This window comes from Aotus nancymaae, unplaced genomic scaffold (genome assembly GCF_030222135.1).
Source record: "Aotus nancymaae isolate 86718 unplaced genomic scaffold, 86718_ANA_hifiasm-v0.15.2.pri h1tg000038l, whole genome shotgun sequence".
NCBI classification, from domain to species: domain Eukaryota; kingdom Metazoa; phylum Chordata; class Mammalia; order Primates; family Aotidae; genus Aotus; species Aotus nancymaae.
Genome location: NW_026988452.1, coordinates 4,483,350 through 4,620,534, shown reverse-complemented (window position 1 = coordinate 4,620,534; position 137,185 = coordinate 4,483,350). Strand labels below are relative to the sequence as shown.

The 137,185-nt window shown below is 41.8% G+C and overlaps 1 protein-coding gene across 1 annotated transcript; it reads right to left on the bottom strand.

Annotated features, from left to right (window-relative positions):
- Positions 1-37,373: 37,373 nt before the first annotated feature.
- On the bottom strand, positions 37,374-129,620 carry SCN11A (sodium voltage-gated channel alpha subunit 11). The gene is made up of 26 exons (XM_012455648.3): positions 129,357-129,620; positions 126,079-126,197; positions 124,704-124,805; positions 114,865-114,993; positions 113,480-113,571; positions 109,083-109,262; positions 108,064-108,130; positions 98,113-98,254; positions 96,997-97,194; positions 95,944-96,117; positions 91,729-91,858; positions 90,410-90,648; positions 88,550-88,729; positions 85,817-86,191; positions 83,226-83,654; positions 75,002-75,115; positions 73,995-74,109; positions 71,944-72,098; positions 68,689-68,862; positions 65,477-65,578; positions 64,743-65,006; positions 63,998-64,051; positions 60,653-60,794; positions 56,252-56,352; positions 42,066-42,336; positions 37,374-39,008 (listed from the first exon to the last, which is right to left on the bottom strand). The coding sequence occupies exons 1-26, from the start codon at positions 129,618-129,620 to the stop codon at positions 37,978-37,980; spliced, it is 5,343 nt and encodes a 1,780-aa protein (XP_012311071.2). The 3' UTR covers positions 37,374-37,977.
- Positions 129,621-137,185: the final 7,565 nt, after the last annotated feature.

The following is a 137,185-nucleotide window of genomic DNA, read 5'->3' as shown; positions in this document are numbered from 1 at the left end:
GGCAATTATCACAGTTTAAAATTATATTTATTTGTGTATTCGTTTAATATCTGTCTGCCCCACTAGACTGTAAGTTCTACGAGGGCAGACATGAAAATCATTCTGTCCACAGCTCTGTGCCCCTGGTGCCTGGCAGTGAACAGCACATAGCACATACCCCATGTAGGTTTGTTGAATGTTTGCATGAAATAGCCTCGTTAAGTAAAAATGAGCTCTCAGTGAAATGGTCACGTTTTACAAACGTTGTAGCATATGCTTACTGTTTCAGATTTTTCAAAATGCGTTTGATTGCATCTAAAGTTTGAGTCCTCCTGATTTTCTTCTACACATTTTTACGCTTATCACATCTTTCCTCCAACAGAGTAAAATATTTTCCTTTCGTTAAGAAACCAATGTTTCAAGAGGATAGGGTGATGCTTACAATCTTGGATACTGGAGCCATACTTTCTGGGCTTAAATCCCCACTCTACAAATTACTAGTTGTGGGACTATTGGAAGATTATTTAACTTCTGTGTGCCTTCATTTTCTCATGTGCAAAATAATCACAATAATAGAACTATGGGCCAAGGACAGTGGCTCATGCCTACAATCCCAGCACTTTGGGAGGCCGAGGTGGGTGGCTCATTTGAGGTCAGAAATTCAAGACCAACCTGGCCAACATGGTGAAACCTTGTTTCTACTAAAAATACAAAAATTAGCTGGACATGGTGGCATGCACCTGTAATACCAGCTACTCAGGAGGCTGAGGCAGGAGAATTGCTTGAACCCAGGAGGCGGAGGTTGCAGTGAGTTGATACTGTGCCACTGCACTTCAGCCTGGGCAACAGAGTGAAACTGTGTCTCAAAAAAAAAAATAGAACTATGAAGTAGTCATGAAAATTAAATGAGTGCAAAAATGATATGTAGCCCTCAAGAAGTAAGGAAACAATATATTAATCTTGCTATTAATACTATTATCTCCCAAGGTAATATAATTCAGTAGTTGACTCAGAAGTGATACCCACTTGTCTGATTTCACATCAAAAAATACAGTCTCCCTGATGTGCAACTCTTCCAACCAACAGTTGCAGAATCTGAGACAAAGGTGGGTAATGGATCTTGACTGGGACTCCAGCTAATAAGAGGCAGAGCTGGGACAACAACCCAGATTTTCCAGGATTCTACTGTTCAGGGCCAAGGCTATCAATTTCCCCAGGATTCCCTTTACCTTCTCTCATACTGATTTCCCACAAAGCTACAACTGGAATATATTGGAGCAGGGGAGACAGTGAGGTGCCTGACCAGCCCCCAGTCAGCCACTGAACCAGTGGGCCAACCAGGACATCCTGAACCCCTGCCCCTCACTTGGTTTATGGTGGGGAAATGAGCCAGGCAACCAGTCAATACTTCCTGAACACCTTGATCCATGGTGCCTGCCAACAAGCTCCAGGGCAGCCGGCAGCTGTCAACCTGAGTGCCGCCGACCCATGCTTGGCCTATGATCATCCACTAAGCCAGCCAGCACTTTTAAAAAATGTGATCACAGCTTTCTTTGTTTAAAAATTGAACAAAAAAAGATGGTTGTCTTACTAATACATGTATCTTCTTGCTTGCTTTCTTCATTTTGGGCATCGTGTTAAGTATTTTATGAACACTCATTTGATCCTCTCACAATCATAGAAGCATATCCTATAGTTAACCCATTTCTGCAGGGAAGTCACTAAAACCTTGAGGCTAACTTAGTGAAGGTCATAGCCTATCAGAGACCTAAGGTGATGTTCTTATCTCTTCTGCTCAGTAGGTAATGAATAAAAATATTAACACATCATTCTTGGGGAGTGGTAGTACTGGTGGTTTTTTTAAAATTGAGGAATATCCATACACAAAGTGCACCAACTTCATCTTAAGTCTACAGTTTGATGCTTTTTAAAAAAACATATGCAAACACCTGCGTAACTACCCCCAAGACCAAGATGTAGAAAACGAGGAGACTCTCCCGTGCCCCTTCCCAGTGGCTACCCCTCTCCCTCCTGGAGGGAGCTACTGTTCATCTTCGGTTGTCAGAGTCAGCACTTGTAGACGTTTATGATTCTTTGCCTGTCACTGCACTCTGGGCACAGAAACCTGCCCTCTCTTCCATCTATTTAAGTCTTCCCACGGCTGGGCATGGTGGCTCACACCTATAATCCCATCACTTTGGGAGACTGAAGCAGGACTATCACTTGAGCCTAGGAGTTTGAGACCAGCCTGGGAAACATGGCGAAACCCTGTGTCTATCAAAACCACAAAAATTATGCAAGTATGGTGGTGGCCAGTTGTAATCCCAGCTACTCAGTAGGCTGAGGTGGAGGGATCACCTGAGCCCTGAGCTGAGATTGCACCACTGCACTCAAGCCTGGGTGTTGGAGTGAGATTCTGCCTCAAATAAATAAGTCTACCTATTATTCACAACCTCCCTCAGTTCTCCTTCTTCTAAAGCATCCTCTAATTTGTGCTGCTGATCGGCTCTATGAGCACCTCAAACTAATCACAATCAAACATAATTACCAGTCCACTTTAATTCCCAAAGGACTGTGCCTAATGTAAATCAAGCTCACACCTGCTGATGAGTTCATGCTGGGCTTTGAGTACCTTGGCTCCTCCCTATAGAGTATGAACAAAGTGTCTCCAACAGGACTCCCCTCTTGTCACCTCACATTACGGGGGCGGGGGACTGGGGTTCCTGTTCCTCGTGCCAGTAACCAGCTGCATGGCCTTGAATCAGTCACTAAAGCTGAAATTCCAAGTCTCAGTTTCTTTATCTATAAAATGAGGGCAGCAGACTAAATGATAATAGGAATAGGAGGTAATAGACTAGGCCAACCTTCGTGTGCATGCCCCTGTTTAATATTTACAGCAGTCTTGTGACATAGGTATTATAATGGCCATTTCACAGTTGAGGAAACAGACTCTGAGTTCGCGAGGCCTGTGCTCTTAGCCACTGTTGTATACCTGGCCGTGGCCACTCTGACCCCTTCCTACCTCATCAACTAGTTCATAAAACATGGCTCTAGTTATCTTTGGAGAACAGAGAAAAGCACAGCATATAAACAACAAGATAAGAAGAGCGACCATGGGATCTAATGAGCAAGACAGACCAGAGTGACATTCTAAGGAAAAATATTAATAGCGCTAAGCCTCTCAGAATTGGTGCTGGCAGGCAAGGGACAGAACACATTTGCTTGAGCAGGGAGAGTGAGAGAAGGTGCTGTCACATTTGAATCCTTTTCCCGTATGATCCAGGACAGCAAGCCATGATTTTTATTCAGTAAGCACTTGCTGAGCGGCTAATATGTGCAAAGTTTTGATGGGGTGTAGAAGTAAAAGAGAGGGAGACCCTCATAAACACACACCCTGGTGGGGAGAGAGAGACGCATACAAGCAACACTCTAAAATGAGACATGCACCATGTAAATAAACACAAATGAAGAGGGAGGTGGAAGCAGAGAAAGAGAGGGAAGGCGCCATGCCTTGTGGGAGAATGAGGTCTATCCAGGGGTTGGAAAGGCAGGTAAGATTTGGGCAGAAAGTGATTGTACAGAAAGGGAGAACCCAGTGGATACAAAATGAATGAGAAAGAACATGGCAATTGAAGTGGGGGGAGGGACAGTGTTTCACTCACGGGCTCAGGAGCTGTGGACACAGCTCACAGTATCACTTTGTGTCTGGGGACCATGGGGCTGGTCTGTGTTCTGAGAGAGGCGGGAGCTAAGGGGAATCTTGGGCTGACACTCACAAAATAAGCTGAAGGTCTTAGGAGCCTTCTTGACTTAATTGGGTGCTGAGAGAATGGAACATGTGCCTGCACATGCCCAGAGTCAGTGATTAGCGGATTGCTTCCCCCTCCTGGAATAACATTTTCTTTACCACCATTTACCATTACAGACCATTCTCAGGTTTCTTTTACATTTTCTTCTGATGATTATTATCTCAAAATCATCCTTAGAGGTATGTAGTCTTTCAAATGCTTAGGACAAAAACATGCTGATGTTTCAATTTATATGCTTGTCTATTATTACTACCATTATTTGGCTGAGTGGACAGGGAACTGGGAAATTACTTTTAAAGGCCACTCTAAAACCTTCCTAACACTTCAAACCAACTTTATGCCATTTCATAAGAAAAAAATTCCACCAGTTTAAAAGCAATTCATTTATCTGTGTCATTTCAAACTTCCTTCCACACCATGTGGCTAGAAAGCCCAACCTTTGGCTTCTGTTACTCAAAATACATACATGTGGTCGCTTCTCCCTGCTTCATTTTGAAAGTCCAGTAAAGCCGATTCAAACTACGTTTAAAAAAGTCATAGCAAATGTTTCTCTTTTCTGGCACAAATCTAGTCAGGTAATTGTGCAGAGCAAAATCATGATCAAGAATCAAATTTACACTAAATGTGCTAGACGTGGGGGGAAAAAAGCCGAACAAAGCCAGAACCACAGAAATTTCTGAATGAGGCTTTCTGGATTACAGAGTTAGGGTTAAAGACAAAGAACAGCTGCCCTTGGTCCTGCCTGTAGTCACGTCTCTGAACCTGTATAAATGCTACGTCGAAGGTTGGATAATACCCTTGGCTACCTGAGTTTGTCTTTTGTTCATCACAATATCTGAAAACAAAAGTTCCTCAACTTTGTTGTCCATCCGAATTATCTGGAGAGCATTGGAAAAATACAGATTTCTGACTCTCACCCCCTAGACATTCAGATTCAATAGGCCTGGAGTGGGGTCCAAGAGTCTGTTTCTAAAAAGTTCTCCACTTTATTCTGATATGTGACTAAGAATGAAAACCACTGCTCTGCCCTGACCCTTACTTGTCTAACAAGGTGACTTGTTGCCATAAGTTAGAGGCAAAACTTCTCGCTGAAGCTCTGTATCACCACCAACCTGGAGACCATGCATTCTCTGCTTTCTGTGCCCCATTTTATTTAGTTTTAACAACTTCATCAATACTATCAGGACGTTTGACCTTCTGTTATCACAGTTTCCATTAAATTTCTGAAATCACATCTGCTAATAAAACATCTTTTTATATCAACATGACTTTTTGAAGAGTATAAACTTGACGTTGATGTAGCATGTTGAAATTGACAGGTTTTGGATTTAGCTATATTTTCACCCTTATCCTCCAGAGGAAGAGATGCACTGGGGGTCTTCTATGCAAATAGATTAGTAGTATTTTTTCCAAGAACTATGGGTGTTTGAGGAAGGCCATATAGTCAAACACCCAACAAAACATGCTTCGTTTTTGGTTTATCAATAAAATCTGCAATTGTCCTCAAAATACCCCAAGCATATATCTTTACACTGTTAGCCACAGACTAACGAAGAAGTCCCACAGCCAAACCTTTGCTGCTCAATCTTGCTCGTCTTCTATGTAAGAAGTGTCTTCTCTTCTATCCCAGATTGCCTCTACTAGAGACCATGGGCTCCTGGAACATACATTCAGCTTAACGTTCAGGCATAGCAAGAGGAAGAAACGCCATCTGATGTCTCTTCTCTAGCCAAGAGGCTAGTGTGTGAAGCAAGGTAGGAGAGGCAAGTCTGGGATCCCAAGCCCTGCAAAGACTCTCACTCGTTTGTCCTCCTCAGTGACGGTGGCTCGGCTTGTCTGATGGGAGCCTTGCTGCCATTCACGAAACTACAAGAAATCACGCTTTCTTGGGTGCCATTCCCACTTCCCGTTACGAGTTCCACCCTGGTTGCTGGTGCTCCAGAAAGTGCACTCCTTGGATGGAAACAGGGCGGGGGGAGTGTGGGGAGAGGCTTATGCGTGATTAGATGGTAAAATAGCAAATGTGATTTTAAATGATCTCATGGGAAATGCTGAAACCTGAGGAAGCAAAGAGGCTGCACTTAGATAACAACGCCTCCAGCATCCATCATGGCCTCCTAGCCTGGACAAGGCTGCCTTGACTGTGGGACAGCGTGTTTCCAACCGTTGACCTAAGAGAGCAGAGGTGCGCCCATTCACACGGCACCTTCCTTGTCTCTATATGCCCATTCCAGAATAAACAGTCTCATTTATTGAAATGCTTTTGTTCCTCTTCCAGGACTGAAATTTTAAAATTTCACTTTTTGCATCTTGAAAGTTTCATGTAAAAATTTTTGGAGTAATTTTCATATTCTGCATGCATCCTCAGCAATAGGCCAGGTCTTATAAAATAATAGTTTGAAATGAAATTACAAAGAAAATAAAAGAACTTGAAACCTCCGATGAGATTACATAAAACAAAGAGCAGGAGAAAATAACCTGTCCACAGGGCCATAGGACCAGGGAGAGGCAGGCAGAGGAGGTGCTGCAGGGGGGTCCCAGGCCAAGCCAGCTCCCCTGCAGCTGCTTGATTCATCTTGTCTCTTAATGCCAGTTGATAGAGAAAGAAACTGGCTCGGTGCTTTGTACATTACAACTCTGTTTACTCAAAACATCCCAAGTCAAACAAAACACAGCTTCTTTGGGTCAGGGTTCCATTCTTATGAAGCCTTGACCTTTTCCTGAAGGGACTGCAATTTACAGCCACATCCCTGCTCCAAGGCACAGCTCAGCAGAAAGGGTAGAGGTCAGAGGGTCTGGACATCAGACAGCTCCATGGAGGGTAGAGAGGAGGAGAAGGAGGAGGAGAGTGCCACCCCCACCCCAGTAAGCTTTTAGAGGTGCTTTTGCTACCGGTCTATCCAAGCAATGAAAACTGAACTGCCTCAAAAGATGATGGTTCTGAAATATTTATGGGTGGAATGACTTGAGGTCTGGAATTTGCTGCAAAATAACTTATTGGCTCTGAGTAAATAATTGTAGAATTGGAGTAGGTAAGAATTTATTATATTATTTTTTCTACTTTGGTATATTCTTGAAATTTTCTGTAACAAAGTGTTTTTAAATTATGATGCTCATGCAAAGGCATTAACACGAGGCTGTTACATGAAAATTGGATTGTGACACTCTGCTGATTCTAACTTTATGAAAACCAAATTCTAGATCTATGCAGAGAATATTGTCTGGAAGGAAAGACACTCAAAGTTTCAGGGTGTGTGTGTTTGTAGTAGAATTATGGGTAATTCTAAATTTTCTTTTTTTCTTCTCCCTTTTTGTAAACTTCTCTCCATATTAAATTTGGTAATTTCAGGCAATTTAAAGAGCACAGTGAGGGCTCTGTCAGGATTTGTGCCCCCTTGGTCTGGTGAGTAAGAAGGAGCAGCTGCCGGGAGTGTTGACTGGGAGAAGGGAATCCTTCATTCAGAGGATATCTCTTGAGCACCCTGGACGTACATTAAGTCGTGTCATCCTCTCTCAAACGAATCTGCACAGCTAGAAAAGGGCTTTTCTCTGCACCTTTTCCACTAGCTCTCTCTCTTCCTCCCATCCTAGAACCACGGCTTCAGGGCTCTCAGAAGGGGCATTGTAAAGGGAAATCGCTGTGGAGTTTATGTCACCGAGGGCCGGTGCTGCCACTGGTAAGTTTTGTGTCTTAATTTCTCTGGACCCCATTTTCTCCATCTGTGAAATAAACACATTGTTCAAGGAGACCTCTTAGCTGCCTTCCGGGTCTGTAGTTGGGTTTGAACTTAGATATGTCATAAAAATCATTAACCATCTTTTTTCTTGCAGATGTTCAGAAGTCTTACTACACAATTGGGATGATGTGATCTTTCCCCTCCTGTAACTAATCACCACATTCAGGGTTCATCTCAATATACTTGAAGATGGATGGTTCAGAAGAAGCTGCCAATTTTATTGTTGGTCGTGTTTTGTTGTTGTTGGTGGTGGTGGTGGTAGCGGTGGTTTTTTTTTTTTTTTTTTTTTTTTTTTTGAGTTAGGGTTTTGCTCTGTCTCCCAGGCTAGAGTGGAGTGACATTATCATAGGTCACTGCAGCCTCAAATCCCTGGGCTCAAGTGATATAGTTCCTCAGTATTCCAAGCAGCTGGGACTACATGCATGCCCACTTAATTTCTTAAAAAAAAATTTGTAGAAATGGGGGTCTCGATTTGTTGCCCAGGCTGGACTTGAACGCCTGGCTTCAAGCAATCTTTTCACCTCAGTTTCTCAAAGTGCTGGGAGTACAAGTGTGAGCCACTGCGATATGGCTGTTTTTATGGTGGTTCAATTTGGATGAAAACACTTTTGCTCTTTGGCGTGCAAGGTCTGTGCCAAACGCCTTCACCATTTGAGGCAGAGTGGAAGCAGAGAGGGAAGGCACGTGGGGAAAGTGACCTACTGGAACTTCATTTCAACCCTCACAACTCCCCTCCTCATTCTTGGTCCACTTATGGATGCTGATCAGAGTCGTGGGAGTGCAGTTGAGAGAGTGAAAAGAGTCATTCCAGGAAAATCTCTCAGCTCTGCATTGGATACTCATCCAAAAATATGTTGCTAGAATATTGTTCAGCCATAAGAAGAAATGAAGTGCCGGTAAGTGTTACAACCTGGACAAAGCTTAAAAATATTATATTAAATAAAAGAAGTCAAACACAAAGGGCCACATATTTTATGATTCCATTTATATGAAATGTCCAAAATAGGTAAATTCATAGACAGAAAATAGATTGGTAGTTGCCAAGGAAGGGGAGGAAAAGAAGTGAGTGCTAATGAATATGGGGTTTCTTTTCAGAGTGATAAAAAGGTCTGGAATTAGACAGTGGTGACGGTTGCACTCCTCTGTGAATACATTAAAAACCACTGAAGTGTACACCTTAAAAGGGTAAATTTTACGGTGTGGGAATTATATCCTAATTAAAAAAAAAATCAAAAAAGCTGCGTTAAAATCATGTAGAAATCTACACTCACCAAAAAAAAGAATAAGACTGATAAGAAGAAAGTACATGTAAAAGCTGGTGCTCTCCAAATAAAGCTTCTACCTGAGTTAAAAACATTGTAGCCATATCAGTTTCCTGGTTTTTACAATGTACTGTGATTATAGAAGATATTATAATTGGGGGAAGGTGGGTTAAGAGTACATGGAAACAATACTATTTTTGCAAACTTTTGAGAGTTTTAAACCATTTCAAAATAAAATGTTATACATATATATTATATTTTGAATATAAATATATATATATATATTTTTTTGAGACAGAGTCTTGCTCTGCCACCAGGTTAGAGTGCAGTGGCAGTCTCAGCTCACTGCAACCTCCACCTCCCGGGTTCAAGAGATCCTTCTGCCTCAGCCTCCTGAGTAGCTGGGACTACAGATGTGCACCACCACGCCCAGCTAATTTTTGTATTTTTAGTAGAGACAGGGTTTCACCATGTTGGCCAGGATGTTCTCAATCTCTTGACCTTGTGATCTGCCCGCCTCAGCCTCCCAAAGTGCTGGGATTACAGGTGTAAGCCACCGTGCCTGGCCAAAATGTTATATATTTTTTATTTTTACTTTTATTTTTTTTGTTTGTTTGAGATGGAGTCTCACTCTGTTGCCCAGGCTGGAGTGCAGTGGCACAATCTCAGCTCACCGCAACCTCTGCCTCCTGGGTTCAAGCAATTCTGGTGCCTCAGCCTCCCAAGTAGCTGAGATTATAGGCACACATCACCATGCCTGGCTAATTTTTGTATTTTTAGTAGAGATGGGGTTTCACCATGTTGGCCAGGCTGGTCTTGAACTCCTGGCCTCAGGTGATCTGCCTGCCTTGGCCTCCCAAAGTGCTGGGATTACAGGCATGAGCCACTGTGCCCAGCCTAAAACGTTATATATATATATATATATATATATATATATATATATATATATTTTAAGTGTTAGAGTAAACCTGATAGCAGGTGGAAGGGTGGCAGCATACAGGGAAGGTAGGGAAGCTCTGGATTCACTGAACATCCATGCAAGTGACCTACTTGCTTTAGTACCAGTTATTCATGGTGATACCTAGGATTCTGCTGTGGGTTACAAGGCTCTGTGCCTGTAAAATGCCATAGGCAGCCCTAATCAAACCTTCTTTCTCAAAGACCCACTGCTGGTTAGGAGGCCAAATCTTTTTTTTTCTTTTTCTTTTTTGAGACAGAGTTTCGCTCTTGTTACCCAGGCTGGAGTGCAATGGCGCGATCTCGGCTCACCGCAACCTCCGCCTCCTGGGTTCAGGCAATTCTCCTGCCTCAGCCTCCTGAGTAGCTGGGATTACAGGCACGCGCCACCATGCCCAGCTAATTTTTTGTATTTTTAGTAGAGACAGGATTTCACCATGTTGACCAGGATGGTCTCGATCTCTTGACCTCGTGATCCACCCGCCTCGGCCTCCCAAAGTGCTGGGATTACAGGCATGAGCCACCGCACCCAGCCAGGAGGCCAAATCTTAAATGATGAATCTCTTTAAGCTACCCAGAAGCAATTGGTTTAAGGTACAAAAGAGCAAAGGAAGTGGGTGTTCAACTTTCTGATGATGTCTGGGCTGGTGGGTATTTGGTCCACTCTAGTGAGCCTGTTGGAGGTGGCAGGAGGCCCATTTCTGAAGGGCCCAGCTTCTTGTTTTAGCAAACAACAGGAAGTGTCTACAGCAGTGATGATGTTGGTTATGTAAATGATGGTGAAGATTTTTCCAAGGGACCTCGTAGTGCCTCCAGCTGCTTACTCCTCTCACCCCCTCCAAACTCCAGTTAAAGAGGGAAATGGGATGACTCTTCAATCCCTATCCAGAGGGAGAAATCTGGAAGAGGGAGAGGAATGGGTATATCCAAGGAAGGAAGAAGCTTTCATGGGGGACCAAGATGAGATCCCCCAGAATCCTGAGGGATTTCTGTTTTTTTCCTTGTAGACTCATGAATCTTCTCAATTGATCCTTATCATTGGTGTTCAGCATAACTGGCCGCATGCACATTACAGAAGCAATCCCTTCCCATGGCTTTTATTGGGAGAGGATCCCCTTCCACTACTGAAGGTGGTTCTCCATCCTCTGACTACTAAAGCATGACATTGCTTAAGGTATTGTCCTAGGCCCTCTTTTTGGTGATTTCATTCTTTCCTATAGCTTCAATTACCTCATAGCTAAATGGCATCTAAGCCCTTATCTCCAATACAAATCTCTCCCCTGCATTCTGGACTCATATATCCATGAATGTAACAAAGTCTAAAATCTTCATTTATGGGTATCTCACAAGCATCTCAAGTTGAATATGTTTAAAAATGAGCTAGATATTTCTGTTCTCAGGCCCCATTCCAAAGTGGTTCTCCTTCAGATCTCCTCCCCAGTCATCGTCTACCTGGACACTCCGGCCAGAAGTCTGGAAAGTCTGGAGGTCATGCAGGAGTCCCTCCTAGTCCTCACCCTACCTCTATTCCCTACCAAGTCCTTTAACTTGAACTCCTAGAAACTCCCTGATCCTTCCTGGCCACGAGCACGATACATCACTGTCTTCTCTCCTAGATGACATTGGTGAGCTCCCAGCAGGTTTCCACACTATAATTTCCCCACTCTGCAGCACATTCTCCAGACAGGTTCTTTCTGAAAATGAACACCTGGTCAGAAGACGCCTCTACTGAGAACTCCTAAGTGCCTGCCCACTGTCATTGCAATAAAGCCCCCAATCCCAGAAGTAGTTTATGAGTTCTCTCTGATGTCTCTTTGACAATGCCCCACCCTATCTGCTCTCTCATACCCTGGTGATACTGAGCTGCTCTCAGATGCTTGAACACACCACACTTATCCAATTCAGAGTCTTTGTAAATGTTCTTTCTGGTTTTCTCACATCCCTTTTGTTCCCTTCCCTTCACTTCAATTTTGAGTCATCCTTCTCTCCTCAAACTAAGCACTCCCTGACCCTCCAAACCAAGCTGGAACACTCATTTTCTACTCTTCCATGAATTCATTTACTTATTCATTTAATATGTATTTACTGAGCACTGCCCATGTGCAAGGAGCTCACAGTCTAGCGGGGAAACAAAGACTGAACAGCTAATTCTGAAAATGACCACATTAACGTGTCTTGTGGTGACATTACCTAGAATAACACAAACTCACACAGACAAGAGTTGGCAATTGGCACTCATCCTGGGTGGTTGGCTCAGCCTAGTCACTTCATGGGCCTCATGACAATGCAACACACGCTCTCCACAAATGAACTTTTTGGGCTCCGCACAGGGCATCGTGGCAGGATTCTACTGTGCTACCAACTGCAACAGGAGTTTTGGAGGAAAAAAAAAGAAGAAGTGCTTGTATCATTGTGGATAGAAAGCACTTCTTCAAGCCACTTGTTGAATGCCTATTGTCCCTACTATGTCACTATTTAGGTAGTGCTTAATGAAAATCTGCTTCATGAAAATGTATGCTCAGGGCTGAAGATGCCAAAGTGAAGAGATGAAGTTCTGCACTCATGAAGCTTACATTCTGGAGCGAGGGAGAGAAAAAAATAAGCAATTAAATGAATTAACAAAGGCATATTAAAAGAAAATAATTATTCCTCAGAAGACAACATGTTTTGTAAATTTTTTTTAACTTCTCTAGCCAACCAGAGAATTTTGCAATGCAGACTAGTGTTTGCCCCTTTGACGCAATCTCCTCTTTCCATGCTGTGCTCCAGGAACCTTCCTGTCCCTACTGGAGACATGCATTAAGTCTTCTTCCCAGGCAAGTCACAGTCTTCCTGCCCTGTTTCATAGGTGTATGTCTTGTGTTCATCTCCCTAAAAAGTTTTATTTGTACTCCTTTAGAAAAGTGTGACCATGTCTATTTTGGCATGCTTCACAGTGCTAGGCACACAGCAGGCCAACAAACAGCATTTCTGTGAGGACAGGAGTTCCTCCAGAGCAGGGCCCATGGCTTGTGTCTAGATCTCCAGCCCTCAGGGCCAGGCCTAGCTAGGTAGAGAGGCTCTGACTTAAGAGAGGAATCAAGGAATTGCTCCTTCTCATAATCCACCAGCTTTTATCACATGTGCATTGATTGAATTCTTTTGAATACAGGTAATGTTTTAACCTGGATAGTAACAACCCCTTATACACACAAGGTCTTTATAGCTTGCACTTTATCTCCAAGTAATAAAGCCTGATCAAAATCTGGTAGATAAAATGGTCTTTATTTTATATGTGAAGAAACTGGGCTTAGAGAGGTTGAGAGGCTTCACCAATGACATACGACTATGAAATGTCAGAATGAGGTCAAAACAAGATTTCCTGGTCCAAGGTTCCTGACACCAAAATTCCCCAGATGTGACCCTGGCTTTCTGTGGTTTCTACCCCTTGGGTAAGTCAACTCCAAACTGTAGCAGTGGTCAGATGAGGTGGAAGGGAGAGGATCATGGCCAGTTTCCTGGTTCCTCTGCTTCCCCTGCACCTTCCAGCCTCTTGATCCAACTCTGTGCTCATCATGTGCCCTGGACAGGTTGAGGAGGAGTCCAGGAATGAGGATGCTTTGGTGGAGCTTGGTGTTCCTGTCAGAACTGCAGACGCCAGGGAGAGGTGAGCAGCTTGGTTTCCGTGGCAACCTGCCCACCCAGGTCGCTGCAGCTGCAGCCCCTGTGAGCCCCTGAGGTGGGGGCTGTGGGTACCCTGCTGGGCCCTGGGGCTGCAGTGGGCAGGAGGGAGTGCAGACCTGAGGTAGGCTGCTTACTCAGAGTTGGAGCTTTGCCTGACACGGTTCCCATGGGGACGGCTGTGGGCACATGCTACCTGTGGTCAGATGCCCACATTAAAACTGCCCTGTAGTTCTGGTAGCTCCTCTTGGGCTCAGGGCCTTTAGAAGAAAGACTGAGTTTTGAGTGCCTTAGCCTCTCAAACCTTCCCCACCCCAACCAAAGGTAGATTTGAGAACTTGGGGCTATGATGTTTCTGTTTCATGAATAGAGCATTTCCTCTGTGCCTGTACCTAGAGACACCAAGACGACTGAAGTGCAGTCACCATCCTTAGGGAGGGGCAAGAAAGACAGGCCACAGAGCTGAAAATCACAACACAGTAAGGCCTGGCGACAGTGGAACCCAGTGCAAGAAACAGAGGAGGGATCCATCAGCTCTGGGAAAGTTTCAGAGTAGGAGGGAGCAGCACTCCACGCAGAGGAAGGGGCTCCTGCAAAAACTGGATCCAAGAACATCCTCCATGAAGTCACAGTGTGTGAGGTGACGTGGAAAGGGAGGAAGGGAAGCACAGCTGGGAGATGGACAGGAGATCCAAGCTGCGAAAATTGTGCAGCCTGGGTTGCATCCATAGGGAAAGATGGGAATCATTCTATTCGGGAAGGCAGCAGTGGGGCTGGATTCACGATTTAGAAAGGTCTTTATGGATGCCACCAGAGGACTGATTAAAGGGGGAAGAGGCATAGTTGCAAAGGTTCCTGAGACTCTTCAGGGTCTTGAATAACCATTGTTTTGGAAGAAAGTATAATACCATACTTGTCTGGAAGCCTGGGGTTCTGTAGGCATGAGATTCATTGAACCACCTCCCACCTCAAACTCCTGAGACAGGAAAGTTTCTGGAATGAAAGAGGGACACTCCACATAGGGGTCATGAAGTCATTTGGGAGGAAAGGGTTTAACAGAGTTATAACACAGCAAATTGATACCTTGATCCCTGGGGTTCCAAATTACCATCACATGGGTGAACCAAGTTCAGTGAATCATCAAGATTTGTGAACTTCGTAGAGCAAGCGGCTCCGGGGAGGAGGGACACCCTCGCAGTGAACAGAACAGAGCCTGAAGTCATGCCAAGCTGAATACTAAAAGAGACGTGATTTTGTTTTGTACCTCAGCTCCTAGTTCTGGTACGATTGGATGGGGGTGGTGCTGGTGAGAGCGATGCACTGTGGCTCACATTATCTTCGAAATGGATTCACATTCATTAAAATGACAATTCTTTTACGGTCATAATTGATACCTGTTTTCATAATTTCAAAGTAAGAAAAAAATAAGTAGAAGAAAAGACGCTTAAATCAGCAAAGGCAGTGAAATCTGTAGGCACTGTTCTTAGACAATAGCATTTCATTTTACTGAGCGATGTTCAAAGTAAAATGTCTTGCCTGATGTGGATTCAGCACAAGCTGGACAGAAAGGGTTTCAGAAGAGAAAACATTTGAGACCTCAAACCTCTTAGCCCTCAGCTGGAGGAAAAACTCAGAGATGGGTTGAAAGAAGTGGGGTGTGTTCTAAGAGCTATGCCATGCCCAGGAGAATCAGAAGCTCGGAATTAATCTAAATGGACAGAGGAAATTCGGAATGGATGTTAATGGATATTTCAATTCAAGATGAAATATGAGCCCGAGGAGCATTTCAATATAATATATATTTAATTGAAATGAACTACATATCTTAAATCAAAAATGATGTTAGCATTTCCATGCAGGGTGAGAATTGCTCTGTGACCTTTATTTTCTCTCTCTCTCTAATGCCTATTTGGGGAGAAAACTGTTAGCCAAATATTTGCTAGATGAATGAACGAATGAATGAATGAAGTTGAAATTGGCAGAGGAGGGTTTCAAAAATATACTTTTAATAATGCAGTTAATTTCCTGTGCGTTCCAGGTTTTCTACAGTGAAAGATAATTATTTTGATAAGTAGAATAAGATGAAAAACTGGGTGGGGGACTGGTTAGGAGTCTGTTCTCTCGGAGGAGAGTTTCCTGAGGGGAGCACCAAGGTGCCGTGTTCCCCCGGGCCAGAGATAGTACTCCCCTGACCCTTGAATCAACCACCAGCCGAGAGATGAAGGCAGGTGCTGGCCACAAGGCTAGGGCAGTGAACCAGCTGGGAATGTATTTCTCTGTATCAGGAGTTGTATGTGGAGCTGGCACTCCAGGGGCGGACACTCAGATGGCCTCTCCCTCAAAGAGCTCACAGTTTGGCTGGGAAGGGTCGTGAACCTGATCCCTGTAACTGCAGAACAATCTGTCTGTGACTATGGCCAATAAAGAACAGAGTGCAGGAGGGGAGCTGGCAGCTACGTGGACAAGGTGTCTTTTGAGAAGCCACTGTGGTGGCATAAAGTGTGCACCTGCCCATGACCTTTGTCACTGTCAGAGGTGACTGCACACAGCAAACATCTCTGCTCTCCCCAGGTGCACTTCCTGGCATTCAGAGCAGAACGTCCATCCAGGGAACTTCTTGGAGGGGGGTCAGGGTGGGCTGGAACTTTCTTGGAAGGGACATGGTTGCATCTGGACTCCTTGGGGGTGTGGAGGGTAGGTAGGGAGGGGAGATAGGGAGACCTAGACATGAATGCCTGTCAAACTTCGGAAATTGCCTGGGGTGATCCTAAATTGCATATTCCAGAGTCTCATTCCTAAGATCTTTCTTTTTTTATTTTATTTTTTTTTTTTTGCTTTTTGCTTTTTTTGGCGAGTTTGAAGTTGATTCCAAGAATCTGCATTTATTACAAGCACTCTGGGTGCTTCTGATGTAGAAGCCCGAGCACTGCAGTTTGGGTACTGTATTAGTCAAGCTGGGCTGGCGTAACAAAACACCACAGGCTGCAGGGGAGAGAGCTCTCTTCCTCTTCTAAGGTAACCAATCCTGTCGCATTAGGACCTCAACCTTAAAACTTCATTTAACCTTAACTACCTCCTGAAGGCCTCACCTCCAAGTCCTATTACACTGGGGTTTAGGCTTCCATCTACGAATTTTGGCAGGACGCAATTCAGTGCTCAGTTGTACCACTCCTTCAGGAGAGTGGGGCCTGCACACCTGGCTGAAGGTGGTGGAGGATGTTCAGTGATTGGGGCCAAAACCCTGGTGAAGGCTCTTGTGCCAGCAGATGACTGGATGTCCATGCTGCCACCCTGCTTCCGATCATCCGAAGATCTGTGTGTAGCAAGAAGGGATTCTACTTCACCACAATGCTCTGGTGCTAGAATTAGGTGCATACTACATCTGGCATTTCTCCCCATGTTATCCCTCCCCACTCCCTGCTGTCTCTCCCCTACCCCCCTCCAACTGCCCCCAGTGTGTGATGCTCCCCTCCCTGAGTCCACATGTTCTCATTGTTCAACACACACCTATGAGTGAGAACATGTGGTGTTTTTCTGTTCTTGTGTCAGTTTGCTGAGAACGATGGTTTCCAGACTCATCCAAGTCCCTACAAAGGACACGAACTCATCGTTTTTTATGGCTGTATAGTATTCCATGGTGTGTATGTACCACATTTTCTTTGTCCAGTCTATCATTGATGGGCATCTGGGTTGGTTCCAGGTCTTTGCTATTGTACACCGGGCTGCAATGAACGTACGTGTGCATGTGTCTTTATAGTAGAGAAATGCTACATTATTTCCATAAAATTAAACTAAATGTCTCTCTGAGCCCTCATTCCTCCAAGGAATGAGAACACCCCAGTCATCCCTGGAGCTCTTCTTCTCTCCACTTCCTCTCAGGAGCAAATGAAGCTCTCCAGGCCTGCCTTACTAGTTCTGAAACACTTGTGAAAGGTGCTCTGGCCTTGAACCCACCCCAGTCACCGTGGCCATGCCCATCATCCAGGCCTGCATGGTTTCTTGAAGGCAGCAGGTTACTGCTTGACAAGACATCTTTTTTTCAAGGCTGGGACACCTGGGGCCTACAATCCAGCTTCCCTTTTATATCAAGAGGCCATGTTGCTCTAGTTCTGCAATTTTCCTTGAACTTTCCCACTACTCCTAGCTCAGATTTCTCCCCAGCCAAATTTGACAGGATGCACAAAATATTGAGGTCTCTGTCCTTTCTTGTTCCAGGCAATGTCCACTTCATCCCTGGACCCGGACAGTCCATCCTGGCCCGCTCCACACCTTCTTGCTCCAGGAGCATCCACACAATCTGTGTCCAGTAGGCCTGTGACATAGCAATACTGTCCCTCCCTGGGGATTGGCTTGGGGAAAAACAGAGTATTAAAGCTGATGTTTTGGTGCCTTCTGAAGCTTTGGGATCACTGCCCTTTGGAATTTGGTGGTTCACCCTGATCAAATCCCTGCAGTGTTTTGGTCTTAGGGACTCAGTGTGTGATATGTGGTATCGCTCAGCCCTGGAAGGCAGGAAAGAGCCAGCAGGCATATTGCTTAAGCATCTGCAAAGTAACACGGCCAAAAGAGATCCAGAGTGCCTCTACAGGGTGAGCAGGGGGAGAGACCACGGAGCTCATCTCATTGGCCTCCTTGTTTCACAGATGAAAGCGGAAAGGTCAGAACCAGAGGGTCAGAACCAGACGGTCAGAAAACAGAAAGGACTGGCCCAAGGTCACACAGGAAGTCCATGCCAGGGCAGGAACAGATCTTCAGACCCGGGCCTCCCATTCTGGCGCCGCTGTTCTCATTCTCCTCTGGGGTGGTCTGGTTCCTCTGCTTTAACCACATCTTGTAATTTATTTGGTTTTGCTAACCTTAAAAATTATCATACATCGTAAAACTCACATTACATCTGGAGCATCTAGAAACCCTAGGAAAACACACACACACACACACACACACACACACACACACACACACATCTTTCCACCACCACCACTCCAGGGTAACTGCTGCTAACCTGGTGAGGCATGTTCTTCCAGGACATGGAGGGGAAAAAAACCCAACTTGGAGCTCCGGCATGCATCTTGGGGAAGCAGCTTTCACACTTCCCTGCCTAAGCATTCTCCCACCGAGCTTGGAATGGTAATGGGTGTCCACAAAGGGAATGCTGGCAGAACAGAGTGGAGGGAGAAGATCCGGAGACTACGTCAGCAGCACTAAACCTACTATGCTCTGGGGAGAGTCCATAAACCATTAGGAAATGCACTTAGTGTGTTTTTCTGAGACACGGGAGCGGTGCATCCTGACCTGGGCATGTCGTGGCACAGGCAGAGAGGGCAGGGCATCTGGGTGTGGTGCTGGGTTCCTTCATCAGCAATGGCCTTCTGCAGTCAGCTGTTCTGGGCTATGGAGGGAGGGTGGTGCCACAAAGGATGGTGAGAGCCAGGGAGATTGGCACTAACGCTAAGAATGATGCCAGCTGACGCTGGTTCTTGTCATACATAAAGAGCCTTATAGGATTATCTTATTAATTCCCAGAAAGAAGTGCCAGCGAGGGTCGCTGGGCTGGGGTGCAGAAGAGGGGCTCAATGGGCGACGTGTTGGGGGCTGAAATTGACAGTGTTCACCCATAGATCAGTGGGTAGCACGGGGAGAGGGGCAATGGTGGCTCCCAAGTTCTGCTGATAAAATTTTCTGAATGAGTTCCAGGCCTTCCCCTGAACTTACCTGTAACACATGCCATCAGCTGGGAACCACTCTGTTTGGTAAAAAGAAAGTATGTCTGTATCCTGCAGGCCACAGCTCTGGAGTCAGAGGAGGAGGAGAGCAAGAAGGAGTCTGTTCTCAGGACCCCTTTCCTGCCTGATTCTGGTCCCTAAGCCACATTCTCCCCTCCCCATCTTCCTGATCCGGGTTGGTGGCAGAAGGGGAAGCTGCTAGGAATTGAGGGAGGACCAGTCAGCTCTCAAAAGAGAGAGGGGAAGAAAGGCTCACTTCCTCCAGTTCTTTCACTGGGAGCAAGTCCTGGGCTGAGCACAGAGAGGCCTCAAATAGGCAGACCTTAGAGGCAGCTGCTGCCCTCCTTGCCTTGCAGAGTCCTGACTCATTTATTTGGATAAGTGGAGGTTTGCTGTAATTATCCATGGGACTCCTCTTCCTCCCACAACTGCACACCCAGCACCCGGAAGGATACTCCAATCCCACATGAGCAGTCCTCTGCAAAACAGTGCCTGGAGCTGGCAGCTGGACCCCTTAGCATAGAGGTGTAGAGAAGGGATCCGAATGAGGACGGGACCAGCAGGTGGACTCCATGAGAGAAGGACAGACGTGGACCCAATGGCCGGCAGCACACCTGACCCCCTGACCTGCAAGCCCTCACTGAGTTCTCCCTGAAGCCCTGGGACATGAGTGGCTTTATCTTTCATATTTTAATGCTGAGAAAACTGAGTCAGGGACATACGTTTCAAGAGAAAGTTCAAGCAAGATGCTGAAGCAGCCAGTTCTCTGCAAACTGTTGGGTGTCCTAGAGAAATCCATTTAGAGCTCACTCCTGGCAGGATGTCCGCCTACAGGCTTGCAGAGGTTAAGTCCTGGGATGCAGACTCACCTTCGGGGCTGTTCTTTGGCAGCATCTAAATGTCTTCCTGACAAAGGCATGGAACAACTGTCTTCAAGGAATGAAACTGGGAGATCCTTGAGGGAACAGGGCTACTCTTTTGTCATCTTTGTCCCCATCTTGGCTCATCAAAATTTAGTAAATATACATACAATAAATATGTAATAAATAGTAATAGTAATCAATGCTAATTGAGCTGTGTCTCATTTAAGGCTCACAGCAACCCTAAGAAGTAAGTCTTTTCATTACAATCCCCATTTTTTAGATAACTGGAGCCTGGAGAGATTGACGACTGGGTCCATGGTCACCCTGTTGCTATTAGGCAGAATGGCTGTGGGACGCAGGCAGCCTCTGTCTGCCATGTTGTCCATGCACAGACAGCCACAAAGAGTCCTTGCAATGAGGGTGTTGTAGGCCTGGAAGCAGGCTGCACACACCCACTCCTAGATACAGCAGCACTCTCTCTAGCTCATTGCACACAAATTTGTCCACTTTTGGTCATTTTAAATCCAATTTCAATTCCATTATTTCATTCTGGGAATGGAATATATAAATATATTGTTGCAGGATTAAACAATCACTTTTCAGAGTTGATGACAGAATCAGTTAGAAATTTCCCACAACTGCTTAAAACAGAGACTCACAGAAGAGTGCCTTAAAGAAGATGTGGCTCTCAGCCTGGCCAACATGGTGAAACGCTGTCTCTACTAAAAAATACAAAATATATATATATAGCTGGGCGTGGTGGCAGGCAACTGTGATCCCAGCTACTTCGGGAGGCTGAGGCAGGAGAATTGCTTGAACCCGGGAGGCAGAGGTTGTAGTGAGCTGAGATCGTGCCACTGCACTCCAGGCTGGATGACAAGAGTGAAACTGTCGAAAGAAAGAAAGAAGAAAGAAAGAAAGAGAGAGAGAGAGAGAAAGAAAGAAGAAAGAAAGAAAGAAAGAAAGGGAAAGGAAGAAAGGAAGGAAGAAAGAAAGGAAGGAGAAAGAAAGAAAGAATACATGGGTCTCTTTACTGTAACATAGTGTGATATGCAGAAGTTGGTTCTTCAGGGATAATGCCACAGATTCATGATTCCATCTGTGCTCACATTGTTTTCATCTTTCGACTCTGCCATCTTTAAGACATAGCTTCTGTTCTTTAGAGTACCTCATAGGCACAAGATGGCTATTGGAGTCCCACCCTCACATCTGAATTCCAGGCAGCAAGAAGTAAGAGAGGGTGAAGGATACAAAGGCATATACCCACTGATTTTTCTTCTTTTAAGGATCTTTTCTGAAGGCCTCATCCAGCAATGTCCGCTTATAATTCATTGGCCAGAACTTAGTGAAAGTCCATTCCTAGCTTCAAGGGAGAATAGAATTTTCAGTTATTAAAAGCTGGGCACTCCGATGCCTCCAGCAAAATCAGATTTCTTTTAACAAGGAAAAGTGGGGGATGTGTGTTAAGCCCACTCACCGCCATCTTTGCCACAGCTTCACTTCGCCTTGGCCTGGCTTTGGTCTCTGTAGCCAAAGACAACCCTGGGAAGCATTTCCACAGAAACTGAGCCGTAAGTGACATCCACTATCAGAAATCTTTAAAAAAAGTCTGTCACTGTTCTAAACTTTTCCTCTTTTCAACAGTAGTCTTAACCGCACAGCTCCTCTCTAGGCTGACCTCAGGTAGGAAAGCACCTAGGTATGTGGGAAATAATAGATACCTTTGGCTTGGCTGTGCCCCTGACAGCTGTGAGCCTCAGGGAAGTGAATGCATGCAACAGCCAGTCGTAGACTATTGATGCTTCCTGATGTCACCAAGTCAATGCTCTTACTGCCTATCTTAGTCTGTTTTGTGCTGCTATAACAGAATATCCAAGAGTGGGTAATTTATAAAGAACAAATGTATTTCACCACAGCTCTGGAGGCTGGGAAATCCAAGATTAAGATGCTGTCATCTGGTGAGGGCTTTCTTTCTGTGTCATCGCATGGTGAAAAGGCAAAGAGAGAGAAAGGCAAAAGGGAGTTGAATTCACCCTTTTGTAAGGGCATTAATCTCACCTATGAGGGCAGAGCCCTCATGGCCTAACCACCTCTCAAAGGTATGCCTTTTAATACTGTTACAATGGCAACTAAATCTCAACACAAGCTTTGGAGGGGACAAACCATAGCATTGCCATTGTCTGGGACCTTATCACTCAAATGGGATCCATGAACCCACAGTATTGGCGCCACCTGAGAGCTGTGACAAAATAAAGATTCTCAGCTCACCACAGATCTACTGAATCAGACTCTGTGTTTTAACAAGATCCTGGGTAAGTCACGTGCACATTAAAGTTTGAGAAGTACTTCCCTAAAGAGCTGAGGCCTGTATCGTAAGTGAGGTGACAGGAGGCAGGTGAGCCTAGCTGAAACACTTCCTCCAGCCTGACTTAAGCATCAGGAGAAAGCCACACTCCTGCTCTGGGCTCAGTCTTTCCACCTGTAACATGAGGAGTCTGGCTCAGATTCCTGTTCCATAAATTGTAGTGTTGGACCAGCAGCATCAGCATCACCTTGCTAGAAGTGCAGAGTCAGGCCCCACCCCAGAGTGACTGAGTAAGACTGCATTTTTGCAGGCTCCCTCATGATGCATCTATACATTAGAACTTGAAAAACCCTGCACTCAGTGCTCTGTGTTCCCTGGAGTGAGAGAAATCAAAGTAACTTAGGTGACTGGTTCCAAGCTCCCAGACTTTGGGGTGGGTGACGGGAGATGGCTGATCCCTGCAGCTCCATGACCTGGGCTGAGTGGAGGTAAGCTCTGTGAAGGCTCAGTGCCTGGCAGACTACAGGGTGAGGGAGCAGTGAGTGTGGTGAGCTACGCAGCCGATACTGTCTATGCCTGGACTTGGACTGGAGTGGGGATCAGGCTTGGGGATTCCTCCTCTGGTACTTTTCTGGAGCTAGATGGGTACGTGAAGACAGAAGCAGGAGCTGCGGGCGGGGCCCTGGGGATGGCTCTCCATGGTGCCTTCCATATTCCCTTCTCTCTGTCCTGGATAGCTGGGCACACCTGAGGGGCATCAGTGAGCAGCGAGCACACCAGAGTCAACATCACCTGCGTTTTCAGCAGTGGAAGGAAGTGGAGCCCGCTTCACCAGTCTGCTTGCCACTGAGCACTTAGTTGTTAAAAAAGAACCCTTTAAAACCGTTTGATGTTTTGGACTAAATAAAGCTATGCTCCCACTCCAGTTGAGCTTATAATGGAGTCTAATTTTATAAAGAAGCCAATTAATGGCTTTGTAAATATAAATGAAAGGATCCCTGCCTTTTCTCTTGACCAAAAGGCCGCAGAAGTAAGTCCTGTAAAAATGTCAAATTTTGCTCTAAAGAATGGCAGGACTTCCTCAATGAGAATAACAGGAAATGACTCACAGAGGGCACCCTGAGGCCGCACAGCCATACAAAGGGCCCCCTGCGCAGTAGTGCCTGGCTGCTGGCCCTGGCCAACTGCAGAGAGGAAAGTGTCCCGCCCACGATGGGGGGACGCTGCCCATCTCCTCTAGGCAGGGCTCCTCAGTGGGGCCCCAGGGACTGCTGGCATGCTGGCTTGTAGAGATGAACAATACCGTGAGGCTGAGAGCTGGAGAGAGTCAGGATTTGGTGCTTCAGGGAAAACTCATCTGGAAATAATGCTAAATTACTCACACAGAACTATCAGTCTAGGGACTGTTACCTGTACTGGACTCTCTCTAGCTCTCATCTCCATCCCATTGGATGGCTCAGGTAGGGTTTATTGCATAGCAGGTGGAGTTCCGGAAGATGCCTCTCCTAATTTCTTGTGGACTGACTCAGGCCTGAATTTCATTCTGCCATCTAGCTCCGTGTCTGCCTTCCCTTTCCTTCTCTTCTTCCTTTTCTCCTCTAACCCTTTTGCTCTATTCCCTCCTGAGCCCCTGGGCTCTGCCCCGTCCAAGACTCTCATTGACCATGGGGGCTCCACCCTGGACTTCCCAGATCTTCAAGTGATGAGTCGGAAGAAATTCAGAGGGAACACCCCGCGCAATCATAGCGTTGTTAAAATATTGAACTTTTTCTCTTGCACTGGTTAAGTGACAGCCACGGTGAGCGTCCATATTAATCAGAAAGCAGAATACGTCTCAGATGGTTCAGGAAACTTTAGTAAAGTGGCTATTTCCAGAAGTATAGATGGAATTACATTAATTGTCTACTGCTATGTAACGAATCACCCCAATACATTACAGCTTAAAGCAACAACTATTTATTATCTCTCACAGTTTCCAAGAAGTGAGAATTTGAGAGTGGCTTAGCTGGGTGGTTCTGGCTCAGGCTCTCTCACAAGGCTGTAGTCCAGCTGTCCGCAGGGGCTACGGTCATCTCAAGTCATCTCAAGGCTTGCCTGGGAACTGCAGGATCTGTTTCCAAGCTCGCTTAGGGGATTGTTGACAAATTTCAGTTCCTTATTGGCTGTTAGTCAGATTTCTTTTTTCTTTTTTTTTTTTTGCCATGGGGGCCTCTCCACAGGGCTACTCACAACCTGGTGGTCTGCCTTCCCCAGAGTGAATGATCCAAGAGAAAGCAAGCCAAAGGGTAGTCAAGACAGAAGTCTCAGTCTGACACCCCCATCACTACTGCTGTCTGCCTCAAACCAAGTCATACAAAACAAACCAGGGACAATGTGGGAGAGACTATTCAAGGGGATGAATTGCAGGAGGCAAAGACCGGCAGGGGCCATCCCAGAGACTGGCTACCCAGGAAGTAAGGATGTTAGGCACTCGGAGACTAGCAATAGCTGGAGACCATTTCCATCCTTACACAGGAAGGGGAAAAGGGAAGACAGCACTGCTAGAGCCCAGGAAAGCTGAAACAATGGAAAACAGTGCAGGGCAGGATTTGTAGTGCTGGAGGAATATAGCCGCTGCTAGCAACACAGCCTGGAGCAGGCAGGAAGCAGGGAGGAAGCAGAAGGGAGGAAGCAGGGAGGGAGCAGGGAGGAAGCATCAGGGAGGAAGCAGGGAGGGAGCAGGGAGGAAGCAGGGAGGGAGCAGAAGGGAAGAAGCAGGGAGGAAGCAGCAGGGAGGGAGCAGGGAGGAAGCAGGGAGGAAGCAGGGAGGAAGCAGGGAGGAAGCAGGGAGGGAGCAGGGAGGAAGCAGCAGGGAGGAAGTAGGGAGGGAGCAGGGAGGAAGCAGGGAGGGAGCAGAAGGGAGGAAGGAGGGAGGGAGCAGGGAGGAAGCAGGGAGGAAGCAGGGAGGAAGCAGGGAGGGAGCAGGGAGGGAGCAAGGAGGGAGCAGGGAGGAAGCAGGGAGGAAGCAGGGAGGAAGCATCAGGGAGAAAGCAGGGAGGGAGCAGGGAGGGAGCAGGGAGGAAGCAGCAGGGAGGGAGCAGGGAGGAAGCAGCAGGGAGGACGCAGGGAGGGAGCAGGGAGGAAGCAGGGAGGGAGCAGAAGGGAGGAAGCAGGGAGGGAGCAGGGAGGAAGCAGGGAGGAAGCAGGGAGGAAGCAGGGAGGGAGCAGGGAGGGAGCAAGGAGGGAGCAGGGAGGAAGCAGGGAGGAAGCAGGGAGGAAGCATCAGGGAGGAAGCAGGGAGGGAGCAGGGCGGGAGCAGGAAGGAAGCAGCAGGGAGGAAACAGGGAGGGAGCAGGAAGGGAGCAGGGAGGAAGCAGGGAGGGGGCAGGGAGGGAGCAGGGTGGAAGCAGAGAGGAAGCAGGGAGGAAGCAGGGAGGGAGCAGGGAGGAGGGAGCAGGGAGGAGGGAGCAGGGAGGAAGCAGCAGGGAGGAAGCAGGGAGGGAGCAGGGAGGGAGCAGGGAGGAAGCAGGGAGGGATCAGAAGGGAGGAAGCAGGGAGGAAGCAGGGAGGGAGCAGGGAGGGAGCAAGGAGGGAACAGGGAGGAAGCAGGGAGGAAGCATCAGGGAGGAAGCAGGGAGGGAGCAGGAAGGAAGCAGCAGGGAGGGAGCAGGGAGGAAGCAGGGAGGGGGCAGGGAGGAAGCAGGGAGGGGGCAGGGAGGGAGCAGGGTGGAAGCAGAGAGGAAGCAGGGAGGAAGCAGGGAGGGAGCAGGGAGGAGGGAGCAGGGAGGAGGGAGCAGGGAGGAAGCAGCAGGGAGGAAGCAGGGAGGGAGCAGGGAGGGAGCAGGGAGGAAGCAGGGAGGGATCAGAAGGGAGGAAGCAGGGAGGAAGCAGGGAGGGAGCAGGGAGGAAGCAGGGAGGGAGCAGGGAGGGAGCAAGGAGGGAGCAGGGAGGAAGCAGGGAGGAAGCAGGGAGGAAGCATCAGGGAGGAAGCAGGGAGGGAGCAGGGAGGGAGCAGGAAGGAAGCAGCAGGGAGGAAGCAGGGAGGGAGCAGGGAGGGAGCAGGGAGGAAGCAGGGAGGGGGCAGGGAGGGAGCAGGGTGGAAGCAGAGAGGAAGCAGGGAGGAAGCAGGGAGGGAGCAGGGAGGAGGGAGCAGGGAGGAGGGAGCAGGGAGGAAGCAGCAGGGAGGAAGCAGGGAGGGAGCAGGGAGGGAGCAGGGAGGAAGCAGGGAGGGATCAGAAGGGAGGAAGCAGGGAGGAAGCAGGGAGGGAGCAGGGAGGGAGCAAGGAGGGAACAGGGAGGAAGCAGGGAGGAAGCATCAGGGAGGAAGCAGGGAGGGAGCAGGAAGGAAGCAGCAGGGAGGGAGCAGGGAGGAAGCAGGGAGGGGGCAGGGAGGAAGCAGGGAGGGGGCAGGGAGGGAGCAGGGTGGAAGCAGAGAGGAAGCAGGGAGGTAGCAGGGAGGGAGCAGGGAGGAGGGAGCAGGGAGGAGGGAGCAGGGAGGAAGCAGCAGGGAGGAAGCAGGGAGGGAGCAGGGAGGGAGCAGGGAGGAAGCAGGGAGGGATCAGAAGGGAGGAAGCAGGGAGGAAGCAGGGAGGGAGCAGGGAGGAAGCAGAAGGGAGGAAGCAGGGAGGGAGCAGGGAGGGAGCAAGGAGGGAACAGGGAGGAAGCAGGGAGGAAGCATCAGGGAGGAAGCAGGGAGGGAGCAGGAAGGAAGCAGCAGGGAGGAAGCAGGGAGGGAGCAGAAGGGAGGAAGCAGGGAGGGAGCAGAAGGGAGGAAGCAGGGAGGGAGCAGCAAGGAGGAAGCAGGGAGGGAGCAGGGAGGAAGCAGGGAGGAAGCAGGGAGGAAGCATCAGGGAGGAAGCAGGGAGGGAGCAGGGAGGGAGCAGGGAGGAAGCAGCAGGGAGGAAGCAGGGAGGGAGCAGGGAGGAAGCAGGGAGGAAGCAGGGAGGAAGCATCAGGGAGGAAGCAGGGAGGGAGCAGGGAGGGAGCAGGGAGGAAGCAGCAGGGAGGAAGCAGGGAGGAAGCAGCAGGGAGCAAGCAGGGAGGAAGCAGCAGGGAGGAAGCAGGGAGGGAGCAGGGAGGGAGCAGGGAGGGAGCAGGGAGGGAGCAGGGAGGGAGCAGGGAGGAAGCAGGGAGGGAGCAGAAGGGAGGAAGCAGGGAGGAAGCAGCAGGGAGCAAGCAGGGAGGAAGCAGGGAGGAAGAACCCTGACTGCTTTTTCTTGCTTCCTTTCCATTGACTGAACCCAATCAGAAGTCAGGCAGCAAGGGAGCCCAGTTGATGCAGCCTGAAGGAATCTGTCTCTCTGGACGTAAGTCAAAGAAGAGAAAAACAGATAATGGATCTGAGGTGGGAGTGTGGGTAAATGGATTCTAAGCAGCACCCCTAAGTGTTCCCTGGCTCCTCTCCGGATGCCCCCAACCCCAATATGTCCTGGGATAAAACTCTCAAGGGCCACACCCAGCTCCATCTCTCATCCAGTCCCCTCCCCACCCGCCTTCCTTCTGGCCTGTCTCAGGGACCCTCTCCAGCACTCAGGGACATTCCATTCTGCTTGGTCAGTGCCCAAGCCTCACCAGAGATTAAATATTTTTAAATATCACCTCTGGCAAGAACAGACAGCAAAGGAAATGATTTTAACCAAAGCAGAGAAGGATGGCCCAACCAGAGTCAAATGAGGGAGTTCGGTCTTGAAATGGGGAAAACCCATGTTTCACATACGAAAGCAGCCTGAACCAGGGCAGAAGCAGGCTCTATGTCCCATGAGGAAGGGTTCCCCTGGCTGAAAAGAGCTGCCATGTTGGATTCGGAACAAATCTCTCAGCACCACCAGCATTTTATCTGTGGTTTGGCATGCTTTGTGGGGTCCCAGTGGTGGGGTGGTGGGGAGGGGACAGATCAGCACACTAATTCCATGTTCCCAGACAGAACATCCTCTACACCTTTGTCTGAAAGCTGTTCCCTACATAGCAAAAGGCTATGTCGAACTTGAGAGATGACAGGAGTCTCGCTATCTTAGTCCACTCAGAGTGAAGTTAGGCAGGGAAGCTTCCCGAGATTGAGTCCAGAGCTGCACTGGGACTCAATGAGAAGGACAGGAGAAGCAGAGGACATTCCAGTGGAGGGGACTGTTGTGAGGAGGATGTGGAGGCAGGAACCACCACGATCATGCAAAGAGCAGGCTGGGGGCTGGCAGAGCCTGAATGGGAAGTAACGAGTCAGTGGATTAGAGGGAAAATGTCCATCATGGCCTGCAAAAGAAGACACAAGTGGCCTCATTCTTTCTCTCCCTGTGTGCTGCCTGAGCCATTTATCCTAAGCCCAAGGCCAGCTGTGGCACATCTGGGCCAGCTGATGAAAAGTCTGCAATGGTGGGTGGAGTTGGATGCCATGCAGGAAAGGTGGCTGGGTCACTACAACCTGTCCTGTACTTTTGAATGATTATTTGCACGTCGATTGTAATGTGTTTACTGTCTAAATGAGCATAAACCCATCAAGAATTTCTCCGTCTTTTCCAATACCTCTGATTTTTGGCATTTCTGCCCTTGGCCATTCCTTTACAGACCTCCAATCTGGTGCATATCCCCTGTTCCTGCTCTGCTCACCCAGAGGTAAGGGCTCTTGAGGATGCATGGGCAAAGCACACACCTCAGAGAGCATTTGAGTCAGGACTTCCATTTTATTAATATCAAAATCAGGCCCAGAGAGGGGATGGGCCTTGGTCAAGGTCACATAGCAAGTTGGTGGAACAGCAGGGACTGTGAGGAGGGCAGGGAGGTTTTCTCAGCATCGAGGGGAGGGAGCAGGAAAGTAGCTGCCGCCCCAGTGCTCTGAGAGGCTGCTTGGGCTCATCAGAGCATTCTTAAGTGTAATTGACTTTTAGGCATTAAACTTTTACCAGAATGAGCTCACACAAGGTCTGTAGGGAGTGGGAAAGTGCCTGGCGTTTCCTGCCTCCTGGGGCAGTGTCTGTATGGAAAGCCCCTCCTCCTGGCTACAGGATGTGGCCCTCTCCTGGGAGGGAGAAGAGGGGTGAGATCCTAGGAGATGGTGCGGGCTAGGAATCAGAGTGTCCAGTGCCCAGCTGGTCCTCACCAATGCTGGTGGAAAGATGACTGGGGTTTAGACCACCCACCCAACAGCCATCAAGCAGTCAGGCTCTGTGCAGTGAGGGACTACTGCAAGGGTAGGGAAGAGGAGACAGAGAACTCAGTCCCTTCTCATAAGACACAGCCCTCTCCTCTCCTGACCAATCTCACTCACTGGTTTGTCCCTAAATCTGTCCTGCTATCAATCATGAACCTTGTTTCAATCACTACCAATCTCTAGACATCAGTGTTCTTATCTGTACAATGAGAAGCTGAGCCAGATGATGTCTTGAAGCTTTCTGAGCGTTGCCCTTCCCTAATGAGAATGTTATCTTCATTCTTAAGCCGGCAGGTGCCAAGACATAGTAGTCTTGCTAAGTGGAACAGCTGCAGCCCCTCAGTAGACTTCAGAGCTAACTGAAGGATGCTGAGGTTTACCGAGACTTCCATTTAGACCTCCAGACCTCAAGGGCAGGCTTTTTGTTACAAGTTTGTTGAAGTTGGCATATGGTGAACTGCACACATTAAAGCATATAATTTGATAAACTTTTACCTATATTAAAAGGTATTTAATATAGGTAATTTATAATGGCTTGAGAAGCCATTACCATGATCAAGATAGTAAACATCATTATCCCCAAAACCTTCCTCCTGCCTCTCCATCCTTCTTTCTTATCAATCCCACCTTCATCTCCAGCTTACCACGGATTTACTTGTCACCACTGTTTAGTTTACCTTTGCTAGAATTTTAGATAAATGCAATCATTCAGTATATACTTGTTTTTGTCTAGTTTCTTTCACTCAGCATAATTCTTTTGAAAATCACTCCTGTCATTGCTATCAACTACCGATATTTCATTCCTTTGTGTTTACTAGGTAGTATAGCATTGGATGGATATACCACAACTTATTTATCCATTAACCCGTTGATGGACATTTGGGTTGTTTGCAGTTTGGACCGTTAAAAATAAAGTTACTGTTAGTGTTTGTGCACAAGTCTCTGTGTAGGCATATTTTCATTTCTATTGGGTAAATTCTTGGGAGTGGAATAGCTGAGCTGTGTGGTTGGTAGGTGTACGCTTAACTTTACAAGAAATAAGGAAACTGTTTCCCAAAGTGGCTGAGCTTTTTACCAGCAATGTATGACAGTTCCAGTTACTCAACATCCTCAACAAAACTTGAGAGTGTCAATTTTTTCTTTTCTTTTCACTAAAGTCTATTTTATTGTTTTCCTTCTTCAAAAATTAGTACTTTATGTGTTGTATTTAAGAAGTCTTTGCCAACTCAAGATCATTCTCCTATGTTCCTAATAGAAATTTTCAGTTTAACTCACATTTATGTATATGATCTAGTTTGGTTATTTTTTGTATATGATGTGAGGTAAGGATCAATGTTCTTTTTTTTTTTTTTGTATATGAGTACCCAGTTATTCTAGAACCATGTTTTGGAAATGGTTTCCACATGAATCTCCTTGACTTCTTTGTTACATATCAATTGAACATATATGTTGTTTCTATTTCTTTTCTGGATTCTGTTCTGTTCTGTTTCATTGAGCTATTTATTTATGTTTACGCCACTGATTACTACAGCTATGTAATATTTCTTGAAGTCAGGTAGTGTTGACCTATCCAACTTTTTTCTTCTTTTTCTAAGTTATTTTCACTATTCTATTGTATTTTCATATAAATTTTAGAATCAACTTATTAATTTCTACAAAAAACTTGCAGGGACTTTGGGTTGCTTTGGGGAAAAGGCATGTCTTAACAATATTGCATCTTCTGATCCATGACCATAGTACTGTCTTCTTTAATTATTTAGATCTGTTTAAATTTCTCACAACAGTGTTTTGTAGTTTTCAGTAAACAAGTCTTGCACCTTAGTTGTCAAATTTATTTCTAAGTATTTTGTATTTCCCCATGCTGTTGTAAATATTTTAAGTTTTAACTTACAGTGGTTCTTTGCTAGCATACAGAAATACAATTAATTTAAAAATAATGATTTTGTATCCTGCTGCCTCCCTAACCTCACCTTGTTTTGTAGATTCCATAGGACTGTCTACGTAGTCAACTATGTCATTTGCCAACAAATACAGTCTTACTTATTTTCCAATGTATCTGGATGGATGCCTTTTACTTTTTCTTTCCTTATCTTCCTGGTTAGAATTTGCTATACAATGCTGAGTAGAAGTTGCATGAGCAGCCTTCCTTGCCTTGTTTCAGATCTTCTGGGGGAAAATACATCATCATGTAGTTAGTTCTCCTCTACTTTATGCCCTTCGTCAGGCTGAGGAAGTTCCCTTTTATGCCTCATTTGCTGGAATCTTAGGGCATGTTTTTAAAAATCAGGAATGAATGTTAAATTTTGATAAATGACCTTTTTTTTCATCTTTTGAGATAGTCATATGTTTTTTCTTTTTTAGTTCATCAGTATGGTGCATTACACTGATTGATTTTCAACATCGGACCAATAATGTATTTCTGGGATAAATACCATTTATTGTAATGCATTTAAAAATATATTTCTGGATTTGATTTGCTAAATTTTGTAAAAGATCTTTAGATCTATGTTCGTGAAGCTTATTGGCTTGTAGTTTTCTTTTCTTGATATGTCTTTGTCTAGTTTTTACATCAGGGTGATGCTGACCTCATAGAGTGAATGGAAAATATTTCGACCTCTTCAATATTTTGGAAGAGTTTGTGTAGAACTGGAATTATGTTTTCCTTTCGTGTCTGATAGAAGTCATCATCTGAAGCTATCAGGCCTGGAGTTTTCTTTGTGGAAAGAACTTTAACAAAAATTCCATTTTTAACCTAGATATAGTACTATTGAAGCTATTTCTTCTTGAGTGAGGATAGTTTATGTCTTTTATGAAATTTATTCATTTCATCTAAGTTGTTGAATTTATCAGAATAAAATTGTTTGTGATAATCCCTTATTGTGTTATTGTCTGTAGAATCAGTGGGTGATTCTACAGACAATAACAGGATGATAAGGAATTCATTCTACCCTCATACCTGGTATTGGTCATTTATGTCCTTTCTTTGTTAGCTAGAAATTTATCAGTTTTATTGACTATCCCAAAGAGCCATCTTTTGGTTTTATTGATTCTATTATTTTTCTGCATTCCATTTCATTAATTTCTCTCTTATTTTTATTATCCAATATTTTCTGTTTAGAAGCATGATTTTGGTTTCGTTTTAGGTATTTTTCAGGTATCTTTCTGTTACAGATTTCTAATTCAATTCCATTGTGATCTGACAATATTCAATTCCATTTTATGATTTGAATATTTTAAAATTTATTGAGACATTTTATGGTCCTATCTTTGTAAATTTTCTATAAGTACTTTTAAAGTGTGCATTTTTGTTCTTAACTGAGTTCTTTAAAAAGCAATGAGATCAAGTTGGCTGATAGTTTTGTTGAAGTCTCCTATGTCTTTTTATACTTTCACCCAGTCCTGGAGTGGCTGCTCTCAGCTCCAGGCAGGGCATTTCCCTCGTCTGGTGTGTCCCCTGATTGGTGGTCCATCCCTTGAGGTTCTGCTGCCCTCTCATGGAATAGTAGAAACCTCTCTTTTCAAACTTCAGTGTGAAAGTGGATGATCCAGAACCCTACTGAGACCTTCATTTAGATCCGAAGCAATTTTTTTTTCAAGTATTGCTCTCTAAAACATTAATTTATAAGAAAAGCTCTGTAGAAGTCTAACTAGGGCTCATGAATCAATGGAATATGAGCCGTCAGTGTGATTTGGCTCCAGATATATTTCCTATAGTTCTACGGCTCCAATACACTTCCTATACTTAAAATATAGGAAGAGCTTAGAGTATAGAAAGGGGACAGGGGAACTTGAAGCTGCATTGGCACAGCTGACACAGTGTTTTTACTTAGCCCATATGCTTATTCAGAGTACCTTGAGTTGGGGGATTGGTGCGGATTAAAGGAAGCTAAATTAGTATCCTCAGGATACCTCTTGGGAACACTGCCATCTCTGAATTGTACAGTTGTCTACGTTAATAGAAGTCTGTTGTTCAAAAGGAAAAGATGTTCCACTGCCCACTGGGTACCTGCTTTTAGAGGAGATAGACTATCCATAGTTTGCCTGGAGACGAAGGGAGAGAATGGAAAAAGGATGGAAGCTCTGTCAAAATACTAGGGAACCAAATACATCTACAGAACTGATTGTATTAAACTTGGAAAGGGAGTGCAGTGTCTCCCCAGTGTGAGTTTTCACATTGTAAAGATAAGTTTAAAAGCATGCATTATCTTGAGACAAATGAAATGAACAGAAAAAAGTCCGCAGACACTACCAGGAAAACCCTGTACCTTCTGTTTAACATCAAGCACATTGTCTCTTTTTGCCTTAGGGGCAATGCAGTATAGTGGTTGATAACTTAAGACCTACAGCCAGGATGCTTGGGTTTGAATCCTGACAAAGCCTCCTATTGGCTCTCAAAGAAGCCTCTTGGTTCCTCTATATGCCTCAGTTTCCTCATCTGTATAACAAAAGTTAAAAATAGTTTCTGCCTAACAGAGATGTTGTGAAGAGGTAATGCTGGTAAGTGCTCAATAAATGTTAGCTCTTGTTTTCTCAGTGCCACTTTGATTACTCCTTGTGTATCAAGGGACAGGACTGCCCATTCAATGACCCTGGAGATTCTATCTGGGCTGCCAGGCAACAAGCAATCTGGGACCAGTGGCTTCCCCATCTTGAGCAGGAGGAGCTATACAGGATTTCAGCTCCCCCAGGGCATTGGGTGTTAGCAACTAACTGACATTCCAATCTGCTCCCTGGAATAGCTGGCTCCCTGGCCTAGTTGTTTATAAGGCAAGTTCTCATCTTCACCCTATAAAAAGGTAGAGCAATGAGGGGTGGGATTCTTTCCTGGATCCTGCATGCTGTTTGGTGGAAGGGATGAAAAGGTGGGACTGTGTATCTCATCTTGTTGACTGAATTTCTCCAGTGAAGCCTGCTCTGTTCCTGCATTACATGTCATGGTATTTACTGTCACCTCCTCCACATTGTTCTCTGAACTGTCTCACTCCTCTTCACTTTCATTCCCTGAAAACATACCCCCAGGGCAAGTCCCCTGCCTGCTTCTAGAGCTGAGTATACTCTCTCTCCCACGATGTCATCTGCTCCTGGGGTTTCAGACATCACCTTTGCACCAAAGCCTTCTGTCCACACCTTGTTCTCAAGTTCAAGTCTTGGCTGGGCATTGTCAGTTGGACCTGACATCTTAAATCGTCAAAATATTTAAAATTGAATTAATTTTTAGATTCTCTCCCTCATTAGCCATTAAAACAAGCAAACAGCAACAATAAAAAAAACCCAAACCCTGGCTCCTCCTGTGCTGTTAACTTGGAACCCTTTACTGTCACCTATCTCGTCCTCCCTCGTGGTCAGGCAGCTGGCACAAGCATCTTGGAATCACACTGCACTGTGGCTCAGTGACTCTTCCCCACGAAGATCAGATCTTGTTTTTCTCCACTCTGTCCAGTTATTTTTCTTCCCTGCTCAAAACCTTTAATGCCTTCTTATTATATAAATATGCTAGAACTCCTCACTCTGGCATTTGAGGCTGTCCACAAACGTCTGTGTCTAAGATTCAGTTGCTGCCGCCCCACTCCCTACACTCCATGCCTAGTCAGTTGGGTAACTCATACTTCCTCACACTTTCTAACTGCCATCAGCTACCTGTGCTATCTCCTCCACTTAAACATCCTCCAAAACCAGATTCACCTGTCAAAATCCTACACATCTGTGAAGCGCATCCAACTCAGATGCATCTCTCTCATAAAGCCTTTCTGTGAGCTTGCTTCATTCACGTCCTCAGAGCAGAGGCATGTCTCTGGTTTATGGCACTTGTTATGTTATATTGCATTATCATTGCATGAACACTCATTTAATTATCCTGCCAAAGAGCAAATACGCTCCTGAGATTAAAGGCCATTGGTTAGAAGCAGTTCACACCGAATACACTGCATTCATCCTTGGAACATGTCTGCCAGTAGAATTGCATGGGGGCTGATTTACCTGGAGAAAAGAAAACTCAGAGAATAAGGGGACTGGCTTCATGTGCCTGGAGGGCTGTTTGCAGTGGAAAATCGGTGTGTCCCAGGAAAACAGAGCTCACACCAACATCTCTGCCTCCTGCGGGTGTCCTGGATCCTCACACAATGAGCAATATCTCTAGGGATATTACTATGAGCTTTCTATCACTCATCCGGGGTTTAGATAATTCACCATATCCTGCCTGGGCTCTTCTCCCTTCAACCCTATGGCTTTCTAAGTGCCAGGCCTGCGTACAGATGATGTGCTGCTCTCTCCGAAAAGAACATGTTAGACATCTGCTGCCATCTAGTGGAGGTAGAGTGGTCCAACCTCTTGCTAAAGCTAAGCAGATCTTGCTCTCTCCCTAGGAGGTGGCCCCAGGAAACCAGCCCTGGTTAAACAGAAGCATGTCAGGGTAGACAGGAGGAAGGTGAAGCTTCTTTTATTATTACTTTTATTTTGTTCCACATGTTCTGAGGGTAAAGCTTCTATGAAGAGCATACCACATTCAAGCTTCTGCATGGGAGTCTGGAATGCGCAAGACCATTTCCTTCCAGATCCTCCCCTACCTCTAGCCAAAATGTACCCTTCTTGGAAAGATGACCAGCCATCCTTTTTTTTTTTTTTTAAACTTGATAGGTAATCTATAAAACACCTAAAGTTCATAATCAGAGGCTTCTTTTAAGGAAGCCATAGGTTATTCCCAGTGCCTCAAGAACGTGGCCACGACTATATAGTGATTTCCATGAGGCCCTCCCAGTCCTGTACAGGAGCCCTGATAGCCCATCTCAAAGGTTCCCTGGCCCTGAGCCCACCCACTTCCCCTTTCCAGCATGGCACACAGGCTCAGGCTCCACCAGGTGTGTGATTGTATGCAGATCATTCAACCTCTCTGAGAGTCCGTATTCTGCTTTTTAAATGGGGCATACCTTCCTCATTGGGTTGGTATGAGGTACAAATGAGATCATTCATGACAAATGCTTAGCCAGTGCCTGGTGCACAGCAACCACTAAATAAATATTAGATAATGATATTATCACTATTTTTACCAATGCTTCAGAGCACAAGGCTACCTACAAAACTCAGGCCCTTGAAATGAATACATCAAGTCATGGTAAGATCTTACACACTGAAAATCATCCCCTCTCAGCCCACCACAGGATCCAGTGCTGCCCTTCGCTCTGCTGAGCAGCGTGGGGCAGGTCAGAGGCTCCGATCTCAGACTCCAGGCTGATGACAGACACATCAGCTCTTCTCACCTGTCTGAGATATAGGGTTCCAGGGCTATTTCTGTGAGGTTTTCCTCCACATCTCAATGATCACAACGTAGGTTATTTGTCCCTTGTCCAGCCTTTTGGGGGCCTGAAAGCCTAATGCCTGTTTGACCTCTTGGCATTTCCAGTTTTTAGAGAAGTCCTAGGCTACTCCTGCTCCCAAGCCCTTTTGATAGGTCTAGGTGTTTCTTTGAAACAGACAATCAGCCGAAGCTGTGTGTAGGGCTCATGAAATGGCTAAGATCACTGGTTAAGCTGTATGTCCATGGATCTCCCACCCTGTGCCCCAGGTGTTGCTTAGAGGATGTGCTCTCTGCCCAAGATGCCTACTGCAAATATTTTAACCCGCCAAGTGGGGCTCTCGTATCAGTTTCAGCAAGTGATGTGCTGCAGTCAGCTTGAGTCAGCTCTCAAGAACTTATTTCGAGCATCTCTTCTCAACTCCACGTCCAGTAACATTATGTTGCTAGCTTTAAATCAGCCATGATGGGAGTGGTCACACCACAGAGATTAGTGAATGTTACAAAGCATGGCTTTCCTCTTTCCTAAAGAGACAGTTGTTAAACACTTGTCAGATACACCACTGGCTCTAGTCTTTAATTGCAAGCAAAGCACACCATTTAAACCACTACACATACAATCACAGAACAGAGGAAAATATTAGTGTACTATCTGAAAGAAACACAAACAGAAAGTTTCGTTTATTTATTGTAAATAAATAAGAGATTGTAGCTTGTGAAAGGGTAGTAATTGATGTCAAGATTGTCCCTTTAGGTTTGAAACAACTCAAAACAATTAATGTTGGTAAAAAATATCTGCAATAATCTATTCGTTTATTGGCAGGTTTTGAATTTTCACTTAGCATGCAAAAGAGCTACATGTGATAAACCACATACTTACATCGGGAAAATATCAAACAAAAGTAATGTAACTAGAAACATATAGAAAACACACCTTAAAATTGTAATGTGTTTTCTGTTTCTTATTCTTTTGTTTAGATATAATTTGAACTGTATTTCAATCCTAACATGAGTATATCCTTTTACAGTCCTTCCTAGTGTCTTCTTCCTTATTAAAATATAACCAGTGATTAACTGTCAGGCAACCTTATCTTATATCTCTGTAAGTATCATTTAAAATGAAATTGAAATATCACTTATTTCAGCCAGACAAAAGAAACAGAATGGATAATTTAGTGAATCCACTCCCTGTTTATACACTGAGCTGCCAACCCCTGGAGCTCAGAGGCTGGAGGAAGGCTGTGAGGCTGTGAGGTAGGGGCGGAGGTGAGGGCTCAGTCACAGTGGACCTTGCCCTTGGCTACCCCAGAGCTGGACAAGTCTCCATTGCAAAGAGTCTGAAGTGATGAATGAGGCCTGTTTTCCAAGTCACTGTTGGTCACCTTCATCATGTACTTTCGAAAGGCCTTTTGAATAACAGCAGCACATCTTTCTTCTTCCTTTCTCTTGGTGGTGGAGACTATGGGTTCATACAACTTCTTGAAAGGATTGGCTTCCATAAACTTCTCTTCCATCATTATTTTCATGCTATCCAAGCCATCAGAGCCACCGAGTACATTAGTGGTGAAAGCGAAAAGAATATCTAGGCAGTGGAGGCGATCTCCACTCACCATGGGCAAGTCCATTTCTAGAAATTGATATTTATTTGGCTTTGCCACACGCAAAGGCTCAGGCAAGGCATCAGCAAAATCAGAAAGGGCAGAATATTTGATAAATTGTGTTGCTTCTGGGTCAAACTTTTCCCACACTTCATAGAATATGTCAAAGTCATCTTCACCCAAAGGGTCCTCACTTTCTTCAGTGGCTGTATTGAAGTTCTCTAAAATCACAGCAATGTACATATTGACAACAATGAGAAAGGAGATGATGATGTAACTGACAAAGTAGGATGTGGCTATGCCAGGGAGATGGCAGTTTTCTGAGGTGGAGTTACATGATTCTTTTGATAGCAGCATGGGGCTGAGCAGGGCATCCCAACCTGCTGATGTGGTTATCTGGAAGAGACAGAGCATGCTGCTGGCAAAAGTTTGGAAGTTGAATATATCATCAATCCCAGACTCTGGATTTACTTTGGAAAACCAGTTCATACCCAAAATGGCATAGATAAACATAACCAGAAAGAGTAGAAGACCAATGTTGAACAGAGAAGGAAGCGACATCATCAGAGCAAAGAGGAGAGTCCTGATCCCTCGTGCAGCCCGGACAAGTCTCAGGATTCGGCCGATCCGAGCCAAGCGGACAATTCTGAAGAGCGTCGGAGGGAAAGGAATGTGGTCCTGCTTTGCCAAGATAGAAACCATTGTACCTCAGGAGAAGGAGAAAAGTCAATAAGTTTTCAGCAGGCACACTGGTTTCAGATCCAGCCTGTCTCCTGCCTAAGAATCCTATGGGGGCTAACTTTTTATCAATTAGCTCATGTACAAAACTAAGAACTTCTTTTACCACTATCGGGGAAAATACCTATCTGTGTCTTAACTTGGAAAATAGTTTCCAAGGGCCCTACAATTTTAGATGGGATAGAATGTCTAAAATATTAAAGACAACTAAGGACAGGAATGCCATTTATGAAAGGCTGTTTTGTGAATTATGTACTTGAAGTGTATTATCTATGCTAGGTTTTTAAAGTCACTCAGGATATAACAAATACACCCAACAGGTTTCCATATGTATTGAATATATAGAATGTAAAACAGATAAACTACAGCTTGAGTCTTTTAGACTAGAGCGCAAGGAGAGATTTCTACTACAGAAGGCTGCCTTGAGTCTAAGCTGCCAGTGGAAACTGTAGAATCCCCAATCCCAAAGTTCCCTAAAAGGTACAGGTCCTTATTTGTATAGAAGAATTTAAATACAGACCTGCTACAGGTGAGGATAGCTTATCTGCTGAAAGAGCCACAGCGTATGTATGGCTAGAGGGAAAAGGCAGCATTGGAACGCTCACCTTTAGGCTGAAGCTGCCTATGGATCTTTCATATTTGTCATGCTCATTCCAAGGACTTCTGAAATCCAAACTCAATAAGCTCAAGGGACAAAATTTGGAGATACCTTCTCTGTTGCTGCAAATACCCTATAAGTGGCATTTCAGAGGTCTGATTAAACAGCTGAATATTTGACCTAAAATATCACCCTGTTCTTCCATTGCCTGGTCTGCAGACAAGTGGTACAAGGATTTAAGACAATTCACATTTTGGCCTAAATATTATAGAATGGCTGGAACATGCTTGCCTTGTGTAGACATGGCCTTGTTCTTGCTTTGAGTGTCTTCTAGGGTCGTTAGGGGTCATGGGCAGTCTTTGAGTGCCCATGACCCCTAATGACCTTGAGTGTCCTCTAAGGTCATTAGGGGTCCATTAGGGGTCATGGGCAGCAGAATGCTTCTGCTGTCACCTAATGACTAAAGAGAACTAGTTGATGATATACTTCACTGACTACCCAGTTGTGCCAAAGAAGTTTAATTCACACATTAATTGGGAAGTCAACCCTGGAAAGATGTGAAATTTATTAAGTGCCAATTCAGCAACAACTGGGGGAGGCCCATCGTTTAAGATCTACCTCCTCCATGAATATTTCTCGGGCTAATCAAGTCCACAGTAATCTGTTCTTTCCCTGAGCTCATTTCTTCTTTGTACCATGTGATTTGATGTTCGATTAATTTCCCCATCTTTTTTTGGCACTTTAAGGTGAGTAAGCCTTAATACCCCAACTACACTGTTAACTCCTAGAGAGAGATTCACTTCAACTCACACTCATTTTGCATTTCTCCAAAAACTTAGGTAGGAGCTTGGAAAAGTATTGAGACTAAGTGTTGGATGGCAGACATATTGGCAAAGGTGTATAAAACTCTGTCCACACTAGTGAGTAGGATTAACATATGGATTAATCCTACTGCTGAATATGATTTGGCTTAATATGTGGATTCTCTCATCCACTGGAGCAAATGCCATACAGCATGTATAACTGCAATTGCCTAGCAGCTGTTCAAAGGACGAAAGTCAGAAACATTTCCACAAACTGCACGATGCCTGGCACTGCATGGAAGGAGCTGGGGAATAAATGAGCTGCTCTTTACCTATCAGACGAAGGGCTCTTTGAGTTCTTAGAAGGCCTGCCTCAGACATCCTAACACCATTTTCTAGCTTTTTCTTTTTCTTTCTTTCTTTCTTTTTTTTTTTTTTTTTTTTTTGCTGCTGTCAATTTCACCAGGACTTGTGATTGGAATTGATTAATAAAAATTAAAGGTCTACTTAACTGTAAAACTACGGAAGAATCTACTGCTAAACTTTATCTACATTAACATCATGGCTTATAAACCAGAACACGCTGAACTGTAGCATATTTGTTGTTGTTCTCTGAAACATCTGCATTGCTACAGTAGCATTAGGAACCAAAATATCTTGATCCAATACATCTGTTTGATGCATTCTTTCTGAGATTGCACAAAAGCTTCCACTTGGAAAATCAGTTTTCCTTGTCTTCATTGCTTTTTGAGCTATCACGAGGGCTCCTGGACAGTTTTACATAATTATAAAAAGTCAAATTAATGGTTTAATTAAAACCAGACTTCAAAAACTCAGAGTAAGCAATTGTTGTTCAGCCACAAAGAATTTAATTTTAAAGTTGATGTGTCTATGTGTGTGTTTTATAAGAAGGTACATGGAAACAACCTTCTTTGTTTTGTATTCTTTTAAAAACATTTTAGTTAACTCTGTCTGTGATTAGAGAATGAGGCTGGGTGGTAAACAGGGTCAAAGCATCTGAGTCAAGTAGAGTTCACACTGTGGTTTAAGTTAACATGGGAAATAGAATAGAAAAAAAAAGCTTTGATTGTCTGAATGATATGCTCTTGGAAGCCCAATATAGAGTAGGCCATGAGGCCTTGTATAGGGTTGAGGAAGGGTACAGCCATGCCACAGGATCACAATAATTGTGATCTGGTATCCATGTGGATTTTGAACAAAGGAAAAACATGGGCAGTAAATCCTTAAAACTTTAAAATGCTCACAGAGCTTGTCGTCGCACAGTAAAGGCAGAACTTGGACTCGATTATCTGAATGAATCAGGTCACCACCCAAAAGCTTCCGAGTCGCTTTCATTTTGTCTAGGGCCATTGAGTACATTATCTGCATAATTATTTAACTGTATTTCAATTACGTAGTGAGTTAAGGGAATGGAAAGTACTCTATCCCCTACCAAATTCCCAGTACAGAATGGCATTAGTACCCATATCTATTCTGTCGGAAACTATACTAGGCCTAATTTTCTGCTTTGTTGATAGTTTGAACAAACTTAAAAAAATGATAAGATTTACAAACTTACTTCTGCCTCTTAGTTTAAAGCCCCTCTGACTGCTGATTTTACTTACTAACAATAGAAAGAACCACGACCACACAATCAAATAAATTCCAGCCATTGGTGAAGTAGTATTGCCTCAAAGCAAAGATTTTGATGAGACATTCTACTGTAAAGATGACCACAAAGATCCAGTTGAGATGTTCAAGGGTGGACTCTGTAGTTTTGAGCTGGTTGTACGATTCAGCCATCATGGTAATCATGTTTAGGATAATGAGAATTATAATGATGATATCAAAGATCTGACTTGTGACTATGTCAAACATGAGACCTTGACATTTGTTCTGAGAAAAAAAAAAGAAATTGTAGATCATTTTGAATGCAAGAATAAAATTACATGCATTAAAAAAGAACATAAATACAACAGAATTTGTTTTTTCCTTCAATTAAAGCAGTTCCTTGAAAAATACACAAACCCTTTTCAAAGGGCAAGAAATTCTTATAAATTCCCAGTGTTGCCTCATATCTTTTCATTCAAATGTAATTAGTAACTGGTTTTAAGTGCTTAGGCTTATAGCGTTAATTCCATGTTAAAACAAAAAATATTAAAAAGTCTTAGTAACAACATAAACTTTGATGGATTGATGATGTTGCTTTGCTGAAATAAAACAGTATGTGTTGGATTCAGTAATAAAAAGATGCATCTTGGTTTCTATATTTTATCTCTTTCTGTACTTTTACTTCAACAATATTCGTGCAGAGAACACCTGCTCACATGGGTATGTTGGACAAAATGGAATTAATATGTTTAATGCTCCATTTGCCGATTCACAATAATCAGAACTTAACCACAATTCTGCATTCAAATAATTTTTCAATGCCTACTTAAAATTCTTGTTCACTTGAAGATAAAGCTAATAAATGAGATTATAATCCAATAATTACTAAAACCGTATACAGAAAAAAATGATTATATTATAACTGAGGGTAAATTTACAGGTGGTTTATATATAGATGTTCATACTGCCCACAAAGTGAGTATATGCTGATTGTTCTGGTACAGGTTCTAACTCAAGTTTGCATGCCAAATTACCATATGCAGTGAAGTTACTCAATGATTCCATGATTTTCTTGAATACAACTGCTGTGAAGCACTACTTTGTTCTTCACTTAGTGGAAAACTATTCCTAAACACAAACTCAGAAACTGAAATTTTATAGCGTTCTTGACCATACGACGGTCACTTTACAATCTGTGCACATATTATTTTACACTACATTATCATCTAATCAAAGTGGCATACACTATTATCTTTAGAGAACTCATACACCCCTAAGAATACATCTTTAGACACCCTAGGGACCTGTTGTGTAATCCAGGCAAAGATGATGTTGGTTTGTGGTGGTGACAGCAGATAAAGATAAAAGCATATAGGTTTAAGAGCTAATGTGAGGTGAAAGCAAGAACAGTCAGAGAATTTGAAATACAGTTCAAATTCTCTAGTGGGCTTTGAGAAAGTTAAGGCTGAGGCTATAGTTTCTGGTTGATGAAAGTATTTTACCAGCCAGAGAACAGAGGATGAGGAATATTAAAGGGAGATGATGAGATCTGACCTGAGCATGTTGAGTTGAGGTGCCAGTGGGGCATCCAAGGGGCATCCAATGGGCAGGTAGAAGTATGGGTTTGGAACTCAGGTACAGAAGCTAGAATACAGATGGCATTAATACTGATATGAATTAAAACCATGGGAGTGAATGATATCACTCAGGGAGAACAAGGGCAATGAGAGGAAGGGGGTAGGGACAACACTGGAGGGCACTACCTTTCAGTTGTGACTTTAAAACGATGTGCTGGGAGCTCCTAGGCTTTTACCAAAGAGACTGTAGAACACACTAGAAAATCAAGTGCCTTTTCTATTTGAGTATAAATTTGGGAATTCAGAAAGGAGCTGAAGAAAAGACTCTTTCAAGGGTGCACTCCAGGGAAGTGAAATGAAGGGCAAAAAGAAGTAAGAGGAAGGGTGAGTACCGGTTTTATAGTTAACTCTAACATCTAGACAAACAGAGGAGGTTGAGAGCATAAATTACCTGAAGTGTTGGATGAGCAAAAACCATTCTGTCACTTCAGAATGTATAGTGACTCCTATACCTCAGTATGAATTTTAAACCAGGAAATGAAGCCACCCTGCTTAGATGCTTCAGGAGAAACCAGAAATGATTCCAAACCCCTTGTTCTATCACTGGAACTGAAATGCATCAATGCTCAGGCTAAAACAGCTATGTTTTCCTCCTATGCAATTGCTATTCATTTGTTTCAAAGGTCAAAGGCTTATATCTGAGTTTTAGAGATGGAAAAAAAATCTCTGGGGAGACAAAGTTGTGGGTCAATGGTTAACTGTTGATTTGAAGTCTAAGCCCAGACTCAGGGACTTCTGGTGATAAGATGTTGGATTTGTCTCATGCAACACTACTCTCTGGAATATAAAAGTCAAGATAAATGTGCAGTGTTAACTGGTGAGATTGTATTTGATTACCAGAATCATTCATTAAGGCTTGATTGGTGAAGTGTAGCTACACAGGGAGAGCTGTGACTTTGTACCCACCCCCAGATATGCCATGTGATAGACATGCTATAAAAGATGGTTAAGGAAAGGAGGTGACAGCTTTCCTATGCTACAGCAGCCACCCCCTTTCAGTCTGTCTCTTGCAGCCTAGTATGCACTGTGCAATGCACCTGTGTTGCTGCAACTTCTTTTTGGCTGTGTGCTGCATTGCTTGAAATAAACTGGTAAATATGTGGGAGCATATTGTGCCTTGTGAGTCTTTTAGTTAATTCCAAACCCGAGACCAACTGGTAATGAGTCGGTGGTTGTATAGCATGCATATGTAAACAAAAACTCTCTTTTCTTGTTGTTGACTTGAGTTCAAATAAGAACTTTAAAGTGAAATTCATACTAGAAAGTGAGATTGGTAGGAAGAATCAATATCACGAAAATGGCCATACTGCCCAAAGTAATTTATAGATTCAATGCTATCCCCATCAAGCTACCATTGACCTTCTTCACAGAACTGGAAAAAAACACCTTAAACTTCATATGGAACCAAAAAAGACCACATAGCCAAGACAATCCTAAGCAAAAAGAACAAAGCTGGAGGCTTCACACTACCTGACTTCAAACTATACTATGAGGCTACAGCAATCAAAACAGCATGGTACTGGTACCAAAACAGAGATATAGACCAAAGGAACAGACCAGAGGCCTTGGAAGTAACACCACACATCTACAACCATCTGATCTTTGACAAACATGACAAAAATAAGCCATGGGGAAAGGATTCCCTGTTTAATAAATGGTGTTGGGAAAACTGGCTAGCCATACACAGAAAGCCGAAACTGACCCTTTTCTTACACAAAAATTAACTCCAGATGGATTAAAGATTTAAACGTAAGACCTAACACCATAAAAACCCTAGAAGAAAACTTAGGCAACACCATTCAGGACATAGGCGTAGGCAAGGACTTCATGACCCAAACACCAAAAGCAATGGCAACAAAAGCCAAAATAGACAAATGGGAGATAATTAAACTTAAGAGCTTCTGGACAGCAAAAGAAATAGTCATTAGAGTGAACTGGCAACCAACAGAATGGGGAAATTTTTTTGCTACTCATCTGACAAAGGGCTAATATCCAGAATCTACAAAGAACTAAAGCAGATTTACAAGAAAAAAAAACCCGAGCAAAAAGTGGGCCAAGGATTTGAACAGATACTTTTCAAAAGAAGACATTTATGCAGCCAACCAACATGTGAAAAAATGCTCATCATCACTGGTCATTAGAGAAATGCAAATCAAAACCACATTGAGATACCATCTCACGCCAGTTAGAATGGTGATCATTAAGCAATCTGGAGACAACAGATGCTGGAGAGGATGTGGAGAAATAGGAATGCTTTTACACTGTTTGTGGAAGTGTAAATTAGTTCAACCATTGTGGAAGACAATGTGGCGATTCCTCAAGGATCTAGAAATAGAAATACCATTTGACCCAGCAATCCCATTACTAGGTATATACCCAAAGGATTATAAATCATTCTATTATAAAGACACATGTACATGTATGTTCATTGTGGCACTGTTTACAATAGTAAAGACCTGGAACCAGCCCAAATGCCCATCAGTGATAGACTGGATAAAGAAAATGTGGCACATATACACCATGGAATACTATGCAGCCATAAAAAAGGATGAGTTCATGTCCTTTGCAGGGCCATGGATGAATCTGGAAACCATCATTCTCAGCAAACTGACATAAGAACATAAAACCAAACACTGTATGTTCTCACTCATAGGTGGGTGTTGAAAATTGAGAACACATGGACACAGGGAGGGGAACATCACACACTGGGGTCTGTTCAGGGGTGGGATGCTAGGAGAGGGATAGCAAGGGGTGGAGAGGTTAGGAAGGCCCAACATTGGGAGAAATGCCTGATGTAGGTGATGGGGGGGATAGAGGCAGCAAACTACCATGGCATGTGTACACCTATGCAACAATCCTGCAAGATCTGCACATGTACCCCAGAACTTAAAGCATAATAAAAAAATAAAAGCTAGATGGAATTTAGGTAAACTGAAGTTCCATAAACTGTTGGCAGATTAAATCTCCCCAAATATAATTTTATCATTAACCCGTGGCCAAAAATCTCTCACTATATAAAAGTTAAATTCTAAATATTTGTCCCTGACAGGCATTGACATTTTTAGTGCATCACAAATATTTCATCTTAGTATGATGACTCTGGTTGTGCCTTAAAACATATTTTTTTTATTTAATAAATAATTACTGAGAACAGACTTTATGTCGGGCTCTATTCTGAGTGCCAAGAACAGCAGTAGGTGAACTGCATTGATCATTTGGAATCTCATGTTCAAATGGAAATCTCCAAATTATCTACATGCTTCAGATTGCAAGCCCCTCTTTCTTCCTGCTTCCCCTGTCTTTTCAGCTTCCACTGACCTGCTGTGCTTTGGAGCATTCAAACTCACTTGTCAGAGCTACCAACTGTTGTGCCTATTGTACTACTTTATAATCTAATGTTGTCAAGTGTGTATACAGTATCTCAGCTCCTCAATTAGACTGTGAGCCAGAGCAGCCCTGGATGCTGCTTCCTATCTTGCCCCATAGTACCTGATAAAGCAGGATTCATAGAGAGCAGGGATCAGCAAACAATGGCATATAGGACAAATCCAGTGACCTACCTGTTTTTATACTGCCCATGAGCTCAGAATGGGTTTTACATGTTTAAATGTTTGGTGAAAAAAAAAATCAAAAGAAGAATAAAGTTTTGTGACATATGATAATTATATAAAATCCAAATTTTCATGTCCTTAAATAAAGTTATGTTGGAATATAGGCATGCTCATTTGTTTTATATTGTCTATGGCTGCTCTTGTGCCACAGTGGCAGAGCTGAGTAGCATGACAGAGACATATAGCCAGCAAAGACTAAAATATTTACTATCTGGGCCTTTACGGAAAAGTCTGTCAATCCCTGATATACAAAGTTTATCATAAATACTTGTAAAGTGGAAGTGAGTATGCATGACCTTAACCTCACAGTCACAAAAACTGGTAGAAAGTATTGCAAATACATTTTAAACTGGTCAAAATGGGAAAAAAGCAAAAACAGGAAGGTGGAAGATAGGAGGCAGGGCTAACGTGCATCTTCCACTTGGATGAACAGAACAGTGTGTGGAGACTCACACTGTGGACTTTTGCTTCAAGAACCACCGCAGCAATGTAACAGGAAAGCCAAAAGAATTCACAGATCCTTTGAAAGAAGCAACATGCTGCTGCAGACTATGCAAGACAAGTGAAAAGTTGTGAGTTCCCGAAGTGTGAGAGGGGGAAAACCTGCCTCCAAACACACATCCCCACTGGGGAATCTGAAAACCCAGATCATGAGAGAAGGATTTAACCTTACCTAGAGCTGAAATGAATTTAGGGAGCTGCATGAAATGTAAAAGTAGAAGCAGCAGCAGGAACCATGCAGGCACTCCCAGCTTCCAGCTTGAGCCCTGGAATGCCATTCCTGACTATATCTCAGAGGGGCCTTCTGGGAAGGCAGCCAGCCAAATGAAGGAGGGGCCGTAGGGTGAAAGAAGCTTCCAACTAGATTTTGTGATAATTTTGATGGGCACAAACTTCCTTGAGCAGAATCCGGGGGGCAAATGGGAATTGCTGCAGATACGAGTGCAGGAGCTGCTGACATTGTGGGCAGACAGGGAGGGATGTGGCCTGAAAGCCACACTTGCTTTCTCAGCAGGGAAGCTCATGGTCTGAGCTCCCCGTGCAGAGTGCCTGGATCTAAACTCGGTGCAGTTAGCAGGGCACTGCAGGAGCAAGACCAGCCTCACCATGTGGGAGCTGGGAGGGACCTTTCACTACTGACTATCTCCCACTTCCCTGGTGAAGTATACAGCACAGCAGAGGTAGCCATAATTCCGTCTGGAACATAACCCCATTGGCCTAAGGACCACCTCCTCATCCCCCGCAGTGGTTATGGCAAGCCCCACTCAAGGAGAGTCTGTGCTCAGACCCGCCTAACCCTGTCCACTCCTGACGGTTTTTCTCTACCTGTCCTGGTAGCTGAACACAAAAGACATAAACTCTTGGGAGTTTTATGGCTCTGCCCGTCACTTGAAAAGTCAGAATACTTCCCCTGGCCAACTTAGGGCAAACATATATCCCACTGCTAATAGCACGGCTGATGCTCTCTTGAAAGCCCCACCTCCTGGTTGGAGGTCAACCAACTCAGGACATGACTACAATTCATGAAAGAATAGCCCTGATCCCAGGAAGGAGAAAACAACACCTAATTCCACTGCCTGCAACATCCTGGTTAACCAGAGGTTCTGTCTGTCCATGTGACAACTTCACTGCTAGCATAACCAGCATTCGAGAAAGCCAGTACACTAAATGTATCTACAACCAAGGACTCTCACAGAGTCTACTTCACTCTCTTGCCACTTCCACCAGAGCAGGTGCTGATATCCACAGCTGGGAGGCCTGAGATAGATTATATCACAGGACTCTTTGCAGACATTCCCCAGCACCACCCCAAAGCCTGGTAGCCCTGCTGGGTGGCTAGACCCAAAATAACAAAAACGATTGTGCAGTCTGGCTTTCAGAAAGCCCCATCCCTAGGGGAAGGGGGAGTGCACCACATCAGGGGATCACCCTGTGGGACAAAGAATCTTAAGAGCAGTTCTCAAGTTCCAGATCTTTCCTGGTGGGTAGTTTCGCACAGCAGAAACACAATTGCAGTGCCGGCACAGTAGGATGAGTCTGCACCTCTACCCCAATGGGTAGGTATCCTCTGTGATCATGAAGGGCATTAGAGAAGGGGTCCTTGTTTTCCCCTGGCACTCCATTGCAGACACAGCTGGGGCTTCCCCCACAAGAACACAGTATGGAGGCAACTATAGACAGCCTGTCGGGAACAATCCTGGGTGAGTGTGGCCCCACAGAAGGAGCACACCCCTGATTCATGCCTGTATGAGAGGCAGAGTCACAGTTCCTCCCTACTTGGAATATCAATATTCCTACAGATGAAAAGAGGCACCTGTCTGATCTGAATAGCCAAAACACTGGGACGGGAGTGAGGCTGTCAGGTGAATAGCTTTCCTGCTGACCTGGCAGAGGAGCTGAGGCAGCTTCTACTCTTCACCCTGATAAAACCTCAGCACATCTAATTGAGAGCTCTCCCAGCCATTTTCATCAAAGCTGGGACCTCACCCCACTGTTGAGTATTACATTTACCCACTTGCCTTAGCCACAGGCAGTGCCTACCCAGGGATACCTCCCCTATTGGCCTGAAGCCTGAATCATCAACTCAGTAAATAAAACAACCTCATAGGAGACAGCGAACTTGCCTGCACACTAAGATAATAACTACTACAACCAGCATCAGGGAAAGCCAGTGCACAAAGACTCTCTATAACTAAGGATTTCATATAGAGTCATTACCTCTACAAGCACCAAGAATCAAATTAGGCTAAAACACACATTGAAGTCTCATTCTTAAGAGGGAAAAATTTTAAATAAAAAAAAAGTCCAATTAAAAATAAATCTAAGAACAATTTTAAATAATAGTCTACCCAAATGAAAAGAAACCAGAAAATAATTTTGATGATATGACAAAAAAGAGTTCTATAACACCCCCAAAACTTCACACTAGCTTTCCAGCAATGAATCTAAACCAAGAAAAAATCTCTGACTTTCCAGATAAAGAATTCAAAAGATTGATTATTAAGCTACTCAAGGAGATACCAAGGAAACGTAAAAACACACTTAAAGAAATTTTAAAAAATACAAGATATAGATTTTTACAATTCCAGAGAAATAGATATCGTAAAGAAAAATCCACAACTTCTGGAAATGAAAGACACACTTAGGGAAATGAAAAATGCAGTGGAAAGTTTCAACGATAGAGTAGGACAAGTAGAAGAACTTTAGAGCTCCAAGACAAAGCTTTTGAATTAAAAGCCAATCAGACAAAGACAAAGAAAAAAGTTTAAAAAATGAACGAAGCCTCCAACAAATCTGGGATTATGTCAAATGGCTAAACCTAAGAATAACCGGTGTTCCTGAGGAAGAAGAGAAATCTAAAAGTTCAGAAAATGTATTTGAGGGAATAATTGAGGAAGGCTTCCCTGGCCATGTTAGAAATCTAGACATCCAAATAAGAAAAGTTCAAAGAACTTTTGGGAAGTTCATCACAAAAAATATTATCACCTAGGCACATAGTCATCAAGTTATCTAAAGTCAAGATGAAGGAAAGAATCTTAAGGGCTATGAGACAAAAGAATTAGATAACCTATAAAGGAAAATCTATTGTATTAACAGTTAACTTCTCAGCAGAAACCTTTCCAGCTGGAAGGAACTGGGGTGCTATCTTTAGCTTTGTTAAACAATGTAATTGTCAGCCAAGAATTTTGTATCCAGCAAAACTAAGCTTCATAAATGAAGGAGAGCTGGTCCTTTTCAGACAAATAAATGCTGAGAGAATTCACCACTACCAAATCAGTGCTACAAGAAATGCAAAAAGGAGTTCTAAATTATGAAACAAAACCTTGAAATACACCAAAAAAAAAAAAAAAAAAAAAAGGAAAAAGAAAAAGGAAAAAAAAAGAACCTCCTTAGAGCATAATTCTCACAGGGCCTATAAAACAACAACACAATTTTTAAAAACCCAAAAAAGTAATCTGGGCAAAACCTAACATGATGAATAGAATAGTACCTCACATATCAATACCAACATAGAATGTAAATGGACAGAATGATCCACTTAAAAGATACAGAACTATAGAATGGATACAAATCCACAAACCAAGCATTTACTGTCTTCAAGAGACTCACTTAACACATAAGAACTCATATAAACATAAGGTAAAGGGTAGAAAAAGATATCCCACACAAATGGAAATGAAAAGTCAGCAAGAGTACCTATTCTTATATCAGGCAAAACAGACTTTAAAGCAACAACAGTTAAAAAAGACAAAGAGGGACATTATATAATGCTAAAATGATTAGTCCAATAGCAAAACATCACAATCCTAAATATATATGCACCCATTATGAGCTCCCAAATTCATAAAACAATTACTACTAGGCAACACAATAATAGTGGGAGACTTCAGTATTCCACTGACAGCACTAGACAGGTCATCAAGACAGAAATTAAACAAAGAAACAAGGGACTTAAACTATACCCTAGAACAAATGGACTTCACAGATAGTTACAGAACATTTTACACGACAGCTGCAGAATACACATTCTTTTCATCAGCACATGGAGCATTTTCCAAGATAAACCATATTATATATCACAAAACAAGTCTCAATAAATTTAAGAAAATCAAAATCATACCAAGAATCCTCTCAGACTACAGTGAAATAAAACTGGAAGTTAACTCCAAAAGGAACCTTCAAAACTGTACAAATACGTGGATATTAAATAATCTGCTCTTGAATGATCTTTAGGCTAACAATAAAATCAAGAAGGAAATTAAAAAATTCTTTGAGCTGAATGATAATGACACAACTTATGAAAACCACTGAGATACAGCAAAAGTGGTGGTAAGAGGAAAGTTTATAGCATTAAATGCCTACATCACAATGTGTGAAAGAAAGAGCACTCACAGACAATCTAAAGTCAGACCTCAAGGAACTAGAGACACGAAAACAAACCAAGTGCAGACCCAAACCCAGCAGAAGAAAAGAAATAACAAAGATCAGAGGATAACTAAATGAAACTGAAACAAAAAGCTGATTCTTTGAAAAGATAAAAACGACAGATTATGCATTAGATTAAGCAAGAAAAGCAGAGAGAAGATCCAAATAAGCTCAATTAAAAATGACACAGGAGATATTAAAACTGATACCACAGAAATACAAAAGCTCATTCAAGGGTACTATGAACATATACATGCACAAATTAGAAAATCCAGAGGAAATTGATGAATTCCTGGAAATAGACAACTATCCTAGATTAAATCAAGAAGAAATAGAAACTCTGAACAGACCAATAAAAAGTAGCAAGATTGCAACAGTAATAAAAAAAATTGCCAACCAAAAAAAGTCCAAGACCAGATGGATTAGCAGCTGAATTCTATCAGACATTTAAAGAAGAATTGGTACCAATCCTACTGATGAAACAGCATTGGCAAAATCATAACTGAGGAAATTATGACAGTGAAAGAGATCAGACCTAAAGGACTCCATCTTGCTTCTAACCTTTAAGCTGTCCTTATTCATTTCTGGGCATAGGCTGAACTAACTTAGGGAAGGAATTCAGTTCATGGTCTGACTCTGAAACAAAATTGATTACAGATCTTTCCCCAAAAGACCTCTCCTCTTGCTGGGGGACCAGTCTGCCTTTGCAGGACTAATAAATGAGCTACAAGATTAGAAATTAGGGTTTAGGGGTCATGCGGCCTCTGGCCTCCAAGAGTTTGAATCTCCTCAAATTGCTCCTGGGGATAACATCAGTATTATAAAACCCAAGATCTGTGCTTGAGATATTCTGCAGACTCTGTGCTGAATGGATCAGCTGACACCACCCAGACCCCTAATCTGGCTCAACCAGTTCTGCCATCCTACCCAGGAACAGAAGACAGCAAGAAAACCTCACTGCAACCCCCTATGACTCCACATCCAATCTGAACAGTTAGCACTCCCCATTTCCCTAGCCTCTACTCACCAAATTATCTTTAAAAACCCTGATCCCTGAATGTTCAGGGAGACTGATTTGAGTAATAATAAAACTCCCATCTTCCTAGCCAGTTCTGCGTGAATTATTCTTTCTCCATTGCAATTCCCCTGTCTTGATAAATCAGCTCTGTCTAGACAGCAGGCAAGGTGAACCCACTGGGTGGTTACACTGACACTAAAAGATAGAGAAAGAGTGAATCTTCTCTAAATCATTCTATGAAGCCAGTATCACCCTAATACCAAAACCCGGAAAGGACACAACAAAAAATAAAACTACAGACCAATATCCCTGATGACTATAGCTCCTCAAAAAATACTAGTTAACTAAATCCAACAGCATATCAAAAAGATAATCTACCATGATCAAATGGGTTTTATACCAGGAATGGAGGGATGGTTTAACGTATGCAAGTCAATAAATGTGATACACCACATAAACAGAATTAGAAACAAAAATTATATGATCACCTAATAGGCACAGAAAAAGCATTGGACAGAATTCAGCATCTCTTAATGATTAAAAAGCCTCAGCAAAATTGGCATAAAATGAACATTAAATCAAGCTAATAAAAGCTATCTATGACAAGCCCACAGCCAACATCATACTGAACAGGTAATGGTTGAAAGCATTCCCCATGACAACTGGGACGATAAGGATGCTCACTTTTACCACTTCTATTCAACATGGCACTGAAAGTCCTAGCCAGAGTAATTAGATAAGAGAAAGAAATAAAGGGCATTCAAATTGGAAAAGAGGAAGTCAAACTATTGCTATTGGCTGATGATATGATAATATACTTAGAAAGCCCTAAAGACTCATCCAAAAACTCCTAGATCTGATAAATGAATTCAGTAAAGTTTCAGGACTCAAAATCAATGTACATAAATTAGTAGCACTGCTATACACCAACAACAACCAGGCTGAGAAACAAGCCGAGAACTCAATTTATTTTACAACAACTGCGGAAAAAATAAAATAAAATACTTAGAAATATACCTAACCAAGGAGATGAAAGATCTCTACAAGGAAAACTACAAAACACTGCTGCAAGAAATCATTAGTGACACAAACAAATGGAAACAATCCCCTACTCATGGATGGGTAAAATTAACATTGTGAAAATGACTATACTGTCAAAAATAATCTACAAATTCAATGCAATTCCCATAAAAATGCCACCATCATCCTTCACAGGACTAGGAAAAAAAATCTTAAAATTCATATGGAACCAAAAAAGAGCCCGCATAGTCAAAACAAGACTAAGCAAAACAACAAATCTGTAGGCATCACATTACCTGACTTTAAACTATACTACAAGACCATAGTTACTGAAACAGGGTGGTGCTGGTATAAAACAGGCATGTAGACCAATGGAATAGAATAGAGAACCCAGAAATAAAGCCAAATAGTTACAGCCAATTGATCTTCAACAAAGCAAACAAAAACATAAATTGGGGAAAGGGCACCCTATTCAACAAATTGTGCTGGGATAATTGGCAATTCGCATGTAGAAGAATGAAGCCAGATCCTCATCTCTCACCTGGTACAAAAATCAACTCAAGATGAATCAGATTTAACTCTATGACCTGAAACCATACAAATTCTAGAATATAACATCAAGAAAACTCTTCTATATATTGACTTAGGCAAAGAATTCATGACCAATAATGCAAAAGCAAATGCAACAAAAACAGAAATAAATAAATGAGACCTATTTAACTAAAAAGCTTCTGCACAGCAAAAGAAATAATTAGTAGGGTAAAGAGACAACTCATCAAGTGGGAGAAAATATTCACAAACTATGCATCCAACAAAACACTAATTTCCAGAATCTACAAGGAATTCAAACAAATTATCAACACAAAAACAATTCTATCCAAAAGTGGGAAAAGGACATGATCAAACAATTCTCAAAAGAAGATTTACAAATGGCCAAGAAACATAGAAAAGAAGTGCTCGACATCATTAATTATCAGGGAAATGCAAATTAAAACCACAATGAGATGCCACCTTACTCCTACAAGAACGGTCATAATTTAAAAATCAAAAAATAATAGATGTTGACATGGATGTGGTGAAAAGGGAAAACTTTTACACTGTTGGTGGGGATGTAAACTAGTATAATCACTATGAAAACCAATATGGAAATTCCTTAAAGATCCAAAAGTAGAACTACTATTTGATTCAGCAGTCTCACTACTACGTATCTATCCTAAGGAAAATAAGTTACTATATGACAAAGACATTTACACACCACATGTTTGTAGAAGCACAATTTGCAATGACAAAAATATGGAACCAACCTAAATAGCTACCAACCAAAGAATAGATAAAGAAAATGTGGTATATCTACGCCATGGAATACCATTCAGTCATAAAAAGGAATGAAATAATGGCATTTGCAGCAATCCGGATGGAGCTGGAGACCGTTATTCTAAGTGAAGTAACTCAGGAATGGAAAATCGAGTATTGTATGTTCTCACTTGTAAGTGGAACATAAAGGCATAAGAATAATATAATGGACTTTGGGGAATCAAGGGGATAGGTGGGAGGAGAGTGAGGGATACAAGACTACACATTGGGTACAGTGTACACTGCCTGGGTGACAGGTGCACCGAAATCTCAGAAACCACTAAAGAAACTATGCTTTGAATAAAAAACCACCTGTTCCCCAAAAACTATTGAAACAAAATGAAATAAAACTGGTCAAAATTAAGTTCAAATAAACTACTAAGTTCATATGGTTGCAGTAAGTGCTTACTAAGCACATATTGCCTGGCTCGCTAAAAAATAAATTTAAGTTGTCCAAGATCTTACTTTTGAACTTGAATATCTAATTTTCCTAAGTGTTTGAATATATCTTGGCTTTTGTTGAGTCCTTAATTTCTGCAAATTTTAAAAATAAAGAAAGACGGTATTGTAGAAATTTGAATTCCTCACAATAACTCAACTGTTCTACATGTTGACAGTCATTCAATTGCTCTCACCAGAGGCCGTGGAATGGGTTTTAGAGGTTTTTTGGATCCTAATTTTTTCATTGCATTATAGTATTTCTTCTGTTCTTCTGTCATAAAAATGTCTTGGCCACCTAAGTATATGGAGAAAATAAGAGCTAATTACCTTTAACAGCTTTTTTGGGAATCTAGTTCTGAATTTTTTGACACAATTTTAAAATTACATCACATTTCTATCAATAATTCCTAAAATTCCAATGGCCAAGCTAAGAGGCTGGACCCTAGGGAAATGCTGCAAAGAAACAAGATTTAAGTTAAGGCATACAGGAGAAACAAGGTTATCTTTATCAGTTATTTTTCACTTTTTAAAACAGAAAGATTACATATCTTTGCAAATGTACACAAAATCTTTACAAAAACTTGATGTATTTCAGCTTGGATAAATCAAATCACAATGCAATAAAAATAGAAAGTAGTAACAAAAATTTAGACAAAAATCTCATAAAGGACAATTGAATTTCTCTTAAATAATGAATACACATGACACTACTAATAAAGCTGCATAAAATCTGTTCAGAGCCACTCTCGGGGGAAAAAAAAAGTTCTATTTTCACTACTGAGCAAGAAAGAAAACTGAACTAGGATTCTCATATCTGGAAATTTGGGGGCAAAATATCTAGAAAGACTAGATAAGGTAGAACAGAATTCTTTTAAAATGTATGGCTGAACTTGCATAAAAGTAAGAAAAAAATTGGGGGTCTGAAAATTGAGAGATCAAAAAGATAGACTAGTAAATTAGCCCAAAGCCATGGCTGGTTCTAGGACATTTACTAATCTCTGTAAACTAAAATCTCAGTAAACGTAAGGGGGTAATGGGAAACAAGGCCTATGCAAAGGCAGGGGAGCCACAGATGTCCTTGCAAGAGTATGGGACTATCCAAAGGCGGCCAACAGAAGGGTAAAGAAACAAACCAGGATCTGTCCGCTGGCAATGGAAGGCAACTAGAAAACTGTCTCAATCCAGACTATGAGTAAAAACCCAGTCTTCTCTGATAATTTGTGACTCCAGGCTTACTTTGATGAGGGTTTGGGGTTTGACTTTACTCCACCAGCACAGATCAAAAATATATAGCCCTAGAAGTCAATCTAAAAATTAATCAAGTTGCTCTGAGATGCTGGGAAGAAATTAGTCTTTTAGTAATCATATATGTCATAATAGTATTAATAGCACTATTCTGAGATTGTAATGTGTGTGTGTAGTGAGATGAAAACGAGTAATTGTGGAAATAAATTCTGTCATCTGTGCCTTTGAAAACAACGTTTCTCAGTGTGGAAAAGAGGAGATACAGATGAGTGAGACAAGAGGTTAAGTGAAAACTTTGTAGTCCTGAATTTGAGTTGTCAGTATGCATATTTCCACTTACATATTTCCTTGTAGTCCTGAATTTTAAGTAACTCTGTCCACTTGAAAGGCTCAGAAGCAATGACAATGAGCATCCCAGACCGTACTTTTGGAAACCATTTCCCACAAAGAAACAAATGCTTTGAGAGAAATGGCTGATTCCAGATCTAGGGCAGGAAGGGAGCAACCTAAACTTGGAACATCTTGGCATTTCAGAGAACAAGAAAGTTGTCAAATGGAAAGATCTTATGCATTTGAATCCTGATTTGAAAACAAGCAAGCAAACAAACAAAAATCTTCAACAGAAACAAACAAATGAAACACAAAATTTTTAAATAAACATTTTTCTTTTAAATAAAAGGCTCAGGGAAAGTTGGAAATAAACTGGGTATCTGATCAAAGAATTCACATTAAATGTTTTGGTGTGCTAATGGAATTGTGATTATGTTTAAAAAGAGATATGTTCAAAAATATTTGTGAATAAAATGATGTGATGTCTGTGGTTTGCTCCATAAAAATATCTGGTGGCAGAGTTGAATAAGGGCATATATGGCTTAGAACAAGCATATTCTTGAGTCGATAAATGTTGTGCTGGGTGATGGGCATTTTAGGTTAATTCTAGTACACTCTTGTGCACGTTTGAGATTTTCTGTAATAAAAAGTAAAACAAGACAAACAAAAGGATGTAGTGGATTGATCAAAACAATGATTTCTAATGTAAGCTTAAATCTAAAATCGCAAAGGCTGACATCCAAATTGCAGGTATTGATTGCAATCAAGATACATATTACGGAGGGGACGCTACATCACGCACTCCTGAGTAGGAGAAGCAATATAGTTGTGTAACAACAGGAAACAACTTTCCCAGCAGATGCTGAGAAGGCTAGTTGGTATCAAGGTACATTTTAGATGAATTATGAGAATCCAGAGGAAAAAAGAAACTGCACCATGAAACAATTAGGAAATCAAAGGAGAATATTTAGTTATCTGATTTGGGGATGAGAAATATCTTCAGTTCATAAATACAATTTTTTTAAAAAAGCCAAAAATGAGAAGATTGGAAGTTTGACTCCAAAAACTACTAATGTCTATAAGTTAAATATGTAATTGCAAAAATATAAGAAGCACGTCACAAATTGGACTTATTATATAGAAATGCATACAAAAAGATGGCAATCTCAGTCTTAAAAATAGATAAATGAGGCCGGGCACGGTGGCTCACGCCTGTAATCCCAGCACTTTGGGAGGCCAAGGTGGGCGGATCACAAGGTCAAGAGATCGAGACCATCCTGGCCAACATGGTGAAACCCCGTCTCTACTAAAAATACAAAAATTAGCTGGGCGTGGTGGCATGCGCCTGTAGTCCCAGCTACTCGAGAGGCTGAGGCAGGAGAATTTCTTGAACCCGGGAGGCGGAGGTTGCAGTGAGCTGAGATCGCACCACTGCACTCCAGCCTGGCGCCTGGTGAGGGAGCGAGACTCTGTCTCGAAAAAAAAAAAAAAAAAGATAAATGATATAAAGAAATAACTCTTAAAGGAGAAATACTTGTGGCTATCAACCTGCGAAAAAGTGTGCAACCTCACTAATGACCAAATAAATATAAAACAATAAGATAACACTTTTCCCATCAGTCTAAAAAAGATAATAAAATAGACAATTAGAATAATGAGGTCTCTTTAGCCACCATGCATTTTCATATTCTGCAGAATAAGAGTATCTAGCACGGCATTTCTGGAAGGTATTTTGACAATATGTCTTCAATATTCTAATTCTAGGAATTTATGCTGAAGAAATAGAGATACACAGAATTTTGTAAATGGTCATAATTGTTTTAGAAGAGCAAAAAATTTTAAAACAACCTATAAATGTCCAAGAAAGAGAGGAATGATCAGGATAAATTATAGTCGATCCATAATACGCAATGTAATTCAGCCCTGAGAATTCTTTTTTTTGAGATGGAGTCTCACTCTGTTACCCAGTCTGGAGTGCAGTGGTATGATCTCAGCTTACTGCAACCTCCACCTCCCAGGTTCAAGCGATTCTCCTGCCTCAGCCTCCTGAGTAGCTGGGATTACAGGCGTGCACCACCACACCTGGCTAAATTTTTTGTATTTTTAGTAGAGACTGGGTTTCACCCTGTTGGCCAGGCTGGTCTTGAACTCCTGACCTCAAGTGATCTGCCCGCCTTAGCCTCCCAAAGTGCTGGGATTACAGACATGAGCCACCATATCTGGCAAGGGGTCCTGAGGATTCTTATAGCAAAGGTAATTTTATGACATAAACTTATAACTAATGAGGTCAAAACTACAAAATTTAAAATATAAATTAATTCTGTGTAAAAGTAATACAAAGTGACTGAAATGGATTATACCAAAATTATAAGAGGCACTGTCTAAAGTGGTTATCATTTGGTGGCCACCTTAGGGTGATTTAAATTTTCTTTTTATCTTCCTTAATTTTCCACATTCATTACAAATCTCCTGTGGATTTTAGAATCAGCAAAATAAATATGTGTTGATTACAGGCATGAGTAAAAAACCTCCCTAGCCCTGTCTCTTCCCTAATCATCTTCTTTCCAAGAAGGATGGATAGATCTGCTGAGGCTTGGATGCTGGGGGCCAGGACATATTTGCTGAAAAAGGAGAGTATATTATTTTTATAGTGGATAATAAAGTGCATTTGAAAGGTTATTAAAATACGACTGTAGTGTCATATTTAATACATACTAATCCTGGTGGTTGTTGTTCTATTAGGGTTCAATTATTAATGGGCTTAATCTCAATAGTAACAATGTCCATTGATTAAGAAGGTAAAAAAGAATAAAAGCAATGACTTAATGAAACCCAGATGTTTTCAGTCTTCTTTCAGCCTCATCTTTAAGAATTATCTCCAGGCAGACATGGGAAGCTTCTTCTTTGTTATCGTGCAGATCATAAAGGCTACTTTGTATAATATTCTAGACCAGAATTACGTTTTATTAATGCCTTTGGAGGACAGAGATGAAATTACCAAATCAAGGCACCCCGCATACTTATCTTTTTCTGCTGTTGGTTGAAGTTGTCAATAATAACACCAATGAAGAGATTCAGGGTGAAGAATGAGCCAAAGATGATAAAGACTACGAAGTAAATGTAACTGAGTGAACTGCTCTCAAACGCTGGCTGCTGTTCTTTCTGGTAGAAATTGTTTTTAATAAGAGAAGAAAACAATTACTGGAGAAAAATATAAGCATTCTGACTGCCTTATCTAGAAGACCAAGGTGTTTCTTCGCAGCAACACTGACGACATAGCCTCTTCCTAACAGCCATGGCCCCTGTTGGGAGCCCTTCTTTCAGTTTTCCCAGCTCAGCTTGAGTGATGGCATGTGGCAGGGCCTGGAGTGGTGGAAAACTGGGCTTTTTCTTCTAAGCAAAGGAGAATAATTGAGGGATCGTAAGGGAGAGGAGTGGCATAATCACATTTGTCTTTTTTAAGTCATTCATATGGAATGTCCATATGGATATGTAATTGGAGGGAACCTGATTGGAGGTGAGGCCACCAGAGGAGGGGCATGCTCACCTTGGGCAGAGGTGACTGAACTACTAACTGTTGCTGAACTCCTATGTCCCCCATCTAGAGCCCACTGTTTTATTTAATCTGTGGTTACATCCTTTCACTCTTAACTTCCTAGTGCCTAGCATACCTTCTGACATGTAGATTTTTTACACACATGGAATAAATATCTAAATGAATGAATGAATGATCAAGCTCTAAAAATGGACACAAATTGACTCCAAGCAAGCTCTCCTAGTCCAAGGTACGGCCAAAATCATCTGAGAACCCTTTCATCCAAGTTCTTTGCCTTGTTATTGGCTTCAAGCACTTTCAGGCAGGTAGTAAAAGGATTTCACTTTTTTCCCTCTATCACATCAAAGAAATAAGTGTTGATAGCTCCGATTAATGTTGAATGTATTTACAATATCTGTTATTCAACATTCACAATGTAGACTGGTGTCATGAAGGTAATTATTTGAAAATATTATTTTTCTCTTTTGCTATTAAGACTATCTGACGTTAGTCCGGGTTTGCTTGAGGCATCCATCTATTTGAACAAAAGGTAGACATTCGACCAGAAACAATGTAATGGAAAGAATATTCAGCAGTGGACATTTAAAATAAAATTTCTAAGTGGGCTAACAGTCTTGCAAGTTAGGTTTTTGCTTTGAGATATAGGAATGTGTACACTCCTTCATGTCTCTCTTTGTTATATCAAGCATTTGAAGGTGAAGCATTTTATTGGAGGGAGGTATAGACAAGAAGAGGAAAGATCAAAGCTCACCCAATTTTTCCACAGGGAAATGTAGGAAAAAGAAACAGAGACAGAAAAACAGAGCTACAGGATGTGTGTCCTGATTATCCCTCTCTGGGTATGGAGAGAGGGGCTGGGATCCAGTAAATTGAGGGAAACATGGAGGGCAAAGAGGGTATTCTTGCTTTATTTCCATATTGTTCTGGAAGGAAATTACTAATGGGACGGCCTGAGATATATACTCGGCAGGCAGGCTGACTTAAGAGATGAGAGTAACATAATTGAACAGAGAGAAGTCTCTTAAACCTCTCAGTTCTCATGTGGCTTGGACACGGAGCTGATAGCCATGGACCTGTCGTGTTGGGCCTTGTAGCAAGGGATGGGAGTAGACTGCCAGAGACCATGTGGAGGATATGGCAGAGAACCAGTATTTAAGGCCAGGAGGAGACGATGGGGAGAATGCCCACAGTTTCACCAACCACAGCTTTAATATTTGAGGCCAGGAGGGTGCTTGGTGACTACATAGACAAGAGTCATGAAGCTAGAAGCCAGCATACAACAACTAGTACATATCAGGACTGGCATCAAAACAGGCACCCCTCCACACACTTCCACCCACCGATCCCTCACTCTGGGAGCATTTGTAAGCCACACACCCTGTCTACTGTACATCTGCAAAAGCTTTCCTCTCCGCTCCCCATCTCCACCTCAGGGCAGATGAATGTCAAAGGCAAACTAGAGTGAAGGTCATGTACTCAAAAAGACAAAAGAAATGAGTACATTGGTATTTTTTTAATAGTTCCTTTGCTATAAATTGTAATTGTAAAATTGTGTTGTGTATATAATTATAAAATCACATTGTATATATAAATATTACAATGTAAACTACAATTGTTATAAACAGTGAAGTATCTACTGTTGGCTTCACCTTTCCAGAAAGTTGATTTTATTAACACACCCAGAAGTAAGCAAACTCAGATTTGTTGCTATGTACCATCTGTATATTAACTTATAATGACAATCTATGAATTTATAATGAGAACTGGAATGGCCATAAAGATTAATTCTCATCCCTCAATGCTGCTATAACACTACTCAAACCACTTCCACTGTTACTACAGGTAGAGCATCCCTAATCTGAAAATCCAAAGTCTCAAATGCTCCAAAATCTGAAGCTTTTTGAGTGCTGACATAACACGCAAAGGTCATGCTCAAAGGAAATGTTCACGCTGGCATTTTGGAGTTTCACGTCAGGGATGCTCAACTGTAAGTATCACACAAACATTCCCAAATCTTACAAAATCCAAAATCTGAAACACATCTGGTCCCAAGCATTTCAGATAAGGGATACTCAGTCTGTACCAGCTCAAAGGTACTGAATACTGTTTATGTGTTAGGCATCAACTCTGCAGACTCCCAAATAGATCAAGACACACACATGTGCTATAAGAGAAAACAGTAATTTCTGCCATTGACTCAATTCTTGAGTCAACCGTCTACTCACTCTATGGCTTTGGGCAACTCTTTCTTTTTATCCCTCAACTTTCCAAGCTGGAAAATAGAAACTAGGCTAGATTACTCAGTACATGTCCAACTTTGGGAATCCATGATTATATTTTCTTTAACTGAAATTCAACAGTTGGCCATCACTAAAGAGTCAGGAGCCATGGGAGGGTCTCCCTTGCAAATCTAGTGAAGTCTTAAGGTTTCCCACAGTCTAAGACAGGTACCCTTTGAATTTGGTTTCTGCCTGTCCACCCATTTGGAGAAGAGGTAAAAGGAAAATCAAAGCATCCTGGGATTCTGCCACTTCTAGCTCCACCTCCTACATGAGTGGTTTTTCCCTGGCCACCATGGAGAAAGAGGACTGGACTTCAGAGAATACTGGGGTGTCAGATACTCATTAGAGGATGCATAAGAACCCTTTGTATCAGGCAGTGGTATTTCATAGTGTTTTGCTCCAAAGAAAACAAGGCAGAGAAACCTGGCTGCTAGAACTATCATGCCAGAAGTTCTGGACTGTCCATGTAGTCATGATATCTCTGACTTGACCCTAACACTCCAGAACATGGTAGAACACAGACTCACACCTCTGGAATCAACAGCTGCATGTATAATGTCCATCCACCCCTTAAATGTTGCCTGCAACAAAAGCAGAAAAACATGAATAATACAAGTGTAGACTTGCCAGTGACAGATACATGGCATGGAAAAGCAGGTGAAGCCCAGTGGGCTGAATATAGGATACCCCAACCTTCTAGGACAGAATGCTCAAATAAAAGAACAGTAGAAGGGAATTCAAGGATATGTGTCTTGGACTTTTTCTTCTTCTTCATTTGTACAAGATACAAAATTTAAAAACAAGAAGTGTCCACCTTAAAAGTTACCAGAGAAGCTGAGGCTGTGACCTAACTGCTGAGAAGAGCCTGGCCAAGGGTTCTTTTCTGATGCCGTATCTATCTGCACTGCCTGTTCAAGACCTGGCATCTGTGGTTTAAACAAGGAACTGTTCAAAGTGTCATGACCTATACCTGAGGCTCCACTCCTCTCTGCCTGGAGAGCAGCTGTGGAGAGCCGGCAAGGTGCCACACAGGACAAGGTGGGATGTACAGATCCTTAAAGGGGCATCACTAGGAAGCTGAGGCTCAGTAGTCAATGAAGCTGCCGATGCTCAGGAGAGGACAATTCCAGAAAGCATTGGCTTCCACGTGAGGAATCAGGATGCGCTTCTATTATCATAATGGAGTCACTGCATTTTTATTAGCTGAGAAACAATGTATGATTCTCTGAAGTTTTTTCTCTTCAGAGTGAAAAACATACTGACTGTACTTACCACTTGCAGCAGAGCGAGGTAAGCATTTCCCACGTCGTCAAAGTTGACTTTCTGGTTGAGCCAAGAGAAATTGCCACTTTCGCATTGACTTTTATTCGGTACTATGGTATAATTTATAACTGAGTCTGTTCCATTAATGCATCTCCAAAATTTTCCACAAAAGAAGTGTACTCCCAGGATACAAAATATGAGCCAGAAAATGAGGCAGACAAGCAAAACATTCAGAATGGCAGGTATGGCGCCTATGAGAGCATTGACCACCACCTTATGGAAACAGAAGCAAAGGAAACCGAAACAGACGGGTAGGATGCATCTGGCTTGACTTCTTGGGATGGGCCTGCCTGATGTGCAGGGCTGAATCTCTTAATCTCCACATACCTGCACCCCACCCCTATGACCAGCCCTGCGCTCAGCTCCCTATATAATGGGTCCTCTCTGTTACCACTGAGGATACCTTGAGAAGTGCCCAGTGATGACAGTGTTAGAGACTTAGGAACACCTACCCCAGCGCTCTGAAGGGGAGTCAGAGCTCATCTTGGCTGTCACAGAAGCTTTTAGGGTCGAATGTGTATCTTAGGCTTTTCTCTACCTCTCAAATTCTAAGCACTAGGCAGCCTAGGAAGTAACCCAGGAAAAGGTCAGCAATTTAAAGAAATCTCAGCTCAAAAAAAGCATCTGGTCTCTCCATCTTTCCCTGTTAACTGAACTTACACCCATCCTTCTGCAGAATGTACCTTCATTCCTTCAAACTGGGACAGCGCACGAAGAGGCCTCAGTGCTCGCAGAGTCCGGAAAGACTTCAATTCCTTTAAGTTAATGAGGCTGGTCACAGAGACCTGACGGGTAGAGAAGCCCCCATAATGCACCTGACTTGGTGTCCAGCTGGAAAGCCCATTCTTCTCTTACCTACAAAAGCTACAGTCCACAAAGGTGGGAACAATGCATTCACATTATTTGTTTAATGAAAGACAAAGAACATCTGAGAAATTGTTGTGAATTAAAGGAAACCAAAGAGATATAACAATAATACATAATGTGGGGTCCTGAGTTGGATCCTGGATTGGAGTGGGGGCAGGAGGTGGATTCGTAGAGGGAATTAACAGTAAAGAATCTTGTTATGGTGGTCAGTTGAAATTTGTTATGGTAGTCAATTGCCATAACAAGGCTCTTTACAGTGAATTGAAAAAATTTAAAAATGGACGTGAATTTTAATTGGATCAATGTTAAACTAGTACAATCACTATGGGAAACAATGTGGAGACTCCTTAAAGAACTAAAAGTAAATCTGCCATTTGATCCAGCAATCCTACTACTGTGTATCTACCCAGAAGAAAATAAGTCATTATATGAAAAAGACACTTGCACATGCATGTTTATAGCAGCATAATTCACAATTGCAAAAATATGCATTCAGCCCAAATGCCTGTCAATCAACTAGTGGATAAAGAAAATATGGTGTGTATGTATGTGTGTGTATAGATATATGTACATACACACACACTATATATATATACACACACACACACCATATATATATATAGTATACACACACACTATATGTATACCACATTATATACACACACACACACACATATATACATACACACACATATATATATATACACACACACACACCATGGAATACTACTCAACCATAAAAAGGACAAAAATAATGGCATTTGCAGCAACCTGGATGAAATTGGAGACTATTATTCTAAGTGAAGAACTCAGAAATGGAAAACCAAATATTGTATTTTCTCACTCATAAGAGGGACCTAAGATATAAGGACACAAAGGGATAAGAATAATGCAATGGACTTTGGGGACTCAGGGGAAAGGAGGGTGTGAGGGATAAAAGATTACACTGGATACAGTGTACACTGCTCAGGCAATGGGGCACCAAAATCTCAGAAATCACCAATAAATAAATTATTCATGTAACCAAACACCACCTGTTCCCCAAAAACCTATTGAAATATAATAAATAATAAACAAATCCACCCATCTTGGCCTGGTACCCTTTTTTGACAGTGTGGCTTTGGACTACTGTTCTGATATTTTTAATGGGTATCACTAGATTTCTAGTGAAACTATCACTAGTTTCCTATTTTGTATTCAGTCTATTTGGGCAATTTATAGTCCACATCTTCATTTTTACCCATGAAAAAATTATTGTTAAATGAGAGGAAATTTTTCCTTAAGGTTACACAAAAAGAGGGTAGACTGATTAGCTTTAGGACCCAGGCTCCTAAGGGTAGGGCTTGTAACCAGTAAACCACAGATCCCTATAATAGAGATAACAATCATCTGTTCATATAGTTTATAGGTTTTTTAACCATAATCTATTAAGATAATGGATACAGAGTTATTTGCACTCTAGAAATTAATAGGACTGACAAATATGCAGATGGTTTTATTCCCATCTTTGAATCCTGTTGGAGTTTCTATGACATTGATGCCTTTCTAAAATGCCTGAACCACAGTGAGCTTCTGTTTCCTTGCCTCTGAGCTTCTGGTTTTGTTTGCAATGTGGTAGATGTCATGCAATACTGATTAACTCAGAATGTTGGTGTGCACATTAAATAAACACATGATCTACTTGTGCTAACCAACAACATTAAAGTTCTCCAGTGGGGTTCGCTGACCACATAGTTTATGCTTATGCATTTGCCTTATCTGCTTCCTTGCATAGCAGGGACAAAGTTTAACTAATGATATCTTGATGGAAAGAAAGTAATGTTAAAGTCAAGGGCCTTGGAGTGAGACTTACTAGGTTCTACCACGTTTAATTGTGTAAAGGTATTACATAATCACATGTATACTGAAAATATGTCCATCTACTATGTATCAATAAAAATAAAATTAATCTAAAAAAAGGATGTAATGTTTAATCAAGAGCTTCTTTGGAGTGTGGCTTACTAGGTTTGTATCTCACCTCCACCACTTCTAGCTGTGCAATCCTGAACATGTTTCTTAGCCTCTCTATGACTTACTTTCTTCCTCTGAATATACAAAAATAGTAGTACCTGCCACAAAGAGAGGCTGTGATAACTAAAAGAGCAAAGGCATTTGTAGCATATGGAAGAATACTTGGTACAGAGAAAGCACTCAATAAATGTAATCCACTAATACTATTATTAGCTTTTGTGTCATACAGATATACATGTGAATTTCAATTTCACCACTTACCAGCCCTATGACATGAAACAAATTGCTAATCCTCTGAGCTTCAGGTTTCCTTGTATACAGTGTGGGAGGTGTCATATAATGCTGCTTAACTCAGAACCCTGTCATGCATAGTAAATGAGAGACTGTATGCAAGCAATCCTCTTATGTTGCTTGACAATTAAGATGAATATTAGCCTAGTCTGTTGGCTGCTGACCAGCTTTGAGAAGTCTTGAAAAGAAATAGAAAATTGGAAGAAGAAAAACATCAAGGATACTGAAAGTGACTTTAGGTATATATTATACATAAACAGTGCTTATGGAGAGAAGTGAATGAATCCCATCATGGGAAAGGCTGGAGTGGTGAGCATATAAAGTGCAGTGTGTGATGAGTGGGACCTAGGAAAGGCTAAACCGCTGATAGAAAAATGACAACTACTTGTAAGTATTGTGAAGAGGCAATGATAACAAGAAACACTGTTTTGGACAGACATCCATACAAGACACAAAGGAAAAGCAACGCCATATGATCCCTGCATCAATCACCACCCCGGCCCGTGTGGGACACAGAGATAGTAATCCCTGCGTCAACCACCACCCCGGCCTGTGTGGGACACAGAGATAGTAATCCCCGCGTCAACCACCACCCCGGCCTGTGTGGGACACAGAGATAGTAATCCCCGCGTCAACCACCACCCCGGCCCGTGTGGGACACAGAGATAGTAATCCCTGCGTCAACCACCACCCCGGCCTGTGTGGGACACAGAGATAGTAAACTTACAATCACAATGATGAAATCAAGGCAGCACCAGGCACTGGTGAAATACTTTCCAAATCCGAAGGCTACCCATTTTAGTACCATCTCCAGGATAAAAATATATGTAAAAATAAAGTCAGTACACTTTAGTAATTCTTGGATTTTGGGTCGTTTCTCAAGGTGAACATCTTCAAATATCTGAAATGAAAAGGAACAGCCATAGGCCAGGTTGAACATTTGCAAAGAACTTTTGGGTAACTTCACTTTTTGTTTTCCTTCCTTATGTGAATAAAAACTGGTGTCTCTCTTGGTAAAATGAGGTTTTGCTCAAAAGACATTAAAGCTAACCTTTTCCAATGGAATCTATTCCTTGAGTAAGTAAAAATGGAAGAAGGAAAGTCCTCTTTCTTCTGTTGTCACAGTAGTTTCTCAGCTTCTTCTTACTGGCCGCTGTATATTAAAACATCTTCCTAATGGATCAGCACTTTGTTTCCTGGACTTCATCCTTTCAACTCCTGCCAAATGTCTTGTCAACATTTCCAGGACCACCCAGTGTCATAGACCATTTCTCATCCTCCCAATTACCTTGGCGGATTAATTCAGTGTCTCTTTATTACTTATAACATTAAGTCCAAGTGCCTTAGCCCACCCTCTAAATCCTGCGAACCCTGAGGCCCCTCTCCCTACAAACAGCCTTATGCATTTACCGTAGCATTCCCTACAAATAGTGTCATTTTGTATGTGTGCCATGACATATAAAATTTGGAACACTCTGGGCTAAAGCTCCCAGTGTAAATTACTTTGAATGTTAACCATTGTTATGTGTGATTATGAAAAAGAGATCCTGACTTTCAGAGAGATCCTTTTTAATGCTACATTCAAACACTTCCTTCACTCAAAGTGTATGTGGATCTACAGGGTCTATATAACTAGGGTATAAGCTGTCCTTTTGGCCTTTACAGAGTTTCTGAGAATGAAAGAAAGGAAGACGGCCTGGTACTAAAGCTGTCCATGAAATTTGGGCCAACATTGAAGGCAGGAAGGGAATCAACCTCGCTGCTGGAGACAAAGGTAAGCCCACAGCCCCATAGTCCTGGGGTAAAAAAAGAATGCAAAAGAGTAAAAGTCTCACTTCCAACTGCCAAGTGGGTTTTTGACTGGAGAAGGCCCTCTATCTCATCCTCTGCTCTTTCACCTCCTCTTCAGCATTAAGATTTCAGTGCAGCTGATATTTTCTATAGGGAACTGTCCTGTCCCAGAAGGACTGGGTTAGGTCCCCATCCTACATGCTTTCATGCCACCCACTGCTTCCCTGAGTAGGTCACTTAATTGTCCTATCTATCTTGGTCTATACTTTCTGGTCTCTAATCGCTCCATCTATCTTTCCTACTAGACTTCAAGATCCTGGAGGTCAGTGACATATCTGTTTGTTTGCCTCTTGAGGATAGACAAATCTGAATAGTACTGGGTGCTCATTTCCTCCCCTATTTGGGAAGCTTAACAGTAAGCTGGCTCAGCAGATCTGAGTCAGCTCCACGGATGAGCAGACTTAAACTTGCAACTGAGTTTCAGAGGCTTCCATATCATATCTAGGCCATTTTCTGACCTAGGAATCTCTTATTATTACATAGTTGCCTAGACCAGAGTGTCTCAAACTCTAATGAACCCCAAATCACCTAGGGAACTTGTTACAATGCACTGCTTGTTACAATGTACTACTCTGCATTTCTAACAAGCTGCCAGGTGATGCTGCTGCTGCTGATAGACACATATAGTGGCAAAGGACTTGATGTCTCTTGCACTCATTCTCTACGAATATGTACAGAGAAACAGGGGCTGGGTCCTTCTCCTGGCACCCTCTGCATTGTGTATTCAGCCTTGCTCTGCCCAGCCTACACCTGCCTTTCTGAAGGCAGGTGAGAACTGGGGTTGTTTGCCCTCTTCTACATTTCTGATCATAAACTTTCTTTTTATGGCACCATGGGGCATTTTTGCTGTGGCCTTTTGACAACATTGCTGCTTTCCCACTGCCTGTTATAAGAATCATTTGTGGAATAAATACAAGAAATTCTACCACTTGAATCAGAGTGGACAGCCAGTGAAAATGTAGTCACCAGAAAGTGCACAGTTAACCCTAGATGAAAGATTAATGATAAAAATTGATCAAGGGAATTCCCTGGGATGCTTTTAGAGAAATCTGCTGTTCTGGTTAAAGAATAATTGACATTGTAGTAAGTAGACGAATGATGTATGTTGATCGCGGTCCCCGGTGGGCTCTGTTATATATTCATCTCTTTTCACCTAGAGATCACACAGGTGTAAAACACTAACCAGAAGGTATGGGGTGTAGGAGTGAGACATTTCCTTGTCTTTTCCACTTGCTAGTGACTCTCTGTGAAATGTTCTGTCACTCTTAGTAGGGGAGAACCCAAGACTCCTGGGTTTAGTAATACGGAATCAAACTCCCATAACAAACTTACGTTTGTTATGGCAAACTGAAGAGAGTTTGGTTCCATATTATTTAGCTCCATATTACTGTATGGTCTTTTTAAAGGAAGATATGTAATAGAAAAAGAAAATAGAAAAGGAGAGGGAGAAATATGCAGGTGATAAGAGAAAAGACACTATCCCCTTAGCAGGAAGGGAAGGGAGACAGGAAGGACCAGAAGGTCTGGAAAGAGAGCAGAAAGGAGTTGATGGCTCCATGGCTATGGAAGCTGATGGGTTCAGAGTTATTTCCAAACCTCATGGGACGCATACCACACTTTGATCATGATTATAAAGCAGTACCTCCTTGCCCTTTCTTTCAAGGGATCATGAATAATGGAAAATACCAAGGCAACTTATTATACCCAAATCTGGTCCCTGTAACTCCCTCCCATAATATTTTACCTTTTAGAAAACAGCACTATGGTTTATGGTAACAGGAGGAGTTGAAGCATTGCTGTCTAGAGGAGGAACTATGTAGGATACAGTGAAAATGTCTAGAAATCCTCCAAAAATGAGAGATAGATGATCAAGGACAAAACTCCAGTGACCACTTTAAAGTGCTGGTTTGAGTTACTCTTCCACACAGATAAAGCATGTTTGCTTGGGGATATCCCAGTTGAGCCTGACTTCAGAAGTTGTGCAAAACCCTGCCCTCTGTGGGAACCAGCAGCACCAGAGACCACTTCTGCCTGGTCTCCCACATTCAGAGCCCCATGAGAAGTCAAGTCAGAGTGCAGCTTCCCCAGCTGCCCTGATGCCCAATGTCTTCACAAGACCATGATGATTTACCAGTGCCCCACTGCTCAGCAGAATCACAAAGATAATAAAGCTCTCAAACCAGCTGTGTTTCACTATTTGGTAGCAGGTTTTCCGCAAGTTCCACCAAACGACCCAGGGAGACTTTCTCTTGTCTATGCTACAGCGTGGAAGGCAGCAACCAAGGCCTGAAAGGAATTAATGGTAGCACTGTCATTAGTGTCTGTAATAAATTGCATTAAAAAGCAACTCTTCACCCCTCCCTGTGTTCACACCCCTTGCCATGTGACCTACAGTTGCTCCCATTAAAGAAGTAGAGCGTCTTTTCCTAACCTCTTAAATCTTGCCTGGCCATGTGACTTGCTTTGGCCAATAAAGTGGAATGGAAGTCACACTGTGCCAGTTCTGAGCCCAGGCCTTGAAAAGCCTTGCATGTTTTCCACTCGCTCTCTTGTGCCATCTCCATAAAAATAAAGCATATTCAGTTTACCCCACTGGGTCTGGAAGGAGGATGATAGAATGTGGAGAACAGTCACGATGCCCAGTCAAGCCCAGGCTAGATAACACTTGCAGGAATGAAGCCAGCCAAGATCAGCTGAATCCTGCAGGCACATGTTTATCATTGTATGCCACTGAGGTTTTGTGGTTGTTATGCAACATTTTTTTTTTTTTTGGTTGTTGTAAACAGATCATGCCTGGAGGACTCCAGGGAATGAGGTAGGATGGCCACAGGCTTTGTGAAGCACTCAGGCCATACACGAAAGAATGTGATCAAATGTCAAGATGTTTACAAAGAGCTGAGTATTTGCTCTCAACACACACAAGCCTTCAGCATAGACCACATCACCCTTTCCACCTTTTCTCTTCCTCCCCTTGTACAGATTCTGCAGATCCTTACTTCATGATGATTATAACATTCTGCTCCTTTCCTTATCTTCTTAAACCACTATGGGCTGTCTTCACTCTGCCTCTTTTCTTCCTCTAAGAACATCAGTAGGTTTACCTTCTTAAAAGACTACCTTTTTTTCCTGGATTTTATCCCACCCCTCCCTTCTTTGATAAAACCACCTTTCTTTTTCATCTCCACTGTTGGCATCCTATGCACACCTCAAGGGCCAGTGCAAACATAAATCAGGAGAACTGTAATCTACTGGAAATCCCTAATCCATCTCCTGTCCAGCTCTGGAGCTGTTAAACAACCTGGAATGTGAGTTTGAAACACATTATTTGTGCTCTTCTGGACCCAATTTAGTCCTAAACTTACACTTTTTTAGATTAATTCATCAATATATTGTCACTTATTTATTTATCAGCACTTGTTGAACCCATTTCTGGGTCAGCTTCTACTCTTACACTAGAGATACAATGCTGATGAAGTCACTGCTTTTGTTTTTAAGGACCTCATGGGGGAAATCAGTGCAAACAAGTTCGCTACAACGAGTAAAAGAAATAGTAAAGGCCCACAGGAAAAAGCCACTATATCCACTCAAGGAATTAGGAAAGGCTGCATTTATTGATTGCTTGTTTTTGTTCCAGATGCTCTTCTAAGTGATTTATATTCACTCATTTAATGCTCACAACAACTCTTTGCTTTGGGTACAATTATTGCCCTCATTTTTAGAAATAAAACACAGAGTTTACATAAATTGAACAAGTCACACAGTTCATAAATGGAGAGGCCAGAATTTGAGCTCAGGCAGTCTGGCTTCTAAGCTAAAGATCTTGACTACAACATCCAAGATCTCTTCTCAGTCTATGACCTCAAATATACTCTGACATTGAACGCCCTGGGAACCATAGAAAGTGGCAGATATATTGGCCCAGTGGGCTTTCTAAGAAAGTTTTCTAGGCTGTTTACCTGGCATGTTGGGCCATGTGAGAGAAGCCTACTTAAAGCAAGAATTTCCTGAAATCCTCTCTGCCTAGACCTGACAATCGCCCCAAGAATCAGTGGGTGCCTCTCATTGTTTTTGTCTCCAATAGAAGTAGAATGATGAAAGCTGCTAAAACCACAAAGCTTCAAAGAAGAATAGAAATCCCACCCAAAAATTCTATGAACTAGATGCAGAAATACTGCCACTTACCTTTGGGCAAACATCTCTCTGGATCCTTTCTGGGAACCATCTCAGGTAACCATCCAAAGGCATCCTGAAGGTCAATGGTGCTACATTCTGATGGCATACTGGTAGCATCAGACTTCTGCACATCAGAACAAAAGGAAGGGGTGCCATTTACTAAGACCTTCTCTCACCATGGTGGTGCTGAGTTTCTCATTGTCTGATTTATATATATATATATATAATATATTTATAATATGTACTTATATGTAATATATATTTTAATATTTATATGTATATTTTATATAATATATATTTTAAATTATACTTTAAGGTCTGGGATGCATGTACAGAGCATGCACATTTGTTACATAGGTATGCAGGTGCATCATTGTCTGATTTTTTAAGGATGAAATGAACTAGGCAAAGGTTTCTAGAATGAGAGGTGTCAAGAAACACCCCTCCCGCTGCGTCCTTTTCTAAGTGCTATGACCAGCCTGACTTTAGAAGAGAACTCTCTAGCTCCTCTCTGTGGCTGAGGAATACCAAGCCATGTGAAGATACAGTACCTCCACTTTTTCTCCCTACAGATCATAACCCTGATAGGCTGCCTAACTCCAATTAGGTGATGAGAAGAAGGCTACTTTATTGAGACTATGATTTTCTGCTGTCTCAGCTCCTGGGATAATAGGCCTAGATCAGTGGTTCTGATTTCTTTGGCCCTCCAGGAGACATTTTGGCAATGTCTAGAGGCATTTTTCATGATCACAATGGGAGGATGCTATTGGCATCGAATGCAGAGAGGCCAAGCATATGGATAAACATAATTCACAGAGAAGCTCACCACAACAAATAAATGTCCTGCTTCAAATGTTAATAGCAGTAAAGTTGAGAAACCTGGCCTAGACTTTTGCTCAAGACTTGATTCTTGCAATTTTCTCTGCATTAATTGTGCCATTTTTCCATAATGCCGACCCTGGAAAAGGTGTGTGGATGAGCCACAAGTTCCTCTGACAATATCCTAGGAAAATTACCTTTCGGGGATTCTGTACGGTCAGATGAGGCTCATCTTCAGAGAACATGTCAATTTCCACACTTCGAACTCTCTGGCTGATGGGCTTCTTGGTCTCCTGATGGAGTTCACAGGCCTAACACAGAAAGCCCAGAATAGAATTAATATTCCTCCTGGACATGTCGCTTAAGATGAAAGAAGTGTGAATGCTATTTGGTTTTCTGTCTGTCATGAGAATAAGTCTTTGACATTATAACTCTTTTTTCTCTTTAAAAACTGTTCCTGGCTGGGTGTGGTGGCTCACACCTGTAATCCCAGCACTTTGGGAGGCTGAGGTCGGGAGTTCAAGACCAGCCTGACCAACATGGGGAAACCCTGTCTCCACTAAAAATACAAAATTAGCTGGGCATGGTGTCACATGCCTGTAATCCCAGCTACTTGGGAGGCTGAGGCAGGAGAATCACTTGAACCTGGTAGGCAGAGGTCGTGGTGAGCAGAGATTGCGCCATTGCACTCCAGCCTGGGCAACAAGAGTGAAACTCCATCAAAAAAAAAAAAAAAAAAAAACCTGCTCCTGGAAGAACTCAACGTAATATAATTCTGGGACAACTACTAGAGGAAACAGATTTTGAACTTGTTGCAAAGATACATAATCAAAACAGTATGGTTCTGGTACAAAACTGAGCAAGTAATTCAGAAATAAAACTTATATGGGGATTTAATGTGTTTTAAATGTGCCCTTTCAATTCAATGGCTAAATAATAAATTACTTAATAAATGGTACACGATGCCATAATATAGCAAAAATAAAATTTATAATCATATGGTATTCTGATATAAAAATAAATGAATAAAAATTTTAAAAGAAAAATTTGAAAAATAACTTGTTATCATGTGGGGTACAGAGAGTTTCCTCAGCAAAACAGGAAACTAAAAGGCATAAAGAAAAATATGAAAACATATCACTACATAAAACTGAAAAATAAATTTTGTCTGATGACCCGCAGGGATATCTAAGAAGGATGTGTAAAGTCATCCGAGCACGTAACCAAGCAGCTTAGCAGCTGAGCCTCAAACTGTGTTTTAAACTCTTTTTCTTCTTTTTTCCCTCTTCCTCTTTCCCCTCCAAGTTTCAAGATGTAACTTTGAGACAAACTGCATGTGTGTTACCTCTCATCTTGAAATACAACCTCGGAATGTGCTGTGAACCTCCACTTCCTTTCCTTTCCCATGCTACCCTCCCATGCCTTATGCATATTTATTTACCTAAACACTTTTTAAGTACACACCATGTTCATTCATCTGGTCATATATTTTCTTAGAAGCTTCATGAGTCAGATCCTGATAGGGACCAGGTACCTCTGGAATTCTCTCTCTAACAAAAGATTATTTCAAGAACGGAACTTACTCCTGGCTGTAGAGTGACTACAAGATTAACTGCAACTAATTTATAACCTGGCAGGATCCATTATGGTGCCAGCCTCTTCACCAAATGGGGCAATAATTCAAGCGGAGCAAGTCACACCTCCTGGTACCTCCTAGCTCCTCTCGCCTATTCTGCATCTCAAACCCTTTCTTTAAAAACCCCCACATTCCTTCCACAAATTGAAGAGTAGAATGGCTCTCTGTTCTTCCCCTTGCTAACACAGACAATAATAGAATATTGCTCTTTCTTATCATAATTTGTTATTATTTTGAATTCTTTTCATAAGCAGCTACCAGCCAGACCCTTTTGCTGGTTATAGCCACATCTTGGGTGAAGGTTTTATCCTAACATCTATGTGAAGACTCCTGCAACTTTGACATTATAAGGTCAGAGTTCAGGAACATTTCTCCACACATGTAATAACATATATAAAAATACAGACACATACAAATATAGATATACTTCACAAACATACAAATACAAAAGGGGGTAATCTGTCTATGGACTAGACATAGAAAAGAAATATAAAGTAGTAAGAATTTAAATAAGATAGCATGTAATGTTGTCTAAAAGTACACTATATGAGGAAGGGAACCGAGCCATATTTAAGGCTTGAAACTGTGGACTGAGGTAAAGTTCTTATACTTCAGAGAGAAAGTGAAAAACAAAAACAAACAAAAACGCTGTAGCAAATGCTTGTAATTACAATTGTACAAAGCTGCACACTTAGGGAGACAGGTAGACGTACAACCTCAGAAATAGGACGTGGGCAAAGGTACCACTGGCTCAGTGACTCGAGCTGCAATGTGGCTTGTATCACTATTGGATAAGAATCCAAAGTTGGCAATACAAGACATGGTTCTGAAGTGGATGCCACAGAAGGATTTATTAGAGACAATCATAGAACTTAGTCTGCAAAGAGAGTGGCAGATCCTCCCCCTGAAAGTGAGCTTTTAAGCTAACATTCCAAAACACATGAGGAAACAAACATAAAATCAGTAGACTTCCTAAAATTCACGACTAGAAGATGAAAGCAACATAATAATTTGAAAATGTCTTTAAATTAACACATTTAGAATTTAATGAAGAAGTCACATAGAGTTTCACTTCCTGGATGATAGCATGAGAATCTCTGTGGACCTTCTCTCCTGGGAAATAAGTGGTGAAAACTGTTTTAAAAATACTTTAAAAACTCTGGAAATTATTCTGAGAGTGTACAGCAAATAAAGAAACATTTGCTCAAGAAAATCTACCAGAATTCGTCAGAATGGTAGAAACTGATGACATTTAAGCCATAATCTGACCTTCCCCCTCCCCTGACCCTTCCAGCCAAGTTTTATGGAGGCTCCACTCTAGACAGAGGTGGCCAAGAAGATAGGGCTCCCTCTATCCTAGCTCCCAGTCAAGGGATATGGTGATGGGTGCACCAAAATCTCACAAATCACTGCTAAAGAACTTACCCATGTAACCAAAAAGCACTTATTCCCCAAAAACTATTGAAATTTTAAATTTTTTTAATGAAATTGACAAAAGATATTGAGCCTTTTGAATGGAAAGGCACATCAATGATATCTGCATAAAAGGAAAATCTTTTTAAATGCTTACATTTTAAAAAATACAGCCTACATGTTAAATTACGTATTGCAGGCCAGGTGAAGTGACTCATGCCTGTAATCCCAGCACTTTGGGAGGCCGAGGTGGGCAGATCACCTGAAGTCAGGAGTTCAAGACCAGTCTGGTCAACATGGTGAAACCCCATCTCTACTAAAAATACAAAATTAGCCAGGCGTAGTGGCACACGCCTGTAATCCCAGCTACTCAGAAGGCTGAGGCAGGAGAATTGCTTGAACCCGGGAGACAGAGGTTGCAGTGAGACAAGATTTCGCCATTGCACTCTAGTCTGGGTGACACGAGTGAAACTCCGCCCCCAAAAAAAATGCCTATTGCATATGTATTTTATCTCAGTGCAAGGCCTGGCACATGGTGGTCATTCAATGCACTTGAAATAAAGAAATGCTGTTTAGTATCATTAAAATGATAATTCCATTTTTCAGTACATAAATGATTACACCACCAAGAAATGTCTACCAATAAAAATACGTGAGTTATTGAAAAAAGAAAAGAAAAAGAGCTGCAAGCCACCAGCATTTCTTATCTCTTCCAACTCTGAGTTAAGGCCTCTAAACTCCTGGTGAGTGTGGCCAAAAAGTTGGCTTCCTTTTTCTATCTAGCCCTCCACTTATAGGGCAGAGACTTTATCCCATTAGTGCAGCCCAAGAACACTAGAATCACCCTCATTCCAGCTTACGTGTATGGCAAAATTTTGTTCTGGGGGTGGGGAGGATTAGGAAAGAAGGAAGCTGAGAAGTTGAGAGGCTACTGCCCCTGCCCAAGTGCCTGGAATTGTGTGTAAGAGATTTTGCCCAGAGTGGGAGGCAATTCACAAGAAAAAAAAGCTCTGAAACTCTCAGGTAGAACTGACTTTATTTGAAACAAAGTGGTGTGGGGAAGTAAAAGTCTAAGAGTGCTCTTGAAAACAATGGATAGTTTGATGGTAAGCAAATAAGAAGAGACTGGTAGCTCTCCTTCATTAAAGGCAACAAACTAAAACATAGGTCAGCAAGTTCACCACAAGGAAGTATGGAAAGAGACAGCTAAGTAGAGTCCCCTGGGGTCAAAACAAATCTCAAAGACTGCACTTAAAAGCTATCACTTTCTGAATTTAATTGAATCAGATAGTTGAGCAATTTATGCCCCATGGCATTGTCAAGGAAAATAGAGCAATTATCTAGCAATTAGTTGATCCTAAAATCTAAGTGTGGCAGACAGCTTAACAGAAAGATTACAGAAGGAGACAGTCAAAGATTGTCTTGCTGAAACAACAGTCATCCTAGACTGACTGTGTGCATGTCCATGGATCTACTCTCCGAGGAGTGACACCAAAGTTTTCACGTTGTGTGTGAATGGAGGGGGATGGGTTGGAGAGGGAGCAGATTCACTAAAATAGTCTAGCCAGATTACCATTTAATAAAGAGGCCCCAGAGAGGAGAAACGGGAATCAGTTACAGAGTTTCACAATATGTTACTTAAAATGTCCAATTTTTAACAAACATTATGAATATGAAAAAAAAACAAACAGGAAAACTTACACCCCCACCCCTGTATGATCCATACAGGGGAAAAAAGTCAGTAACAAAAACTGCACATCAAAGGGTCAAGATGTCAGAGTTAATGGACAAAGAATGCAAAGAAGCCGTTATAAATATAAAGAATTAAAGGTACAATGCTTAAGGAAATAAAAGATATTATGATAGCAATATACAATCAAATACAAAATATCAATATAAATTATATTTTAAAGAGAACCAAGTAGAATCTTTGGAGTTGAAAAGTATCATAACTGAAATGAAAAAGTTACTAGAGGGACCAACAATACATTTGAAGAAAGAACCAGTGAATTTAAAGATGAATCAATGGAGACTGTGCAATCTAAAGAGGACACACACACACACACACACACACACACGCGCGCGAAAGAAAATAGAGCCTCAGAGAAAGCACCGTTAAGCATACAAACCAGAAAGGAAAGAGAGAAAGGAGCAGAAAAAATACTTAAATAAGTAATGGCTGGACACTCCTCAAAATTGATTGAAAACATTAATCTATACATCTTAGTCCATTTTATGCTGCTATAATAGAATTTCTGAAGTAATTCATAAAGAACAGAGGTGTATTTCCTATAGTTCTAGAGGCAGAGAAGACCAAGATGAAAAGGGTAGCATCTTGTGAGGGACTTCTTGCTGCAACATAACATGGCAGAAGGCATCACATGGCAAGACAGAGAAAGGAGGGAAGGGGGCCAAACTCATTCTTTTATTAGGAACCCACTCCCACAGTAACTAAACCACTCCCACAACGACAGCACTAATCCATTCATGCGGCCAGAGCTCTCGTAATCTAACCTCTCAACATTGCTACTTTGGGAATCAATTTTCTAACACGTGAACTTTAGAGGACACATTCAGACCCTAGCACTCCACATCCAAGAAGCTCAATGAAACCCCAAGTAGAAAAAACACAGAGATCCACACCTGGATACATCATAGTAAAAGTGCAGAAGGACAAAGAAAAGAGAAAATCTTCAAAGTAGCATGAAAAAAGTGGTTCATCATGTACAAGATGACACAGATAAAATTAACACTAACCTCATATTAGAAATAATGGAGGTTGAAAGGCAGTGATATGATATATTCAAAGTGCTGAAAGAAAAAACAACAGTGAACCAAGATTTTTATATCTAGTGAGTTTTTCAAAAATGAAAATGAAATAAACACATTTCCAGATAAACACAGAGAATTATTTAGTAGTTGGCCTACCTTATAAGGAATACTAAAAGAGATCCTCCAGACTGAAAAAAAGTGACCCTAAGTGGCAATACAACACCCCCCCAACACAACACACACACACACACGCGCACACAAATGTATGGTAAAAAGATATATATTTCTTTTCCTTTCTTCTTTCAGCTGATTTCAAAAGCAATTGTGTAAAACAGTATGTTTAAAATTGTGTTGCTGGGTATGTAACATATAGAAATAAAATACATTTGCCAATATGAGCACAAAGGATATGGGTGGGAGCAAAGTTGCACTGGAGTAAGGAAATCACACCTGCAGGTAACTCACGTTCACAGGAACAAATGAAGAGAGCCAAAAGTAACTGCAAGGTTCTTTGAACTGACTGCACCATGGACTACACCATAGTTAAGCCATGGTGACACCTGTGACCCACACTTACACCACCAGATAGCCTCCTGGAGCCAGAAAGTCTGAGATAACAAGAAAACCGAAAAAGGAGAAGAGTAGCTGGCTCCTGAAGTACCTGATTAACTGACTTTATGACAGGCCACAATTGTTCTGCCTTAACTGATAAGTCGACATTTTGACACTGGACCCTGTGGTCTGATGAACTGACCTTGCAACATTCTACCATTGTTCCTGCCTCAACTGGTAAGTTAACCTTGTGACATTGGACCCTGTGACACCCCCCACCCCTGGCTTGCAAAAAACCACCCTATAAACTACCAAGACACATGTATACCTGTGCAACAAACCTGCATGTTCTACACATGTACCCCAAAACTTAAAGTATAATAAAAAAAATTTTTTTAAACCACCCTAAACTAACTTACCCTCAACCTATAAAACTAGCTCCTATCCACACCCGCTGCTGACTCTCTTTTCAGACCCAGCCCACTCATACCCGGTGAATAAACAGCCTTGTTGCTCACACAAAGCCTGTTTAGGTGGTCTTCTCATTCAGAGCGCACTTAACAGTAGCTAAAAAGATTATTAAAATAAATCTTATAAATATACACTCTTTTCTTTTCTGAGCTTCTTTAGTAGACATCTAATTATATTAAGTAATAACAAAAATATATTGTTTGAATTTTAATATGTATGGATATATGTATAATTAAAAACAGTACAAAAAGAGAGAGGAAATAGAGCTATATATGAGTAATATTTCTATAGCTTACTGGAATTAATATAACTCTGAGATAGATTCTGATGAATTAGATGTATATGTCAAATTTTAGAGCAGCCAAATAAATAATTCAAAAAGATGGTAAAAAAAAAGTACTAAAGATATTAAAATGTTATACTAGAAAATATTCACTTAATACAAATGAAGCAATATAGAAATAATAAGGAAAAAGTAGAAGACAAATAGAAGACAAAGAGGAAAATATGAGAAGTAATCAACTATATTAATAATAGCATTAAATATGAATGGGTTAAACAACCCAATCAGAAGGCAGAGATTCCCAGAATAGATAAGAAAGCAAGAGTCAATTATACACTGAGGAGGACAGTTTGAATTTTAGATTCAAAGATATAAATAGATTGAAAGTAAAAGGATGGAAAAAGACATGTTACACAAACAACAACCATTTAAAAAGCTGGGATGACTCTGAACATCAGACAAGCTAGACTACAAAACAAAAAACTTGCTAGAGATAAAGAGGGACATTTTATAATAATAAAAGAGCCAAAATATTGGGAAGATATAGCATTTATAAACATATATACAACTAACAGAGGAGCCTCAAAATACATGAAACAAAAAGTGACATAATTGTTGGGAGAAACAGACAATTCAACAATAAACATTGGAGACTTCAATACCCCATTTTCAGAAATGAATGAATAACAACTAGATAGAAGATCAAGAGGGAAATAGAAGATTTGAACAAAACTACAAACCAGTTAAATCTAGCAGACATCTATAGAACACTTGATTCCAAATGGCAGAATACACATTCTTCTCAGGTATACATGAAACATCTCCAGGATAGACAATACACTAGTCTATAAAACAAGCCTCAAAAATTTAAAAGGGCTGAAATTATACAAAGTATGCTCTCTGATCACAATGGAGTGAAATTAGAAATTAATAACAAATAGAAATTTGAGAAATTTATAAGTATTAAACAACAATTTTAAATAAGCAGTGGGTCAAAGAGAAATCATAAGAATTAGAAAATAAGCTAAAATAAAAATGTAATTCAATATATAGAAAATAAAAACAAAGTGTATTTGATACTCCCCTCTGCACTCTTGTGACACCTCCTATCTGTGCCACACCTGTAGGACCACAATAAGGAACCTGTCCTGAGATGTGTACGTGGGTATCAAAGGGCAGCCACATTTTACACCCTTATCATCCTTGCATAGTGCCCAGAACAGGGCAGGCAACCAGTGCCCTGTGGCAGCTCCAGCTTTGTATGACCTCTAAGCCTATGTGTGAACCTTCATACCTGTTGTTCAGCCTCAGGTTGTGTGATGGGCTCTGCATTATCTCCACCAGAAAATTCAGCATCATCTTCCTCCTCTGCAAGTGGAGCCAACCAAGTCCAATCGTGCCCGATGCCCAAGGTCTTTGGTACAGAGGCTAGAATACCAAGCTCCTCCTGGGTCTCTGAGCCCCTTTTCGTCTCTGTGACCAGGGGAATGTCTTTGCTTTGTGCAGCACAGCCTCCTGTCACCTCTTTTTGCTTTGGTGACTTTTGCTTCCGGCACCACTTATGGAAGAAATGCTCAAGAGTGTGTATCACAAAACAAAAAGCCCAGTGGAATCGATCCAGTGCTAACTGGACTTTAGTTTTCCTGGCCTCTCCTTCTAAGTTTCCATTTCTTTCCTCATTGCTAAAGGAATTGAGCAGTAAGGCAATGAAGAGGTTGAGCACCTGAGAATGGGGTGGGGAACAAGAAGAATGGAAAGTTTAGCAAAGGAAAGGATTCAGCGGGTTTCCAGAACAACTTTTCCCCAAGACTAAAAACAGAATCAAGTGAGAGTTTTATGTTCTGCTGTCTCCTAACAAAGTTCAAATATACAGTAAATAAAAGAACAGAAGATTGAGAAAGAAATAGAAGCAGGAAGACAGAATAAAAAATGAAATTAAAGGGTACAATAGCCAAGTCCAGTTTCCCTACATACAGGCAACATGGATAAGTAGACCCTGGCCAGGGAAAAGCAGAAGGGGATAACCATGTGGCAAAATTGAGGATGTACATTTCTTGGGGAACAGCTGGATAGTGAGCTTTGATTTTTGCTGGAATTTCCCACAGGGATATTAATCTGATATTCAAGACCAATGTGCAGTCCTTCCTTGTTTGCATATTTGTGAGATGATGTACATTGCAGTCTCTTCAGGTCCTGTTGCCCTAACCTCAGTAACGTACTGGGGTGAAGCCAAGGGGGTTGGACCAAATCTGTAAGTCTTCTGCTGAAACACACACCACTTCAAAATCAGGTAATCCCAATAGCTTCCTACCTGGGTTCTTCGCTCATAATTACACACCCTCTTATTCATCCTCTTTGCCTCCTCAAATTCCTTTGTTTGTGGCTCTCTTTAGCTCAACAACAGACAGCCTTTGGGGAGAAGTGCCTGGTGGGTGTGAATGGGTCTAGTCACAGTTCCTCAGTTTCACTGTGAGAGTTCCCATCTATGGATCTTTGCTTAAGCTCTCCTCTATTTGTCTAAGTCCTCCTTACCTTGTGAGTGGTCTTCTCAAGTTCTGTAATCTTCCACAACTCCTTTCTCAGTGCTCTCCTCCCACTCACATTGGTGAGGCCCTGTTCTTCTGAGCTTTTGGATGTATCACTTACTATCTATGTACACCATTTATTAGGTACTTAGGATAAAGCTATCAAGTGTAGAGAGTTAATTATATTGCACCATAGCACCAACTTGATCCTGTAGAGCTTGTGTAGTAAGGGTATGAAGTACACTTAATTAGCCTCCCCATAAATATCTATGCTTCCAGCTACAAGTAACGGACCTAAGCCAGCTTATACAACAAAAAGCTGTAGCATAACGAGAAGTGTGAAAATGGAACAGGGGACCAATTATAACACAGATACAGGTTTGTTCTCTCTTTTCACTACCTGCCTCAGTGTTGGCTTTGTTTTAGCCTGGTTCTTCTCATGTTGCATAATGTTTGGTCTGGCTAGGCACTAACACCTCATAGAAGTTAAGGCAACAGGACCTAAAGAAACTGCACAAAGTACAGCATCTCTCAATCTGTGCAAACAGGAGAGGGTTGCACAGTAGTCCTAGATGTCAGATCCATATTTCAGTGGGCAATTCCGCCAAAGTTCCAACCTCATGATCTGGCTTTTCCAGGGGTCATAGTCATAAAAAAGCCCAGAGGAAGTAAAAGGATCTTTTTTTTTTAACACATATTTTTTAAGAACAAAAGATTTAGCCAGGCGCAGTGGCTCACGCCTGTAATCCCTACACTTCGGGAGGCCAAGGAGGGTGGATCACGAGGGCAAGAGATCGAGACCATCCTGGCCAACATGGTGAAACCCCATCTCTACTGAAAAATACAAAAATTAACTGGGTGTGATGGCGTGCGCCTGTAGTCCCAGCTACTAGGGAGGCTGAGGCAGGAGAATTGCTTGAACCCAGGAGGCGGAGATTGCGGTGAGCTGAGATTGTGCTACTGTACTCCAGCCTAGTGCCTGGCAACAGAGCAAGACTCTGTTTCAAAAAAAAGGACAAAATATTGTTCTCAAGTTTCTCCAATGGACATCTCTTTACATCTTATTGACAAAATTAAGTCCCAAACTCCTATTTCAGCCAATCACTGGGGAAGAGAATACTATTGTCTTAGAATAATCTTCTGTAATGAAATAAATGTTGGGGCATCAGTCAAATAAGTAATATGTGTCAAAGAGGTTTTTGTCATGCTTATCATACTTTTTTCAAACAAGATTTTAATGAATATTTATTTGGCATTGTATTTAAAATAATTTTTACTAGTAAAGTTTTGCAAAAGAAATAATGCATTTGACAGGCATATAGGGATTTTTCTTTTTTGAAAAAAAATCTAAGAAACATACCACAAGTTTTCCTATCACTGTGATCAATATGAAGACAATAACACACAATGGCGTGTTCGCTTCTTGCATACATTCCCACATGTTTTCGATCCATTCCCCACAGAGGATGCGGAATACCACTAGGAAGGAGTGCCAGAAATCCCCCATGTGCCAGTGCCGTAAACATGAGACTGTCGGGTCTGTCGGGTCACATAATTTTGCGCTCTTTTGGGAGTTGAAGCTAGAACCAAAAATCTGCATGCCAGCTATTGAGAAAATAAAGATCACAATGGCCAGGACCACAGTCAGGCTTCCAAGGGCTCCAACAGAGTTGCCGATTATCTTGATCAGTGTGTTCAAAGTTGGCCAGGATTTGGCTAACTTGAAGACCCTGAGCTGTAAAAACAGACAACAAACAAAAGCGGAAGAAAAGCCTGTTAGGGACAAACTCCGTCTGCTCATCTATAAAGCAAATGACATATACCCTAACTACAGCACTTATGACATCCAAAACTCTTTTCAAAGCTAAATCCATCCTCAACGTAGTCACCAACTCTCTGTCATAATCTGAAACTCACCTGTATCTACTTTTTTATTTGAAAATGGAAATATTTTGTTTTAGTTTTTTAATAATAAAGACTTTGGGATCAGCATGGTGACTGAGCTACATAATTATTATATAAAATGACTGTTCTCGGATTCTATGTAATATACCAAGGGTCAGAAAACTCTGACTGAGAGCCAGATCCAGCCCAATGCATTTTTTTTTTTTTTTTTGGTATGATCTCAGAGACAGGAATATTTTTCCACATTTAAGTGATTGAAAAATAATCAATTACACCAGACATAGCAGCTCACACCTGTAATCCAAGCACTTTGGGAGGGCATGATAGGTGATCATTTGAGCCCAGGAGTTCAAGACCAGCCTGGGTAACACGGTGAAACCTCATCTCTACAAAAAATACAAAAATAAGCCAGGTGTGGTGGCGTGCACCACCAGCTACTTGGGAGGCTGAGGAGGGAGGATGGCTTGAGCCTGGGAGGTGGAGGTTGCAGTGAGCTGAGATCATGCCACTGCACTCCAGCCTGGGCGACAGAGCCAGACTCTGTCTCGAAAAAAGAAAATAACAATAATCAAAAGGATATTTCATGATGCATTAAAATTATATGAAGTTCAAGTTTCAGCATCCATAAATAAAGTTTATTGGAACATAGCTGTACTCATTGGTTTTTGAAAGTCTATGGCTTTTTTTGTGCCTCAATGGCAAAGTTTAATGGTTGTGACAGAGACCACATGGCCTGTAAGCCTGAAAACGTTTACTATCTGGCCCTTAACAGAAAGTTTGCTGACTTCTGTATTATATAATTCAGACCACGAGTTTGAATCTAAGCCTCATAGGAATGATGAGAGTAATATGGCATTTGTAGTCAGGAGAGAAAAGGCAACCAGCTATTCAAGACTTGTATACTGTTTCCAAAGAGAAATTTTATCCCAGATCTTCACAGACTTTATAGCAAACAACCTTAGAGAAAACACAGCAACTTTTTTATAGATCGTTTCTTATATTAACTTTTGATGTGTAAACTGATAGTTTTACTCCAAAGTACAATTTTGTTAAGCCCATCCCCTATTTGGGGATGGAAATATTGCAGGTCAGTAAGACTTCTGCTCGAAGAGGATTGTCACTGTCTACTCAAAGGGGAGCTAGGAGCATCCCAGGAAAAAAATGTGGTTCCATTCTCATATACAGACAATGCCACAGATTTCCATGTATTAGAGCATGGCTGTAATAAGCCTAAACAATAATAAAGCAAATGCAATTTTGCTCACCAGAGTGCCAATAAAACATTAGTAGAGAAGCTTAATAACAACGGATTTTGGGCAGTGTAACCTCTTTCTATATCCCAGGTATAAAAAGGATAAAATGTACACTTAGGTAACTGAATGAAGTGTCTTACTTTATAGGCTTAGAAATCCTATCTGAAAAAAAAGGTAAATATCTTTGAAAGAGGACAAAATCCCTCCTTGGAGGTTTTCTAGTTCCCTCTCAGATCTGACTTCCCTGCAGTCCTCTCCATACCTCTCCTGGGCCCTGTCGCACTGTACTGTGCATGTAGCCCTGTCCTGTACCACTCCCGTGCTGGAAACTTCTCAAAGACAGTGATTTCCTCATCTTTGCGCCTTCCCTCATGTCGGTTTTTATTAGGCACTCTGTAAAGGTTGTCAGAACGCTTCCAAACTGGACAGAGAGAAAGACGACAGAGCAGGAATGCAGCACTGGCAGCAGTGAGAAGGAAACTTGTGAGATATCACCTGCCGGCAGCACCCATCCTTCCCCTGTGTGTTACAGTCTTCACCCCTCCTTGGTGAGCCCAATATGACCTGAGAGATACGAATATTTTTCCTTATTTATTATTTATTGTCTCAGAACTCCATGGGATAAAAGAGTGTTGGAGGGGTCGTGCACAGAGCACGGAGCAGAATCCTCACACTGGGAAACACAATTTTGTGTCCAGTTGCGTAAAGGGTCATCTCTGGCAGGAAGGGGCTGGGAGTACAAGGTTTCAGCTAAGTGAAGACCCCCAGGGACTTGCAAGGCTAGTAAAGACCTGTGCAGGATGAGGAGAGCAGTTTTGGTTCTGGGGTTAAGGTGAGATAAATTAAAGTTTAGTCCAAGATAGCTATTGAACTCGCTTAAGACTTTTTTCACTCAGACAGCTATGTTCATGCAGTAAAATAAGAAAGTGCCTTACCACTCTGAAGGAGCGCAAGAATGACCAGCTTCTCATTTGAAATATACCGTTCAGTACATCTGCAAAACTCAGAAGAGCAACAATGCTGTCAAAGATGTTCCAGCCTCGGCGAAAGTAGTGGTAGGGATCGAGTGCAATGATTTTTAGGCACATTTCTGCTAAGAAAATGCCAGTGAAAACCTACAGTGGGATGAAGAAGAATGAGAGAAGGAAGCTGCGGAGACACACTTTTAAGAATGGCCCAAGGGAGGTACAGAGATCACAAAGAAATGAAAAGTATTCTCGTGATTGATACACTATACCCTAAAGTCCATGCAGTAGAAACATTTACTGTTGTAGCATGAACCTCGCCATGACTTTACTGCTCTCTCCATCCCTCTCTATGGTGTCCAGAGCAATGTAACCAAGCTCCCAGACACCAGAATGGAAAATGAATATTAGTTCTCATTCTGTTGAAGATAAAGCAAAATGGTATTACTGGTAGATGGCAGGGTGATAGAAAGTGTCAGGCAATTTGTCCTCTGAATTCTCTTTAGAATACCAATTAAAGCAATTAAAATGGGGAGAGAAGGAATGTGTACAACAGCCCTGAAAACTAATGATAAATATCCTCCACAAACTAGAATCGAGGAGGAGTTCACCTGACCACCTAATTTCAACACCTTCATCAGAATAATGTGAACAAAAAGCGGGGAGCACAGATCATAGCATTAGAAAACACTTCCAGGGACCAAAAAAAAAAAAAAATGTCCTTGAACAACTAGAAATATAGGATAAGCCCTAGATTGGTTGTGGTTGAAAGGAGAATTAGTGAATCAGAATATAATCCTAAAAACTTTCAGGATGCAAAGCTCACGCTTCCAGAACAAAATATCACAGAACAAAAAGGAGAGGCAGGAATTACAAAAAGTACAAAATTTTGCATTTTTCCTGAGCAAAATAGTTTTGTCTTTGTCTTCAATACTCAGATAAATACAGGCTTAAGAAATACATGAAAATGTTGAATGTAGTAGCCAATTAAAAACTAAATCTGTCTTCCATATCTTTGCAGAAAATAAAGCAAATCACAAATAAGACTGTGTTATTTGCCACGAAGAAAGGATTTGCTCTATTTCATTTGCATTTATTTGTATTTGGTAACGTCTTCAGCTCATTAACTCATCAGCTATTTAGTGTAGATCATTTGGTGGGTAATTATTTATTGTTTCTGATATTTGAGGAACTAATTTTTCCTTGAGAAAAACGCCTTCCACAAGAACCATAAACTGCAGTGAACGGTCTTTGAAAAGTCTGCTCCCCTTAGTTTTCCCAATTTAACTGAGACTTGATGTATCCAATGAGAAACATAATGAAGCAGGCTCAAGTCTGGATTTCACCCCACCCCATGGTGACCACCCCTCCAACAACGCCTCCCAGGAACGTGAACCTCCCAGGGCTGCCAGGTCCTGACTCATCTTTCCAGGGAGAATAACACCTAGTAATCACATTATTTTGTGACAAATGATGTCATGAATATAACTGGAGCCACAGTAGTCATTACCATGGTTCTCTAGATATTATTCACATTTTCCTGATTATCCCAGAGACCTGAGCTTTTAGGACGTCTGCTTGCATCCGGCTCACCACTGAATGACCAAACAGATGCCTGAAGATACCAGAGGGCCAACTCAGCGTCTGTGGGCAATTTCTGAAATGAACCGGGTAAAAGTAGAACCACAATAGACATCTTTTCCTGCTGCTCCTCTTAAGGGGACCGAAAACCTAGGTTAGGTTAGGCCATTCACAAAATGTTTAAACTTTGAAAGAGCTATACTTTAAAGTTCGAAATACGTTTTGTATTTTAAAAAAGAGTAAAGTTACCAAATTCCCTGTATTCAACATGTTCGCAAAACTGGCCTCCATCTTGTAATGCTCCATGGCCAAGAAGACAGTGTTGATGATGATGCAGATGGTGACGGCCAGCTCAGTAAAGGGGTCGGTCATCACGATTCTCAGGACCTTCTTAATGCCAACCCACTGGGGGCAACAGTTCCACACGAGGTATTTGGATGCCAGGTTTTCCCCGCATGGGAGACAAGGCTCTTGTGACTTTTCTTGTTCTAGAGGAGAATGAGCGAGAGGTTGAGGAGTTAGCTCTGAAGCAACCCAGATGCCCTTTGCCTGAGTGCATTCCTTCATCCCTCTTCCCTAGGGCCTCTTGTACATGATCAGTTGTGAAACGCTTTGATTTGTGTAGCCAGAAAGGTTTTTCCACCAGTCACAGTGCAGAAGAGACAATGTTCCACATATAACTAGCACATGGCATAGTCAAGTCCATCAAATCTTTACACTCTTACTGAGCATCCAGGAGCTGGGCTTTGCTGTTAAAGATATAGATGTGGAAGTCAACACTGGCTGGCTATGAATCCAAGAGAAAGATAGATCCAGGCCCACGCTATGTCCACTCAAGACAGACCATAGGGTCAGCTTAACAGGGGCAAAAGGGGCAACCAGGCCTCAAAGGAAGGGCATCTGTAAGCACTGAAACAGTAAAAGGCACTCTATCCACTAGTTGAGTTCAGGCCACCCCTGGTTTCCCTGGCACCCCTGATTTCTGTGGCACCACTGCAGGGACACGTGCAGAGCAAAGGAGATGATGCAATAGGCCAAAAGTGCTAGAGGACTATTTGACACCCCCTTGCAGGGACTTGATCCTGCTCCTGAACACCAATGTGTGGTATGGGGTCCTGTTACCTGCTGTTAATCTGCTCCATCAGATGGTTTCAGCCTGTCTACACAGGTCTTCTATTGCCCATGTGGGATTCCTGACTCTAACTTCAATAACTGCCACCTCTTGAAGATGTCAGTCTTCTGTTCTTTGACTAACTATTGTTGTCACTCAAATCTTCTGTGACTGCCTGGCCTGGTTGTGAGGCCCTGTCTATGCATTTGGTCTGAAGTCCCATCCCAAGTCTAGGCAGCTTCCACCACTACCCAAGTGCTAGTTTAGAGGGGGCCCACAGGGAAGGTCTGCTTCTTGTGAGCCACTTCGTTTACATGCTCCAAAGAGGCATAGGAGGTCACTCTTTGCAGGATGGTACAGTAGGTTGGTTCCAAAACAGCCTCCTTTGCAGAGGGCTTCCAGAAAAATAGAAGGAATCACTGCAGTGCACTTTCCCTTGGATTGGGATGGAACTTACCCTTCATGGTGATGGTGAGGATGCTCACGGCACTCAGTGCTCGCTGCCTTTGGAGAGGATCTCCGTGCTCATCAAAGTGGTCCAGTGATAGATTATGGGACAGTCGTTTGGTTTGCTCTAGGAGCTGTGGCTGTAAGAGAAGGCATGGCGCACCTTCTAAAGACAGGAGCTGCCTCTCCTCAAAACTTAACAAACTACTTTGTTCCAAAGCTACAAGTAAACAAAGTGCTCAATATTTTCTATAGGTCGACTCACCTCATCTTTACAGCATGCCAAATATTGTTTTCTTATTTCATATTTAACAGATAAGAGAAGTCTGCTTTTCTCATTTATATTTCTTATGCATGCACATTTCTAGAGTCCTACCTACAGAGATTTTACTTTCTCTGTGTTTTAGTCACTGCCAACAAAGAGCAAACAAATTTTACAAAAAATTAGTGAGCAATGGTTCAGGGTATGAAAGCAATATAAAATCCAATTTGAAAACAATGTTTGCAAGAGGCAGAAGTGGAGTGTAAATTTAAAAAAGTGGATGGGGCCAGATTGTGAAGTGCTTTGAACAACCGCCTAAACTGATTTTTTAAAACTGGCAGTAACTAAAAAGGACAGTCATGCTAAATATCACAAAACGTATATGCCAAACCTCAAGCACACTCTCAGGCCGTGCCCAAGGGCGAGCTGACTCTCTCACATCTACCTACAATTCTAAAGCCACTGGAATTAAAGAGTACAAACCTCTCACTATCCAGAAAACTTAGGTTTTTATAATGACTTCTTTTCCAACAGCTCTGACTGATGAGGGCCCCAGAGGGAACTATTCTTTTGTGATAAGCCAATCTAGATAGTCTTTCTATGAGATGTCTCCCTATTCCTATAGCAGAGAACCGATCAGAGCAGTGGATGGGATCCTTCTACCTGATTCTGCAAAGGCCCCTCGATTCCCTTTCCCTGCCCCATTATTAGGCATACATTCTACTTTCTACCTTCTGCATCTCCCTCTATCTCAGGGAAGTGGCTCTTGCCATCCTTATCTGTATCTTCAGCATCTTCCTCTCTTCTGACTTTTCTCCAGACAATTAAATTATGTGTGAACAATTATATGTGAATTAAATTATATGTGAATGATAAGAATAACTTTTTCTGCTGCCCATCCCCCCAGCTTCATTTCTGCACATCACGCTGCCTAATCAACATTCCTGCTTGGAGGTCAAAAGCACCTCAAAATTGGCACATTTGAAACTGAACATGCCATCTTTCCACTCCCAAAATGTGTGCCTTTCCTGTCTCCATAAATTACCCTCCATCAAGTTAGCTAATCATGTCAGAAACCAGACCTCATCCCCACACTGTCCATCAACTCAATTCCTAAACTTTATCTTCTGCAGATCATTGTTGTCTGTTAATCCGTCTTCATCCTCACTGCCCTAGCCCTGGTTTAAGCCACAGCCACCTCTTACTTGGTTACTGCAACAACCTCTTAACTGGTTGCCACCAGTCTTGCCCTCCTCCAATCCCCTGTCTTCAACATATCCAGGATTTCATAAATCCAGTCATATTCCTCTCTGGTATAAACCTTTCAATGCTGCTTACCCCTTGCCCTCAGTGCAAAGAGTAATCTCTTTAGCTTTGTTTTCCAGGTCTTTTGTGATCCCCCTATCTGGCTGTTACAGCCTCTTGCCACCCAGCCTCCCCCAGCCTCATCACACATATGCATATGTGAGTGCGTGCACGTGCACACACACACACACACACACACACACACAGGCAAGTTTTCTAGTGGCTCATGTTCTCCTGCTTGCCTTTGCCTCTAGGCTTCTGCACATGCTGTTCTCTCTGCAGGTAATGCTCTCTTATTCCTTTTGCTGATGAATTCATCCTTTCAGCTGACACAATGCTTCTTCTGGGAACACTTTTTTTTTATTATTTATTTTTATTTTTATTATTTTTAAATTTTACTTTAAGTTCTGGGGTACATGTGTAGATCTTGCAGGATTGTTACATAGGTATACACGTGCCATGGTGGTTTGCTGCTCCATCCCTTCATCACCTACATTAGGTTATTTCTCTTTTTTTTTTGAGACGGAGTTTCGCTCTTGCTACCCAGGCTGGAGTGCAATGGTGGGATCTCGGCTCAACGCAACCTCCGTCTCCTGGGTTCAAGCAATTCTCCTGTCTCAGCCTCCTGAGTAGCTGGGATTACAGGCACGCGCCACCATGCCCAGCTAATTTTTTGTATTTTTAGTAGAGACGGGTTTTCACCATGTTGACCAGGATGGTCTCGATCTCTTGACTTCATGATCCACCCGCCTCGGCCTCCCAAAGTGCCGGGATTACAGGCGTGAGCCACCGCGCCCAGCCGGTTATTTATCTTAATGTTATCTTTCCCCAACCTCCCCACCTCCTGCTAACCCTCCCCTAGCACTCCACCCCTCAACAGACCCCAGTGTGTGATGTTCCCCTCCCTGTGTCCATGCGTTCTCATTGTTCAACACCCATTTATGAGTGAGAACATGTGGTGTTTGGTTTTTTGTTCTTGTGTCAGTTTGCTGAGAATGATAGTTTCTAGATTCATCCGTGGCCCTGCAAAGGACATTAACTCATCATTTTTTATGGCTGCATAGTATTCCATGGTGTATATGTGCCACATTTTCTTTATCCCGTCTATTTTTATGGGCATTTGGGTTGGTTCCAAGTCTTTGCTATTGTAAATAGTGCTGCAATGAACATATGTGTGCATGTTTCTTTATAATAGATTGATTTATAATCCTTTGGGTATATACCTAGTAATGGGATTGCTGGGTCAAATGGTATTTCTAGTTCTAGGTCCTTGAGGAATTGCCACACTGTCTTCCACAATGGTTGAACTAATTTACACTCCTACCAACAGTGTAAAAGCATTCCTATTACTCCACATCCTCTCTAGCATCTGTTGTCTCCAGATGGCATGAGACGGTATCTCAATGTGGTTTTGATTTGCATTTCTCTAATGACCAGGGATGATAAGCATTTTTTCATATGTTTGTTGGCCTCATAAATGTCTTCTTTTGAAAAGTGTCTGTTCATATCTTTCACCCACTTTTTGATGGGGTTGTTTGTTTTTTGATTGTATATTTGTTTTAGTTATTTGTAGATTCTGGATATTAGCCCTTTGTCAGATGGGTAGCTTGCAAAATTTTTTTCCCATTTTGTTGTTTGCCGATTCACTCTAATGATTGTTTCTTTTGCTGTGCAGGAGCGCTTAAGTTTAATTATCTCCCATTTGTCGATTTTGGCTTTTGTTGCCATTGCTTTTGGTGTTTTAGTCATAAAGTCCTTGCCCATGCCTATGTCCTGAATGGTATTGCCTAGGTTTTCTTCTAGGGTTTTTATGGTGTTAGGCCTTATGTTTAAATCTTTAATCCATCTGGAGTTGATTTTTGTATAAGGTGTAAGGAAGGGGTCTGGGAACCCTTTTCTAATCCGCTTTTCCCCCAGGTCCCACAAATTCTGCATGCTGTTGGTTTTCCCTCCCATATGTCCTTACTTGAGGACTTTCTCTGGTGACTGAAATCCCCTCTTCTCTAGTGCACAGCAAGTAGGAAATTAGAGGGAAATTATTGTCTTCAGTCTTCAGCAGTCTTTAACCTATGTTTAACCTATGACGGACCAAAGTTGGTATATATACCAGGATATATACACTCTGATGCCCTTACTCCAGAATGATTAAACTCCAACTACCTGGCTTCAGTGGTAACTGGCTTGATAATGCATCTTCAGTGATTACCTTCCATTCCATATAGCACTTCTTCCCTCCTTTCCCAGTGCTTCCTGGGATCACCTCCCAAATAATCTACTTGCATTGTAATGTCTTTGGGTTTGCTCCAGAGGGAGCCCACACTGACACATCGTTCCTCCTCTGTCCTCCCACAGCAATCAGAACATCAGTCATCACACTGAATTGTAACTGCCTTCTTATCAGTGTGTCTCCATCATTAGCTGTATACTCTGTGGAGTGTAAATCGTGTATCTGCAGTACCCATCCCAGGGCCAAGCAGATAATAAATACTGTACACTCTAAATCAATGTTTACAAATAAATGGATAATTGAAAAGATACATGGATGGATGCAAGTATGTGCAAATGGATGAATGAATGAGTAAATAAATTTTTTCAGTTCGACTGGCAATGGGACCCTAACAGCACTATGGTATCACTAATTCCCTGGACAAGACTTACCGTTTTTTGGGAATCTTCATCAGAATCTGACCCTGGTGGCTGGTCTTTCCCAGGCTCTCTCATAAAGAAGGACTTCCTTTTCTTATTACCAAAGAGCTTTCTCTTTTTTGGGGAAAAATGTGATGTTTCAAGGGAAGTAAGTGAACTTCTGTCAATTCCCATGGCAACCAGAGCCTTCAAAAGTGAACAAAAGCAATTAAAGAACAGATTACGCCTCCTCATGAAATACTGCAAATGACCCTGACCTTAGAGTGGTAGAAATCTCTCTTCTGGTAGCTCTGTATCATTTAAATTGTTCATCATCTACCTGGACTGTGCTAGCTCTGTTCTTACTTATCTGGGGGAGCATGTCCTGTTTTTGCATAGAGACTGCAGCCACCAAAAGCAGCACTGACTATTTCATATCTCTGTGTCACTGCCCCTTAGCAGTGTCCAGCATGTGCTAGGCACTCAACAAATACTTACGCCTGACAATGTAGATGTCAAGCACTTAGGAGGGGCATCCTTCTGACAAATCTTGTAGAGGATGAGTGGAGTATAAAACATGGTCCCTGTCCTGAAAATCTTAGACATGAGCTGGAAGAATATAAAGATTCCAGGAAAACTATTAGAATGGCCTATAAATATGGCAAGCATTTCAGACAGGGAGGAGTGATCATTGTTGTTCTAGAGCCCACCTCAAGCAAAGGTCCCTAACTCGAACATCTCCAGATTTCCACAAGAACGTCTGGAGCACAGCCTGGATTTACATATACTTAGGGTGGATCATCTAGCCAGTAATTAGGGGCATGTCTTAGAAAGGCTAGGCTTCAGAAGGTCAAAAAGCATCAAGACTAAGTGTCTCAAGGTTCACAAGGGCTTGGTGCCTGGACAACTTTGTGCAAGATAGCAGCACAGCCATTCTGCAAGGGGCCTGCATTCTCAGAAAAGCACCAGTAGAGAAAGTGCTGAGACCAGGCCAAGGGTGGCAGTCTTGAGTCTCAGGCCACATTGCCTCTGGGGGCCCCTTCCCCTCCCGAAACCGGATTCCACTGTCTAACCCCATGTACCTACCTCCTTTTCCTCCTTTAACAGCTGCTGGGCTTTCTGAAACATCTTTTCCTTGGCCTCTATCTCTGCAGCTACATTCCTGTTCTGCTCCTCATACGCCATGGTGACAACAGCCAGGGTTAAGTTAATCAGATAGAAGGAGCCCAGGAAGATGACCACAATGAAGAAGAAGACTGAGTAGAGCCCAGTAGTACGCAGGGTCTGCAAAGGACAGAGCATGTTCTTGCATCTCAAGCCTTCTTCCACAGGAGAGTGACCATCACCTCAAGCAAAGACCACCCAGTAGCAGACAATTGGTCTTACCCAGCACTGGTGGGCCCAGTTGACCATAACATCATCTATAGCCTCCTGAAAACCCCAGGGATTCCTGATGCCCTGCCTGTCAGTGGGGAGATACTAGCCATACCTTCCCATGGAAGTTTCAGGAACTTTACTATCTATAACTTTCTCAAGAGTATTTGCATTTTTACAATAAAAATGTCAAGAAAGATCATGCTAGTGGTAAAACTTCAGGCAGTAGGGAACCTGGAGGGGGCTAATATTTCTAGGAAGAGGAGGGTTTTTTTGCAGTCTTCTTCCAAATATCACATTTATAATTTTCTTGAAGTTTTTTTGTTTGTTTGTTTTGTTTTGTTTTGTTTTTGAGGTGGAGTCTCACTCTATCACCCAGGCTGGAATGCAGTGGCATGATCTCAGCTCACTGCAACCTCTGTCTCCTGGGTTCAAGTGATTCTCCTGCTACAGCCTTCCGAGTAGCTGGGATTACAGGCGCCTGCCACCATGCCTGGCTAATTTTTGTATTTTTAGTAGAGATGGAGTTTCACCATCTTGGCCAGGCTGGTCTTGATCTCCTGACCTCAAGTGATCCACCCGCCTCAGCCTCCCAAAGTGCTGGGATTACAGGCGTGAGTCACCATGCCGGGCCAATTTTCTTGAAGTTTCTAACAGAATTAGTAAGTCAGAATTTAACAGTTCAACTGTTAAAGATGAGACAGATGACAAAAGTGGGAAATGCATGATAGTTATAAATAAATGGTAGATAAACAGGTAAGTGATAGAGGGGGAAGGAAAAGAATGGAGGGAGGGAGAGAGGAAAAAGAGAGACTATAAACAGATAACCTGCTGATAGAGCTTCTCCCAGGAATCTTGGGTCATAAGCCGGAACATGGCAAGAAAAGACCAGCCAAAGTTGTCAAAATTCGTATAATTATAGTCAGGATTAATTCTGGTGTGAATACATTCATATTGTGAGGAACAGGAACTAGATATTGGAAACAAAGGAACAGAGAAATAATTATATATGCCACAGCCAAGCTTCCTTTACCCCCAACGACACTGGTTTTTCTGAGGGCTGTGGGCTCACACCAGGAGCCCTAGAGGAAGGGAGTATTTGTAAAGTGGCCATTGCCCATCTGACAAGACTCTTTTGCAAATGAACTGATTAATAAATTCACATAAGATAGTTTTTCAATGAAAATTTGAGTATAGTGACATGTGAACAATGAATAGTAAAAAAGCACATACTATGAATATTAAGTTTCCCTCTCTTCCCAGTCTCCTGATCCCACTTCCTAGAAGCAATAGTTAGCGGTTACTTTTGTAAATTTCCAGAAGTTTGTTATGAATATACAGCACATCTATATCTATATACAACTTTTTATAATACACAAATGGGAACATGCTTTGCACACTCCCCTGCACCTTGCTTTTTTAAATGAAACAATATAGCTTAGAGCTCTTTTTATATCACCATACAGGGAGATATCTCATTTCTTTTCATGTCTATGGTTCTGTGATTTATTTAACTGCTCTGCTAATTGTGAATATTTAGGTTTCAGTAATTGACAGTCCTACACTCTTACAAAAACATCTGGGCAATGAATATCTTTGAATATAGGCTTTTTCCCATATTACCAAAACACACATTATTGAGTGTATCTATGAGATGTACTAAGGGTATGTATTTTTTAGTTTTTTGTAAATAGTATTTTAATCAAAGTAATACATGCACACAGTTTAAAAATTACCTGCACACAAAAGCTTATAATGAAACCAATTGTATAATTCTTTAACTGTGATTTATATACCCCAAATTCAACAACTGTTAACTCTTTTACCTCTATATGTCTAAATAGTGCTTACACTGATATTTGATTTATCAATTGTAGCTCTTGTTGATTAACTTCTTGCTATGGTAGACATTGGCTCTTGGCATTTTCATGTTGCCCTTTCTTAGTTTTACTCCCTCATTCTTCTGGACCACCTCTCAATTAGCTTCTTAAGAAGACTGTGTAATCTTTGCATATATGAATATATATTTATTCAATTTTCACAATCAATTGGTAGTTTGGCCAGAAATAGAATTCTGGGTTGAAAATTTTTCCTTAGCAATATGAATGCATAGGAATTCTTATGCCAGTTTGATTTTTGTTCCTTTGTGGGTGACATTCTTTTCCTCTTTAGTTTTAAAATCTTTTTTTCCAAAAAGTTCTGAGATGCCATGATAATGTCCTTGGCATGGTCCTTTCTCATTCACTGTGTTGGGTACTTTCTGGAGCACCAAGGGACTTGGGTCCTTAGTCACAGGTAAATTCTCTGCATCATTTCTTCACTAATTTCCTTCCTTTTGTTTAATCTGTGCTCTATTTCTAGAATTCCCACTTAGTCAAAAGTTGGGACTTCTGGATTGACGCTTATTCTCAGATTTTATGTTCGCTTGTCTTTTTTCTACTTCTGGGGCTATTTTGTCAAATTTATCTTTTAGTTCTAATATTGATTTTTTGTAATAATGTTGAATTTCTAATAAGTTTTTTGCTGTTCTTTTTTCACAACAAGCTGCTTTTTGTTTTATGTATACAGTATCTCTTTCGATTTCACCAAGGACACTATTCAAAGTTCTCAGAGCCCTTTCTGGTTCTTTCGTCTTATCCACATTTTCTGTGGCTTCATCTTGGCCTCCTTTTTACGAAAGGCTTTCTTCAGATGCCTGGTGAGCCTGAGCTGTTCGTGTGCTTTAATCAGAGGCCCTGACACGCTGGTTGGGATTTGCCTGGTGTGCAGAGCGGGACTTTGTGAGTGGTAGGTTTTGCTTTAGGGTGACTGAGGAGGAGGGCCTCCACTGCACCCTCTTTCTCACCAGACTTGGAGGAAATTCTGTGAAGTCCCAGTGCCCTCTAACTTTCAGGAGCCTGTTGAGGATGGACCTACCATATTTAATCTTCTTCATTTCTTGGTCACCATTCAAAATATAAACCTACCGTGTTCAATCTCCTCTTCTCTAGGGCCACCTTCTCATCAACTTATACAGGTGATTAAGCCCCTCCACCAGCATCCCCATCTCAGCAAATGACATTATCAGTCACTCATACTGACATGAGAAACATCTCTAACAGTTTTCTCTCCTTTGCACTTCCCACCACTCCCTTACACATGGCTTTGTACCTGCAAACACACACCAACACTCCCTCTTCAATCTCCAAATTTTGTTCTTTCTACTTATTTATTATTTATTTTCATTTGTACCTATTATTTTAGGTTCTGGGGTACATGTACCAGTTTGTTATATAGGTAAACTCATATCACAGGGGTTTGTTGTACAGATTATTTCACCACCCAGGTACTAAGCCTAGTACTCAACAGTTATTTTTTCTGCTCCTCTTGCTGCTCCTGCCCTTCATCCTCAAGTAGGCCCCATTAGCTGTTGTTCTTCTCTAGGTCCATGAGTTCTCATCATTTAACTCCCACTTACAAGTGAGAACATGCAGTATTTGGCTTTCTGCTTCCTGCTTCAGTTTGCTAAAGCTAATGGCCTCTAACTCCACCCATGTTCCCGCAAAAGACATAATCTCACTCGTTTTTATGGCTGCATAGTATTCCATGATATATATGTACCACATTTTCTTTATCCCAGTCTGTCATTGATGGGCATTCAGGTTGATTCCTTGTCTTTGTTATTGTGAATAGTGCTGCAATGGACATCCATGTGCATATATTTTTATAGTAGAATGATTTATATTCTTCCGGGTACATATTAATATGATTTATATTCCTCTTGGGATTGCTGGGATGAATTCAGCAATAGTAGTTCTGTTTTTAGGTCTTTGAGGAATTGCCACACTGCTTTGCACAATGGTTGAACTAATTTACACTTCTACTAACAGTGTATATGTTCTCTTTTCTCTGCAACATTGCCAACATCTGTTTTTTTTTACTTCTAATGATAGCCATTCTGACTGGTGTTAGACAGTATCTTATTGTGGTTTTGATTTGCATTTCTCTAATGGACAGTGGTATTGAGCTTTTTTTCATATACTAGTTGGCTACATCTAAACCTTTAAAAAAAAAGTCTGTTCATGTTCTTTGCTTACTTTTTAATGGAGTTGTTTTCTTCTTGTTAATTTGTTTGAGTTCCTTATAGATGCTGAATATTAGACCTTTAGCAGATGCATAATTTGCAAATATTTTCTCTCATTCTGTAGGTTGTCTGTTTACTCTGCTGATAGGTTTTTCTTTTTTTGCTGTGCTGAAGCTCTTACATTTAATTAGATCCCATTTGTCAAATTTTGCTTTTGTTCTGATTGCTTTTGACATCTTCATCATGAAATCTTTGTTCATTTCTATGTCCAGAATGATATTGCCTAGGCTGTCTTCCAGAGTTTTTATAGCTTGGGGATTTACATTTAAGTCTGTAATCCATCTTGAGTTGATTTCTGTATATGGTATAAGCAAGGAGTCCAGTTTCAATCTTCTGCATATAGCTAGCCAGTTAATCCAGCACCATTTATTGAACCGAAAGGAGTCGTTTCCCCATTGCTTGTTCTGTCAGCTTTGTTTAAGATCAGATGGTTGTAGGGGTGCAGCCTTATTTCTGGGTTCTCTATTCGCCACACTGATCTATATGACTGTTGTTGCACCAGTACCACGGCAGCCTGACTTCTGGGTTCTCTATTCGCCACACTGATCTATATGACTGTTGTTGCACCAGTACCATGTTGTTTTGGTTACTGTAGCCCTGTTGTATATTTTGAAGTCGAGTAACATGATGACTCCAGTTTTGAACTTTTTACTTAGGATTACCTCGGGTATTCGGCCTCTTTCTTCATTCTATATGAATTTTAAAAGTGTTGTTTTAGTTTTGTCAAGAATGTCATTGGTAATTTGATAGGAATTGCACTGAATTTGTAAATTGCTTTAGATAGTATGTCCATTTTAATGATACTGATTCTTCCTATCCGTGAGCACGGGATGTTTTTCCATTTGTGTCATCTTTCACTTCTTTTAGCAGTGTTTTGTAATTCTCATTGTAGAGATCTTTCACCTCCCTGATTAGCTGTATTCCTAGGTGTTTTATTCTTTTGTCACATCATGAATAGGATTGCATTCCTAGTTTGGCTCTCAGCTTGGCTGTAGGTATATAGGAATGCTAATGATTTTTGTATATTGATTTCGTATTTTAGTACTTTGTTGAAGTTGTTTATCAGCTGAGGGAGCTTTTGGGCTGAGACTATATTTCTAGATACAGAGCATGTCATCTGCAAACAGGGATAATTTGACTTCTTCTCTTCCTATTTGGATGCCCTTTATTTCTTTCTCTTCCTGATTCCTCTGTCCAGGACTCCCAATATTATGTTGAATAGGAGTGATGAGAGAGGGTATCCTTGTCCTGTGCTGCTTTTCAGGAGGAATGAATGCTTCCAGCTTTTCCCCATTCAGTACGATGTCAGCTGTGGGTCTGACATAGATGGCTTTTATTATTTTGAGGTATGTTCCTTCAATATCTAGTTTATTGAGAGTTTTAAACATGAAAGGATGTTAAATTTATCAAAAGCTTTTTCTGCAACTATTGAAGTAATCACGTGTTTTTTGTCTTTAGTTCTAATCAATCACATTTATTGATTTATGTATGTTTAACGAACCATGAATCCCAAGGATGAAGCCTACTTGATTGCTGTGGATTAGCTTTTTGATGTGCTGCTGGATTAAGTTTGCAAGTATTTAGCTGAGGATTTTTGCATCAGTGTTCATCAAGGATATTGACCTAAAGTTTTCTCTTTTTTTGTGTGTGTGTGTCTCTGTCAGGTTTTGGTATCAGGATGATGCTGGTCTCATTGAATGATTTGGGGAGGAGTCCCTGCTCCTCAATTTTTTGAAATAGTTTCTGTAGGAATGGTACTTGCTCTTCTTTGTACATCTAGTAGAATTCGGCTGTGGATCTATCTGGTCTTGGGATTTATTTTTTGGTTGGTAGGCTATTTATTATGGATTCAATTTCAGAGCTTGTTATTGGTCTGTTCAGGGACTCAGTTTCTTCCTGGTTCAGTCTTGGGAGGGTGTTTGTGTCCCGGTATTTATCCATCTCTTCCAGATTTTCTAGTTTGTGTGCTTAGAGACGTCTGTAGCAGTTTTTGAAGGTTATTTTTACTGCTATGTGATCAGTAGTAACATCCCCTTTGTCATTTCTAATTGTGTTTATTTGGATTTTCTTATTTTTTGCCTTCTGCTAACTTTGCTCTTGCTTCTCTAACTCTTTCAGTTGTGATGTGAGATCGTTAAGTTGAGATATTTCTAAGTTTTTGATGGGAGCATTTAGTGCTATGAATTTTTCTCTTAACACTGCTTTAGCATCCAGAGATTATGGTATGTCGTACCTTTGTTCTCATTGGTTTCAAAAAACTTCTTGATTTCTGCTTTAATTTTGTTATTTACCCATTCAGAAGCATGTTGTTTAATTTCCATGTAATTACATGGTTTTGGTGATTTTTTTAGTCTTGTCTTCTATTTTTATTGTGCTGTGGTCTGAGAGTGTGTTTGATATGATTTTGGTTCTTGTGCATTTGCTGAGGCTTGTTTTATATTCCATTATGTGGTCAATTTTAGAGTACGTGGCATATGGTGATGAGAAGAATGTATATTCTCTTGTTTTGGGGTGGGAGTTCTGTGGAGGTCTATCAGGTCCATTTGGTCCGATGTTGAGTTCAGGTCCTGAATATCTTTGTTAACTTTCTGCCCCAATGATCTGTTTAATACTGTCAGTGCCATGTTAAAGTCTTCCATTATTATTGTGTGGGAGTCCAAGTCTCTTTGTAGGTCTCTAAGAATTTGCTTTATGAATCTGGGTGCCCCTGTGTTGGGTGCATATATCTTTAGATTAGTTAGGTCTTCTTGTTGACTTGAGCTCTTCATCATTATGTAATGCCCTTCTTTATCTTTTTTGATCTTTGTTGGTTTAGTCTGTTTTGTCTAAAATTAAGATTGCAACTCCTTCTTTTTTCCGATTTTCATTCGCTTGGTATATTTTCCTCCATTCCTTTTATTGGAGCCTGTGGGTGTCATTACATGTGAGATGAGTCTTTTGAAGACAGCATACCATGGGGTCTTGCTTTTTTATCCAGCTTGCCACTGTGTGCCTTTTAAGTGGGGGCATTTAGCCCATTTACATTCAAGGCCAATATTGATATGTCCTGTTCTTTCTATCTCCTAAATGTCTCTGGAATGAGTCCATTAACTTCTCTTCATCACCACTGGACATCTTCATGATCTTTACTCTTTCTACCAGTCTTGTAATTGGCTTCTCCATCTATTCTATGCATCCGTTCTCTACACAGCAGCCATTGTGGCTTTTAAAATATACCTAACCTGCCCAGGTCATTCGCCTGCCCTAAAACCTTTCCATGTCTCCTGCTTCCTTTGTGATCAAGACCAAAATCATTGGCACTGATGAGCTATCAGGTCCTTCATGGTTGGCTCTTATCTCAGAACTTAGAACTTCCTGCTCATGCTCTTGCCTGTCTTCCCAAAAAGTTGCTGAGCTTCTTATCATTCCCTACATGTTCTTATGCTCCAAGGCCTCATGCTTACCCTTGCTGTGCCTACTGTCTAGAATTGTTCACTCTTTCTCTTTATCTACTGGAACCTCCTACTTAGACTTCAGATCTGAGTTGTAGTCACTGTCAGTTAGTCAGCAGAGAAGGAAGCAGTGACCAGAGGGTGAAGACTAGCCCAGGCCCTGAATAGACCAAAGCCTTCCTGGGAAGACAATCACAGACCTGCTTTCTCAGAGTGCCATCTCCTCAGAAGCAAGCATGTTGTGATCAGTGTGGAATGCTGTGCACTAGGAGTTGGTTTACCATAAAACTCTGGAGCATTTATATTGTACCCAGATTGAGAGAGCTGTGCCTGGCTCATACACTTAGAGGTAAGAACCCTATAGAGACCAGTTGGACATCATTGATCACTAGATAAATACAAATCAAAACCACAATGAGATAGCATCTCACACCAGTCAGAATGGCTATTAATAAAAGTCAAAAAATAACAGATGCTGGCATGGATGTGGAGAAAAAGGAACATTTATCCACTGTTGGTGGGAGTGTAAATTAGTTCAACCATTGTGGAAAACAGTGTGGCAATTCCTCAAAGACCTAAAAACAGAACTACCATTTGACCTGGCAAGCCCATTACTGAATATATACCCAAAGGAATATAGATCATTCTATTTTAAAGACACATGCCCATGAATGTTCATTGCAGCACTATTCACAATAGCAAAGACATGGAGGCAACCTGAATGCCAATCAATGACAGACTGGATAGAGAAAATGTGGTACATATACACCATTGAATACTATGCAGCCATAAACAAGAATGAGTTCCATTCCTTTGTGGGAACATGGATGAAGCTGGAGGCCATTAACCATAACAAACTAATGCTAGAACAGGAAAACCAAATACTACATGTTCTCACTTGTAAATGGGAGATAAATGATGAGACCACATGGACACACAGCAGGGAACAATAGATACTGGGACCTATTGAATGGTGGAAGGTGAGAGAAGGAAAGGAAAAATAACTAATGGGAACTAGACTTAATACCTGGGTGACAAAACAATCTGTACACAAATTTACCTATATAACAAACCTCTACATGTACCCCTGAACTTAAAATAAAACCTAAAAAGACCAGTTCATGCACCTAAATCTCAGAAGTCACCACTAAAGAACTTATTCATGTAACCAAACACCACCTGTTCCCTAAAACCTATTGAAATTTTAAAAACCCACAAGTTAGACTGTCATTAAACATGACATGTGTCCTCTGCCTCTCTACTTTCCCCACCACTCTTTATTGTCGTATTTACATAACATTTGATTCATTTTGTGCCTGATGGTATTTGAGTTTTCAACAGCTAAAATAGCTTTTTGGACTTTTTATAGCAGTACGGTATTGTAATAAGAGACTTTGGAGGCAAAATAATTGAAAAAAAAAAGTAAGACTAGTTGGAAACAAGGCTGCTGTTTCTTTGTGTCTAGGTGACACACCCTACCTTGGATTTTGCCTATAGTAACCACACCTGCCTGCTTGGGTGAGGGGTATAAGAGGTGCTATATGCAGCAGCTGTTGGGCTCCCTCCCGGGGGTCCCCAGTCCCAGGCCACAGACCAGGACTGGTTCATTGCCTGTTAAGAACTGGGCTACAGAGCAAGTGAGCAGCAGGTGAGTAAACATTACCACCTGAGCTTCACCTCTGTCAGATCAGTAGCAAGCATTAGATTCTCATAAAAGTGTGAACTCTATTGTGAACTGTGCACGCGAGGGATCTAGGTTGTGCGCTCCTTATGAGAATCTAATTCTGATGATCTGAGGCAGAACAGTTTTATCCCCAAACCACTCCCACTTCCTCTTCATAAAAAAATTATCTTCCATGAAACCGGTCCCTGGTGCCAAAATGTTGGGGACCTTTCTGGCAGCAGGGACGGGTTTCATGGAAGACAGTTTTCTTCCTAGAATGATCCTCAACAAGATCAGTGCAGTGTGTTCTGCTGAGAATCATTCTAGAAAGCTCAGTAAGCCTCATATGAGACTAAATCCTACTGTGTCTTGCAAATGGAGAGAAGCCTTCCCTAATTCTCCAGACAAGGTCACATCCCTATCACACCTCTCAGCCCCTGCTCATCATGCTTATAACACTCACCACACTTTCTAGTAGTCATGCATTGCTGGACCGCAGGAATACATGCTGAGAAATGTGTAGTTAGGCAATTCTGTTGTGTGAACATCATAGAGTGTACACAGAAACCTAGATGGTATAGCCTACACACCTAGACTATATGGCATAGCCTATTGCTCCTAGGCTACAAACTTGTACAGTGTGTTACTGTACTGAATACTGTAGGCAATTGTAACACAACAGTAAGAATTTGTGTATCTAAACATAGAAAAGGTACCAAAAAAATACAGTATTATAATTTTATGGGGCCAGTATCTTTTACATCATCCATCATCAACCTAAACATCATTATGCAACACATAACTGCATTTTCTGTGCATCTGTCTTCCCGAGAAGACAGAAATTCCAAAAGTGTAGGGCTGCCTTGTTCATAATTGCATTCCTTGAGCCTAACTCAGAGCTTGGCACTCTGTAGATTCTTGTTATCTATTCGTAATTTAGGAATGGGTGTCATCTATTTCATCAGAGTACCTTGCATATTATCTTAATTTGAAAGGTACTCAATAAATCTTCACTGAATTGCATCTTTCATCACAGAAAGCACTGATATCCTGAAAGAAAAAAGTTTCCCCATAGGACCAGAGGGCCAGCAGCTGTTGGGGCAAGTGTGAACGGATGCGTGTTCAACTGTGCTTGTGATTAGAGGCGATAGTGGTCAACAGGTCAACAAAGAGAAGCAGCTTGCGCAGATAGTCTTGCAGCAGGGCGATGCTGCTGAGCAGGAAGCAAGGGCCCCACAGAGCTCTCAGTCATAACATCCCTTCACAGCTTTGGAAGCCTTGAATATCCACTCCATAAAGCTGAACTATCAGTCTCAGTAGGTTTCTTATAAACTTCCAATTTAACATAACTAGGGAGGAAAGCTGCTTTAAACACCAGGAAATGATTTTTTAATTTAATAACACAAGTCTAAACTAGTTTAGACACGTGAAATAGTTAGTACTGTGTGAGAACTATCACCACCATGTCCACCAGTCATTAGATAAAGACTATTTGCCACATCATGCTAAAAAGTCTAGAGGTGCTCTTCTTGGGAGAAAAATGAAGAATATAAACATCTTACCTGTTACCCATCCAAGTGCCACACATTCTGAATTCAGTTGAATTTTCTTTCTTTTCAAAGCAATATTCTGGAAAGAAACAGGGGCCCAAGACCTCTGGAAGGAGCAAGAAAAAAGGAGGGAAAAGGAAGAAGGAGAAGTTGGAGGAGGAAGCAGTGACATCACCACCACCACTTTGCCTCTCAGTAAATAATACTGAACCGAAGATCCTCCCTGGGAGTAGCTGGACACAGACCCATCCCATGACAGGCATCAAGACAGTGCAGTCACATGAGATTCAGAACACATGGAGTAGGTGTAGGGTCAACCTCTGCATGGAGAGGGTGGGCACAGAAAGAAGTGTTATTGGCCGGGCATGGCGGCTCACACCTGTAATCCCAGCACTTTTGGAGGTTGAGGTGGGCGAATTACAAGGTCAGGAGATTGAGATCAACCTGGCCAACATGGTAAAACTCTGTCTCTACTAAAAATACAAAAATTAGCTGGGTGTGGTGGCACATGCCTGTAATCCCAGCTACTCTTGAGGCTGAGGCAGGAGAATGACTTGAACCTGGGAAGCAGAGGTTGAAGTGAGATGAGATTGTGCCACTGCACTCTAGCCTGGAGACAGAGCTAGACTCCATCTCAAAAAAAAAAAAAAAAAAAAAAAAAAAGTGCTGTCATTGGAGAAATACTTGAGGAGCGGGGGCTCGGAAACTGCTGGTTATCGCTGGCCAAATCCAAGCATTCCGTAAACTTCTGCAAAACATCACAAAAAAGTGGGCAGAGATCTAAATGGCAAAAGGATGTGAGAGCATAGAATTGCTCTTGTGGATGTGGTTTCAAGACTTTCCTTCTCCATGGCAACACAATGAACGAGGCACTTCTCTAAGAAATGCATCTGCCCACGGGAGCACCCTGGATGGATTAAGTCCTCCCTTGCGCCTAAGAGAGTTTGTAAGGGAAGTGTGAAGGCAGGACAAGTGAGCATAAGTAGAAGTTAACCACGCAAAAACCAAGGAGTGAAAGGTTGGGTATTTACCACAAGCTTCCTGGTTACTGAGGTTTTTACAGTCGTTCCGGATGCATTTCAGGTTCAGACTTCCCATGAAGAGCTGCTGACCTACCAGGGCAAAGATGCTGAGGCAAAAGAGGGTGAGGATAATCACATTGATCAGCTTCTTCACGGAGCGCAGCAAGGCTCCCACGATGATCTTCAGACCTGAGAAAGAGGACAGGCGTGGGAAGAAGCCCATTCCCCTCAACCAGACACGCACAAAGGCCAAGGAAGGAGCAACTGAGGTCTTGGAAACTGTCAAAGTGCAGGCTGGAACTGGACTCCAGCCTAGCCTATAATTCTGATGCCTTGAGTTCTTGCTGCAACTCTGTCCTTGGAAGCTGAGTGTTAATCAAAGCAGTCAACAAGTCTGAGACTCAGTCTCTCTATTCCTGCCCTATGCCTGCCTCAGTGCTGCTGTGAGGAGCAAGCAAGGGGCTTTGAATAGAAACATGCCACAAGGACTCAAGGCATAGCTTGAGGACAGTTGCAAAGGCACCACCTTAGCTGGGGCCACAGTAGAGAATGGGATAGACCCGTATCTGACATTTAGTAGTTACCGTCTACTGTCAAAGTACATGAGTACCATGAGACATAGCTAAATTGTGGGGTGGAAGGGATGAAGAAGGAGCTTTGTCTAGACTCAAGTTATGAGGATATCTTGGGAGGGAAATCTCAGATTATCAGTTATAATAGGGTGTTTTCTTTTCATTCACTTATTCAAGAAGTATTTATTAAGCACCTACTATGTCCATGGCACATGGTTAAGCTGCCAAAGTTACAAAATAAGAAAGACATAATCTTATGGCATGCTAGCAAACATTTAAAACTGGGCCTTTAAGCAGGAGGTGGGAGAACCCTGATTTACAGCTTTCCTTGTTTTCTGAATTCTGTGGTATAGATCTTGATCCCCTCTTGCCGCCGTGGTAGATTTCAAGCTACTAATATGATGTTACTGGACACAGAGCCGAAAAAAGAACAAGTCAGCTCTAGCAATCCACTGAGTCGTGGGCTTTGCTCTCAAGATAACTGGAGAGATAAACTCCCAGATGAGATTGCAATGCATGACAAATCTTGGTTGATCAGTGTAGAGGTGAGAGCACATGGCAGCGTACAGTGGAAGGCCAAGCCCTCAGTGGATGAGCTTACTACAAAGTATGACACTGGATAGCAGGAACCTGGAGGCCAAGCTGGGACACTCACTATATGACCAGCTGAAGGCAAACCAGAGGTTACTGCAGCAGCACCCAAGGCAGATTTTAATCTATAACAAGAGGCTTCTCCCAAGCAAGAAATGTGGATGAGTGATGATTGTGATTCCTGGATCACTTTTCCATAGTCCCATAAAAGGTTGTACCTCACACCCTTACTTCCAAAAAGCATCCAGGCATCTCAGTACGTTTCATGGGCCAAAATATAGGTCATGTTCACCTGTGTAGAGATGAAGAAGGGGACACGAAAGCTGCTAAATGACTACCTGAATGTGTATGTACTTATGTGAAAATAAAAGGGGCTCTGCTCATGCAGAAAGCTCCTAAATCTACCTAAGAAAACAAAGTCCTACTTGCAAAAGAAGAAGAAGAGGAAGAAGAAGAAGGAGAAGGAGAAGGAGAAAGAGAAGAAAAAGAACAAGAAGAAAAGACGAAGAAGAACAAGAAGAGAAGAAGGGAGAGATTCTATACAGAGTGTTATCTGACTACCCGTTTTCTTTATTGCTATTCAGTTGCTTTTCTGGAGTTTTGAAAAATAACCCACTGCTTCTGTTTGAAAGGATTTACATTGCCTGGAGTTTAGGTATTGGGGCCATACAGTATAATTTAAGTCTATATAATCAGCACAACTAAATAGTTCCCATGTCTTTTCATAGTTTGCCAAAGTAATTGATAGAAGAGAAAAGAAGGGGAGGGGAGAAGGTGAAAGGAAAGGACTCTAGAGAGGGAAGATAATAAACTTTTTTGGTTGTTTGTTTTACTAAAAAAGAGAGGAAATGGGAAGGAGAGGAAAAGGGTGTGCTATAATAACCTTATTTTTAATAAACTGAAATTCACATTCACACCCAACCTTGGCTTCATCCTGATCTGCAGGGCTGAAGCGCCTTCTTCACCTGGCTGCCAGGAGAGCACCTCTGGTTCCCCTCCTGCTTCACTGGTGGCTGCTGCTCATCTCCTCCCCTGGTTTCTCCTCTTCTCCTGTGTCATGTTTCAGTGCCCTGGGGCTCAGGCCTTGGTCCTCTTCTGTTCTCTATCAATGCTCATTCCTCTGGTGATCTCATCAGATCTCACAAGTTTAAATATCATCTAGAGACCCTTGATTCCTGAAATGGTATCTCCAGCTCCGACTTCTCCCTGGAATCCTGGACTCATATATACCTAACTGCCTACTGAACCCTTTCCCTTGTGTCTCACAGCCATCTCAAACACAGCATGTTCAAGGCTAGCTTGTGATCTGACCCCAAGGCCTGCTCCTCTCACAGCCTTCTCTCTCTCAATCAGTGACATCAGACATAAAAGTCGTTTTTGACTCCTCTCTTTTGCTCACATCATGTATACAATTGATCAACCAGGAAATGCTATTGTTTTTACCTTCAAGTTGACACAGAATCAGACCGATGTCCACCCACTTGACTACCACTAACTGATCAGAGAGCACCGCCATCCCTTGCTTGGATAAAGGTCTCTTGTGTAAGTTTCAGTTTTGAGGAGCAGACATTCTGAGATCAGATGTGCCAGAGAATTGTGGGGGTTGGGAGGAAGCCTGTGAAAGATGAGTAGGGGGAGCAGAAGTGGGCAGGGAGAAGTTTCAGACTGTGGTGCAACTTTGACGTCTGAGAGAGAGACATGGAAGAAGGATTGGATAGGAGGAACCTCAGACTGCAGTGCAGCTGTCAGAGTCCCCCAGCCAGGTTGCTGGAGAGCCCCTGAGCCAAAGTTTCCTGTTAGAAGAATCCCAGATCCTTCAGGAATGGGCCAGCACTAGAACCCACACATATCGTGCAGAGCAGGCATGATCTCAGCATGTGCATGAATGCAGTGGGGAACCCAGAGACGTGGAAGCCGGGATCTTTAGTCCACCATGCTCCCTGCGGCAGAAGGTCTTCCTGCTTCTACTGCCTCCCCTACATTCCATTCTCCACACAATAGCTCCCATTTCTTCAGAGTGAAGCCCAGATCCTCCCTGTGCATACAGGACTCCCTTTCACTTTTTCTTTCCCTTCCTCCCTCCCTCCCTCTCTCCCTCCTTCCTTTCTCTCCTTCCTTCCTTCCCTTTCTTCCCTTTTTCTTTCTCTTTTTCTTTCTTTCCTTCTCTTTCCACCCTTCCTCCTTTCTCTTCCTTCCTTCCCTTTTCTTTTTTCTTGCTTTTTTCTTTCTTTTCTTTCCTCTCCCTTCCTTCATTCCTTCCTTTTTTCCCTTCCTTCCTTCCTTCCCTCCCTTCCTCCTCTCTCTCTCTCTCCCCCTCCCTCCCTCCCTCCCTCCCTCTCTCTCTCTCTCTCTCTCTCTCTCTCTCTCTGTCTCCTGGAGTGCAATGGTGCAATCTAAGCTCACTTCAGACTGCAACCTCTGCCTCCCACGTTCAAGGAGTTCTCCTGCCTCTGCTTCTGAAGTAGCTGAGATTACAGGTACCCAGCACCATGCCTGACTAACTTTTGTATTTTTGTAAAGACGAGGCTTCACCATATTGGCCAGGCTGGTCTCAAACTCCTGGCCTCAAGTTATATGCCCGCCTTGGCCTCCCAAAGTGCTAGGATTACAGGCATGAGTGACCATGCCCGGCCCCCCTTCACTTCTGTGATCCCACCTCCACCACCTGGCCCCTCACTCCCTCCCCTCCAGTCCCATCCTCATCTCTGCCACTCTTCAATCTCGGTGCTGGCTGTTTCCATGCTCAGAATACTCTTTCCCATATATCTGCTTGTGTCACTTCCTCACCACCTTCAAATCTCTGCCACCTCTCACCTCAATGACAACTATCCTGATCTGTTTAAAATTGCAACCTGCTTCCCCTACATCCTGTGACTTGCCAGAGCCCCACGGTGTCTGCTTTCTCTTTATATTTTCCCTGGCACATAGCACTTGCTTACATGCGACACAATGTACTTACTTATTATAGCCATTGCCTGGTGTCTGTCTCCCCTCCCCCTCCCCTAAAAGGTAAAACTCCAGGAGACCAAGGGTGTGTATCCATTTGCTTACTAATAGATCCTAAGCAGTTAGCACAGTCCCTGGACATATTAGGTGCTCAATAATTATCAGTTGGACCATCAGATAAATGTGTAAAGCAGGGTTGGTTGGTTTGTTTTTGGTTTACATGATATTTTGAAAAAATTTAAATATAAATTAACATTCTTTGTAGGTAAGAGCCAGTGTGAAAAGTGAGTGACTTACGTGAAACTACTGAAATTGCTTTCAAAGCTCTCAACACACGGAAGGTGCGCAGGGACAACAGATTGATGCTGATGCACCAGTAGGATACCATCCTGTAAGACAAAGCACAGGGAGAGCGTGGGCTTGCTCAGTTCCGCAGCTGCACTGCACAGCACCACAAAAGCCACAGGTAAGCTCAGCCTGGGGCCTGTGCCCTCCAAGGTGAAATCGACAGCCTCACCTTCCCAGCCCCACCTTTACCTCAGGATATGGCAATACCACTGTTCATTGCTATGGACTATGAACTGCAGAAGAGGCTGTTCTCAGTTCACCTTCATATGTGGACACAGATGGCGACTCCTTGAAATAGTCCATATAGTTGTGGCTACATCCGTAAATAACAGAAGTCCTTTCAAATACATACTGAGTGGCTGGCGAGTTCCATGCCCCAAGGCACTTCACTAAGGTCGCCAGCCACTACACGGTCGGGGCTGAACGTGAACCCAGGCAGTGTAGCTCCAGAGCCGTACTCTTAACCACTGTGCTTCACTGCCTTTCAATAACTAAGAGCACACAACCTTTGAACTTCAAATGTAAAACTTTGAAATTACTAGCACCTACTTCCAAGGGCTTTTGTGAATATTAAATAGGAAAAAATATGAAAAGTGCTCAACATAATACCTAGTACAAATTAAACGATACTAGGTTAACTATTGCTGTGCTGGCAATGGGACATTGCATTTCTTGCTTTTTCTTTTGCTGACTCCATTACATCATTCAGATTCCAAATCAGCATCCTTTCCTTCAGGAAGAGCCTCAGCCTCCGCATTACACCATACATAATGATAAACTCAAAATGGACCATGGACTGAAACATAAAAGCCAAAACTATAGAACTTCCAGAAGTAAACATGAATAAAGCTCTTTGTAACCTTGTAGTAGCCAAAGATTTTTTAGACTGCTTGGTTCTTCCTGTGTCCTCTGACAGCTCAATACATGTATAGCCCCTGTCCTGGTACTCACCGCACCATACTGTAAGGGTCATTAATTGTCACTGTTCCCCTCTGGACTGTGAACTTCATAAGATTGAAAACCATGTCTTTTTTTTTTCCATTGGCACACCCCTGTATCTTGCATAGAGTCTGGCCCATAGTAGGCCAGTGTTGGTGAGTAAATGGCTGAAGGAACAAGAACTTGAGTGTTGACCTAGAAATGGGTTTGTGCGTGAAGGCCTCTGGCCAACTGGCTGCATGTACTGTTCAGGGCCAACCAACACCGAACTCAGAGCTCTAGGCACTACTAGGCCACACTCAGCCACTCACATGGATCCACACAGAGCACTGATGGAAGCAAAGGGGCTTCTTTCCCACCCCAAGTCTTTTCAAAAACATCTTTAACATTCTTACGCTGTTCCAATGACAAGGGAGTCCAGCCAGTTCCATGGATCTCGAAGGAAAGAAAACTCATCCAGAATGAAACCTCTTGCCAATATTTTAATCAAAGCTTCAAAAATATAAATCCCAGTGAAGGCATACCTAAAAAGCAAATCATTCACAACAGGAAGGAACATGATAAACAATGTGAACAGCAAAGAGCCCTTCTATCTTACTGGCCTTGGTTTTATTTTTGTCATTTCAATGTGACATTTAACATTCTGGTCTTCAGCAAACCAGAGTTCAAAAAGGCAAGCTGCTTAAGCAAATTCTGGTATTTAGAATTCCAGAGAAACCAGCCTAGAGATAAATTGTGAAGGTGCACTTCAAGACCTAGCTTTATGGCCATATTCTCGAGAGTAATTTCAGGTAACATGAGGCCCAAGCACTGGAGGTTGCAGTTTGTACCACAATTCTAGAGCTGTCATTCTGATGTGCAGAAGGAGACAACTGTGACAGAACGATGAAGAGAGCAAATGACAAGCAAATAGCTGAATTTTTTCTTACGTGTATTCATGGATTGGAAGGCTTAATATTGTTAAGGTGTCATACTGCCCAGGGTGATCTACAGATTCAGGGCAATCCTTATCAAATTCCCAATGACATTTTTTTACAAAAATATAAAAATCCATCTTAAAATTCATATGGAATTTCAAGTGACCCCAAATAGCCAAAACAATGTTGGAAAAAAAAAATTGGGAGGTCTCACACTTCCTGATATTGAAATTTATTACAAAGCTACAGTAATCAAAATAGGTGTGTATTAGTCCATTCTCACACTGCTAATAAAGACATACCCAAGACTGGGTAATTTATAAAGGAAAGAGGTTTAACTGACTCGCAGTTCAGCATGGTTGGAGAGGCCTCAGAAAATCTGCCACCATGGTGGAAGGGGAAGCAAACACGTCCTTCTTTACATGGCAGCAGGAAGGAGAAGAATGAAAGCAAAGCGAAGGGGGAAGCCCCTTATAAAACCGTCAGATTTCCTGAGAACTTACTCACTATCATGAGAAGAGCATGGGGGAAACCATCCCCATGACTTAATTATCTCCCACCAGGGCCCTCCCATCAGATGTCGGGACTATGGGAACTACAATTCAAGATGAGATTTGGGTAGGGATACAGCTAAACCACATCAAGGTGGTACTAACATAAAGACACATATACACCAAAGGAATAGAATAGAGAGCCCAAAAGTAAACTTTTGCATATATGGTCAAATTATTTTCCACAAGGGTGACAAGACTGTGGAATAGTCTTGGAAAAAGGGCAGTCTTTTCAACAAATGATACTGGGAAAACTGAATCTCCACTTGTGAAAAATGAAATTAGAACCTTAACTTACACTATATAAAAAATTACTTCAATATGGATTAAAGTCCTAAATGTAAGATCTGAAAAAACAAAATTCAGAGAAGAAAAATTTCAAAGTCATATATCTAACAAGGAGTTAATATACAGAATATATAAATAACTCCTACAACAGAAAACCAAACACTGCATGTTCTCACTCATAAGTGGGAGTTGAACAATAAGAACACATGGAGGGTGGGGTGAAGGGAAAAAAAAAGAACACATGGACATGGGGAGGGGAACAACACACACTGGGGTCTGTTGGGGGGTGGGGGGAAAGGGGAGTGAGAGCATTAGGACAAATGCCTAATGCATGTGGGGCTTAAAACCTATATGATGGGTTGATGGAACAGTAAACCACTATGGCACACATATACCTATGTAACAAACCTGCATGTTCTACAGATGTATCCCAGAACTTATAGTAAGAAAATAAAATAATAAAATAAAAAAGAACTCTTACAATTCAACAATAAAAGATTAAATGACCTAATTTAAAAATGACCAAATGATTTGAATAGATATTTCTCCAAAGATGAAATATAAATGGCCAAGGAGCATATGAAAAGATGCTCAACATCACTCATTAGAGAAATGCGAATCAAAACCACAAAGAGATGACCTCATACCCATTAGGATGGCTACTATTTTTTAAAAAACATAAAATAACAAGTGTTGATGAAGATGTGGAGAAATTGGCACACTTGTGCACTGTTGATGGGATTGTAAAATGGTGCAATCCCTATGGAAAACATTATGAAGACTCTTCACAGATTAAAATAGACCTGCCATACTATCCAGCAAAACCACATCTAGATATATGTACAAAGGAATTGAAAACAGGGTCTCAAGGACATATTTGCCTACCTATGTTCACAGCAGCACTGTTCACAATAGCCAAGAGGTGGAAGGAACCCAAATGTCCTTTGCCAGATAAGTAGACAATCTTCTAAAAAAAAAATAGCTTATATCTTTTTCTATATTCCCAAGCTGTCAAAAATACTGGGTCTGCACACATACACACACACACACACACACACACACAGGACTGAAACAAGTAAGTAATTCGGTCAAACAACCTGTCAGTTCAAAGTAAAATGTGATACATACATGTGATGGAATATTAATCAGTTTTAAAAAGGAAGAAAATGTTGTCACATTCTACAACATCTATAAAACTTGAAATTATTATGCAAGGTGAAACAATCCAGTCGTAAAAAGACAAATACTGTGTGATTCCACTTATATGAGGCAGGGGCTGAGGGGAAGATTGAAATGGGGAGTTGGTATTTCATTGATATAGAGTTTCAGTTTTGCAAGACGAAAAGAGTTCTGGAGATGAATAATGACAACGTTGTGCAACACTGTGAATGTACTTAATTCCACTGGACTTAAAATAGTTAAGATGGTATCTTTTATGTTATATGTATGTTACCACAATGTTAATAAAATCTAGCTCCTTTCTTTTTCTTCCCTGAATCTTCCACCACATTCTATCTTTGCTATGGTTGGAATGTCCCCTCCAAAAGTCATGCTGACATTTAATTGGCACTATCATCGTATTAACAGGTGGGACTCTTAGGAGGTGATTAAGCCATGAAGGTACTGCCTTTGTGTATTAATGCCAATGACTCAGGAGTGTGTTCCTGACAAAAGGTGAGTCCAGGCCTCTGCCCTTGCTCTCCCATGTGCACATTTTTGCCCTTCTGCCCTCTGCCTTCTGCCATGGGATGAAGCAGCAAGAAGACCCTCACCAGATGCAGACCCTTTGATCTTGGACTTCCCAGCCTCCAGAACTGTAATAAATACATCTGTATTCTTTACAAATTATCCAGTCTGTGGTATTCTGTTATCACAACATAAAATTGACTAAGACAAACTCTAATTTATTTCCCTTTTTATCTTCTGCCTCAAAAAAAATCTTATATCTTTTGTTATAATCCCAAGCTGCAAAAATACTTGGTCTGTAAGCACGAACACATACACACACACGCGCACACACACACACATTCACTTGGGACAGAAACAAGCAATTCAGTTAAACAACATGTCAGTTCAGAGTAAAAGAAGTGAACCTTTTCTGGTAAACTATCCACCCTAGTAGCCTTGAAAGCTAAAGAACAAAGACCTTGAGGACTTGAAAAAGCTCGAAGCAGCCGAGTCCAAAGCAGAAATGGTCCTGAGGCTGTACAGGCAAGAGCTCCTCCTTGCTGCAGGTTTTTTTCTGAGCTACTCACCTTTTGTGTGACAAATGAGCATATCAGATTAAATAATGTCTGTCCTAAAATATATGTGCATAAATATGGGGTTGCAGGAGGCTGTTAAAAATGTCCTCAGATAAAGAGGCATTAGAAGAACTCAAAAGGGCAACATCTTTTAAACACAGTTTTAAATTATAAAGCCATAGGCGCTTTGATAAAAATCTGTAATAGGAGATTCATGGGATTTTTCAAGTCTTCATACAGGTCTCAAGCAAATGAGACAGCAGACCCTGGCTGCTATTTCTGCCTGACATTCTAGCCTCCCACCTCTTCCCTCCACCATTCTCTCTTTTCCAGCTGAAGCCTGACCAATGATGGGACAGGCAGACCAAAATGACATCTGGTGTGGAGTAGAGCCATGCCCGCCAGCAGGAAATTACATGCCTCCTTGTATGAAGACATTTTTAACAGCCTCCTCCCACCCAAATTCACGTATCCTCTGTTTATCCAAACCCTTACCTCCTGCCTCTCTGCTTCCCTACAGCCTAAAAAGGGGTTTTCCTCCCTGCCTTATGGGTATTTTAATAGTGAAAATGGCTTCAGAGCAAATTGCCTTCCAATTGGGCCACTGCTTCCCATAATAGAGAAAGAAGGCTCCTTGCATCTCACCACAAGGACTAAGCAGGGAAAACCACTGCTGTGGAGACAACTTAGTCTCCTGATCTGATCTGTTTCCTCCATAGGCCCTGACCTCCTGATTACAAAGGCTTCCAGGGAAGTTGCAGTAAGTAACTCAGCACCTCATACAACAGCCAAATCTCCAAAGGGGAGACCACATTCCCCAGGGAAACTGCCAAGATAGCATCTATTCCCAGGACTACCTGTGTCCTCCTCAAGGCACAGCCCCTCCGCTGGCCAGCCTTAACCAGGTTCGAGGTTCCACCTAGCAACAGAGGGATGGTCCCTACAAAGATGCCACCTAGGAGGGAGAAGAATTTTCTACAAATAGACCAAATCGGACCTTGTGTCAAAGAAAGGGCAGTTTTCAAAGTCTGACCTCTAACCTGTGTCCCAGAAACCACTAGAACTAAGTAAAGGAGAATAGATATGTATGTGATTTTAGAGAACACTTCCAGGAAAAAAGTAGGGTGGAAGTGACTGGAGACTGCCTTCCCAAATTTCCAGTAAATATCTGTGAAAACATTTGAAAATAAAAACACGTTCTAAAGACGCATGATGAAAGTGAGCATCACCCAAATTCCAGGAGGAAATCCCCCCAGGGTCATCAGTCCTTCCTGCCCCGGAGCATCCAACCTTGCTCACACAGCCCTTTTCCTGATGATGTCGTATTCCCTAACAAGTACCTGTAAGGTCTGGGAGTCCCTGGTCCTACTCCCTACCAGAGGCATAAACAGCTGCTAGCCAGCTTCCACTGTCATACCTATAGCATGAGTGATTCCCTCAAGCCTTAGAAACGGTAAGTTATTGCTCCACTCATTTTAAAAATATTAGATAAGCCATTCCATTCACAAGAAGCTTCTTGTATTTGCCTGAACCTGAGTGGGTCTCTTTGAATTACTAGAGGATCTGAAAGAAAATGTACAGCTACAAGGGTAACTAATGTGGGAGAGGTAGTACAATACTGGCAACTTGCCCAGTCAGATACCACAGATATTACTATAAGCATCCTTAAAGAAGAATCTGCAAGGAATTAAACCAAGGAGGAAGGGAAAATAATACAAAAGACATTTAGAAAATATTAAAATTTGAAATGTCACGTATTAAAACCTACAAGGCAGAAACAAAGCTGTACCCCTAAGCATCATCCCTATAAATATTTTTATTATTTACAGCAAGAAGGAAAATGCATGAATTAAACATTCAAATTCATATTTTAGAAAACATTATGTCCTACTGAATGTATTATGAACAAAATTAAAGAAGGTAGAAGGAAAAATATTTTATTTTTAAATAGAATTTAAGGCCAGGTGTTGTGGCTTACATCTGTAATCTCAGCACTTTGGGAGGCTGAGGCAGGCGGAACACTTGAGTCCAGGAGTTCAAGACCTGGGCAACATGGCAAAACCCCATCTTTACTAAAAGTAGAAAAATTAGCCAGGTGTGGCAGTGCACACCTGTAATCTCAGCTACTTGGGAGGCTGAGATGCAAGAATCGCCTGAATCCAGGAGGGGGAGGTTGCAGTGAGTGGAGATTGCTCCACTGCACTCCAGCCTGGGCAAGCAAGCAAGATTCTGTCTCAAAAAATAAAAAATAAAATAAAAATAGAATTTAAGACATAAAAAGAATTTAAAACATAGTTTTAGAAAAACATATAATTTAAGACAAATAGAATTTAAGACATTGTTTTAGAAAAAACTATAGAATAGTTTTTAAAATAGAATTTAAGACATAGTTTAGAAAACAGAAATAGGCAAGCCTCTGGCAAATCTAATCACAGAAATGAGAAAACATATTAACAAAATGATAAATGAGAAGAATTTAGCAACATATTCAGAGAAATTTTAAAACTAAAGATTACCAATAAAAAATGAAAAAGCTATTAATAAATGAATCCCTTCCCATTTCACGAATTCCTTATATCCTTCCCCAAAAGATTTGCAGATATAAATCGCTTTACTGGATAAGTCTTTCTTTCTTTCTCTCAGTATGACTCATTTCCATGCTATTAAAAACATTTCAAAACATGGAAAAGATGGGAAGCCATACAAATCATCAAGAGAGTAAACAAATGCTGAAGTTACAAGGTATAATGATGTAAAAGACCACATTTATAATGGCAACAAAAAACAATAAAATTCACTAACAAATTTAACAAGAATTGTGGAAGAGCTATACGAAGAAAACTTTAAAGCAATTAGAGGAACACAAAAGAAGATTTCTACAAATGAAAAATATGTCATGTTCTCAATGAGTTCCAACCTCATACAGATGTCAGTTTCCTCTAGGTTAATTTATAAATCCTTTCATCATGTCAATAAAACTAACCAAACTGATTATAAAATTTACATAAAAAATAAACCAACAAGAGCCATAAAAATTCTCAAAAGGAATCTCTAGCACTCCTAGACATTACAATATTAGAAAACTTTTATAATTAAAAATTGTGGTTCTGGCATACAAAAATGCAGACCAATGGAAGAGAAAAGAAAGTCCAGAAATAGATCCGAATACCTAAGTAACATTTCACATCAGAGGATAAGAAATGGACTATTTAACAAATGGTGTTGGGACAAATGGATAGACATCTGAGATGGAAATACAAAGTCAGATCTATTTATGACAACCTACTCTTGAATGAATTCCAAATTATTCAAGGATTTAATTTTTTAAAAAAGGAAACTATTAAAGTACTGTAAGAAAATATGAGGAAGTCCTTTTATAACTTAAGGCTAGAGAAAGTGTTTCTAACTATAAATTAAAATCCATGGGCATAGAGGAAAGTTTGTTAAATTTAATACAGGAAAAGAAAAAAATCATAAGCAAAATTAAGAGACAATGGATGCCTGCTTCAATTGTGATGAAGACCTGAAGTGGTTGGGCAAATCCTCCTACAGATAATGAGTATTAAACTGGAAAATATATATATATAAGGACAATTATTTGAAGGCCCCGGAAGGTGAACAAAAGGAGGCAGAAACTGGGGCAGATGTTCCTCTTAAAAGAAGATAACCGTGATGCGTAAGAATTATAAAAATGTTTAATTGCTTGGGTCTGAAAGTGCTTTCCAACTTCCCCACTCGCACGCCAACACTGGCAAATGGCTACAGTTCTGAAGATTTAAGGCGGCAGAGGGTGGAGTTCAGTGCTGTCAGAGCAGCTAGAAATTTAGGGAGAAAATCCTGGAAGCAAGCAATAGAGAGCTAAGCAACAGGAGGGTGGAAAACATGAAAATGATATACTTGAAGTGCTAGAAAAACAAATTGCCAAGCACTCATTCTATATACAATGAAACTCTACCTCAAAAACGAGTATGAAATAAAGACATTTTCAGATCAACATAAACTGAGAATGTGCTGCCAACAGAACTGAACCACAAGAAATATTAAAGGAAGTTGTTCAGGCTGAAGACAAATAATACCAAAAGAAAACTTGGTTCTACAGGGAAAAAAGTCTTTACAAGGCAAGTGCCCATTTAAAGCAAAAATGATAAACGATATCATTGGGTTTATTGTGTACATTAATATAAATATATGACAAAAAACAAACAGGGGACTAAACTGTGGCATGGTTTCTGTTTTACCCAAAGCATTTGAACGTTAGCTCTAAGTATGTTTTGCCAGTTGAACAATGCATATTTTAAGATCTGAAGAAACCACTAAAAAATGCAAAGAAGTAAAGCTAAAAGGCCAGTAGAGGATTAAAATGAAATATTAAATATTCCTGATTAACATAAAATGAAGCAGTAATGGAGAAATGATGGAGTGGCAAAGGAACAACAAAACAACAACAAACAGATGAGGTAAACAGAAAAACAAAACAGCAGACCAAAATCCAATTACATAACTACACTAAATGTAAATGAACTTTAGCCCATCAAATGGCAGAGACTGAATTGATAGACTGCATAAAAAGCAAAAACTGACTATATGTTGTTTCCAAGTGATATGCTACAAGTACAAAGACACGAAAGGGCTGAGAGTAAAAGGATGGAAAAAGATACACCGTGCAAATGAAGAGCATAAGAAAGCTGGAGTAGCTATATTAATATTAGACAAAACAAATGTTAAAATGAGGCAATGAAGACATTCCATAATAATAAAAGAATGAATATATTTGGAGGATAATAATAATCATCGTAAGTGTGTATGTACCTGTTAATAGTGCTTCAAAACACACCAAGCCAAATTTGACAAAAAGAGAGAAAGAATAGACAAATCCACAATCATAGATAGAGATTTCAGCCTCTATTTCAGTAATTCATAAAAGTGCTAGGTAAAAATCCGTAAAGGTATAAAAGATCTAAATGATACTATCAACCACCTAACTTAACTGAACTTTTAAGGAGTATCACACCAAACAAGGGCAGAATCCACATTCTTTCCAAGTGCATGTGAAACATTTCCCAAGACAGACTATAAAACATGTTTCTGTTTATTTCAAAAGATTGAAATTTTACAGGGTATATTCTTTGAATATAACTGATCTGAAATTAGATAATAATCAGACAACCAGAAAACAACTAGAAAAGCATAAAATATTTGGAAATATTTAAAAAACCAAACACTTCTAAATAACACATGGGACAAAGAAGAAATCATGTGAAAATGTAGGGATTATTTTAAACTGAAAGGTAATAAAAACACAAAGTATTGACATCTGTGGAAGGCAGCTAAAGCAGTTCTTGGACAGAAATGTGCAGCTTTATACAACTGTATAAGAAGAAAAATCTAAAACCAACTATTTTTTTTTTAATAGCCCAGGCAGGCTTGGCATGACAGGAAGCGCCACGGAGCTGCCCGTGCCTAAAACCAACTATTTAAGCTTCCAACTTAAGAAGCTAGAAATAGAAGAGCAAATTAAAATCAAAGCAAAGTGAATGAAAAGGTTAATACAGACTTTGAAATTTTCATATATTGCTAGTTTGATGTCATCAATTTGAAAGAGTTTAGTAGTTAAAAAGTTACATATATACTTATCACAGGACCCAGCAATTACACACCTCAGGAGGCTGAGGCAGGAGAATTGCTTGAACCCGGGAGGTGGAGGTTGCAGTGAGCTGAGATAGCACCACTGCACTCCAGCCTAGGCAACAATAGTGAAACCTTGTCTCAAAAAATTTAAAAAAATAAAAAATTTTTTTTTAAAGAATAGCTTTATTCTTGGCATAGTGAATTGGTATAAAATTTTTTTTACAAACAAAAACAAAGAATAAGTAAATACATAAATATAGCTTTATGCAAAAAGATGTTTATGACAATGTTATAATCTACTAAAATGCTAGAGTGATTAAGTACATTATGGTTTATTCACCTGATAAAATAGTATATAGCCATCAACATAGATTCCTATAAAACTTATGTAAACACAAAGAAAACCACTTAAAATGTGAACATAAAATTGTATGTGTGTTGTTTATTACAAATTGTAAACAAAAAAAGGACAAAAGTAAAACTGACTCTGCCACCATAGGTGTTAGAATTATTAGTGACTTTTTCTTTCTCTCCAGTGTAATCATTAACTGTCTTAGGTATATTTGTTTAAAAACTTAGGACAAGTGAGTGAAAGAACAATACTTACTCGGCAATGTCAGTATCGTTGCTGTTGCTGGTTTTACCAAGCCCGCTAGCCATGAACACACAGTTGATGATAACAGTGCTGATAATGAACATGCTGAACAACGTGGCCAGCATCCATTAAGGCAGATACATTGCAGGATGGCACGAGTCATTAGCTATTGGGTAAGACTGGGATTGCCCCTGCTGCTCCCCCTTTCTGCAGGTGCATTTATTTTCTGACTGTGAGTGTTGGCTGAGAACAACTCACAACTGTCCCCTCCTGTGGGGAATTGTACCCTGCTGAATAGCAGCCTCCTCACTTGGAGAGCTACACACCCTCCTCCACACATCTGACTGCCTTAAGCCCTCACTTCAAAGTGGGACAATTCTGTGGTGCAATTTGTGCTCCAGAGTTCCTCATGGGATCAGTATGAAGCCAACTCAGCCGACGCTATATCCTTGCTTGGCTCTTCATTTTCTTCCCTTCTGCTTCCCTTTCTCCTTCTCCAGACAGCACTCCTCTGTTAAATCACTTAAATAAGAATCCCCATATCAGGCTGTGCTTCTAGGGAACCAAACCCAAATACTTATTCATTGCTATTCTCCTCAATATTTAACTAAATCTATCAATCCATATCTTTTTCTCATCCCCCTGTCTAAAACTTCCTAGTGTCTCCCCCAACCCTTGCATACATCAGAAATGCTTAATCATTCCTACCTGCCTTTACGCTTTAAGACTGATATTGCAAACCCTATGTTTTAAGAGCCTGACAAGGGATATAAATAGGCCGAAATGTTCAGCCACAAGAGGGGTGCAGAGGTGGCGAGACAGAGCTTACATGCCCCCTCCAAAGAGGCAGCAATTTCTTACTCCCCCAATTTTTGCTAGATATTAACAGAAATGTAAACCTAGCCTTGCCAGTTTCCATCTTTCAAGAAAAGCTGGAAATCTGGAGCATTCATGTTAGGAAGTGGCTTTTTTTTTAAAGTTTTATATACTGTGTAAGCCCAACACAACACATTTATCAACTCGATATGGTGCACAGGTTGCCAGTTTAACTCTTTAGGTGTTAGCTTAGATGCGCCTTCCTCTAAGAAGCTATCCCTGATGCCTCTAAAGCACAGCAGTGCCTTTCCCTGCTACCACTTTCATACTACCAATCTCACTAAGGAAATGGGCTGCCTTTCAATCCATCCCCTTCTGAGGCCACAGGATCCCAGAGAAGAAGATGACATCTTGTTCACATCCAGCACAGTTCCTGCCTGCAGCAGTAGGCACTCAGCCAGTATTTGTGGAAAGAATTCACTATTTGCTTCCATTCAATAACATGAACTATCTGGGGCACGTGCACTTTTCAAATGATCTGGATTTAGTAAAAGGTGCAACGAAAGGATATGAATGGACTGAGATTCTAATGGCTAAACTTCTGATTGAATTGAAAGGTCCAAAAATGAACAAGGCACGCTTGGCACTGAAGCGGTAGATTGTTCTCTTTTTGTTTAACACCATAAATGTCTGCAGAACAAAACAAAACAAGAAAACACACACATATACAACAGGAATTAAATGCAGTGACAAAACAATATTTATCATTAATTCATTTAGAGAAAATTATAATATAACTGTGGAGCTGTGGAATATGTACCCAATGGGATACTCCAGAGGAACCAGAGATGGAAAACATGGGACCTGAAAATACCAGTATTAGGAGTATAGAGGAATAACTGTGGAAAACAAAATCCTTAATATTATACTCCATGGTATGTATCAATGGGGAAAGGGACTAGAAGAGAACTTAAGAGACAGAAATTGACCTTGGACATTTAGATTCCGCAGATTACTTTAAATTATTTTGATTACTAATGAAAACTTTATAATGAATCTTAGGACAGTAAGTGGCCTAGAGGATCCACATTTGCTATGCCGTGGGTCTAAGAAGTGCTAAGTGAAATACCAGTAAATTCTAACCTTGACGATCTTCAAGAAAAAAAGTCACCAAGTTTTCCGGACTTGCTCTTTCTTTACCTCTGTGGATATAGGGGCAAATCTGCCTGTGGTTCTTAACCAGCAGGGAGGGTGGGCATTGCCCCCACAGAAGGCATTTGGAAATGTGTGTGGGTGTTTGGGGTTGTCTGTTGTAATGATTATGGGTTCTACTGGCCTTTATTGGGAAGGCCTGGGGATGCTGAACAGGACACACTTGCCAATGTGCATCATGCCTCCCAAAGTGCCCAATGGAGTCCCACTGAAGAACACTGACCCTCTTCCCATTTTCTCCTAGCGTGACTCCCTGGGCATTGGGAATGAAGCTGACCCTGGACAACAACCTGTCACTAACAGGCTTCTAACATCCACCCCCAAACCTCCCTCTTTCCATTCAGCTGTAATCTAGCTGTCCGCATATCTGTCCCTAAGACTGTCAGTTACAAAAACCTTCAGAAAGTAACAGTCATTCCTTTCTCCTTAACTCATAGCTCCTTCAGATTTGCAGAATGTACTACTTGGCCATGTAATACCACATGTTCTCAGGCAGGAGAGACAGACCTCCGCACCCAGGCCCAAAGTCAGTACTGTGAGTGCTGCCTTGGCAAAGGTGCCAGAACCTCAGCCACTGCCAGCCATCAACCTTCCTTTAATGAGTTGCTGGGATTTACTGGTCTGATGGTCATCTGGTGCAGGGAAAAGTATGTGCTAGGATATTTTTCTTTGCCCCCATAATAGTGAAATGAGCCTCAGGGTTTTTAAAAAAATATGAGCAAGAGCCCAAGACCTGCTTTGGAAATTCTATGCCTTTGCTTTGAATAGACAGACGATTTTAGGGCAGAAACAAACCTCTCTTTGAGGTGAGTCACCCCAGATTAATAAGTGGTACAGTATGGCTCTCCTGTGCCCTTTGATTTCGATATTTTATTGATGCCTCCTCTTACTGCTTTAAATATTTTAACTAATGGTGTATTTAACTCTACTTGCCAGGGTTTTAATGATTAAAATGATAGGTGCTAGCTCCTCCTGCCTGCTTGCTGATTCTTCTTTACTTCTTTTCCCTGTTGCTCTTCAAATGGGGCTTCTAAAGGGAAGCAGCCTGTGACGATAAAAAACGTCCTTGGGTTTGCATCCTAGCTTTGTCACTCGCTGGCTGCTTGACCTGGCTAAAGCCACTTTTCCAGCTAGGCTCTGGTTTCCTCATATGTAAGATAGAGTGCTAATGATGATCACACACACCTCACATGACAGCTAAGGGCACTGGTCATGTGAGATCAGGGCTGTGCAGAGCTCTAAATAAATACGTCTTCTGATTTAAATGGAGACCCAGACTAAGAAGCGGTGGTCCTAGAATTACCACCCAGGCTGGAATAGTTCTGTTCTCTGAGAATTGTCAGCTGCACACCAAGCTGCTGCCTGACTCGTGGGTCTCCTATCCAGCACGGAGGCAGAAGGAGTCCTCTACAGTTGAGTCACCTCCAACAACTATACTTCCAAGAAGGCCCTGGAATCCTGGGGCATCAGGAAAAGGAGAAATATTGGAATGTTTTTGCTTCTTCACTTCTTTCCCCCTTGCTTGTCCTTCCTACTTACACCCTAATTTCCTCTATACACGTGGTCCTCATTTGCTTGGCAACCCTAAGTCTGTCCCAACTGAAGGACATGCAAATCAGGCAATCTTGCGCTGAAAGGTCAGTTTCTTATGGATGCCAGGCAGATGTTCTCAGCACCCCATATTTTCTAGGGCTTTCCCTAAGCTCCCAGCCTCCTCCCGCTCTGACCTCAGTATGGCAAGGTGGGATTTCCAATCTCTGCTGGATCACACAGCGAGATGATGATGGCAAGATCTTCTGAGCCTTTCCTGAAAGCAGACAGTATGCAGACAACTGTGCTCACAGCCTCAGGCTCTAGACCAGTCATCTGGGAGCTCAAAGTTTACGTTTCCTCACTCAGGAGCCCCTTCAAGCCTTTACAAGAATTTCCCTGCAAGAACTGCATCTAGGCAGATAAAATAGCAAGGCTTTCACATGTTTGCATTGAATTTACATATAATCTGCATGTGCCCACTTGGTTACCATTTCTCTTAGATTTCATTTATTGAGCTCCTACTATGTATCAAGTGTTGGTTTGAACCCTATTAGCCTCATTTAATAGCCTAGAAAGCCTATTATCCAAGAGTTTTTAAGGTAAAATCTTGTTACCATAATGAGCATTTCTGGACCATGATATTAATGCTTTATATCAGTAGAATGCATTACAGTGATAAAGTGCTTTCCCAGCATATCCATATTCTAAGGTAGGAACACCAGGCATTACTTCTATTTTACAGATTTTAAAAGTGAAGGTTTGTAAAGTGACTTGCCCAGAGTCATAAAGCCAATCACTTGAAACAGCCTGCACCTGACTTCCTGGACTACTAGTCCAGTCCTCTCTCCAGACTTCATTTGTGTTTTCTCTGTTTTCCTTCTACCCTTTTGCAGTCCCTCATCCTCATCTTCTCCCCTAATACATGCATTTCAGAGAAAAAATGAGGGCTGAAAAGGATTTTCAGGACTATCAAGGCAATGCCAGGGGATGACAGCAATGAAGAGGTACGGCCTGCCAGCTATAAGGCCCAAGTGTGGTGTTTGGAGAACCTGTAACACCAGTTACAACGGCATGATTAGAACACCACCCACCCTCATGAAGTACCTTGTGATTTCTGTAGAATGGGTCCAAGTCTTCCAGGGGCTTTCCTATGAGATCATGGGGAATGTTGCCATAGAGCTTGGGCAACTTCCTGGAGACCTTCAGGTCAAGCTGAGGCCGGGGCTGGGGCACTTCTGTCTGGTCCTTAGACTTCTTTTTCTCCTTTTGGATGGCAATCCGCTTCTCAATTGCGGCCAGAGAGTCAGAAGTGAAGGGGCGGAAATTCCGCTCATCTGGGAAGATCACTGGGTAGCATCTGTCATCCATCTTCACCCTCAGGACAGATACAAGCCACAGATCCTCAGAGAGTCCTCAGGAGGCGGGAATAAAATGGTCTGCCCTAGGATTCCAGTCTTAAAGGATGGTGTCATAAGGACCTACAAGAGCTGGGCTTGGGAGCTGACAGGTTGTGAAGATCAGAAGAGGTGACCACCACTGTGGGTATAGCAGGAATTTTCGGCATAGACAGAACCAAAGCAGGGCATCATTCCTGGAGGACCTGGCAAGAGGTGGGAAGTTGAGTTCAGAAACAAGTGAGCAGAAGAAGCCCACTTTCTAAAACAGAGACCCAGGCATTACGCAAGACAATAAGGCTGAGCTGGCTCAGCTGCTGAAGTGAGACCTGTAAGTAGCAGGCAAGTGGCCGCCATGGCCCAAACAAGAGGAGGAGGATAGAGAATCGACGGGGCCATAGGTGTGGGTTGCAAAAGCAAAACTATAAGTGCATGGGTCTTTTGTCGCATCTGGTCAGCAAAGTTCTTAAAACCTGACGAGATGGGAACAAAAGAGCCGTAAACACTGGCATGAACTGCGATCCATGCCAGCTCTCTCACGTCTAGGATTCCAACCCTAAGGAAGCAGAAAGGGTTTGTTAATAGGGTTACTCTATCATAGGATAATAGCTTCTTTGAGGACTTTCTCTACAGCTCCAGGGTTTAAACTGGACACTGAAAACAAGCAGTAGTGTTGAGGCTGAATGCCTCTATTCCCCATGCCAGGCATCCTCTTGCTTTCTTATTTACTGGATGCTAGTCTAGGGCTGACTCTTGTACTCACTCCAGGGAATTACAGTAAGGAATCCAACATATCCCTGGTTTGTTCATTCAACAATTATGTGCCCTGTGTCTGTTCTTGGCATGGTGCTAGGCACTAACGGTGAAGAAACACAGTCCCTGGTCCAACAGCTACACTGTCCTGGAGTAGTAGAAAAGACATAGACAGGAAATTAAAATAGAACAAATGTTACTATAGGGAGAAATAGTGGGGCTATGTCTACGTATAGGATAAGTTGTTTAATTATAGGATACATGTCTCATTATAGGATAGGTGTCTCATCATAGGATAGGTGTCTATCAGGGAAGCAGGAGTTGTTGTCCAAAGCTTTAATGTCTAAATGAAGACCTGAAGGAGATATAAGACTTAGGACAAGAAAAAAGGGGGCCATTAGGATGTTGCAGGGAGAGCAAATAGTGTGTACAGGAGCTCTTGGCTGAGAAAGAGCATGATGTCCAGCAACCGGTTCTGTTTGCCCAGGAATGGAGATTTCATGGAGTGGAATGGCCAATAGGGCTTTACTCAGCAGAGGGAGAGAGTGTGCACGCCTGTAATCCTTGGTAAAGACCATGGACTTACCCTGAGGATAACAGGGAATTGCTAAAGGTTTGGGTTTTCATTACTATCATTATTATTATTATTATTATTATGACAGAGAAGAAACACTATCAGATTTGTTTTTTCTTTTTTTAAAAAAGAAAAGTCCCTCTAACTATTAGGAATTATAGGGATATAGATAGAGCTGGAAGATCCTTATCTTTAGCAAACTAACTCAGGAACAGAAAACCAAATATCACATGTGCTCACTTATAAGTGGGAGCTAAATGATAGGAGCTCATGGACACATAGAGGGGAACAACACACATTGAGGCCTATGAGGCCTATGGGAAGGCAGAGGGTGGGAGGAAGGAAGGGATCAGTAAAAATAAGTAATGGGTACTAGGCTTAATACCTGGATGATGAAATAATCTGTACAACAAAACCCCATGACACAAGTTCACCTGTGTAACAAACCTGCATGTGTACCCCTGAACTTAAAATACAAGTCAAAAGAAAAGTCCCTCTGACTGTTGGGGACTGAAAGGGCTTGAGAGAGGAGGATGAAGGCGAGGCTACAATCAGAGAAGTGGGCGGGAAACAGTTGCAGGAACTCGAACTGCAGGGGATGACCTAACGACATAGGTGGATTTGAGAGTCAATAAATAGCCTTGACGCATGATTAATGGGAAGAGAGGGGCTTGAGGGATGGTCCTCATGGAGATTCCTGGCTCGGCAGCTGGGAGGACGGTGTGGTCACTCACTGAGACAGAGTGCAAGAACAGGCAGGCCCTGCAGGGAATCCATTTGGTTTACAGCCCACGGCACTGAAGCTGCCTGGGGGTCCTGCCAGCGGAGAGAACCAAGGGGCACCTGAATACAGGGAATCACAGTTCACGCATGTCAGGCTCTGAAAACAGCGTGAGAGCAAAGAAATGTAGTAAAAATTTCTCTTGAAACTCCCTCGGGAAGGCACCATACTAAAGAGCATCCCAACTCATTACTTAAATGAGTTCAATGCAACTGGCTTTTCTTCCACTGCCAGCACCAGACACTCCTTCTTCAGGTTAGCCCCAAACGAAGTAGTTGGATTGTGTTTCAGGGCCATGATAAAGGCAACGTAAGTCTTCAAGTATGCTATGATTAGGGCAAGCAATGGTAACACTGTGAGAGCCATGTATCAGCTGAAACTAAGTGGAGGACTGTAGATTCATCACATTCCACCCCACAGCGTCAAGCTCATTACCGATAGGCCTGGACGATGAAATTGCCCACACTATTTAAATGGCCCCCTCCTCATGAACATGTATAATTGAATTTGTATGAATGAAGTGGGCATATAATGAGACTCTGCTGCATTTGACTCTAGAGCTCAAGAAAGAAATTTAATTCAGAGCATAAGTCTTTTGCAGTGAACAGCATATGGGTGCTAGTCAATCCTGTAAAATGGAAGCACTGTGAAAGACCCCGGATGGCAAAAACTGGACCCTATGCTCGGTTACAGCAAGGAGCCCAGTGGCGGGTGGTGCTGCCATTCTAATGTGGTGATTAAAGAAGAAACTGGACACATTCACCCTGCCATTTTCATCTGGGAGATATTTTGCCTGGGTTGTTGAGAAAGAGAAACTTGCTAAAAATAAATAACACAAAACAAAACTGAAAACCCCTGAAACTACACACATTAAAATTTGTTACAGATGATTAAAAAAAAAAAAAAAACCTGAAGAATTACATCTTAAAAGTAACATTGGCTGGGCACGGTGGCTCATACCTGTAATCCCAGCACTTTGGGAAGCTGAGGTGGGTGGATTACCTGAGGTCAGGAGTTCGAGACCAGCCTGGCCAACATGGTGAAACTCCATCTCTACTAAAAATACAAAAATTGGCTGTGTGTGGTGGTGTGTGCCTGTAATCCCAGCTACTCAGGAAGCTGAGGCAGGAGAATCACTGGAATCCAGGAGGGGGAGGTAGCAGTGAGCCAAGATCGCGCCACTGCACTCCAGCCTCGGCAACTCAGCCAGACTCTGTCTCAAAAAAAAAAGAACATTGAGGCCAGGCACTGTGGCTCACACCCGTAACCTCAACACTTTGTGAAGCCAAGGCAGGCAGATTGCTTGAGACGAGGAGTTTGAGTCTAGGCTGGCCAACATGGTGAAACCCCGTCTCTACTAAAAATGCAAAAATTAGCCGGGTGTGGTGGTGTGTGCTTGTAATCCCACCTACTCAGGAGGCTGAAGCACAAGAATCTCTTGAGCCCGGGAGGTGGAGGTTGCAGGGGGCTGAGATCACACCACTGCACTTGAGCTTGGGTCACAGAATGAGACTCTGTCTCCAAAAAAAAAAAAAAAAAGTAGCATTGGAAACTGCAAAAATTGACCCAGGAAAAGGAAAATTGAATAAAAATTATCAACTCAAATAAGTCTGACAAAATGAAACCATATGCAGTATGCAGTAAAATTTCCTTATTAACTAAAAAACAATTAATGGAAGAATCAAATGTTCTTTAAAAATAAACTCAGGAAAATTAGACTGTGAAAATCAAGGCTGGATCCACAAAATAGATAAAATTGATAAATTAATAGAAAATCAAGATGGCACAAGCTGTAATTGGTAAAATTTGGAATGACTCAAATCCTTGTGGTGAAATTTGTACAGAAATACTTAATTCTGAACATTTTCTGTACAGAAAATAGATTGCATTGCTAGGAAATTGATCAATGAATTAAACTAGCTAAGTGCAATTGTTTTGCAAGTCCTGCTAACAAATTTGAAGATAAAATCTTCAGATACTGAATGACTCTTTACAAAATAATTTTTTGAGTATATGCTTCCAAACAATGAAAAGAGAATCCAGAAAAGCAGGACGCATGGAATCCAAGACACTGTGTCCTTAACCCAAGGGTGCCATAAAATGTTTCAGGTCAACCGCACATCAATAGGCTTCAGAAGCAATTGCTCAACCGCCATGGCACATGTATAACTATGTAACAGACCTGCACATTCTGCACGTGGATCCCAGAACTTAAAAGTTAATTTTAAAAAGAAGAAGTAATTGCTCCAACTAAATAGAAAAGTCAGAGAATCCTGGGAGAAATCTTTAAAGTATAAAGAAAATTTTATATAACAAAGAATATGTTTAAGAAAATGGTTTTTCCACATGTTAAAAGAAAGGCAATGAGAAATTCCATCAAAATTTGAATTTGAAGACGTACTTCAGAAGTCATGGTTTATAGGTAAAACCAGTTAAATTATTTGAGCCCTGATACCATGCCATTTTGACAGGAACCTTGGTAAGGGCCATCCTTCAATACAATAGAAAAAATAAGAGAATTCATTTGACCTTTACGCTTAGAACGTGCAGCAGAGAGTCAGTAATATCAGCGTCCATTTCTTTACCTTTATTATGGGTCCAAATATAGTACAGTTCTTGGTTTTGAAGAACAGCAGCTACAAAATCATTAGATAATTCAGGTTATTAGTTTTTAATTCTCACAATCCTAAAGATAAAGCAGAATTAATTATAAGTATGTAATAGAATACAAATGCTATAAAGGTTATAAAATTGTACTGCAAGCTGGAGTTGGAGAGAAAAAGTGAAGGGAAGATTAAGGATACCAATTTTCTCACCTTAAATACTTGGAAAGTCAAGACACTCTATGAAAGGCTGGTCAAGCCATACCAGAATAAGTCTATTCTGGCCGGGCTCAGTGGCTCACACCTGTAATCCCAGCACTTTGGGAGGCTGAGGTGGGCAGATCATGAGGTCAGGAGTTCGAGACCTGACCAACATGGTAAAACCCTGTCTCCACTAAAAACACAAAAATTAGCTGGGTGTGGTGATGTGTGCCTAAAACCTCAGCTACTTGGGAGATTGAGGCAGGAGAATTGCTTGAACCTGGGAGGTGGAGGCTGCAGTGAGCAGAGATCTCGCCATTGTACTCCAGAGCAAGACTCCATCTCAAAAGAAAAAAAAAAAAAGAATAAGTTTATTCCTTAAAATTACACAGATAAGTACAAAACCAAATTTTAAATACAGATAACAAAAACTGGAAGAATCATGTGGAGCACAGAAGGATTACTGTCAATAAGCTAAATTCCTCATCTCCCATAGGAACAATTCAAAAACTTCTACTCAAACTTGATAAATCAAGAAATAGCAGTATAAGCTAATTTAAAGTTAGACTCCCCAACACACAAATATGTACAATGATTGTTTTGTCAATTTAAAACAAAATAGTCCCAGGGCATAGTAGTTCAAAGAAAAAAAAATAAGATAGAACTTGAAAAAGTTTAAAGAAAGAAAGAGAGACAATGACCAGAATTTAAAACTAAAATGGTTAAAAGTGGGACTGAGCATAGAGGTGAAAGTGGAGACATTTTACTTTTCATGTTATATTCTTCTCAACATTTTCTCCTTCTTAGCTATTTGAATTATGTGCTTGTGTTGCTTTTATAGGATTGCAAAAGGATTGTGGAAATCCTTCAGGGGATCAAAACATCTTCTGATTCCAACTAGAGAAACAAGATATCAGGCACAATGACAGGCTCCAAATCCCCTTGGGCCGTGAAGGAAACAAGCATCATCTCAACTTGCAGGAGTCTTAAACTGGGAGGCCAGCCACACGCACATTACACTTGACATGAGGAATGACAGAGCCTGGGACAGCAGTGAGGAGTCCCTGCAAGACCTGCCTGAGCCGAGGGGCGAGTCTTGCAGGGTGGCCCGGGCCGCCTGGCACAGGGAACTCTGCAACTGGTCCTCCGAGGACTGGCCCACTCCCGCCGAATAGGCAGAAAGCAAACACCTAGGAGAGAGGACTAAGGCCTCCCTTTCCAAAGCTGCAAGCTTTATAGGAGCATAGAGGCCCGACCTCCCACGGTTCATGCATCCATGTGCTGGGTGCTGGGGATGCAAAGGGATCTAAGACTCCAGCCTTATTCCAATCTGTGGGGACCAGGTGAAGAAATGTTGGAGGATGAAACCACGCATGTATACAGCTGCACCGGGGCAATCACTGGGTGCTGTGGGAGCCCCGAGGGAGGCACGGTGATGAGGAATCAGAAGTCGTTTCACTGGGAGGAGAGAGGGAGGTGGCTTGGCTAGTGGGCAACGTAGCGTGAAAGCACTGAGGGTTGCACACGAGCTCCTGGCTCTTATTTATTAATTTCCCTGTAGTTATAACAGTCACATAGCCTCACTGTGCCCTCCAGTTCACTCTCCACCCTTCCCCACCCTGCTCAGTGAGGCGAAGCTGATCCACACGTAGTCCCCCGTGGGATCTCTCACACTCTGGGTTATGGTTGGGTTTGGCTGGTAACAGGCATGCAGCAAGTGACTCAGAAAATGGTGGGAGAGTGAGGGCAGGGATTTCTCCCCAGCTCTCCCCTGACGGTGGCCATGGGCCACAGCGCCTGTGAGGTGACCTATCCACAGGGCTCACACCTCCCTTCCCTCGCCTCTTCTGATGTGGGGTGTAACGGCACCTCACTCTTACCAACCCGAGAAATGCACGGTCACCTGCTTCTGTTAACGGTACTCTGCCCATACCTTCATAAAAAGTCCCTTTAATAAAATATCCTCAGAACGTCCAATTTGAACATGCCATCTGTTTCCTGCTGGGGCCCTGGCTGATTTCGAGTCATTCATTAATAGAAAACAAGAAGAGGAAATGATTACCCACAAGCCATAGCCATCTGATACATGCAAGCTTTAACGTTTTGGTGTATTTCTTTGCAGTAGTCTCTTTGTCCATATATTCCACATGACTGGCATTGTCCTGTATAACAATTTTAAATGGTGACTTTTTCACTAAACCCTGTAACACAAACATTTTTTATAAAGATAGCTGTTATTTCATAGTGTCTATGCTCTTCCAGGTGAAATTTAGGATGTGTTGACATGCATTATCTCATTTAACCTTCAAAACAATTTTATAAGGTAAATATTATCCTTGGGGGTTACTGAAAGAAATGTTCATCTAGAATTAAGGTGAATTATTTATGGCCTTCTCTGAAAGGTCAGAGGACTTAACCTTATACTTTCCGTGCCTGGTGTTTCTAGTTTTCTCTTTAGGCAAAGAGCAAACTGATGCCCTGACTCTCATACTTTATCCTAACCAGTAAAGGAAATCTCAAGAGGTTTGTAACTGCTCACTTGGAACATTTCAGCATAGATCTATCTGGTCCATACAATCTGGAATGCCAGAGGTCCACACTGAGGTTAATAAGAGCTATGAACGATG

Excerpts from the sequence above, each read along its gene's own strand:
- SCN11A (XM_012455648.3), bottom strand. The coding sequence starts at position 129,620 with ATGGATGACAGATGCTACCCAGTGATCTTCCCAGATGAGCGGAATTTC. Across the intron at positions 108,131-109,082 it reads CAGTAACCAGGAAGCTTGTG|AATATTGCTTTGAAAAGAAA; the intron begins GTAAATACCCAA and ends GTTTCTTTCCAG. Across the intron at positions 72,099-73,994 it reads AGAGAGATGTTTGCCCAAAG|GCCTTGGTTGCTGCCTTCCA; the intron begins GTAAGTGGCAGT and ends AATTCCTTTCAG.